Raw genomic sequence first — 144,179 nt, forward strand, 5'->3', positions numbered from 1 at the left:
TATACCGCGACCTATTCTTTTCGCTCTCCCTCTCTCTAAGCCGCGGCTAGGGGTAGGATTTTCATGAAAATTGTGGTTGTGCGGCGAGATCTTTTCCATGGCAATGGCCTCTGAATCTATTGGTGCTATGTGAGTCTAGTATCCAAACTCTCTCTCAAATTAAGATGAGACATCGCTATTGGTGCTATGGCTGTGAGTCTAGTATCCAAACTCTCTCTCAAATTAAGATGAGCCCGATGTCCGGATGCAGGTTTTCTTGCTCAACGCTTCTATCTAGTTGGAAAGCTTAACACTGCATGCTGCATCTTTTGATACCTTCCAGACTGATGTCTGCTCCATGTGGAAGTTGAAGGTGTCGGTGTGTGCACTCAATGTGCATTGTCTGCTCTAGGTAGACGGCGCACATTGACTGTTCTAGGTAGACGGCGAGTTCTTTGCTTCGTCAAATGGTCATTGCCACCTGTGGCAGAGTGAGACTAAGTGTCGTCGGATTTATTTTCCGACAACAACATAGTTGGAGAGCTGTTTTATTAGACATTAGGAATTTATGATACGTGATTGCTGCTTCATGGTTGATTGGGTTACGTATCTAGTGATCTCTCCATTATGTCACCGTTGTTTAAAAGCAAATACAGTCGTCATTAGTGTAGTACTTTTTGTTAGTTGGTGCTTTGCTGAGTATTTGTTTATAGAGATCTTTGATATATGTCAGGTCTTCGTAATCAGGGGTAGAAGTGGACTCGGTTCCATCGGTTCAATTTAAGAGCACTAACTGAAAACCGAAACCGAGGCCTCGGTTTTGTATTTCTCAAAACCGAAACCGGAAAATATCTATTAACCATAGTTTCGGTTAACCTACAATTCGGTTAGGTTCGGTTTCAGTTATATAACCTACCATTTGTAATAACTTTTCACACTTGACTTAAAACAAAAGTTAAAATCAAAATAAAGTAGTAAACTACAAGTTTAGTACTTCAAATTAGTAAATAAGTAAACTAGATTGCGATAAGTTAGAAACAACAAATAAAATCAACAAAATTACGATAGAGTATTAACCAAAACGTAATATTTAATGAGTTAAAGATTGTGAGCAATTAATCAATAAATTTCGAGGCCGTAATCATGTATATCGTATGTAATTATTAATCAATAAAAACATAACATACACATATTTTTATATTAAATATTAATAATTAAATACATATATGTCAATTCGGTTCGGTTTGATCGGTTGTTTACACGAACGAAATCACAAACCGGAACCGATAGATCAATTTTGTTCGGTTTCAATTTTTCGGTGTCAGTTCAGTACAGTTTTAGTCGGTTTTCGATTTTTCGGTGTCTAAAATTCCACCCTTAATAATGGATTTAGACTTCACATCCCCCCTTATATTCGATGGTTTCATTAATAAAAACTTGAGGATAGTTGCATTAGCCCTTACATAAAAAAAACTTTTTATTGATGTGAATTTTGTTGGTTATTTTTTTTTACCTTACCGATATGGATGGGAGAAAGCTTTGGTTGATTTTGTTGTTGGAATTGTGGCATTTAGCTTCTCTACTTCTGTTCAATTTAGCATAATAATTGATTTTTGTTGAATTTAACTTTACTTTTTGGTTTCCAGTGGACATGTGTTTCAGAGAGGAAAATCTGCACTAGGCTAGGAACTCACAAACTTTTTGGTTTCCGATGTTGTTGTCCGCATAGCATCGTATAAGCTTAAATTTGAAGGCTACTTTCATGTTGCTACAATACACCAGGGTACTTGATGAAGAAAACTATAACCCATTATACACCAGGTAGCGACTAAAAGAATTAAAATAAAGGACATAAACATACGACATATCTTGATTGAATTGCACCAAAAGAGTTTAGTGATATTTCATTTAGGATGAAATTGGAATTTCAAATTATATTAGTTAATACTTGGTTTAGTCTGTTTTATATGGTTAATCGTGATTTATGTTTAGATTCATCCTTAATCTTCAAGTGATCTTTACTCTTTCTGCTTTGCATGCTAGTGCCGCTTTAACTCATTATATAATCTGTATTACTGTTGAATGATGAGCTCAAATTGTCATTATGTCGACAAGGAAAATGACAAACAACTAATGGACTGTTTTAGGCAGCACCAGTTTATCAATCCACACTAGATTCATGAACAAGATCAAAAGGAGTTCTTCAAGTTTAGACACTCCACACCAACCTCCACTGGTTATGCGGTCATTTGGACAAGATTTTTGGAAAGATTCTGTGTGGGTGTTTTTTTTTTTTTGGGTATTTCACTATACACCCAATTTTTAAAGCTATTTTAAAAGAAACTCACATAATTTTTTCTTCATTATACACTGAATTATTGACATTCTCTTAAATTTAAATTACAAAATACCATAATTAAAAGTTTATTAGTCAATCAACAAATTATGCTCTCATTTACTACCTTAATTATAAATTTTCATAGTCCCTTAATAATTGAAAATTTTCTTTTACTCATCATAAATTTAGAAATAATGGAATAATTTTTAATTACATACCTAGATTTCAGAAGCTTTTCAAATTTAAATCAATTCAATATCAAAATCACTTAATTGTGACATAAACTTTCCATTTTTTTGAATAATTTAAATATTCTATTTCATAGGTAGATTTCATATGAACAACAATGCAACCTACGTTTGAGGTATATATATATATATATATAAGTTTTTTCCCTATCTAGTAGGTTTTTTATTTTTAATTACAACCTAATGATTAGTTATGTATCTATATGGATGTTTACATATTTTCTATGAATTTTATATCAACTTGTTTGTTAGGTATCTATCATTCCAAAGATCTCTTTCATAGGTTGAATTTGCAATGTATACTGATATGCATGCTTCTATCTATTAGGTATCAGTAAAGAGTGAAAAAAAATGAAAAGTTAAAACCTAGAACAAAGGTTTATTGCCATACAAAGTTCATGTACAATGATATGAAAATATTTGAGAAAACATATATACATACATATTGCATTGATAACGACATACGTACCTTATTGGTAGATTCAAAAAATTGAAACGAACAAATGATATAAATACATAACAAGCTAGCTTGGAATTCTCTCATAGGATCTATAAAAGTTGGACTAGTGTTTGTGCTCTGAAACTTTGATATTAGCTATATAAATAAGTTTTTCTCAAAGAAAATTTGAAATCAAGTCTTTCAGCAATTTAACGTAATGAAAAATTATTGGAGAGTTTGAATTAGATATGTAAAATGAAAATTTATAAATAGATGCTAAGATTAAGCAAATTAAAATGATCAAAAGGGCAAAATAGACTTGTATAAAAAGAATTTGGGTGTAGATTAAAAAAACATTTAGGTGTGGGTTTAATTTTAAAGGGGAACTCTAATATTGGGTTTATCTTTTTTTTTTAATAAGTCAAACTGCCCTTAATTAATTGAAATCAAACTAACAAATGAGGGGAAAAAATAACATGACCTCCTATGTCTGATAAACTCCAACAAAAAAGATATACAAAAGCTCAATCCGACATGTGTACACACACACATGCAAAACCATATATATATAAAACTCTTAGTAAATAGCAAACCCTCAGCCAAGAAACCCTTAATTAAAGGACGAGATGAAACTGGTAGCATTGGCAGACAGTTGTGAGATACCATGAATATAGTAGGTGCTATCTATCTATGTACTATAGCCATTGAATTATGCTGCAAAATTTAGTATAGGCATTTTGTTTTGTAATGTCACCTGCAGATACTCATATACTGTAATAGGACATCTTTCAATCTTTGTATTATAGTGGAATCTGTAAAGGCTATCTTCTACTGAACCAATTAGTTAATTAGTAGTCTTGTAACAAAAAATATGTATCAAGAAATTAGGGCTGGGCATTTGGTCCCGAAATCCCGATCCCGTCCCTAAATTTACAGGGATGAGACGGGATTCATGTTTGAAAAATGCATATCCCGTCCCGTCCCGATCCCGTTTTAAAACAACGGGATGGGATCGGGATCAGACAAATAAGGCATGTTACGTCCCGTCCCGTATTAAATAAAAAATTAAAATTATTATATTATATATACAATTTGACTTCATCTCAGCCGTTGAATCGTTGATAACTTCATCTTAGTCGTTAAAAAAAAATACTCTCTCAGTCTCTCATACCTCAGTGTACTAGAATTAAGTGGCCGCAACTCCCGCAAGACCTTGTTCCCAATTTCTCTCTCAAACACAAAAACACTCTCTCAATCTCTCATACCTCCCTTTCCCCTCGAGCTGATCTCTCATGACTCATGAGTCTAATCTTTCTTTCCCTGCATCTGATCCCTCTCCTTAATCTCTCTCTCTCCATCCTCTTCCAATTGATGGCTAGAGGGAAAAAATGTTGTTCCTCGGCGGAATAAAGAAGCTTCAGGCCTTGGAGATTCAAACGACATCACATTCTCATCGACATCACCTCCTCATCCCTCTGAGCCCCTTCAAATTGAACCAGCAAACGAGGAAGTGCAAGAAGCTCATTCAATCCAGCAAACTCCTTCGAGCCAGCAAACTTCTTCAACCCAACAAACTCCTTCGACCCAGCAAGCTCCAGGTGATTCTAATGTAGTCAATACTTTGATTAAACGTAGTAGCTTTGTTTGGGAACACTTCAAAGAATACAAGAAAATTATAAAGAGTAAGGATGCAGAGGGGAACCCAATAAGCATCGAGCAACGTCGAGCCCATTGTATCCATTGTCCTAGAGGAAAAATTGGAGTTTTAATGTGGAGAATAATAGTGGGACTTTGGGGATGATTAGGCATATTAACCAGTTCTGTAGGTATTTACCAACAAGACTTAATAAGAATCAGAAAGTTCTAACTGGTGATAAGTCTAGTTCAAACAACATAAGTGCAGTAGGTTATAATGATGATGACTATATTGTTGCTACAATTGAAATGATTGTCATAGATGAGTTGCCTTTTAGCGTTGTTGAGAAGACATGATTTAGGAGGTTTTGTGCTAGGGTGTGTCCTCTGTATAGTCCTTTACCCTCGCGTAAGAAGTTGGTTACACGTTTCCACAAGTCGTATGTTGTTGGTAAAAAAGAGTTGAAGAAAACTTTGAAGGGTTATAGGGTCAGTCTCACTACTGACATTTGGACTAGTGTGCAAAATATCAATTATATGGTACTTACTGCTCATTTTATTAATAAAGATTGGAAAATGCACAAGAGGATTTTAAACTTCTGTGTTATCCAAAATCACCAAGGGGCAACCATCGGCCGACTTATAGAATCGTGTTTACTGCAATGGGAGATTGAGAAAGTTTTAGCAATTACTATGGACAATGCTGCTGCCAATAAGTCAGATATAAAGTGGTTGAAAGCAAAGATGAATGATTCTAATGCTTACAAGTCTGTTTTAGGATGTAAGTACATGCATGTGAGATGCACAACACACATATGCAATTTGGTTGTAGAACATGGCTTGAAGAAGCTGTAGAAAAGTGTTTTAGTCATTAGGAATGCTGTCAAGTATGTTAGGTCTTCCCCTAATCGACTTGAAAGTTTTCGCAGAGCTGTGATAGCTGAAAAGCTTGGGAATACTGGTCTAGTGTGTCCAGATGTCCCAACAAGATGGAATTCTACTTATCTTATGTTGGAGGCAGTCATCAAGTTCAAGAAAGCCTTTGCTAGGATGTTAGAAGATGAGGATCAGTTTTATGTGAATTATTTCAAGGAACCAGAAGAGGAGATTGATGAGGATAGCTTTGTTATTGTTCCAAAAGGTTCACTTAGTCGAAAAGATAGAGTTGGACCTCTTAGAAAAGAAGATTGGGAAAAGGCTGCTGTATTTGTTGAGTTGTTGGGTGTGTTTTATGATATCACTCTACGAGTTAGTGCAAGCTTGACTCCAACTGTCCATACACCATTCCATGATGTTGTTTTAATGGAGAATAACATCAACAGCCTCTTCATTGAACCTGAAATGGCAACTGGATCTGAAACAGAGAAGACATTAACTGAAATGGCTGCAAATATGAGTTCTAGGTTCTTGAAATACTTTGGCAACTTTACTGACATTAATCACTTGATTATTGTAGGGCTTGTACTTGATGCAAGATTCAAGCTTAGGAATTATACACATGTTTTGAGGGAGGAAGGTCTGGATGAAGATATTGTGGAATACAGAACCACTGAAATCAAATCTCTATTGATGGCACTCTACAATGAGGTACAACTCTTAGATCTCTATATATTGATTATATATGCTAAGTTTGTACTATTATGCTTCTCTTGTGTGAGTTTGTTTATATTAATATGATATTCTTTCATACAAGAAGTGTGATAAGTTAATATAAGCTTATTTAAATAACTTTAGCATATTTGATCCATGGTTATGAATTGTAATCAGTGTTTCATATTTTCTGCTGAGTTTGATTAGCACTCTATATACATAAATAGCATTCTATATACAATAACTTTGTCTTATGTAGTTATGTTCCCCTAGGATATAAATAAAACATTTTATATACAATCACTTTGCTTAGCATTCTATATACAGTCACTATAATTAGTAGTGCTACACTTGACAACAAATTCACATTTATATCATGATTTATAATACGATTTCTTTGTCTTTCTTTATTTCTTAATTTTCAGTATGCACCACATGTTGATGGTGGTAGACATATCCGCATATCAGGAAGTCCCACAAGTTCAAGCAGCACAATCACTACTTCAACCTCCAATCCTAAGAAAGGTGTGAGGGGTAGGATGTTGAACAATTGGAGAAGTATAGTCCAAGAGACTGATGAGGCAGTGTTAACTCATGAAGTGGATCAATATTTGAATGCTCCTCTTGAACCTATTGATGATAATAATGATAATTTCGATATATTGTGTTGGTGGAAGATAAATGGCCCTAAGTATCCTGTTATAGCAGCAATAGCAAGAGATGTTGAACAATTGGAGAAGTATAGTCCAAGAGACTGATGAGGCAGTGTTAACTCATGAAGTGGATCAATATTTGAATGCTCCTCTTGAACCTATTGATGATAATAATGATAATTTCGATATATTGTGTTGGTGGAAGATAAATGGCCCTAAGTATCCTGTTATAGCAGCAATAGCAAGAGATGTACTTGCCATTCAAACATCGACAGTTGCATTAGAGTCATGTTTTAGCACTGGAGGTAGAGTGATTTCTCCATTTAGGAGTTCATTAACTCCTAAATCAGTGGAGGCTTTAGTTTGCTTGCAAAATTGGTTGTTGGGAGATGATATTGCTAAAGTTAAAGTTGAAGATGAGTTGCCTTCGATTGAGAACACAGAGTTCTATGAAAAAGCTGAATTAGGTACAATATCAATTTGCTTCTCTTTCTTTCTTTCTTATTCTGCATTTCTGTGTTCTTTTTCCAAGTATTTTAACTATTTTTACTTCTTGTGTTTGGTTTGTTGGTTAGACCATGAGAACACTGCCTCAAGTGTTCTAGTGTTTCCCAAATCAAAGGGGAAGGCCAAGGCTGTGGTGCATGTTGTTGATTAGATATTTGTGTAACTTGGAGCTAATGTTGCTGGACATTAAGTTGTTTTGCTGTTGTGTTGGACTATTGGTTTGAACTCCTAAATTCCTAAATATGTAATTGAGTAATCCACTATATGACTTTGTTATGTATGAGACTTAATATGTGACTTTGTTATTAGTTTAGTATGAGACTTAATATATGACTTTGTTATGTTATAAATATTTGCTTTTGAATTGCAGGAGTTTAATTTTATGTATGAAATTCTTGCTTAAATTGATGAATAGTCCCGTTTTGATCCCAACCCGTCCCGGTCCCGAACGGGATACGGGCCTGGCGGGATTATTTTTCAAAAAGTCTAATCACTTCCATGTCCCGTCCCTTTTAAAAATCTGCAGGACAGGACCAGGATCAAGTGAATCCCGGCCTGTCCCGGCCCATGCCCAGCCCTACAAGAAATAGTCCAGTACAATGACACACCAAACATGAGACATCACTATTGTTCAAGTAATACTCCCTAATCCTTTACAATACCAAACATGAGACACAGTTAGTGTAACTTAAGGCTACCCATAAGGAGGTTCACATTAATCCAAGTTACCAAACGAGTTCAATTGATGTAACTGACACTATGAACTCACTTGCTCACATATCAGTACGTGTCTGCGAATACTGAGCTGGGTCGTCCCGACCGCAACACGGAACCAGAATTGAAAACAGAGAGGGGCTAGATTTACCTTATGCAGAATAAGAAAACTAAATATTTTTATAAAATTTCTCGTCTACTTTAATACAAATTCTGATCCTAGAAAAATGTAAATGTAATACCTTGAATAAGGTTGGGAGAATGAGATGATAAGAGAAGAGAAGTAGAGTATTGAATTCTGAAGAGCTTTCTTTGCGAATGTAATAAGAGAAGGGCTGAAGGCCAAGTAGTTAGAAGACCTATCTTTGGAAAGACCTTAATCACTCTATTACTGCTTTTTGCTTAAATTGTTTGATTATACTCAACTACATATCATTCTTTTAATCAAACAATTGCTTCTTCTACTTTCTTGTCGTTTTTTTTGTTTCAAACATCTTGACAGCTGCTGAACTACAACAACACCATATATACATACATCAAAGCACACAATTTCCCCAAAACTTTGTGAGTGGCTGTAGCACACCTCAGCCCCTCCCTACTTCCGTGCCTGGCTCGCTCTCATTATTGTTGCATGTGAAATTGGAAATTTCTACCTGCATGATCGCCACGCATACAAACCAGCCATGCATGCCAAGTTTCTTCAAGAGACCACCACCGCACCACGTAGCGTCCAACTCAAAACCCAAAATTAAGCATCGATCATCTTCCCTATCTCCAGACCCCTCAAAACCACGTGAAGGAGTCCTAAGAATAACAAACCAGGTTTCCATTTGTCACAAACTCACCCCATTTTTATACACCAGAATCCAACCTCTTTGACCACACCAATCTCTAATGGAGACTCAAACTACTGAAGCAGGCATCGGTACCACAGTGCAGACCACCCCATTGGTTCCCGGTGGGGATGAGGGACAAAGGAAAACGAAGATGAGGGTGATGGTCGCCATCGATGAAAGCGACTCGAGCTTTTACGCGCTCACTTGGGCGCTTGACCATCTCTTTATCAACGCACCGAGCACGGTGGAAGGCGGCGAGGGGGAGGTAGGGATGGTGACCGTGGTCTACGTCACGCAACCGTTGCAGCACTGTGTGTACCCTGCAGGGACTGGTGGCGCAACCTATTATGCATCTTCGTCGGTGATAGAGTCGGTGAAGAAAGCTCAGGAGGAGAGTTCTGCTGCCCTTCTTTCCCGCGCTTTGCAGATTTGCAAGGATAGGAGGGTAAGTCACCGTGTGTCTATGGAAACAGCTGCAAGTATCTTAGTACTGATATTATAGTAGTTGTTGAGATTGATAGGTTTAGTGGCTGATTTTAACCTTATGCGAATATATATATATATATATATATATATATATAGTCTCTATTCAGAGTGAAGGTTCATTCTGAAGTTTCAGAGTGAAGTTCTAATTTTGGCACACTTTTCGGTCAAATTTTTTCACAATAAGAGGTAAACGGTTCAAATTCGGCAGATTTAATATGTTCATTAGTTTAACTTGATTATCAAATTAGCTGAAATTTTAAAGAGGTGATTTATACGTTATTATCTAAGAATTTAATAGTAGAAATGTGAAAACTCAGATCAAAAAGTTGATAAAAATAAAAATTCATATCTTAGCTTAATGTACGGATCTCCGCACCTAAAAATCTTCGTGTGTCTATATATATATATATATATATATAATACTGGTGGAGAAAAAATTATGAGGATTGATCGAGGGCTCGAGGCATATATAGTATAATAGTGAATGAGGATGGTAAAATGAGTCAGAATTCCAGTGTCTCTGCTAGCAGTTCCGTATCTTGATTTACGAATTTTGACTCTAGCTAGACGTTTAATCATAAACAGTTTATGACTATTGTAGGCTTCCAGTGATCACAGATGAATTCTTACAGTGGCATATAGAATGGTTATATGCATGGTTGAGTTTTATAATTAAGATGGGAGTTGTTGGCTACAAATGCCTGCTGGTCTTTTAATTAATACCATTACATGTGAATGAGCGATTAAATGTGCAGATCAAAGCAGAAACTCTGATTCTGATCGGAGATCCAAAGGACAAGATTTGTCAAGCCACAGAGCAGATGCATGTAGATCTTCTTGTTGTGGGTAGTCGTGGCCTGGGCATGGTTAAGAGGTGAGAACTGAGAACGTACGATTCTTTTCAACACAAGCTAAATCAGAAAATATATATATACCGATTAAGCTCGTACTAAATATATATGATTGGGTGCTGGCAGGGCATTCCTAGGAAGTGTGAGCGACTACTGCGCACATCATGCATCATGTCCAGTCGTGATCGTAAAACCACCAAGGGGGTCTGCATCATCTAAAAAATTAGATCTGGGACATGTTGGTTCCAATAAGGGGTTGGCCATTTGAAGTTCCAATTCTAGTAACCAAGTACTTAGACATGTGTAAATTATTCGAGTTGCTCAGTTGCTCCGCTTGTCGTTATACCTATATATATATATAACTGGTTCCATCTAATAAATTAAGCAATGCAAGCTCAAACTGTGTATAATTCTCTGTTTGCAACATATGTGAAATTTTGGGCAGGCTCCATCATTACAATGGTTGTGTTTGGCCTAGTTGTGACTTAGAGAATTAGTTGCTAATAAATTTAGTGCAGTATATAAGGCTGTGTATGAGGTTATACTGTTTCAGTTCCAAGTTAAATCTGGATCACTCATTCAACTTATGGTTTGGCACATTTCAAAGAGTGCTTACAATGCCAGGAATTTTCCGCATTATCTACAAAACATTGCCAAATGGTTCACCTTCACAAGTGATGAATACTAACGCTACATTTTAACCTTGTCTACCGGCACATCTTCTGGGGAGTCCAAGGCAGCATAAGTATACAATGTAAACTAAAAAGAAACTTTAATAATTGCAGCCAGAAGAAAGCTTGAAATCTAATTACAGCAATATGCTCACTTAAGTCTGAACTATCTTCCTTTCTCTTTGTTTCTTTTTTTGTCGGAACATATTAGACCATTTATGTACCTTTTCTTTTACCAAATGTTAGCTTGAAGTCTCCCATACAGAATCTTTTATGCCCAGAAAATTCAGTTATGATGCTCTCAAACAATATACAGTATACAAGATTGGGAACCTCACATAGCTGTGATAGTGGACCTGGGCAAATACAACGATCCATTGGAGGTTCAGATCTGGGAAGACGAAAGTTAGCATGTTCGCTTGCATTTTAACCCTGCAGTTAAGTCCCAGTCCCCATAAGTTAGACAGGATATGTCATCGCAAAAAATCGTGAGAAATATAAGTACGCTTGAGACAGACCTGTTGGCTCAGAATTTCGACTGCCACGTTAATATCACCATCCGCAGCTGCTAATGCAACTTCAACCTGCGTCTGTAACCCAGTGCAAGACATTAGCACAAAAGTATGCATTTTGCTCTAAAACATGGATACAGATATTTAGCAACCTATCCCATTATATATTTGGATCTTAGTTCTACCCTGCACATAAGAAGCGAGGCAGTTTCGGAACAACGCATACTGTCGGATGGTCGCTCATTTCAATAGGAAAAGGCGCAGGATAAATTCCTTACCCTGTCAAAACCCATCGACACAAGCTTTTGTATTGCTTCTTCAGAAGCCACATAGTCCTGCATCCAACCAAGAGATATTATAGTCCAAATGCACAAGAAATATTGGAAATTTCTCAACAAGCACCTGAACTAAATAAAAAGACGGACCTGATGGTGAACAGGAATTTCAGCTCCAACTGCCACCGTATTATTTATTGGTCGCCTGAAAATATCAAAAATAGTGTTGGTAACTCCCATCTGTAGATTCAAACAATGCATACTACTTACTATTGCTTTAGCTCACCTACTTTACCAAGAGACATTTGTACATTTTTTTATACACGGCAACTTTATTGAAGACAATGCCAGACAGAACATGCAGGCATCCAAAGAGTCAGTAACACAAAAGTACATAATGAAAGAGGCTTAAAACAAGTTCCGTCTCCCTCCTTACCTCCTAATCCCCCCTTGTTCACGTTAATAAACATAACAACCCTAAGAGATTGTTGTGACAATCTAACTTCAATAATTGCTTTTCAGTGCCGTGCACAAAACATAAACCAATTTGGTTTTTATAATCCAATGTAACAAGCATCAATAATACAGGAACTAATTGATCAACAGATGCAATGTCATAAAACTAAATACCAAATCCCTTGTGTTTATAATATGGCATCTATATCTATCATAAGCCAAAAATCCATCAAGTGATAAGCATCCATCAACTTGATAACGTATATAAAAGATTAACCAACCAAACCGTTAATGATACAATCAGAAGTTCAGAACACATTATCCATGAACGGCAATAGCCTAAGTTCTCCTATACCTTCCATTAGACAACTGCTGTCCTGCATCAGGTAGATGTTCTGAGTCACTATCCAACAGTCTAGCCTGTAAGTTTGAATCTGAATTAACATCAAAAACAGCCTGACCTGCACCAGACCCCAGTGTCCTGCCCCTTCCAGGAAACATTTGACCGTCTTGTGTTCCCTGCATCATCGAATTCAATTACTTGATCAATATTTGCAAATATTGAAGGTACAACATTCAAGGCTAAACATGGATAGAAACGAAAATAAGTATCGAGTTAGGAACATGGATCAATTGACTTGAAGCAAAAGAAAATAGATAGCTGGTAACCTTTCTTTTTACCAGTGATTTGAAATAATCAAAAAGGTTTAATTAGTGCAATAAGCAGTCAAACCCTGAGTCTACTTTTTTATATTTTTTTTGGCAAGGCTATCTATTTCAGGAACTGCAAATCCAGTATATGTTCTGCCACACAGATATGATGAATTAAATAGTTAAATAGATATAGGAAACTCAATTGCCATGTAATTCTGTCATAGCAAGTCTTGATTCAAGATGACAAATATTGGATACTTTTCTCTGGAGTAAGAGATCAATGCTAAAGACATAAAAAAAAAACAACCAAGAATAGGCCCAGCACACAAAATATACTACTATTGCATATGGAACAGTGTCGAATTCAAAATAGCCTTCAGCCACACTGATCAGTACAACTCAGGATACATGATAGAATGATGTACAACATGACTTCTACACACACTAAAATTCAACACACCACGGGACACAAACGAGTGTATAGTAGGATCTATCTCTAAGTACTAAATTAGGAGGGATGGTGAAATGTATGGTCCTTGAGAGTTGAAAATCACAATTTAGTAAATGGGTTTTTAAATTATATAATGGGACACGAGTGTTAAGTAACAATAAAATAGGTCATATTTCCCTCTATCACACTTTCTATATATATAAGTATGCATAGATTAAGTAATCATACTTAATCATGTTAAAGCTATAAAGAAGGAATGTTTGTCATCAAACACTACTAAAGACCATTATGGTTCATAAAAGAGTGAAAGGTGATGAAGGAAATACCTGAGGAGATGTTTCTCTCCGCGGGATCCATGAAGACAAGTTTCTCCATAAACTTCCCGACAATAATCCGCTGCTAAGATAGTATATCATGTTACAAATCTTATAGTACACATAATGTTTGTTTTCTAAGAAACAGAACTTAATGTATCTTACCAGCTACCAGTGAGATCTGAATTTTTTTTTCTTTTTACAGAGCTTACCTAGATGTGGTGTCTTGGCTTGAATATGTAGGGATGGAGGCAGAGGGATTTCCACCAGTGCACAAAATAAATTTACGCCGTCCCACACAAGATGACTGGAAGGTGTAAATATAGATATGAATAAGTTGAATTAGAAGAATTTAAATTAAATAAAAAAGTAACAGTGTCCCTATATTAATCAGTCATCTAAAGCAATGTAATATAATACTTACAAGCAATGAGGAGGCCTCAATTTTGGAATAGAAGGATGGTCCTGGAATGAGGAAATTGAATAAGCCGTAACTATCTGTATTGCAGAGGCAACAGTTTACCAGTCACACTGACTTCATGCAAAATAGAAACAATACAATAAAGTGGAAGTTGATAAAAGTGTGAAGACTTACACGCGAAGCCAGACAGAATTCCACACAGGTGTCCCAGTAATGAAACATTAGACATAACAAGTTGGAACACTACCAGCAAGATCCATGCATACCTGCAACAGATATTTAGGTACAAATTTTTAACACATTATATGAGAAACTAGAAGGAAAAACCTAGATATGGCACAAGCATGTATCACCGCAAATAATAAACAAAGGTTTTGGAAATTACCATTTGGCAGGCACATTAAAGAGTCCAAACACACTGCAGCACAGAGAGAAAATTTGTGGATTAGCAGATTCCAATGCAAAGGCCAGATGAAAAGCAGGAAACTTAAAGAAATGCAATGTTGAAATGTGCCTATGCTTGTTTTCCTTCCAAGAACTTTACATTATTACATGAGCAGTTTTAAACAGCTAATTCTGCCAAGATTGGGACAATATGTGTTGCAAAGAAAATTAATGCAATAAGAAAAGAAAAAGAAGGAATTACAAAATCATGTCAAGATTCAAGAATTAAAAAACCAACCTTCTATATTGCTGTCCACTGAGACTTGTTTCTATTACAATCATAGAAAACAAGATTCCAGAGAAGCCTATTGCACACTCATTCATTAGATACTCGAAAGGGTGAATAGGATTATAGGCCACCAGAAGTGCAATGAGAAGATGGAGCAGCGCATTGGTTGTAGCCAACAGAATGATTATGTACAACAAGCGTACAGACCCCATAATCCTCTCCAACTCAGAACCCAAAGGAACCAACGCCATCATGTTGAACAGTACATGAAGCAGTGACCCATGAAACAGAACAGCGGTGAAAATCCTGTAGACTGAAAAGGCCGATAAAAAAATGATGGCCAGGAGCTGATGTTAAATTGTGTGAAAATAGAAGGATTCTTCTCTTTCTTAGTTCTATTAAAGTAGATAAATCTATGTGATATTCCTATCAATTATTAACATTATAATATATAGATATTTTATTAAGATGTTTAAGCTAACACAGATCATGATGCAGGGAAGATATCTGGTTGAAGAATACTACTGGTTTCTAGGCCTATCTTCAGATGTTAAATGGATTGTAACTAGAGAATTATCAAATTGTTCTTCACACTAATTATCAATAGCAGTAATAGTCTCACACTAGGTTATTCATTATTCTATTCTGAACAACTGTGATTGAAATCATTTCCCAAAAACCAAAAACTTGGACATAAAAAGGGATCATCAACCTGAGGCCTTACAGAAAAGACAGGTATCAGTTGCAACATCAAATCTCAAGCACTTAAAAAAAAAGTGAAAAAGACATAAATTAGCAGGTTCCTAAAGCTAACTAGGCACTACACGTCAACAGTGAAAGTACTGCAATGATATGTGGAGAACTCAGGAAAACGGTTGCAAAAATGCACTTGTTTCTAGTAACTACAAATTGTCTCAAATTTCCACGTCCCTAAGAACTTACCTTGGAATTTTGAAATAACCGCAGACGGCAGAAAGCAAACTTCATAATAGGAGTCATATCCAGCCAAGAGGCAAACCACATAAATAGTTGCACAAACACCAACCACGGCAGAAGTAAGGAACGGAATGCCCTCCCACCATTGCCCTAACCTAGTCTGCAGCCCTGCCTATACACCCAAGCATTCCATCAGCGTAAAACTCACTCGAACCCAAAACAGAAGCCACATAATATCATAATCAAACATTTTCTGCTCAGTCCAAGTCTAATGCAACACCGTTACTATCTCGAAATAACAAGCACAAGTTCATCCTCATAAGCACACACACACACACACACACAAGAGCTCCGAGATGGTGCTGATGCACTTTATATACAGGCAAATTTCAGTTTCACAAGCTTCAAGCCATTCAAAATGAAAAGAAGCAAGAAATTACTAATGATGCTGTATATTTCTGAGAAATGTAAATCAAACAGCTACATCCAAATCGAGAAGCTAGAACTAACTAATTGATTTAGCGACGAAATCATGCTCAAATTTGCTGAAAATTACATCATTCTGTCCACAATCAAAACCTAGATTCAGAAATTCGGTTTCGATTCAAAATTCCAGTCGCTCATTTTCGCAGCAAGCGAACGAAACGTAAAGAAGAAGCAGAAGTAACAAAGTAGAGGAGGGAAAGATAGAGATCGGAGAAGAAGGGTTGCTACCTCAGAAACGATGTTAGACCTCATTTCTGCTCCGGTGAAGAAGAAGAGGAATTGAAAAAGGAGAAAAACAATGAGTAGTTGGAGTCACCAAATCGCTATGGACGCGCGTTTCTCTTGTGACGATCTCGAAATCTCCAAAGTCGGGGACTAGTCTACTCGAGTCTAGACAATTCGGGCGGGTTGGCCCAAAGGTTTCTTTTATTTATTTTAAAAGAAGAAAACCAAAATTATTATGTTCTCAAATTTGTTGTTCATAATTTCCCATAAAAAATTAAAAAAAATGTCGAGTCAAAGATTAGCTGGTGCTCACAGAGATTATTCATCTCCGTTAGTGCAATTCCAAAACGGATTCCTTCATAGAATACTAGGTTTACAAGGGAAAACAAATTTATTTTAGTTTTCTTCGAGCTTATTTTTAAGCCCTTCTATGCCAACACGACCTAAATCCACATTCCCATCTCCTCAATTGTCCTTGTTCTTACTTTCAATACTCTAAAAGACATGGTGGAACTTCCCAAGTCATTTGAAGGACACGAAGAAGAAGGAGATGGTGCCGACTTAAGTCACGGTTCAACGTTATCTCTAATGTAATTATCAAATGGATGGACAGATATGGACATCAGAGCCGTCAATTTTTTTGTTTGCAAATTCTATTTAAAAGGAAAATTTTCAAACACCGAGACTCGATGGAATGCTGGACATGAAAAAGAACTCATCATGACCAATTGAAATTGTCTCTTATGAGTTTCATATACCCGCATCAAGAAGAGCTGAGGGGGAAGGGGCACAAAAAAGAGAAATTACAGCCGATCCGAGGAACTGGATTTTGTATTCAATAAACAAAAGCACATCCATACACATGATGCAAGTCAACATGGCACATTAAACTCTGGCCTCAAAAAGACGGTTGGGGCTTTGAGGAATTGGAAGTACTACAAGGAATAATAACACAGACTAAAAGGGCAATCCATACTGCACTGCTTTCACCACAAAATTCAGAATCTTCCTAGCACCTAAAATGCACTTGGCAGGCAACAAATTTCAACTGCATAGTTGTTGAATCTGCAGACAAAAAGTTTGCACACAATATCACATCAACAGTCAATTGGGGAGGCAGGAATTTAAACTCAATGAGGCTAGATAATTAAACACCAAATTTAGAACTTGTGAATTCAGGGCTACAGCTAAAGTTAATTTATGTTGCAAGTCATTATTGGAAAGAGAAGTTTAAGAAAACAGTGATGAATTCTGACAAGGATAAACCACACAAATCCTAGGAGAAGGAAAAGGAGCAATGGGGTTGATACTCCCTACCTACTCCGTGGGTATGCCACTGATAACAGCTGACATTTCCAACTTTAACCAATGCTTTACCAGAAATTGGCAAAAATGTAAGGATATAAAACAACACTATGAGACTCAATACTTGGTTGTAATATGTGAATTTAGTCTATTCACTGTCTATGAAAAACGTGGCAATGCATGTACACAGGTATGATAACACACAGTATGCAAAGAGCTGAAGACAACATATAGATATAGATACAAATATGAAACTAAAAAATGTGAGATTGCCAGCACATATTTTAGTACATAAGAGAGAAATCTCCCCAACGAATCTCACTTACCAGTGTCATGTCACATGAGAAGGGAGTTGCTAATTGTCCCACCCTCCTATTCTAGCCTCAGGATCGTAACTTGTGAAAAGCCGAAACTCATTTCCTAATTTGCTGGAGTGGCAAGGCCTGAAACCACATGGATGCAATCCCATGAGCTCAGCTGCTCTCTCTTTCTGCACCTCCCCTGCGAGTCATCATAAAAATATTTAGATAGATACAATAAACCTGAAATATCCTAGAAACAACATCTGGTCACTCCTATCGCAATAAACTCTTTGAAATGCATTTTAATAATATCAGTAGTTACATTGTGGGAAAATAGCAATTTCCATTCTGGGAATAAAAAGGGGCAGTCTCTACCTACCTGTGAGGAGGAGCAAGTATGGTTTTTCCGATCGTGCAAGAAACGAAACAGTTTTAGCGACTTTCTCCAAGCACTCCTGACTCTGCAAATTTTAACTACGCTACATGAGTAACTTGTCCACACTCCACAAGCATTACACCACCAGATACCATAACCTCACAGGTAGACACAAAAACCAAAAATATGCTACAGAAGCTGAAGCTATCAAACATATTTTAAAAATTAACAAAACCGAAATCGGAAATTATGCAACCTTCAATGTCAAAAATGATGATGCAAAAGCAAACATAGCTAATCAAATTTAATAGATCACTGGATTACCAGATAAGGAGGATCAGCAACTACAATATCAAAGCCATTCTTTAGCTCTAAAGGTAAATCTTCCGGTTGATTATAATCATAAAACGTGAAATCACTGCCGTATTGCTCAAACCTTGTATCATACTCCAGCAATTGTACAGACACATTTGAATCAATATTCTGAAACTTCAAAAACAAATCAGCAAAATATAAATAGAATCAAATTCAAAAAAGACGAAACGCAAAAATCTAAGAAGCTGAGAATGAGTGACCTTGAGATAGGCGTAGAGAGAAGGACAGGCGACGCAGGCGACACGAGTGGAGTCCGATTTGCAGAGAGTGAGGACCTCTTGGGCTAGGGTTTGGGCCGTGTGGTGGTCGTACCAGAACTGACTCATCCGCCAGTCTTCCGAAATGAGAGCCGGCGCCGACGCCGGAGGTGTTTCGGCGGCGGTGTCGTTTAGGGAGTGGCTTTGCTCGGTGAGGAACTCCTTGAGAGCTTGTAAGGCTTGAAGGCTTAGAGTGGGTGCGTCGTCATCGTCGACGGCGTCGTTTTGGTGGCCGGAGACGGTTTGGGGGAGGAGGTCTTGTTCCATTTGTTGGTGGCGGTGTAGTTTGAAGCGTCGAGTAGTGAAAGAGTGGGTGTGTTTGGGACTTTGGGAAAGGGTCTAGGGAAGAAGCCTAAATAGTTTTGGTCAATAAGTTTTCCCAAATCTATGTTTACCCAATGTTTTAAATATCTCATATATGAACAAAAACGATATAATAAGTTATTTATCAGTCATTTCAAAAAATTAAGTCAAATTGCGATAGATCAAACTCGATATATCGGCGTTTTAAAAAAAAAAATGTTTTTAAAATCACGTCGTTTTAAAAAAATATATTTTAAAAATAATGACGGAAGAATTTATGATGAACGACATCTCTATTTTTATTAATTAATACTATTTATATATTTTAATTGTCAAAACAATCAAATATTTTTGGGCTTCTTATAAAAAAGTTACACTTGATATTTGCATTTATAAAAAATCAAATAAGATTTAAAAATTACAAAAAAGTCATTTTAAAAATACTTAAACGGTTGCCCTTGAATTTAATGAAATTTACAAATTGCCACTGTTTTATTTTTTTCATCTCTCTCTTTTAATTGAACCAGATATGCGTTGTAAAGCAGCTCTTTTATGATTACAGTCAGAGGAGCAGCGGGAATGACGTCGGAGGAGCCGCGGGGACAAGAGGTGCTGGAGGGAAGACTAAGGCAGCGATCAAACGAGACGAGAAGGATAATTACAGTCTCAGATCTCTAGATGAGTGGGCCTTCGAGCAAGTTCTGATCCGAACAAGAAAGGAGCTTGTGATTGATCTTCTCCAAGCTACTTTGGGTTTGTAGCTCTCTGCTCCAATCACAATAAAATCAATTGAAATATGATTGTAGGCCATGGTGGTAGCTAGACCGAGGAAAAGGTAGAAAGCTTAGAAAATAGAATATGGAAGGTTTTGTGCATGATGGACAAGAAAGGTTAGTTGTTTAGTTATTGAACTCGATGGTTTTCATATGGTTGGCTAATTGTAGCTCTTCAGTTTCTGGCTCATCTTTGATGTTACCTGTTCCACTACCTATCACAATACTCGTCACAGCATAAAGTTAGTTTGACAGGTAGTGTGACGGGTAATGTGACAAGTAAACTGATACTCACACATAAATTACTGTGTTGTGACGAGTATTGTGATAGGTAGTGTGACATGTACTGTGATAGATAGTGTGATAGGCAGTGTGATAGTTATTGTGATAAGTAATGTGACAGACAGTCTGATTGGCGGTGTCTGTACTACAACATAAAGTGTCGATATGTATTAGTTCAAGATCACAGAGTTTGTTATTTCTAGTCATTTTCTTTTTCATCATCATCATCTTCTTCTTCTTTTTCTTTTTCTTTTTCTTTTTCTTTTCACAACATAGTCACACACAAAAACAGTGTGACAATTAGTGTGATAGGTATTGTGACATGAGTTGTGACAGATTGTGTGACAGGGGTTGTGATAGGTAGTGTGACATGAGTTGTGACAGATTGTGTGACAGGGGTTGTGATAGGTAGTGTGTCATGGGGTGTGACAACGAGTGTGATAGGTAGTATGACAAAGATTGTGAAAAGTAGTGTGACAGGGGGTGTGACAGATAGTATGACAGTGGGTGTGATAGGTAGTGTGACAGGGGTTGTGACAGAGGTTGTACTAGTGGGTGTGACAGTTAGTGTAAATGGAGAGTGTGACAGGTTATGTGACAGGTTATGTGACAATGAGTGTGATAACGGTTGTGACAGTGGTTGTGACAGAATGTGTGACATGCCGAGAGGAAATGTGGAAATATGCGAAATTTTGTTAAAATTTAAATGAGATTGGCATAAGTATGCTCATAATGAATATAATAACTAGAATTAGGGAACTTTGAGCTTCAGTTTCGCCGGAATTGCTTGAAACACCGTCATCGATGGCGGCAACCCTTTGCGATGATTGTTGCGCTTTGTACGGCTGGTCGATTCGAAGTGGGTAGTATATCAAATGAAAGATTGGAGCGAGATCTTTTTAGCGGTATCAATTTCGTCAAAATCTATCGCTTCACGGGAAAGTTATGGCCGAAATTAGAAAAAGAATGAAAAAAAGAAAAAAAAAGTGATAAAGGGCAAAACAGTCCAAATTTTTTTTTAAGTGACTTTTTTATTTTTTTTGTTGACTTTTTTTAAATTTCTACTTAAATTTGATGACCTTTTTATAATTAATTCATAAGTAATGACATTTTTCTAATATAAGTTAAGAGATAATACTTTTTTTATAATTTGCTCATATTTTTTTATGAAGTTTATTTGGTACATTTTGAAGTATAAGTTTTAATTTCTCAAGTTTATTTGATATATTTTAAAGTATATGTTGTAAATATATTAAATTTAATTAAAAATTAGTAAAAATGATAAATCTGATATAATCCGATTATCTCGATATATCCCCGTTATATCTTTATTTTATAAAACGGATACGGTCAATAACCGTTATTTAGACTATTTGCCGACTCAATATTTGAAATAATCTTTTGAAAAAATGTTAGTATCAAACTCTCGTAATAAGGTTTAATATAGTGGTAATTTTCTGAGTCCGAATACTAATTTTTTGTCACAAAAATTTGAGAAATGATAGTGAAATTTTTTTCTTTTGAAATACGAGTCACACTCAAACTCAACGAAACGTGTTAGACGGAAAAAGTGCAACATACCTTTTGTCAGTCATCCACATGGACACATGAGAGTTCAATACACACACAAGTTTCAGAAGCAGAGGTTTAATATCAGTAACCTTTACTACTACTAGCCTCATACTTGTGTATTTTATCGCATGGATTTGTAAAAATTTTATCTGAAATATATTTTTGAAAGATAATTATTTTATGTAATTCTGTTTCATACAAATGATAGTTTTGATTTAACACATTGGTGAAATATTTATATTTTTACAGGATTATTTTTTCGGTCTATGTGCAATTATATAGGAGTAAATTTGACAATTTACAATTTAGTAAAACTTTTTGTCCTCCCTTTATAGCAGTAGAAATAAAACGAGCATCTAAAATATTTAGCAAAACGGCAAAATGTGGTCTGCCAAATCCACCGGAGTGTTTAATACTGATTGGCAAACAAGACAGTATTATAGTAAATGCAAAATGTTAAACTGAGATGTGAGATTGTGAGAATAAGACATTAAAGAGTACATACGTGTCAGTTTTACATGTAAGTTGCACGGGTAAAGTTACTAGTATGTACATATTATCCGTCATAAGAAAATACTGTGTACGAATTACATCCGAATCGTACAGCATATCGACAAAACAATCATACTGGGGAACTAGGACAATTTGTGCGTTGCATAACAAAATGACTAATTTATCATCAAAGCACTTCCATTATGATTATCCTGACTTGAAATTTGAGAAGCGTTATCAGACGGCCTTTGAGCACAATAAACAAGCAACTCAAGTGGGCATTATTTCAGAACAATGGCTTTCAAACTTCACTGAGGTCATTTTGTAGCGACTACTAGTTCATATTAACGAAAAACAGGAGAATCAGTTTAACCATCAATGAGTCAATGTTGCACTTGCAGCACACTCCATTGTCAGACATAAAGATTCAACGCGTTGTATTCACAGGAAGATAATGAAACTATCCTAAGAACCATTCATACATGTACCTCCACTTCACTGCATTTGCTACTTAAACTGAGAAGCTGTGGCTGACATGAATTTCATTTGCTAGAAGCTACCACTCCGCTCCACTTCTGAAAACCCACTTGCTTCTTCATCTCCATTTGCACCATCACATTCCATTTCACCTGCTGTTATGGAGGTAAAATCCGCCTCATTTATCTTATTCCAACAGTCGCTCCTGTGATTTTGTGTTGTTAACGTTCTTATCACCGAGTAACTTTATATATTCCTTGGCACCCTCTGGATCAGGTTTCTTCATCAAGTAGTTGAGACAGGCCGCCCAAACATCCTTGTCAATTTTCCAACCTGGCTTCACAGCCAAAAGTGATTTTCTCGAAATCTCAACTGCCTTCTCAATTTGATCATGATCAAGATGGATTTTTGCCAAAGAGCACCATGACTTTGCATCAGGTTCCGCACCCTTTTGTATAACCTTTTCAATGATAGCTTCAGCCTTGTCAAGAAGACCTTTTCTGGCATAATAAGCAATCAAGTGATTGGGATACGAACTTCATAACGTGAATACTGAGATTCCCACTCCTCATAGATCTTTTTGGCACTCTCACTGTCGCCAATCTTCAAGAGTGAGGTTATCATGACTTTATAACCCTTATTGTATACTTTCAACTGACCTTTGTAGAGTTCCCATAGCCTCACGACCTCATCTTTCTTCCCTAGTGATGCATATTGGGGCATGAGGTGCTCATATGCTTCCCTCCGTCTCACAGATTTTGGTATCAGCTCCTCAGACTTCTTTAGCATTGCTAAAGCCTTGTCCTCGTTTCCGGATTTTATATAAACATTTGCCACAGCCGCATAGTTCATCCAATCCAAACGACAATCTGGATGCGATTCCCACTGTGCAAGAATCTTCTCAACTGCCTCAAAGCAGCAGCATATGCATTTAGCCGGATCCCATACGTGAATCTGTTACACTTTACGCCCTTCTCCTTCATCTCACTCACCAGTTACTCAAGCTTATCACGCTCTCCACTCCGACAATAAAAATTGAGAAAATTGTTGTAAGTCAATGCCGTCCTAGCCAGCCCCAAGTCCCTAATCTTCTGCATTGTGGCCTCGGCTTTCGCCACAAGCTTCGCATCGCCATAGCAGTTGAGGAGAGCTAAGTGGACCGCGAGTGACTTCATATGTACCAGAATGCTGTCGAAATAACTCTCAGCTAGTTCCACTCCATGAACTTTCGCAATCAAGTCAAGCCGAAGCGCTGCATCGGCCGGAGTAAGTTCAATGTACCTTTTGTCAGTCATCCAAATTGACACCTGGGCAGTTCAATCAACAATGTCACGAATTTCGGAAGCTGGTATTTCTATCAAACTCTAAAACAAACTACAAATCGCTACCTTATCTACCTCCTAGAACATCATATGACATATGATACAGTAAATTGAATATACTGACAGTTCAAATTTCACCAGTATTGAATCAATTAACAAAATTTAAAAGAGGAGATTAGTACCTGAAGAGCATCGTCGAAGCGTTTGAGCTCCCGGATCATGGAGAGGAGGCCGGGTTTATCGACGATTCGGCCTTCTTCGATCCAGTGGTCGAGAATGGCGTAGACCTTGGGATGTGACATATTCCAAATCCGGTTGTAGAGGCGGTTGAGTGTGCCTTTCCAGTGAGTTCTATGAGTCGGGGACGGCGGCGATTTCGCCGTCGTTGAGTAGAGCGAAACGGCTAGTGGGTTTCGGTGGGGATAGAAATGAGAGTAGAAATTGAATAGGGGGCTCAAGCGAGACGACTTCATGGGTTGAGTACTGAGAAGTGAGGTCGCAAAGGGTTTTAAATTTTAAGCATTTCTGTTTGGTAAACAAGGTCGGAATTTCTAACCAAAAAAGGTGGTCGGAATGGGTTTTAACTCCATTTTGGCTTAAAACCAAGAAAATGTGTAAATGAATTCCAAACATTTTCTAAATATTAGATTTTAGAAATTTGACTCTGGCTGTTGTTCTCAAAGGTACACCGCAAGTCCTTGGCCTGATGATCGATTTTCAAGCACCATCTCTCAACTGTAGGTTATTGCTTTTTTTTTTTGGATTTGTTTTATTTTAAACTAGTTATATTAGTTTGCTTTAATTTCGTAAAACTACTGAGCTCGCTCTCCTTACATGCATTGGAGCTTGCTCCTGCGTGATCTAAGAATAATTGGTCTTTACTGGCTCGTTGGAATCCCTTTTAAATAGTAAATTTGACTTACTATTTAATCTTGTAAATTTTGGATACCCAAGAGGCTTCTGTCTATAAATTTCTAAAGAAACCCACCTGACTTTCTACACCAACACGATTCCTCACTATACCAAGCAAGGCAAGAGAGTGTTAATAAATCAGTTCCAACAAATTGGTAAGATAAATTCTGCATCTATAGGAAGTGGATAGGTTTCGTTTTTGAATAACACTACATTGTTAGAGTAGAGAAACAAAAGACACCAAGATACATTTTGCTAACATCTTAGCTCATGATGCAAAAATGCATGCGTTAGCAGCTGACTTCCATTTCCTACCCAAAAGTTCAGGTGACCTTTGGAACCCTTATGCACAGATTATACTTCTGCGAATTGGAACCCAAGTGGCAAAAGTTGCTACGGCCCATATTCTACTTCTGTTCGTTCAATTGTTTCTTCATCCCCCTTTGGGCAATCCCATAACATTTCACCTAACACAGCAGTCGAATTCTCATTTTTGATATGACTCAACAATCTCTCATGAACATTCACAGGAATAATGTTCTTATTTGTGAGGAGTTTTATGAATTCCTCCACACCTTCCAAATCTGCTTTAGTTTTGAAACATTCCAGACACACGACCACAACATCCTTGTCAGGCTTCCATCCTGGCAATGCAGCAGAAACTGCTTTTGTTGCCGATTCAAGTGCTTTCTCAATTTCACCTTGATCAAGATAACCTTCCGCCAAAATACTCCATGTCACATAATTAGGTTTCTCATCCTTCAATGTTATCTTGCTCATAATGGCTTCAGCCTTGTCAAGAAAACCATTCCTAGTGTAAGCACCAATTAAGGTATTCGGGATACGAATATCAAAATTTGCATTGCTAGATTCCCACTCTTCGAAAATCTTCTCAGCACACTCAATGTCATTGAACTTCAAGATAGAGGTCGTAATGCATATATAACCTCTATTGTATACTTTTAGCATCTTCTTGTAACAATTCCATAGTCTCAAAGTATCATTTTTTTTTCCTATTACTATATTGAGTCATAAGATACTCATATGCTCCCCACCGTCTTCTAGAAATTGGTATCTGTTCCTTGAATATCTTGAGCATTGCCAAAGCCTTGTCCGCAGCTCCTACCTTTGTATAACCACTTGTTGCAGCAGCATAATTAGACCAGTCCATATAAATCCTAGGATTTGATTTCCATTCTGCCATAATCTTATCAATTCCCTCGAGATCAGAAGCAGCTGCAGCTGCACTAAGTCTGATCCCATATGTGATTTTGTCAAACCCGATGCCATTCTCTACCATTTCACTCATCAGAGTGTCAAATTTCTCCTTGTTTCCAGTCTTATAATACAAACTGAGCAAAACATTGTATGCCCATGGCGTCCTAGAGAACCCCAAATTCCTCATCTTCGCCATGGTGGCCTCTGCTTTTTCCAACTGTTTAGCATGGCAATATCAGTTGAGGAGATCCTGGTAAACCAAAGGGACTTTCAATTGTGTGGGGAATGTTGCTAAAATAATTCTCAGCTTATTCTATTCCATGAACTTTTGCAATCAAGTCGAGTCGGATGGCTACTTCGGAGGGCAAAAGCGCAACATACCTTTTGTCACTCATCTACATGGACACCTGAGAGTTAAACAATACACAGACAAGTTTCAAAACCTGAGGCTTAATACATACACAATTTCTTCAAACACAATATCCATCATAAAAAAGTACATAATAATTACACCCAAATTTTACAGCCTGAGACATCATTTCATTTACATGTATATTCTCAAAACCCCATATAGAGCATTTCTACAAAACTATCATACTGAGGACTAAGAGAATTTGCGCGTTGCATAACAAAATGACTAAATTATTATCATAGCACTTCCATTATTGATTAGGGTAAATTCCTCCTATGGTACCTGATGTTTGGCTACTTGGACAATTTGGTACCCAAAGTTCTCAAATTTAGGCCATTTTGGTACTTATGTCAATTTTGACCATATTTTCAGGGTTATTTCCGTCATCTTATCTCAACTTTACTTCATTTTTTATAATACCTCCAAATTGCCTCTAAGTTATCACTAAAAATTTGATAACTCATCCACTTAGTATCTGTGATGATTTACGTATATAAATTTTCATAATGTAGCTATCAATCTAAATTAATTTTAATTATAAGTATTAAAAAATTTTGAAAAAAATTACAATTGCATAAAGGCAATTTATTTCCTTTGCATAAAATAATTAGGATACAATAAGTATATTAAGAAAAAAATTTATTTTCGATATATGCGAAGTAGATGCTAAGTGGAGTAGATATATCAATTTAATTATCTCCAAAGAGAGGCAATTATATGAAGAAATAAAGAAAAATGTAAATTTAATGAATTTAGGACTAGAATGACGGAAATAACCCTGAAAATATGGTCAAAATTGATAGAGGTACCAAAATGGCCTAAATTTGAGAACTTTAGGTACCAAATTGTCCGCTTTCATACATCAGGTACCAAATTGTCTAAGTAGCCAAACATCAGGTACCATAGGAGGAATTTACCCTATTGATTATCCTGACTTGAATATTTCTCTAATCTCTATATATTCAATTTCGTGGTAAAAACAACATGCACATTGTATAAATATAGCGGCGGTGGAGCTCTTTGATGATAGAGATGAGGTCAAATCGATAAAGGGCTTGTCGTCTTGGACCCACCGGTCAAGAACGGGTACAATGGAGACAGTATAATCGATCCCGGTGATCTGACCGTAGAGGTCTTCCAGCGAGCCTGGCCACAGTTGGCGATGAAATTTGGGGGCCGCCGTTGAGTAGAGCGAAGCGTGCGCAGGTGGGTTTTGAGGACAGAAACGGGAGTAGAGAGCTTTCAAATGAGTGTCTCATCCTGAAAATCCTGCAATCGCCGAAATTGAAACGACCACAAGGAGAGGGATTTAAACGCTCTGATTGGGTTTACTGTAGCAGGACACCCCTTCCAGGTTGAAACCATTTCACATGGGTCCGTTAGGGATTAGTCACACGCCGGAGATATTACTTTCGGCCATAGGGATACTGTAATGCCCAGATTCTACATTTGATAACATCATGTGAGATAGACTCCCCCTGAAGTCTACGAAACAATTCCCCCTGATTAGTGGCATAATCATGAAGTACAAATAACAACGTATACAACGTTCATTACATGTTTCTCAAACATAGTCTTAGGCTAATGTTTAATCATTAATCTAGCCACACATCCTTAGATCATACATGTTACACTATGCCAAATTTAGATCTTAGGAAACAAGATTGCATAACAACTCAAAACAAGAGTTTGCAATGAAAATCAGATTCTCGGGTATAATGACATTCACTCATTTAAATGGCCATAACTTCTTCGTCAAAATAGGTATAAGCGAACCGTAAAATGTTCTGGAAATTAAACACCCGTGGCTTTCCAATGACATAAAGTTCCCAACCTAATTCGACCGGAGCAGTTCACAGTGTTATGTCGAAGTTGACTGACTTGCAAATTTCTGGACAGAATTGTCCTACTTTGCTAAAACGGTCATAACTCACTCAATATGATAGTTATGAACAAATGATTGGTGTCTCTGGAAAGTAGACACATAAACCTTTCTAACGGTAGCAATTTCACCATATTTCATTGAGCGAGCTGTCTTATAAGTCTCGTTGAAGTTGACCTACGAAACTGGACAGATTTTAATTTGTCACATTCATTGTGTCTTTCACAAAGGAATGGGGGAATTGACCAATGAAGGACTGATTTTGGTCCGAGATGGAACCGTACGCATCCTTTATGCTACCAGTGTTGACTGCTACACCAAGGCGTACGTTGATGTTGCTGGAGGTGTTGGCGGCGTTGGTGTGGATATGATTTGTGTTGGTTCACTAAGTGTAGAACTACACCCATGTCAAATGAGCAATGCAAGTCCAATAACAATGCATAAGCGCATAGTTAATCACATCATAATGAAAGCAATAGTGTCCCAACAACACTAACGTGTATGAATGTATAGCTCATTGAATCTCTTCATCATCTATACTTAGACGGAATCGAGAATCAAGAATTAGCTTTCATATGAACACTTATGGGTATGAGTTCTTGCAATCGATTGTACTATGTTCTCTCGAACGTCGCAATCTGATTACATAAGCTATATGTGGTCTGGAGGCATTTAAAGTCCCTCGGGCACTCTCATATCTACGTCAAGATCCCTTTATAGATATTCTATGACCACTATCATATGCTGCAAATCAGTTTTCATGGACACTACTACTGATCAAGTAGGGGAAAGCAATTATGTCCATAACGAGAGAATATAATTCATCGTAGTCAATACTAGGATAATGAGACAATCTTTGCGCCATAAGTTCTGCAAATATTGCATGACTTCATCTTTCTCATTACACTTACGAACAATGACCAACATAACAAGTCTAGTTCAGCCTGTATTGATTCTTTCCACTTCGGTCAAGTTGCTCATCGTTGATGCTTTACAACGGAATAAGAGCATAAGCGAATACATCATCAGTCATGGGAGATCAATCAATTAAACACGCGCGCGCTGTATACGATTAATTTGTGAGATTTCTATTCTTCTCTAACATCAACAAAAGGAGTCTGTAGTGTCCCACATAAACTTAGTTGATACACATGTTTATAGAATATCTCTTGATGATGGGCGAAATACTTGTGCCTACGCACTTCGCTTCTTTCTGGTTTTGATTCTAGAGAATAATGGTCTCCCCCTCATCTAGGTAGGAGCCAAGACCAAAGCTATGACCTTTACTAGTCAATCTTTGCGTTTGCCGCCCTTGTTTTGTGGTGCAATACCACGGGCGCCAACAACACCACAACGTACGATGGTGCCATCGTCGGCTTCCTTCCCACTGTCAAGGATGGTGCCAATGGTGCTAGGACCAGGTCATATAAAATTCTCCCATATTCTGAGAGTTCCAACCTTACTCATATCACAGCATTTATGTGTGATCTTGTCACTTTCGCAATATCAGTAAAGTCATTGAGCATCGAATCTTTGACTTTCTGGAGGTCTATAATGCGTTGCACTTATTGCTTACTTCACGTCAATTCCTGGCGTTAAAACCGGAATGGGAGTATTCCATATCTCCCCCTAATGACGGGAAGTATGTCTCAACAAAGTGACCATCTGCTAAAATCGCAGGATAGAGATTCACGGTTGTAGATTGAAAATAGCGGACAAGTGTTGGTGATTCATAAATCATAAACAACCAAAATACTTAATCGTTTCAAGTAGACCCATTGAGATTACTACAATAGAGGCACATAAACAACTTAACCAAATAGGCGTTAGTGAAAAGAACGTTGGGACCGTATCCAGTGACCATCTGATACGCATTAAACGCTTGGCAAGTTGTGGGTCTGAAACGAATAAGTGTTGCTGCATGCAACATCATTACATATCCCCATGCAAAAAATCGGCAGGTTAGTACCCATAACCAAGTCCGAGCTTTGATAGATCGTGCAGTGAATGAACATGAGGAAAAATATGTTTAACGATGATCCCAGTAGACATGCAAAACGAAATCGTCAAAGTCGTGGAGCTGAACTCTCCAACGGTATCCAATCAAATAGATTCGAGAGGATGAGAAGGGTGGTCAGTCCTTAATATGATGATCATAGCTAAAAACTTAGCAAATACAGCGTTCCTTGTGGAAAGCAAAGCGACGTGTGACCAACGCCTCGATACTGTTAACCTATACCATAAAAATACCGAAAAATGTCTGCATTCGGTTGGATAGGGTCTACTAATGTCACCTTAAATACTTTGTAAGAATGAAATGTTCTCGGTTAGAGCCTTAGCAAATAAGGACTTCCTTGAAATCTAGCAAGATAACAAACTTTGGAAAATGAGCGATGAGAATCAGAGATTCTTATGGAGGCATTAGAAAACACGGGAGGCATCACAAGCTCATGTGAATGAGGGGATTCCGCCACCGACGGTCTTAATGCCATGGAGCCGCCGAGAGGGGCTGACTCGGCCTCACCGTGCATGGCACGGATAGGGCACGGCCTCACCGTGTGGAGCACGGGTGAGGTGATCCTCCAATCACTTCGTGAACATGAAAAATAGATGATCATGTGAATTTCAAAGAACTCGAATCATCATATTTCGTTTAAAATGACTAAAAAATGATCATGTCAAAACCGAGGAGACAGAAAAACCGAACCCATGATTCAAAGAATCTTGAGTTACATAAAGCTACTGCTACATGCAAGCAAAGCTATGTCCACAGGCTAACAAAGCTACTGTCTGAGCTTGAAAAAGCTACTGTCAATGAAATCTCACAGATTTATTCCTCTCAATTCTTAACACAAATATCAAGATGAAAATTCATCATTGGCATGTATGGCCTTTTAAAACTTAGCAAGGCACGAAGATATAAAATATCTTCGCACGAGATCCGTAAAACACTCGATTTCACGGTGGGACATGCTCAAAATAAAATTAAGGGAGTCAACGACACGGTGAACTTTTCTAGACAATACGCCGTATGTTATTGTAAAAGGGGAGATTGAAACAAATATGCAATCTCATCGAGTGTATCACATGACAATAGAACTACATTCTTCAACATAAAAGTTGGAAAAACATGGTATTGCAGCAGTTGAATACCAAACAATTTGGGTGGTAAAAACCATCCAATTGGTGCGGGTGGTCACCAATAATAATAAAATTGTTAGAGCTATGAAATGATTTGGAGAAAACCGGAAAATTAACATGAAAATCATGTCAAAGAACTCAAAATCGGGTGAAATTTGGACTAGAAAACGTGGCAGTAAAAACTACATGAAATATGCTGGAAAAATGACGAGAAACGACGAAAAATCATCAAAAACTTGTCGGAACCGGCGGCGCCAATTGCCAGAAAACCGGCCGGCGAAGTCTGAATTGGTCGGCAAGGAGGCCGGGGCTATTGTCCGACAGGGGACGCCGGCAGGAACCGTATGGTGGCACCGGAACGCCGGAAAGTGGCCGGAAGGTGGCCAAAATGCCGGAAAACATTCAGGAAACGCCGGAACAGTAACCGGAAAAAACGACGTCAATTTTGACGTTCCAAGGTCTGTTTTCCAAATTTTAAGGTCCAAAAACACAATGTAGTACTATTGGGGTCTCATGTAACCCAAAAGCGGCCAATTTAAAAACCATGTGAGTTGCAAACGTTGACCATTTATGCTAGGTTTAAAGCAAATAAAATTCTCACGAGTTCATCTTGTAAACAAGAAATACGAGAAATTTTATTGAATATGCCAATGTTTAATACAACACAAACAACCTTCCAATTCCAATAGATGACTTAAGCTAAAGTCGAGCAAGAATCATGGCAATGCCAACGTCATACTTGAAAAATAGTAAGCTAGAAAACATAGTCAAAACAGATTGACTAATCAAAAGTCCGTAGCAACAGAATCTTGCATATCGGATCGGGCGAAGCCTTAGCCTGAGTCTAAAAAAATGTGCTTACTTGAGAATGGAAAAATGTTACGTTTCCATCTCCAAAATTCCCTCAAGAAATAGATACAAGTGTCAAAAATGGCATGTGTTTCTCGGATGTGGAGTATGGTTCAAGGTCAACTCTGGTAATACAACGCCATATACGTTTATTGAATCACTCTAAGTGTGTCCCATATAATTCGTTATTTTTGGGATGTTTTGTCAGAAAATAGTGCTGCTTCAGAGTAATGAATTTCAACTCAAATAAATGAGTACATAGACCTTGGGATTATCGTTTCTAGACATGAGTTTAAGAAAACTCAAACATTCAAATAACAGTCGCGATGGCGACGCATCCACAAGAAACGAGGGTTGTATAGGTTTCGAATAATCAAAACTATTTAAGTATGTAACCGGAATTAGAAGGGTTGTGATGTATAAGGTCACAAAATAATCGATGCATATCGGCGATTCTGGCGACCACACGAAATCGATTTCTTCCCTTTCAAAACAATCGTGAGTCCCCCAGAACCGTCACATAGAAAACATCGACAAGGAGGGGAAACTCATCCCTCTATAGTCTCATAGGCGTTATAAGAAAGGCCAGAATAAAGCAAGAAGAAGGTTAATAGCGCCCGATATAATATATCTATATGTTCAAAAACGGGAACGTTAATGAGAAATTTACCTTTGAAGGTTTGGAGAAGACGAGAGTAGCTTCTCTTGAGCGAAGACTTTGCTTGTAGAGTTCGCGTTTCTTGCGTGAATATGCGGGAGGAGCAATTTTGAATCCTTTGATGCGGGGTTTTGCGGGGCAAAAAGATGTTTTTGCGGAGCGAATGCGGAGCGAATGCGGAGTAGACCCTGTGGGGCTGCGTGCAGGAGCTGCAGGGGCTGCATGGAGGGGTTGCTGGGATAGCAGGGGGGTTGCTGGGGTAGCAGGTTGCGGTGGCTGTAAGGGGTTTGCAGCGGCGGCGAGCAGGAGCGGCAGCCGGCGGTGGAGAGAGGAAAAAAAATTCTATGGCTCTAAAAGTTCAAAGTTTTAGGGCAAAGTGCGTGATAACGTGTTTCAGGATGAAAAATTGTGTATTATTGAATGATATGGGGGCCTATATATAGGCATTATATCACCTGAATCCTAATAAGGCTAATCTATCTCTAACAGAAAACCTAATAAGGCTAAGACACACACAAGGGTAGAATAATAATTCTATCAGAACAATCTCATTTAATTAGAAATTAGAAGATAGTCAACAAGGTTTAAACAAAATTAGAAAATAGTCAATTTTTAAATATTTTTTCCAGACTGTTTTGTTATTTCTTACATTTTTTTCCTTCATCTTCTAATTTCGACTATAAGTTTATCGTCCGACGATGAATTTGAGCGTGGTTAGTACCATTGCAAAGATCTCTCTCCCCTCTTTCATTTGATACCATTTCCACTCCAAACCGACCATCGTACAAGGCGCAACAATCCTCGCAAGGAGCTGCTGCCGTTCATGATTGTGCTCCAAGCTATTCCGGCGAAACAGGAACTGAAGGCTCCCTCATTCTAGTTATTCTCTTCGTTCTGAGCATAATCATACCAATATATTTTGAATGAACATAATTTCGCTTATTTAGAAAATTCTCTCGCTATGTCATCCTAACTGTCACACTAACTGTTATACTTTGTGTCATACCACCTATTACACTATATGTCACATTATCTTTTACACAACCAACTGCAACTGTTGTTATACTACCTATCACATTATTGATTTATTGGGTATGTTGAATGACATGTAGTCAAGTGTTAGTTCTTCAATTGTACATAAAGTGCAGCATAATGAAGTGGCGTAGAATAATGTTTAGCGTTTAGGGTTTTAGCATCATACTCAGTGTTACACTACCTATCACACTACTTTCATCTATCACACTGTTTTCTGTGACTATGTTGTGACAAACAGAAATGAGAAGAAGAAGAAGAAGAGAATGAATAGAATTAACAAATATTTGTTTATTGTTATGTGATTTTAAATTTCTCAAATCTACTCATCTGATCTAAATATTGAAACTGATGTAGTCATACAGAACACCACACCACCAATCACACAAAAAATTCATCAAGTACACAACAGTCACACTAACAACCACACTACTAGTCACATTATCAATCACACTAATTTTGTATTGTAACAGTAGTGTGATATGTAGTATGATAAGTAACTTTCCCGGTAATTTCTTGTAGCTAATCTTTGATTACACCACAGCTAACATAAAAATCCAATTCCATTCAACTCCAAAACATCTTCCAGAAGTTGGAGGACGACCCCTGCCACTGGGCCCGCCTCGCTTGCGCCTGCACCAAATTCTCCTCCATAACTCGTTCGCAACGTCTGCTGCAAGATCAAGTGCCGCAACTCCCTCCCCTTCGTCGTCTCCGCCAGAGGCTGGTCCTCTCTCCACAAGCTCGCCGTCTCTACTACCCCGACCTCCTCCACTCCGTCGTCTTCTTCGACAATTCCGACGTCGAAACTCGAGCTCGGCCTCGACCACCAATCCCCATCCCAATGCCAATCCTCCTCTTCTGCCCAAATTACTCATGAACAATTGCCGCCTCCGCCACTGCCGTACTGCGCTTGTTTCTCTACGACAATCTCTATTTTGACATGGTCTACGATGACTCCGAAGCCGTCGTTTCTCCTCTGATAACCAATACGTCGCCGTCTCAGTAGTCGCGAATTTCCAATCGCGAAAAGACGAAAGAACAACAGGTCGATGAGGTCTCATTTGGCCTCCGGCGCTTGGAATATGAGCTGTGAACTAGGCAACAAGCTCCTCCACAGCCCAGGTCGTCGAGGACGGCGAGATCTTCTCTCCAATGACAAAGCCAAGAGACTTTGGTTTAGTCGTGATTATTAGCTTAGTTAGTGGCATTTTTCCTAATGTTTGTTAACTCTAGTGCCAACGGTTTAAGAGATCTAAAAAATTGACTTGTTTACAAGAAGCCCAAATATACAAACAAATAAATAAAAATCATACATTGCACATACCTTTAATAAATATACGTAACATAATCTAAAATTTGAGATATAAAAAAGGGACGTGTATCTGGCAATATAATCATACATTTACGAACTACACAAAAATAGTTTTTTTAAGTTTTCACTAAGTAAACTTGTATCATTTCCAGGCAACCACAACTAAGATTTTTTTCTTTTGATGAAAAATAAAGAATATTTTAATGGAAAAAAGAATACAACAACAGGAAAAACATGAATTACAAAGAGAAGCCCCTAGTACATCATAAACCGTGGAAATCAAAATTAAAAGCAGAGATAGAAGAAAGTGGGAGAACATTTTTCCATCCAGGGCAACAAGAGTAGTGACCAATGTCGGCAATTGCATTTGCCAGAAAATTCGCTTCTCGCCACATGGGAGTAATGTTGTGTTTGAACAGAGTAATCTTACTTTGATGGAAATCTTATTTTCATAAAAATTCTATTTTCAAGAATATAAAATTCTAAGAATTGAGAATTCTTTTGTTTGGATACTATTCTCTAGATTTTAAAAAATGGTTAGAAACTTAGAATTACATAGAAAAAATTGTGAAATGAAGAATGACGCCTATTTTCAAAGAAAATAAACAGGGAAAACAGACTTCAAATTCCCTTTATCTTTTCTAATAGAATTTGCTTTCTTTGGAATTTCAACCCAAACAGAATAAAGAATATCAAATTTCTGGAATTTAATAATTCCTCCTTATTTTCCTCTATCCAAACACAACATAAAAGTAATTGAGGTGAAGTTTTTGGTAAGACATCAAATATCATTGACGACTGTTCTAATACACCGAGTGTTGATGCAGTTATTAATAGAATCGATGAGAATCTTAGTATCACCTTCAACTTGAAGCTTGGTAAAACCATGCAGCAAGATGACCAGCTCTCAAGCCCAGCCAAAAACTTGTGCAGAATCTAAAGATTTAGCAGAAACAACTAAAGGACAACCTTGGTCATCCTGTATTACAAAGCCAGCAACATCATTATCATTTGATAACACAAAACCATCAAAGTTCAAATTAGCAAATCCAGAAGGAGGGGTATGCCATTTGATAATATTATAAGGGAAAGATCGAGACTGAAACTTGAAAGAATGATCAACACAATAATGAGTAACTAGAGTGGCCGCAGTATAAAAGATCTGTATTTGAGTTTTATGAACTTGTCTGATAATGAGATGATTTCTAACATGCCAGATACTATAGCAAATAATCAAAATCTTGCATAGAAAAAACGATTGAGATTTAGAAGAATGTAAAAGCATTTGCTCCAGACAATTGATGAAATAAAACAGATGAAAGAATGTAAAATCACAACTAAGAGTTGTTAATAGAATAATAGTGAGCAATTTGTTACCTTCAAACTGTAAAAATGGTAACCGTGTAGCAACAATGATAAATCTATCGTGAAATTGTGAGTGAAAATTGCAGGAGCATGAGAAAACTAATAATATTGAAGTGACTAACAATATGAAAAACAAAAGCAGGTTTCATGATTGTAAGACACATCAGGGTTAAAATAGATTAGAGAAACAAAAGCAATATCTTCATTTGCTGATTTGCACAACCAAGAAATTTTTTGTTAAAATCTCAGCTTCTCCTTAATGAACTTTTTGCATGTGTTAACAGCTGACTTGCATTTGCTACCCAAAATTCCAGGTGTTCTTTGGAATCCATATAGACTTGGTTTTGCAAATTGGATCCAATTCTTCGAAGTTCCTACTGCCACAGATTCCACCTCTGTAAGTTCGCTTATTTCTTCATCCCCCTTTGGGCAATCCCTTTCCATTTCACCTACAAGGGCGGTCCAAGTCTCATTTTGGATTTGACTCAACAATCTCTCATGAACATTCACAGGAATAATGTTCTTATCCATGAGGAGTTTTAGGAATTCCTCTGCTCCTTCTAGATCTGCTTTCGTTTTAAAGTACGCCAGACATGCAGCCACAACACCCTTGTCCAGAATCCACATTGATGGCGCAGCAGTAACAACTTTTGTTGCCAATTCAAGTATCTTCTCAATTTGACCTTGATCAAGATACCCTTTCGCCAAAATACTCCATGTCCTATAATTAGATTTTACATCCTTTAATGTTCTCCTGCTAATAATGGCTTCAGCCTTTTCAAGAAGGCCATTTCTAGTATAAGCATCAATTAAGATATTTGGAATACGGATATCATAAGTCACATGCTCGGATTCCCACTCTTCAAACATCTTCTCAACACTCTCAATGTCATCAAACTTCGAGAGTGAGGTCATTATGCATAGATAACCCTTATTGTGTATTCTCATCTGCTCCTTGTGACATTTCCAGAGTCTCAAAGTATCATATTTCTTCCCTAGTACCGCATATTCAGTCATAAGACACTCGAATGCTTCCCTCTATCCTTTCAAAATTAGTATCTTTTCCTCATATATCTCGAGCTTTGCTAAGGCCTTGTCCACAGCTCTTGCCTTTGTGTAAACACTTGCTGCGGCAGCATAATTAGACCAATCCAAAGACACACTAGGATTTGATGTCCATTCTGTCATAATCTTGTCAATTTCGTCAAGGTCAGAAACAGCTGCAGCTTCACCGAGTCTGATCCCATATGTGAAACTATCAAACACGATGCCTTTTTCTTCCATTTCACCAAACAGACTGTCGAATTTCTCATGGTTTTCAGTCTTGTAATACAAGTTCAGCAACCAGTTGTATGAACACGGTGTCCTAGGGAAACTCAGGTCCCTCATCCTCTGAATGGTGGCCTCTGCCTTATCCAACTGTTTAGCATGTCAATAGCAGTTGAGGAGAGCATTGTAATCAAGTCAAGTCTCCGCTAGATCTATTCCATGAACTTTTGCAATCAAGTCAAGTCGGGTGGCTACATCAGAGGTTTGAACAGACCATTTTTCATTCATCCACATAACCACCTGGGAGTACATTAAATAGTACAGAATCATCAAATACATATAAGAATGCAAGCTTTTCTACCAGCCATCATGACTAAATGGATCATTGGTAAGACAATCATGTCGAGCATATATATATATATATAACATTGGTCTCGAGTTGGATGCTTGAATTTCTTCAACAATTAAGCTATACATGCATTCAGATGTTGAAAGTGGCGTAGCTAAGCTATAATTAAGTTTATGCATTCACAGACTATACAATGACTTCTCAATCAGTAGAGATAGATAGAATCATTTAATAAACAAATGGTCCAAGTTAATGGGATCAATCTCACCGAGTTCAATCTAGTGGGTAATGTTTTTGAAGTAGAGATAGAGTAATATACCTCAAGAGCTCAGGTGTAGTTTTTGTGGTACCTAAGCTGTTTGATGATAGCGACGAGGCCATTTCTATCTAGGGTTTGGTCTTCTTGCAGCCCCCGGTCGAGAATGGGTACAAAGGAGGCAGTGTAATCGGTACAGGTAATCCGACCGTAGAGACGTTTCAGTGAGTCCCCCTAGGACTTGCAATTAAAGTTGGGCGTCGCCGTTGAGTAGAGCGAAACGTGAATGGCTGGGTTTTGGGGATACAGACTGGAGAAGAGAGCTTGGAAATGAGAGTGCCTCATTATCAATTTGGCCAAGAGGATTTAAGGGGCTGTGATTTTGACAAGGGTTTAAAGCTTGAACTGCCTCTATTTAAGCTTCTCAATCTCTATTAATTAAGCGTGCTGAAATTTGCACTCCAAAATTTACATTCTACACTCTATACACTCCTATTGTATTGATTTTCCAAAATTACCCCTTTATGCATCCACACCTTCTCCCTTCCACAGCGTAAATGACGCAATTCTCTTCTACTTATTTATCTCCTCGCGCTCGGCGCTGTTCCGACAATCACCTAGAGCGGTGTCCCTCCCTCTCTCTCATCCTGATGTTAGTTTCTTCAATCCCCTGTGTTCTTGCTTGCTCTGATTGATTGAAAGCAAAAGCAATGTTGTTATTATACTCTGATTGGTTTATCAGATTAAAATTCTTAATTCTCTAGAAATCATCAAGATGAAGGGGAAATGAATATCTCTAATGATTTCTTTAATTTATTCACTCCAAGTCTTTGTTGAATTGTTGATATCATATAAAAGAACGAAGCCAATACCTCCAGGTCAACTCCTTCCTTCGCTCATGGTCTTTGTTCCTCTCTACAACTCAGAAGTTCTTCAACACCCTTAATTAAGGTTCGAAAAAGCGTTAGTCGGTATGCAGACGGACAACTACCTCCTAACACCTAGACAGTTAGGTCACATTCTAGGCGACATCTAGGCGGATTCGAATTATTAAATATTTTTTTATTTTTATACATGTATTTTAAACTATTAATATGTTTAAATATAATAAAACTCAATATTAATTTTCAAAATAGTATAAATTCAAAATTACTTAAGTTCAAAGTTCATACAAAAATATTAAAACAAAAGGTAAATTGTCAAACAAATGCAAGACTAAATATTAAGTTATTCTTCTTCAAATCCTTCACTAACTTCTTCAGTTTCGGACTTAAACTCAATATCCATTTTTCTTTCCTCATATTTTATGTTATCATTTGAAATAAAATCTTCATTATGAAGTTCTATTACTTCCACTGTTTTTTTTATTTCTAAAAGTCCACTAATTTTGACCACCGAAGAACGCCGTGGACCGTCACGGACCGCTGATGAACGTCGTGGGCCACCAAGGTGGTCGCCAAATCTCTCGAACGTCACGGATGACCGAATAGACAAAAAGTGTGGCGTTGATCTACCTCCTAGCGCTTAGGCGGTTTGGGTGGCCGTTTTTTAGTACAGTGCCCTTAATTAACTAAATTTGGCAAATGGAATTGTCGTTCATGTAATTACGACATTACCCTTTGTTTTTATATAATAAAATTGATATTCTAAAGATAAATTGGTAAAAGTATGAAATAAAATTTATAAATATAGATATGTAAGGAGGACGTGGGTAACTGGAGACAAACTTTTTCATAAAACGCTCATCCATTTTAGGATGCAAGTAAAAGATAATGTAAATCCACATAATAAATCAAAATGACTTGTTGAGATCAGGGACGGATCCAAGGCATTGCTTGGTGGGACTCAAGCCCACCCAAACTTTTTGGGGTTTAAAAAAATACTAGGTATATATCATTATTTTTATGGTATTTATATTTGTTCTCAGCCAAATTTTTCCTAATTATACACATTCTACACCTCTGGCCTTTGTTATTTCCCACATTCTTGACGCAGTTCACATCGTGTTTGTTATTGAACGTGAAAAGAAAGTGATCTTCACAGCGCCATTTTGGTTCTATTATGTCTTTTAATTTCTGATTGATATATATATATATATGAATATATATATATATATTGTAAAATAATTTTCTTCTTCTTAAATAATCAAAATTTATTAAGTAAAAACTCTTTTAATTATCTTCCTCTCTATCTATTGATTTTGAAATTGTAAGTACGAGTTATTGAGGTTCAATCTAATCAATTTGAAAAGAAAAAATTAGTGTGATTTCTAATGTCTTTGATTTTCATAATATTCTTCTATTTGCATTCACAGCCATTTTTAATTTAAAAACTCATTAACATTTACAGTTTACATGGTTGTAGTGGTAAAAAATTTGTTTTGCCTTCGGCCAAACTTAAAGCCCACCCCATGTCCAAATCCTGGATCTGCCATTGGTTGAGATGCTAGTAAAATTTAAAATGAAATAGATAGGACTCGTGCCTTTTGAGAGATTGTAATTTTGACTGCCAATGATAAAGAAAGAGAATACAAAAGAACTTTTTTTTTAGAAACCGACGATAAGAAGCAGAATCCATATTACATAGAGTTCTCCTCGACATTGGGAGGATTACACCCAACCCAACTGTATGTAACTCCACTCTTAAGCGCTAGGGAAGCAGCCTTATGGGCCACCACATTGGGACGACACAATCTCTCTCATGACATCCGGTGTATCTTCTTATCTTATGGTTTACCATTTTACCAGAACTTAGCACACATTTGATGCAACATATTACAAAAAAATTTGGGTAGCAAGAAACAACTCATAGTATAAAGCAGGAAGAGCCTGGGCAACCACACGAATAAGAATATCCTTACCATCACCACTCAGCAACTTACCTTGCCAACCTTCTAACTTCTGTTGTAGTTGCTCCTTAATATAAGCAAAAGTATCAGTTCTATTTCTACCCACGGTGGTGGGAGCCCAAGGTATTTCTCATGCTTCTCCTTAATATATCCAATAGATGCCTGTGTCACCTCAATAACCCCTTTGCTAAAGACGATACCACTTTATTTTATTTTTTCTTAAACACCTAAACAGTCTGATAAAAGAACCACATTTACTTATGTAAGGACAAAGTTGTTCCAACTACAGTCCTATGAAATGGCCAATATAAGTTGAAATGTCCGCTGCAAAATTGGCTTCCCTGATAATCAGCTTGAAGGACATATGTTAAGGTAGCTTTTCATCACAACGATGTCGCGAGCAATGGACTTAATGAGAGAACGACCGAGAACCGCACACAAAATTTATAATATGACAAATTATTGTTTAGTACTAAATCAAATCTTAAATTATAAAACATTTACGGAAGAAAATCTAATTAAAAGATGGTTTTTACATTTAATTAGAAATTACAAAAAGGTCAACAAGCTTCAAACAAAATTAGAAAAAATCATTTTTAATTATTTGCTGACTGTTTTGCTATTTCTCACTATTTTTTTTCATTTTTCTTCTAATTTCGGTCATAACTTTTCCATCCGGCGTTAGATTTGAGCATGGTTGGTACCGTTGGAAAGATCTTTTTCCCCTCTTCATTTGATATCACACCCACTCCTAATCGACCACCGTATAAGACGCAGAAACCCTCAAAAGGGACTACCACCGTCCATGGCGGTGGTCCAAGCTTTTCCGGCGAAACCAGAGCCCAATGCTCCATAATTCTATCTATTCGCTTCATTCTGAGCACAATCTTACCGATCTCTTTTGAATTTTAACATAATTTTGTGGTTTTACAAATTTCTCTCGGCACCCAGCGAATATAGTCACATCAGGTGTCACACTACTAGTCACACTGGTAGTTACAATATGAACATTGTGACTGTTAGTGTGACTGCACTTGTGATTGGTAGTGTGACTGCCATTACAAATACTAGTGTAGCTGTCATTGTGACTAGTAGTGTGACTGTCACACCATGTGTCACACTAGAAGTCACATTGGTAGTTATAATGTTGCCAACTACAAATCACACTTGCAGTCACACCACCATTCATAATTATAGTCACACTGGTTGTTACAATAACGACATTGCGACTGCTATTGTATCTGGTAGTGTAACTACTAGTGTATCTGGTAGTGTGATTGTGTTGTCAAGAAGAAAATGTGAAAAAAAGGGAATTAGAATGGATAGAAATAATGAACCTTTTTATATTGTAATGTGATCTTGAACTACTCAAATAAACTAATACAATCTAAATATTGACATTGACGTTATCACACCAGTAGCCACATTAAGAGTCATACCAGGTATCACACTGGTAGTCACACCAATAGCCAGAGTAAGGGTCACACCGATAATCATACCATTATACACACATTGGGAGTCACACTACTTTTGTGACAAGAAAACTAGTAAGGTGCACTAACATTTATCTGTGACAGGTAATGTGAATGATGTTGTGACTCAGCATGGTAATTTATGAAACCCCTAATTCTAAGTCTATTGAATGAGAGCAAACGAAAAACCGAGAGTGAAGAACTAAGAAATGAAAAAGGAATTTTTTTTGACATGGGCACCCAAATAACTGCTCTAGGTACCCATCTCAACATCTTCCATTATTCCCGATGACTTCTGCATCAACAACAACAACAATGTCATCCTTCACCGTCTTCACTCCCAGTCTCTCACCGTCGCCTCCATCTTCGTCAAGCCCGATCAAGATTTTTGCGCCTCCGACCTTGGCATGGTCCATTCGACGTCCTCCTCTGGCCGCCACCAATGTTAGGCTCACCAAATCTGCTGGCAAGCGTAGTCGGATGGAGGAAAGAAATCTGGCGCGGCGTTGTAATTCCAGAAGCAGCGGTCGGTGGAGGAGCGCGGTAGCTCGGTCCGGTGCAGCTCATGTCACAGTCGAAATTGTCAGCGCCGTCAGAGCTTTGCGAATTGCAGATCTGGGCGGACCTCTCTCCTCTTCTTGACCTGCAACTCCCTCGTATTTAAAACTTTGTTTCTTTAGCTTGGGTTTACTCAAGCATCCCCCAATCTAAGACAAAGGAAAAAAACCTAGGTATTTAAAACTTTGTTTCTTTAGCTTGGGTTTACTAAAGCATCCCCAAATCCCCTAGAATCCAATTTGACTCTTCCTCAACTTCACACTTCTTCCACAACCTCATTAGCATGTCCCCCTCAGCTACTCACTCACTCCTCAGCCAACTAGGCTATTAAGCACTCTGCTATGTTTTCAAAGATAATTATATATATAATATTATGTAAAATCATGAGCCAAAACAAAAACGTTCAAATCAAATTACTTTATGATTTTATGAGAAATGTAGACTTTGGAAGTTAGAATATTCAAATTTATTTTTCCATATTGTCTACATTTTTATGACAAACTGCAACCTTCAATTTAGTCTTCACTAGTCAATTAATTTATATTGAGAAAGACAATGTTAAATCTTAGATAATGAGGAGGTGATTAAAGAGATCAAATATTCATCAACTAATATACGAGAAACTTTTAGTATGTGCGAGAAATTTATTAATTTTTATATAAATTTTGATTTTGATTAATAAAATTATCTCGCACTATCGAAATTCTCCGCTATTTTTTTTGTACAAAAGTTTAAGCATCCCCAGTATTATGATCCAGGATCCGCTACTGATTCCTCTGCCATGTTTCGGATCTCTGAGAGCATATCAGACTTCGATCTCAGCTGTTTACACTCTTTTACCGGCTTTGATGGCTTCATGGTTGATCTGGCGGGAGGACAAGCAGGAGAGGAAGGGCAGCGCCGATTTGGTCTCGATGGCGGTAGTGGAGGCTGGGAGTTGAAATTCGACGGTGAGAGTCTGAGAGATGAGAGAGATGGCAGTGTGCAATGGTTTAAGGTCTTGGTGGCAGTGTTCGTATTTTTTACAAAAATTAGGGGCAACGGTTTAAGAATTTTAATTAGGTGGCGTTTTTATAATTTTCAAACTGTTGATGATTTTTTATATATAATTAAGGCACTCTAATATGACTGTTTTATAATCTCCCCTTTATAATAAGGGAAGAATCACCTTCTACCTCAAGAAGATTACATCTAGAGTTAACAGTTGCAAGTATGAATGACAATCAATGATTTAGAGCAAAACATTATGATACAGAGACAGAGCTTGGCGAGCACCAGAGATGTATAAGGGGAGCCATCTTTTGTGTGTGCGCGCGTGTGTGTGTGGGGGGGGGAAGACTTGCCTCTAGCACCCTCGTTTACAATTAGGTTAAGAAAAGTAGTATAAAATTCAATATATCGTAAATTGTATGTGGCGACATCAGTCATTAGCCAAATGGGTGGAGGCTAATTTAGGCCAAGCAGCAATGATATTGAATATTTTAAGAGCAATGATAAATTCTCCTCTGCTGACTAAACAGCCGGCAGCTGATTCCATCAAAGAATACCTACATTAATGCACTCCAAGAAAGTGTTTATAAGTCATTACCAACAAATTGGTAGCGAGTTTTCTGCTTCTCCTGGAAACAAGACACCTCATGGTTAAATTAGAGAAACAAAGGGAATGTTATTCATCCACAGAACCAAGAAACATGTGAAAATCTCAAGGTTGATTTACCCTAAAGGGCTTGCTAAGCGGAGACACAAGTCCTAAAAGGCTACTACTGCTTAGATTCCACCGGCATAAATTCACTTGTTTCTTCATCATCTCCCTTTGGAAATTCCCATAGTAAGGCAGTCCAATTCTCATTTTTGATATGACTCAACAATCTCTCATGAACGTTCAAAGGAATACTATTCTTGTCCCCAAGGAGTTTGATGAATTCCTCGGCTCCTTCAAGATCATCTTTCCTTTTGAAGCACTCCAGACATGCAGCCACCATTCCCTTGTCCGGCATCCACCTTGGTGGCGCAGCAATAACAGCTTTTGTTGCCAATTCAAGTGTCTTCTCAATTTGACCTTGATGAAGATACCCTTTCGCCAAAATACTCCATGTCTTAGAATTAGGTTTTACATCCTTCAAAATTATCCTGCTAATAATGGCTTCAGCCTTTTCAAGAAGGCCATTTCTAGTATAAGCACCAATTAAGATATTTGGAATACGGATATCATAAGTTAGATGCTCAGATTCCCACTCTTCAAACATCTTCTCAACACTCTCAATGTCATCAAACTTCAAGAGTGAAGACATTATGCATAGATAACCCTTATTGTATATTTTCATCTGCTCCTTGTAACATTTCCAGAGTCTTAAAGTATCATCTTTCTTCCCCAGTACTGCATATTGAGTCATAAGATGCTCATATGCTTCCCTCTGTCTTTTCGAAATTGGTATCTTTTCCTCACATATCTTGAGCATTGCTAAAGCCTTGTCCACATCTCCTGCTTTTGTGTAACCACTTGCTGCAGCAGCATAATTAGACCAGTCCAAATAAACACTAGGATTCGATTCCCATTCTGTCATAATCTTGTCAATTTCCTCAAGGTCAGAGGCAGCTGCAGCTGCACCGAGTCTGATCCCATATGTGAAACTATCAAACGGGATGCCTTTTTCTTCCATTTCACCCAACAGACTGTCGAATTTCTCATGGTTTTCAGTCTTGTAGTACAAGTTCAGCAAACAGTTGTAGGACCATGACGTTCTAGAGAAACCCAAATCCCTCATTCTCTGAATGGTGGCCTCTGCCTTTTCCAACTGTTTAGCAAGGCAATAGCAGTTGAGGAGAGCATTGTACGCTGCAGGGACTTTCAATTGTTTGGGAGTGTTGTTAAAATAATTCTCCGCTTGTTCTATTCCATGAACTTTCGCAATCAAGTCAAGTTGGATGACTACATCAGAGGTTCCAACAGACCATTTTTCATTCATCCACATAACCACCTGGATGTACAATAAATAGTCAAGTAAAAGAAGCTGAGGCATAATATATATATATATATATATATATATATATATAGGGCTGAAGCCAGGTGCGGAGGTCCCAATTCCGGCGACGGCAGGCCGCAACGGACCAACACAGCCACACTACCCATCTCCCGACGATCACGTCTGTGTCGGCCGAAACTCCATCGGAGACCCATGACGGCCGAAATCTGCAAAAATCAAGTTTATGCCGAGAGGTGGGGAGTGCGGCTGTCGTGGTCCGCCCAGCCGTTGCGGCCTGCCGTCGAATCTGTACCTTATGTAAGGTACGGACGTCCGTACCTGAAAATTCTCCTAATATATATATATATATATATATATATATATAGTCTCTATCCAGAATGAAGTTTCACTCTGAAATTACAGAGTGAAGTTCCAATTTTGGCACACTTTTCGGTCAAATTTTTTCACCATAAGCGATTCAATATTTATGTATGCTATTCAAGATCATCTCTACAAAATTTCATCTAATTCGGACATCGTTAAGGTATTGAAATTAGATCAAATCAATGAATGAATTAAAACTGTTCAACGTGAACTGTTCGTGTAAATCTCAATTTTGAAAGCTCAAACCATTGTCAAATTGGATGAAACTTTGTAGAGATGATCTTGAATAACATACCTAAATATTGAATCGCTTATGGTGAAAACATTTGACCGAAAAGTGTGGCAAAATTGGAACTTCACTCTGTAATTTCAGAGTGAAGCTTCACTCTGGATAGAGACTGTATATATATATAATAAAGATAGTACATATAAGAGTACATTCAACCGGCCATCATCACTACATAGATGTTCCGATTTAGATAATTGATTTGAAAAAACAGTCACACAAGTGAATTCATGTCTGGCATAGCAAAATAGATAAATTTTTCATGATTAATAATTTATCATCAGATCACTTTCATTCTAACTTGAATACATCTCCGTAAATCATCAATTATCTTGAAGATATGGTTTGATAAGACAATCATGTATAGCATAATTATAACATTGATAGACAATGCGGGTATATATATATATAAAGTTATATATAAGAACATAAAAGATTCGGCCTCCAGTTGGTCTCGAGAATTCTTCAACAATTAAACTAAGCTATAAGTTTATAAATTCACAGACCATACAATTACTTGAAACAACAATGTAAATCTCAACCAGCATTTAATAGATCAAACAAATGAGTTCAAAACTAGTGGGTTAATTTTGAAGTAGAGATAGTACCTCAAGAGCTCGGGTGTAGTTTTTGTAGTGCCGGAGCTCTTTGATGATAGTGAGGAGGCCATGTTTATCAAGGGTCTGGCCATCTTGGAGCCACCGGTCCAGAATGGGTACAACGGAGGCTTTATAACTGCTGGCGGTGATCCGATCGTAGAGGCGGTTCAGGGAGCCTTGCCACAAGTCTCGATGACATTTGGTCGACGCCGTTGAGTAGAGCGAAACTGGGTTTCCGACATTTTTTACCAGGGAGATGAAATGGGAGTGCCTCATCATCGACAACCGAACAAACTCACGGCGGGTGTGTTTGGTTTGTATCTAAAACTTGAACCAGTTTTGATGTGATTATAATTAAATGACTATAAAGCCCTCAGACATCTAAAACAATACAAGGTCACGCAGTATAAAAGCTAAACACCCGCCTCCTTAGGGTTTTCAGCCTTCTCATCTTCTTCGGCGCCTCACACTAGTCTCGTCTGAAGCTGCAAAATCCTTGAGGTAACTTCTTCACTCATATTTCTCTGCTAATTCTATTTTGTTCATTAATATAGAAGTCTCTGACCTCTGAAGTTTCAATTGCGTTTTGCAGAGAGAGAGAGAGAGAGCCATGGCAACTGAAGTCGTAGCCGAGCCTGTGCAGCATTACCAAGAGCCTCACAACGACGTCAAGCTCTTCAACAAGTGGAGCTTCGACGATGTTCAGGTATTGCCCCGCTTGCTTTACCAAGAGCCTCACAACGACGTCAAGCTCTTCAACAAGTGGAGCTTCGACGATGTTCAGGTATTGCCCCGCTTGCTTTCTATTATCTCAACCTGTTTTGATGTTTCATTCCTTGATTGATATGATAGATCTGATTGCGTTTTAGGGAGAATGATTTGTATTAGGTAGATAAATTGAAATGATGCGCCAGGCTTCTGGACTTTAAAACTTTGGTAGATTTTATGGTGTATTATGAAAAAGCAATAGATGAGATAATGTTTGATAACTGTAATCTGATTAAGGATTAATAGAGTGAATTGGGATATATGTACCTACTTGCTGCCCGGTAGTCGTAAGCAAGATATATGCAACTAGAAACGAGCTTGTTCTTGTTCTATTTTAGACCTAAAAGGGGTTCTGCTGTGTGACTTTTTCTTGTCGATTTAATACTGCAACTTAGGTGACTCGTTATAGCTTGGTTAGCTGAGTTTGAGCTGTTCTTATGCATCATTGTACACACATCCTTTTTTGTAGACTATTTTTGTTTATAATGGAAGTAGTTTTCTATCTCTGTTTTTCCGGCTGGTATAGTAGCTGTCTTGATTATGAGACTGTCTTGTTGACTCTTTTTTAGTCTGGTGTGATGTTAAACTGATATGCTCTTGTCATTGTTTTTATCATATCTGAGTCCTTATGAAAGTTTCTGGTTATAGGTCAGTGACATCTCCCTTGGAGATTACATTGGAGTGACCCAATCCAAGCATGCAACCTATGTCCCTCACACTGCTGGGAGGTACTCGGTCAAGCGTTTCAGGAAAGCTCAATGCCCCATTGTGGAGAGGCTTACAAACTCTCTCATGATGCATGGGAGAAACAATGGAAAGAAACTGATGGCTGTAAGGATTGTTAGGCACGCAATGGAAATCATCCATCTGCTTACTGACTTGAACCCAATTCAAGTCATTGTTGATGCTGTTGTTAACAGGTAAGAGGGTGCATTTGTGCTTATCTACCTTAACTGCATGCTTTTCCCTTGGGCTTGTTGATTGATATTGGGTTAACCTCTACCTGTCTCTAATATATCTTAATGCTCTCTGTTTTTTTTTTGTGACAATCAGTGGCCCACGTGAGGATGCCACTCGTATTGGATCTGCTGGAGTTGTTAGGCGTCAGGCTGTGGATATCTCACCTCTGAGACGTGTGAATCAGGCTATCTATCTCCTGACAACCGGTGCTCGCGAGTCTGCTTTCAGGAACATCAAGACAATTGCTGAATGCTTGGCCGATGAGCTTATCAATGCTGCCAAAGGTTCCTCTAACAGGTACAGAAACCTTGTGTTCCTCTTAACTCATTGATTTTTTAAGTTTTTAGTGTTTTGTTTCTAACTATTACTCATGTTTACGTGTGTAGTTATGCTATCAAGAAAAAGGATGAGATTGAAAGGGTTGCCAAGGCCAATCGTTAAGGTGTTCTGGAAGCTCTTGTTACTGAGAAGAAGCAAAGTTGGTGTTATGTATGAAAGAACAAAATGGGTTTTATCTATCTTTTTGTAATGACTGTATGGTAGCTCCATTTTTCGGATATGTTTATGGTACTGTTTGGTTTCGTGAAGACACGTTCTAGGTTTATTTCTTTTGTGATCTTTGGTTTTAGTATGTCATCTGACTGTTTGGAATCAGGAGAAAACAGGTTACATCTTAGAATTATTTTTGATATAGTTTTCTGTTTAGCTCCTTTGGCTTTAATATGTCAAATTGGAAGGGAGCGGTAATTAAGTATGCTTTTATGTAGACATCATCTCCAGTATGATGCTCTAGCCGAAATTTTAAGTCTTTCTGAATGAAAAGATGGATACAAAGTTTTGTCATAAATCATAGAACTGATGATTAGAATGGGTGCTGATGGGTAAAGATGTAATCTTTATCACCACTTTTGCATTTTAAAGACGTCTGTGCGCCTCTGAAACTGCATTGGTGAAATTTTCGGCTGGTTAGTGTTACATGCTGCACCAATGTTACAGCTTGGACTCATAATCGCGCCACTGGTAACTGTTATGTGGCTTATATAGAAGCGGATAGGGCTGGATTTTTTGACACCGAAAAAACCGAAACCGGCCATAATCGAACCGCACTGAAACTGAGAAACCGGAACTGAACGAAATTACCGCGTCGGTGTCGGAAACCAAACCGAACCGAGTAATTGGTGCCGGTTATCGGTTTCATGTTTTCAAAAAACCGGTGAAAACCGAACCGAACCGAGAATTGACATTTAAGGTTATAACTTGTATTTGATGAACATATGTAATCGATTGGGTGCTTATGTAAAACATAAATTTGGTAATAAATATATACATGTAAAGATATGTGATTTTGTACAAAGTAATATATGATTTTGATTTTTGTATGTGTACAATTATGCATGCAGAAATCTAATGTAATGTTTTTGGGTTTTGTCAACTAGCCCTCATGTTAAGACAAGTCTGAACATCTGGTGATGAAACTCATGGGGTTTAATGTTTATTTTGGTTAACTTGTTGTGTTTTAGCAAAACACTATTTTTGTTTATTTAATATTTGAGTTTTTGATATTTGGTGAATATAACTTAATTAAAGTATTGAACTTGTAGCTTACTCCTTCACTTTTAATCTTTTTATTTTCACTAGTCAAGTATGAAATGTCAATAAAGATATTAGGTTTTGTAACCGAAACAAAACCGAAATCGAACCGAATTATAGGTTAACCGAAACCGCGGTTTCTATGTATATTTTTCGGTTTCGGTTTTGGAAAACATGAAACCGAAAATTCGGTGTCGGTTTTCGGTTAGTGCTCATAAACCGAACCGTTGGCACCGAGTCCAGCCCTAGATGCTGACATATTACATAAGTGATGTGTATGTATCTTTCTTAGAAAATTGCATAGTAGGAAAATTTCTCTCGTACATAGTGGAACCCTTTTACTATGTTAGGCTGCCATTGATGCATGGTGTAAATTTCCTCTGCAATGCAGATGATCATCAGTACCCGAATCATTAGTTAATCACCGGTCATTATATAGATTCTTTCAGATACCCTTACGTCTGTCATGGAAAATACAGTAGTGTGTTTTTCACTAAGCAGTGAGCACTTGGATTGGAAGATCTGGTTCGATTTACTTCTTTGTACGAATCAAGATCTATCACGGCTATTTTTTCAAGTACTGCCACAATTAAGTAGCAAAATGCATGAAGTCTGTTTGTTTGAAGCCTACGGGATAGAGCCAACTTTCTTGAATGTATATAGCAAACCTTTTAATGCCAATAAAATTCTATTACAATTTTAGTATTTAACTGAGAAGGTTGGTCGACAAGGCAAGAAGGAAAACCTGTCCCGGGTAATTCAGTTGGGGGATGTAGCTCACATGGTAGAGCGCTCGCTTTGCATGCGAGAGGTACGGGGTTCGATACCCCGCATCTCCAATCTTTTGCTCTTTTTATTTCCATCAAAACGACGTCGTGTTTGGGATGGAAGAGGCTATCCAAGTTTCTCGGCGCAAACACAGCCTCAGTGTCTGTCGTGTAATAAGCATGGAGCTCTCATTCGCTCCTTCCTCCCTTCCCCTTCGTATTCGCGTCTCTCACTCCCCCACCAAACCCTCTTCTTCTTCTTCTTCTTGTTCAATTCTCACTGCCAAATCCCACTCCCTCTCACAATGCACTCCCCACTCCAACTCATTTGGCCTCCTCACATGTTCTTCTAGACCCTTCCCCAACTTACGGAGGAGGCCGAATTCCATCTGGGTATGCTCCATTTCTTTGTTTTCCTTGACCCAATTCTGATTATTAATGAATACTACACAACTTTTTTGTACACTTGGGTTTATGCTTTATTTAATCTGCTTTTGCCAATTCATAGCATATGACATATATAGACAATCTGTTCGTTTTTATATGGATCTATGCGCTGGTTGCTGATATGGAATATGCAATGGACATGTGTTAGTGCTTGATAACATGCTTGTGTTGAAATTGTCTGCGCATTAGTCGATGAGACTCGGGGTTTTTTTCTTTATGCAATTAAAGTGCAAGTGAATGCTGCCAGGCCTGCAGTCAAGCTGAAGCTGCTGGATCTGATCCTGTACTTTCCAAGGTTTCAGATTTTAAAGATGCTTGTTGGAGATTCCTGAGGCCCCATACTATACGTGGAACAGCTCTGGGGTCAACGTAAGTAATTACCGTGTTCGACACTGATCAACATGTGCAGTTTCTTTTGTGACTGAAACTTGGTTTACTTGGAGTTGATAAAATTTCTTTTTGGTTTTATGTACAGTGCTTTGGTGACAAAGGCGTTGATCGAGAACTCCCATTTGATAAAGTGGTCTTTGCTGTTTAAGGCATTTTCTGGCCTTTTTGCTCTGCTATGTGGGAATGGCTATATTGTTGGCATCAATCAGATATATGATATCAAAATTGACAAGTATGGTGGAAAATATTAATACTCCAATCTTTCTGTTATTTGGACAAACTTTATGTAAATTCTCAATAAAGGAGTATACAACTGCATTAAGCTTGGTTGCGTAGGCCCACAGTAGGAATTTTACACATTTCTTGTGTCCTAAGATTGAAGACAACTTTCCTCTTTTCAGGTGTTGTTGATCCCTCAGATAGTCGTAGGTGATGCATATCTCTTGTTGATGTAGAAACTAGATACTCTTGATTAACAATCTCCCTTGGCTTTTAAGATAAAGAACAATAAAGAGCTAGATAAAGTATTGATCTTTGGTGAATCTTCATGTATATTTTATTTCCGTACTGATAGATCTCACATGCCAATTCTATTTAAGTACTTAACAACTTAGAATGCCTATGCCTAATTTGTTTGCAGGGTAAACAAACCTTATCTACCCATAGCTGCAGGAGATCTCTCCGTCAAATCAGCATGGCTTTTGGTTATATTTTTTGCAGTCACTGGTCTGTTGGTTGTTGGGTTCAACTTCGGGCCATTCATTACTTCTCTTTACAGTCTTGGTCTTTTCCTTGGCACCATCTATTCTGTTCCTCCATTTAGAATGAAGAAATTTCCTGTTGCAGCATTTCTTATAATCGCCACGGTATTGCCCCTGTTCTCCACTTCTTTCAATACACCTGAGAAATTTTTGAGCCGCCGTCCTCCAAGTTAGAAAATACTCAATGATTTCATATTGTCTGTGATTTGGACCACGTTATTGCCATCTAAAGAACTCCAAGTGCCAGATAAAGATGTAATTTTAAGAAATTCTAATTAATAGAAATGAAGAAAGTACTGGTAAAGTAATAATAGATAAGGGAATCTGAAATTAATAAAACCCGAGTAGAAAATTAGTATTTTTAGGTTCTAGTTTCAGTTGACCTCCTAAAAATTTACAGAAAGAGGCAGTAGTATATGTTAGAGGCAATGTGAAGTTTGAAATGGGGTAATTTTAGTATCAGTTCTTAGATTTGCCAATTATGCTCCTAAACCTATCAATACATTTTACAGTAGAATATGTATATATAATAGATGCAGCAAAATTGCAGAGAATAATCTGCCTTGGTTAGACAACGTAGTGACAATTTCAGCAGTTTCCCTATAGTTGAAGCTTCACATGTCATGAAGTGATATACTGGTTATAGTTTATCAAATCACATGGTTATTGATTTGATAGGATAATGCTAAAAAACGGATGTGTCTAAATTGAACAGATTACAAACAGAAAGCCAGGAAAGTTAATGAATTTTGAATAGACAAACCTCTGTGATGATGCTGCAGTGATTCAAAAGCACTGGTCCTTTTAATTTGCATGAATATTTGAAAAATTCTTTACTGTGAAAGATAGTATCATATATTTCTCTCATAGAGTAATGACGTTACAAAGATATAAAATGATGTCTACTGCAGGTACGGGGTTTCCTTCTTAATTTTGGTGTATATTATGCAACTAGAGCTGCCCTTGGACTTCAATTTGAGTGGAGGTGTGTGACCAATTGTGCTATTTTGCTTTAATTTGCAGTATTAGATGAAAACTTAATTTGACATGTAAACCAGATGGTGGTAAAGACATAGTGACGCCCTGGTGTTGAGCTGGATTAACTTGACAATTCATATCTGGAATATAAGTTCTAAATTTTAATTCTCTAATAAGCCTCCGTACAATAATTTTGGGAGACAACCAATCAAATTGGCCAAGTACTAGCATTCCCATGTAACTATGAAAGTAGCCAAGAAAGGCTAATGTCATTTTAATAATCTCAATGGAATGAGTGAGACTCTCTTATTATCTGGACTGAGTATTTATGCTAATTACACTTGAATATGGACTTTGCAATGGACAATAACGAGACCTTTCCGGCATTGGTGGCATATAGAAATGAGCTTTACTATTATTCGAATTAGGACCATTACTTGCTCTGTCCACTTTCATAGTGATTGAAAAATTTCTCATATTTTAGCTGTGTCTATGTATTCATAACTTCAAGATGAAATCCTACCTGCAGCTCCCCTGTTGCTTTTATCACCACCTTTGTAACATTATTCGCTCTGGTGATTGCCATAACAAAAGATCTTCCAGACGTAGAGGGGGACCGTAAGTAAGTGTCAATATCTTCCAGCCACCTTAGTGGCTGCTCATATCTTGTTTGATACTTTCCTGTTGAGAGTTGTTATGATGTCCATGTTCTGGTTGTTGCTTTGACTTGCATTCTTTCATCTATTATTTGTTTTCACATGAATCCGCAAGTGTTACACCTTGGAGCCCTCGAACTCACAGTAGTTACAAATTATTCTGAATCATTGGTCATCTTATGTCATGCACTCACTGTAAACCACTGTTTTCTTGTTATGCTTATCTCATATGCATTTACATAAAAGCTTTACCATTATGAATTTTCTACATCTTAATGCACCATTTATATTGTCTGGAACCTAATATTTCAGCTGCCATTTATTATTCATTTGAATTGACATTCATTACAGGTTTCAGATATCGACCTTTGCAACAAAACTTGGAGTTAGAAAAATTGCCTTCCTTGGTTCTGGGCTATTGCTCGTAAATTATGTTGGTTCTATTTTGGCAGCAAGTTTCATGCCTGAGGTGAGCATTTATCTTTTTGAGCTTAACCATTAGATGCTTGTGCAGTCTGCGTTTAGACATCCGTTATATGGTGAATATACTTTGTTAATTGTGCTTGTCAAGTTCTTAAGACATATAACTATCCAGAATATTCAAGACCCTTTGCTTGTTTACAGGCATTCAGGCGTAGCTTAATGATACCTACTCATACAATCTTGGCATTGAGCTTAATATTTCAGGTTGGTTTCTTGAATTCTTGAATTCATGAGATCATATTGCATTTAATAGTGGCATGAATGGTTTAAAACCTACTGAAGTACTCTTGCTTATATGTTTTTTTCTTCTCAATTTGGTTGTCCTTATTTCTTGAATGCTTGTATATAAGCGCCTGCCTGCAAAGCTCCTAGAGTATCAATTGTATTTCATTTATGCTTAAGATCTCTGACGAGTTTATTTCCGTATGTTACTTTGATCTCTCTATTGCACATTTGATTATATCTGAACGGTTCATGTTACACATCTTTCACTCAGCAAGATAAACTTTCATTGTCAAACACTTACATAAAATTATGCCTTTTATTCTTTCAGACCTGGGTGCTCGAGCAAGCAAAGTACACTAAGGTAATCACAAATATTCTTGTTGCATGTAGTAGAATTTAGCATTTATTGATTTCCTAGTTTTTATTGAAATGGGATAAGCTAGGATAATATTCAGATTCCACTAAACCCTACAGAGTTACAGAGAGTATTGAATTGTCTGATGCTAAGTTCTAATGGGTTCTGCAGGAAGCCATTGCCAACTACTACAGGTTCATATGGAATCTGTTCTATGCAGAGTATATCATTTTCCCTTTCATCTAGACCTTTAGCCAGTATTTCTGAATCTTGCCAAAAATGGAGGGAAAGAGAGATCGAGATGTATAGAGAGAGAGAGAGAGAGAGAGAGAGAGAGAGAGACAGACAGACAGAGAGATAAAGAGCGAGAAATAAATTCTATCATGTCAACAAGATGTAAATATTGCCTTAAGAAAATGTTGGATGTTGCATCCAATATGTATACATTCTTGTAATCAAATTCTCATCTGAGGTAAAGGAAAAGTTACCCTTGTTTTGAACTTGGAGGATTGTCGGTGTTTGGTAATTAATTAGATAAACGCGTTGGACCTAAATACATTTGTCTCGGAATCGTTTGACTCATTTAGATTCTCTGGTCGGGGCCAATAGCACTTTTAGCAGAAACCCACGTACGTACAGCTCTCATTCCATTCAACAACCGCCGTACGATCATCAATCATCTACGCTGTACGGAGCTTACTGTGTTTCTGTTTGACACTTGATGTGACGGCGCGTTCAGAGCACCGTCGAATAAGAAGATCCTAACTCGACAACAAGAGGGGACGAGCGCGTGGGGTTAAAACATATGTTAATATTTTGAGGAAGGAATTAAACATTTGAGGAGATGATTCCAATATATATGTTTATCTGTTCCTTAATATATAAGGTCGATCAATTACTACGTCACCAGATGTGGTGTGGTTAATTAGATGAACAGCCTAACATGTAATGAATCAAGTACTTTTTAAAAAGTTATCTTAATATGCAAATGTGAAACGTTCATCATCCTCATTCACGTAATGAAGAAAACTAGGGGTGACAGTTGGTACCGAAAAAATGGTACCGAAACTGACCATTCTGTATCGAATACCAACGGGTCTGGACGAATCGGTAAAATGTCTTCTTCCCGTACCGAACTTAATACTGAAATTTTATAAACGGTACGGTTCGGTATATGTATAATTCGTACCGAATATATAAAATATATGCATTTTCAATATTGTTTTTAGTTTTTTAGGTCTACATTGTACTTTTAAAGACTTAGAATATTAATTTACATTAGCTAATAGTTATAAATAGATATAATAAATACATGCAAAAGTGTATAATTTTACCGAACCGAACCCATCCCGAATCGATATGTACGGGTTCGGTTCGGTATTAAGTTTCAAATTTACGATCCCAAACTGAAACCGAAACCGAATAAATTATCGGTATCGGCCGAATCCCGAACCGAACCGTACCGTTCCCAGCCCTAAAGAAAACATTAAATTGGATTGTAATTAGGCCAGTCTCACAAAGCGAGAAGTGATTTCCAACAGACAATGTGTATATCCAACTAAACACAAACGTCAAAACATTCATCTAAATTGGAGTAGCAATACAGACTGGTAATCATATTCTAGTATGAATTCTAGCTAATAGGATTTAAGTTCGTTTTGAAATTATCTTAATGTGGAAATGTTTTGATACTTCGCTAACTTCCATAATTCCATTATCATCCTCGCATTCGCCTAATGAAATATTGGTTACGTTGTACGTACATATATATGTACAAGTAGAATAGTTATGGACCTAGAAATTGATTATAACATTGGATTGTTCAGACTGGTAACAAAGTTTTCAAACACACCTTCACCCTCAATATTTGATCAAGTAGTTTCTCTTGTGGTCAAATAACACGTGTTTGGAGACCTCTGAAATACCCTCTCTCCCTCTCTCTAGTGTCTATATATATTTGTTGCAGGAATAGCAAAGTAAAGCTTTGAGGCAACGAAAGAGAATTCCTAGCTCTCTGTAACCTTTGAACCTCAACAAAAATTAGAGGTTTCTCTCTTCCATCACTTTCTCCCAATCCCCATTTAGTCATTTCGTTCTCTACCTTTCTTTAGCTGTCTCTTAATTTCCTGTCATAAAGCGGATTCCATCTTTGGTTTCATGGTTGTCTCCAATCAAGGTAAGACTTGTAACACTAGTCCTTTTCTATTGCAAACCCTTTGTTTTGAGTCTTCCTCAGTTTGTTGCTTGAATGTTAAAATGGGAGTAATGTAATGCAGATTGATTTAGTGTTTATGAGGAAATGTTGGTTTGCTTTTTTTTGTCCTCTCCGGTATTGTTTACAATGCAAAGATTAAAGAGTACTGAAGTATAGTCTTCTGCATTAAGATTTTTCTGGTATTTCTAGCTCTGATGTATATTCTTGTTTTACAGACTTTCAAATTTATATCTTGTAAAGCCTCTTTTTGCAACGTTTGCAATGCACACCATCTCATACAATGACTTGTGAGGAACTATGCATGTTTAGATTCTTGTAAAAAAGTAGGAGACATAGATCTGTGTCCATATATTGTTCAATGGTGGTAGATCTTCGCTCATCAGTATTGGTACAAAGTATAACAACTAGTGACTAACATGTAAAATCCTACTAGATTAAGCTTTTGAAGGTGATTCAGATGCAAACTTCAAAATGATACCAGAGCAAGTGATCCACATGTGAGGGGGGTGTCAAGAATATAAAACAACTATTGGTTCATATGTTAACAGCTCTAGAGTTTTAACAGTTATCCAGCAAAACTATATAAATATACTAGCTTTCATGGATCTTTAGTTTAATAAACTTGTTATACGTATTGAATTCTCCACATTCTATTCATTTCTGCAGGTAACGAGACCCGATAGTACTGATTGATACAGATCTTGGTTATTTCGTTTTCATAACCATTTGTAGTGAGACCTTTCAGTCTCGCTCAGTAAAGAAGAAGAGAGGAATCCATTGTTTTATTATTTTCTATAATTTTTATATCAGTTGTAGTCATTAAGGATTCAATAGCTTTGGTCCTGAACCAAAGACCACAAAAAGTCTTATGGTTCTAGAAAAGATGATATATAACGAATCGCATAGCATTAATGCAAAGGAAGTAGGATACCAAATTGGTTCGTAGAACACCTTCACGAGAAGATATGGAGAACTATGCGGCAAGAGCAAGGAGTGATAGTAAGGACCAATTGGGGACTTCACATCAAAATGGTAACTCTTCCGGTGAGAAAGAAACACACAAGTACCAGGCTGCATCACGAGAAGATATAGAGAACAATTTGTCTGCAAGAGCAACCAGTGATGGTAAATTCCAATTGGCGACATCACATCAAATTGGTAACTCTTCTGTAGTAAATGGAACGCCACTGAGACACCAGGCTGCAACACCGAAAGATATGGAGAACAAATTGTCTGCGATAGCAACAAGTGATAGTAAAGACCGATTGGAGATATCACATCAAACTGGTTACTCGTCCAGTGAGAAAGGAACGACACATAGGTACCAAGCTGCATTGAAGTTGCAGAAGGTGTACAAGAGTTTCCGGACAAGAAGACAACTTGCAGATTGTGCAATTCTTGTGGAACAAAGATGGTACGTAACTATACATAATATTTTACGTTCATCCCACCAATTTCAGCTTTCGGCAACAAACTTGTTGAGCTGCCAGTGTATACAGTTTATCCACATATATGGTTCAATTCCTGAACATAAATACTGGAGATCCGAAGCCTCGAGTAATATTATTTAGATTAAGATACTATATAAAGCCATGGACATTGTCAATTGGTTTTCAGTTGAATGTCTGAACTTCATCACCATGTTTCTGTTTGTAGTCTGAAGCTGTTAGACTTATATTTTGGCAACTAACTTTGTAGGTGGAAGGTGCTAGATTTTGCTGAACTCAAGCGGAGCTCTATATCATTTTTCGACATCAAGAAGCCTGAAACAGCTGTTTCTCGCTGGGCAAGAGCCAAAAAAAGAGCTGCCAAGGTAAGTGTTATACACGAGCTATGTGAATTCTACTTCTTTGATCTGTACTGCTCTATGTTGGTTTTGACTTCATCGCACATCATCTGAAGGTGGGAAAGGGTTTGTCCAAGGATAAAAAGGCTCGTAAACTTGCTTTGCAGCACTGGCTTGAGGCAGTAAGTTCTGTACCTTATAAAAGGGTGACGACAGTACCTACAAAAAAACAACTAATGTGTCTGTGTAATTCATTCCTTCCTGTTACAGATTGATCCCAGACATCGGTACGGACATAATCTTCACTTCTACTATGCAAAATGGCTCCACTGTGAGAGTAAACAGCCCTTCTTTTATTGGTAAGATTGTCTGTTAGATCATATACAACTATCAAACACTGTTTCTACTAAAAAATATTGTAAACATCTAAAAGTTGAAAACTGCAGGCTTGATATAGGGGAGGGAAGAGAACTCACCCTTGAAGCATGTCCTCGGTCAAAGCTTCAAACACAATGCATCAAGTATCTTGGTCCGGTGAGCCTAAAGTGGACTCAAGTATCTTATAACCATGAACCTTAGACATAACACATTTACTAACTAGTGATGTTGTTTCATTCTGCGCAGGTAGAAAGAAAGGCTTACGAAGTACTATTGGAGGATGGGAAGTTGATGTACAAGGAGAGCGGAGTGGTACTTGATACAACAAAAGGCCCCAAAGAAACTAAGTGGATATTTGTCCTGAGTGTGTCCAAGGACTTATACGTTGGACAGAAGAGCAAGGGTACATTTCAACATTCAAGTTTCTTGGCAGGGGGAGCCACATTGTCTGCTGGAAGATTAGTGGTCGAAAATGGAATACTAAAGGTATGAAAGAGTGAGTCCAACCACTTTATGCATCCTTTATTTCTTATTTTGATCTTTAAAGCATCAAGCTCATAATTTTCTTTTGATCTTTCGTTTTAACATGAAAATAGTCGGTTTGGCCTCACAGTGGGCATTATCTCCCAACAGAAGAAAATTTTGAGGAATTTATGTTATTCCTTCTGGAAAACAATGTGGATCTCACAAATGTTAAGGTACATCAGGCAAAGTTTGATTATTGTACTCCGTTTGTTGCAACCTTAGGATCTTAAAAGGATCGATATAAAATTTCTGCTGTTTCCTACTGTTCATATATTATGAGATACTATATTACTCAAAGAAATATTGATGTTTTACTTGAGAAAAAGAAATTGATTACCGATATGGGAAACCATAGTCAATAATTAACGCATAGCTCTTTCTCAAATTTCAGACTGTAGGTGAGGATGAAGAAGGAGGCGCGTTAAGCAAAAAGAGCAACACAGGATTTCGAAATAGTCCACGAAAACCAAATTCATCTAAAGATACTATAACAAATGATGAAGGCACAGTGGAGGAGAGCACCGATTCAAGAGATGAGAGCTCCCACTGTGCAGATAACCCTCATCTTCTGTCAAGATTACCAGAAAAATTCTGCTCAAAGATAGCCAAACTTAATATACCAGGAAAAGAGGATGTGTTTGAAGATAAAGACCAAAATCCAATTACTTGTCGGGAATATTTTCCAGATTCAGATTCTGATTCAGATGCTGATGAGGATGGTTATGAAACAGCAGAAGAATCAAAGTTGAGAGAGGAAGATTTCATGGTGTCGAAAATGAACTTGTTTGATGAAGATCCATATGATGAAGAAGAAGAAAAGCCAATATCGAAAGAAAAAATAATGCAGAGGATTAGTTCACATAAAGGAATGAATTCATACCAGTTGGGACAGCATTTGAGCACAAAATGGAGTACAGGAGCTGGCCCTCGGATTGGTTGCATGAGGGACTATCCTTCAGAGCTTCAGTTCCGGGTTCTACAGCAAGCTTGCTTGTCTCCAAGGCCAGTAGGAAGAACTCCTCGGAATGCTTGTCCATCTCCTTTAACTAGAGAATCAAAGAAACCAGTGCAGGAGTAAATCTGGCTGTGCCCCCATAGCTCAGAAATGACAGAACACCATAGGCTTACTACATTTGCATGAGGAAGCAAAACCTGTGACAGATGATGCTTTCTTGGTGACGTAGAGATTAAGCAGTAATCTTTGTAATACAGATCAAATTCATCATTTCCTTAGGGAAGCAAGTTGACCCTAAGGAATGGTCACGGGCCCTAATTACATGCAGATCTTTACAATCACATCAAAACAACAATTAAAAAAGAAGAAGCAAACACAGATACATAGAAAAGAAGGGTTCCGAAACTAGAATAAGATTGGCATGTGAAATCTAAGGTAAATAGCGATATAGGAATAGATAGATGATAAGATATGAAGAAAACAAACAAAACAAACAGGAACCAGGTTTGCAGTACCAATTCCAGACTAACTTATATAACTACAGTTGTTAGAGCGACTCCTTCAAATCATAAACTTACATTTCATTTTTCCTTTTGGGAACAGACTTCATTCATTCATTAAGAACTAAACCCCATAAGAAAATAGTCATCAGCACCCCAAGAAAGGCTGTTACATCCTCAAACATGAAAGTAATGAAATATGAGTGCATATTCACCTACCAAATGTGGCGCCTGATCACAATCAGAGAGTAAGAAAACACACCTAATTGCAGCAAATTGACAAAAAAGATATTTAACTACATCTTCAATAGTAAACTTTCATTCGCAGAATTGAGAAAATCTACTACCTTTTGTTTGCATCCATCTCAAGCCCTACATGGCGTAAAACTCTGTTGCCTTGGGATAATAATCACCAGTTAAACCTTTTTCAACCCAACCAGTAAAACAGAACCAACCTTAATGACTAGCATAGCAACCCCTAAAACCCCTTCTATCTCCTAAACTCCATATTAACAGCGGCATCAACATGTATATAGTAGTTAGCTCCGAAACATGTTCTAAGCATAACTGCAACTCAAATTTTTCTCAAAAGTTTTTTGGGTGGAGAATAATAATGTGATGCATATATAGGAGAATGAGCGGCGGCCACAACACTGATCATATTTTTGGTCTTGTTCCGGTATATGGGTCGGGTCAATTTCCTGAATCCGGAACCGGTTTGGGCTTTTAATTCGGGTCAGGAATTCTACTCTTTATAAATGTTTCCAATTTAAAACCAGTAGTAGCCGTTGCACAAAACCCTCCAAACTCCACAAACACAAGTCTCCTCTCAGTTTCAATTCTCTCTCGCACTCATCATCTTCCTTCGAATTTCTCTCTCTCTGTTCTTCGATCTCCATATCTCTCTCTTTTCTCTTTGAATTTCACAATTTTCGATTTCGTATTTCTTTCATTTATTCTACGTTCTCTCTCTGTTTTCTTTCCCTTAACTCTTGTATGAATCTTGCGTTGGCAGGAACTATGGAATCATCAAGAAAGCCCCCAAATACCAGTACCAAATTCAAGAACCGCTCTTGCCAAGACACCCCCGTTGAGAAAATGTAAGCAAACCATTTCTGGGTTCTTCAATTTTCATTCAATTTTATTGTTCGGCCCCAATTTTTCAATTTAGGGTTTTTCTGGGTTCTTTACAATCCGCCCCAATTCCGGTAATTTTGGGTTTCTTTTTGTTTGGAAAACTATAATATCGACTTTTCCCCACATGGTTTGATCAAGATTCAACCTTTGATTCATCTTCTGTATAATCCGGTGAGAGCTCTAATGTCTTGTTTTGGGTTGTTTTATTTATATTTGTATTTTTGTTCTTATGGTTATACAGGTTCATCTGTAATCGGTTTTTATATGTTTGTGAAAGTTAGGTAGGTTTGGTGTGACTGGTTTTTTGCGATTGAATTCTATATGTTTTTGACAGTTGGATAGGTTCATCCCCAATCGGGAGGCTATAGACATTGGCTATGCAAATGCTGTGCTCACGGAAAGGAGAACAGGAAAAGAGAACCTTTCGCTGAGACCTACGCTTCGAGTTTGGCATACGAGAAGCTATTGGCAGAGACACTCGACATGAACCGGAGGATTCTTACATTCAAGAGCAAGCTTCATGCCCCAATTGAACCGATTCCGAGGGTGTGGCTTTCACCCCCAGATCATAAAGCCAAATCCAGGACCAGGAGACACATTTCTCAGGTATCATTATATAAGACTCAATGTTTAATTGGATTGTGGTATTAAGCTGGTTAAAGGATAAGTATTTTTTTTGCTGGGCTTTATGTAATGAATTATGATTGGCTTGGAGATGTATCTGTGAGGATGTGTGTGTGTGATTAGGAATGCGGTGTTACTTCTTTTATATTTAGCAGCCCAAGTGTGTGTTGGTATGATACATAGGAATACTTTCGTGGAGTGTTAAATTTCTGATAGATGGTGTAATATCTGTGCTATAGTAAAAGTAATATATCATCTGTGTGGCTGTGCTGATAAGTTTAATTAATTCTGCAATGTCTGTGTTACGTCAATATGTTGCCTGAGGTTCTGTGTTAGTATGTGTGTTTGAGTATTGCTGTGCCACTGTGCTGATTCATTTGTTGGTTTGTTTGTGTGTGTGCGCGCGCGCATATGTGACTAGGAAGATATATGTTTCTTTGCTAATTCTTTCAAATATAGTTTGTGTGTTGTCAATGCTGTGTGGCTGTCTAATCGATTTAAATTGATATTGTAGACTGCAGAGAAGAAATTGGATGCGCCCGATCTCTCTGATGATTTTTACTTGAGTTTACTGGACTGGGGCAGCAACAACATCCTTGCAATAGCTCTTGGAAGCACGGTGTACCTATGGGATGCTTCAAACGGTTCCACTTCAGTGCTCGTAACAGTTTCTGATGATGACGATCCGGTCACAAGCATTAGCTGGGCTGCTGATGGGAGGCACATTGCTCTTGGTTTAAACAGTTCTTGCGTCGAATTGTGGGATACTATCTCTCTTAAATTGGTACGACCATTGCTGCTTATATATGTATATTATTGTTGTTTTTTCCTTTTTTTTTAAATTTGAAACAAAACATTTTGTGCTAATTCTTACTATGCTAATCACAATGCAGTTACGAAAATTGAAGGGTCACCATGAATGTGTAGGATCATTGGCATGGAACAAAGAGATTCTCACAACAGGTTCAAGGGATGGAAATATAATCAACAACGACGTGAGAGTCAGGAGGTTTGTGGCCTGAAATGGTCTGCCTCCGGCCAACAGCTAGCAAGTGGAGGTAATGATAGTCTTGTTTGTGGCCTGAAATGATCTGCCTCCGGCCAACAGCTAGCAAGTGGAGGTAATTATAGTCTTGTTTTCATATGGGATAGGTCATTTGCCTCTGCAAATTCACACTGGCTTCAAAGGTTACAAGATCAAACTTCAGCAGTCAAAGCGCTTGCTTGGGAAAAACATTCCAAGCAAATTTACTGGCCTCTGGTGGTGGCGGTGGAGGGGATGATACAATTAAGTTCTGGAATGCACACACAGGGTCCTGCTTAAATTCAGTCAACACAGGCTCTCAAGTGTGTGATCTACTGTGGAACAGCCATGAACGCGAGTTACTAAGCTCCCATGGGTTTCCAGAAAACCAGCTTATCCTCTGGAAGTACCCTTCCATGGTGAGGCTGGCAGAGCTTAGTGGTCACACTTTTAGAGTGCTCTATATGACGCAAAGCCCAGATAGGTTCACTGTTGCATCTGCAGGGGACGAGACCCTGAGATTTTGAAATGTGTTTGGGATCCCAAAAGTTTCTAAGTCTGCTCCAAAACAAAATCTCATGCCTTTTTCTCCCAGGTACCACTTCATTCGTTGAGGTAATGGGAAAGGATTATATCACTAGTTTGGAGACTAGGGAAGTTCTGTATCATATGTCTGTAAATGCTCGAGAGAATCGCATCTGTTTTGTTGAACTAGGGTTAGTGTCATCTTGAGAGAAGTAACAGGATATAGGATTCTTCCTTTTTGTATATTTTTCTGAGGGCAAAGGTTTTAGAATATGGCTGATATTTTTTTGAAAATGGGATACAGTTGAGATATAGTGCAGTTGATAAATGTTGCATCTGTTTATAGTCCTCTCGTTGCTACCAAATACCAACTGCAGACAATTTTTCTGAAGTTTCTGGGATACTGTGTACAAGTTAGACATGATATGAATCTCAGCAACTTAGATTGCTGATATTTTGTGCATTTTCTTATGATATGAATTTGAGTTCTTGTGCGCACAAGTTAGACAGAGCTAATTCTAATATGTTCTTGTGTGTTTACTGAAGTAGAAGAGCTCCATATAGCATAGATCTCCAAAATGTACCGTAGACGAACTCCCAAAGCTTTCATGAATTACAACTGATAGGAGCACAAAGTGTAACGTTATTAATGTGATTATGCCTTATTCTTACTTTTTATTACCTCTTATTTAGTATGTTTTAGTTTTTTTTGTATGAATAAGTATTTAGGTAGAGCTTATATCGATTATGAGTGAATTGATGATGAAATCGTGTTAAGTGTTAAAAATCCTTGTTGAGATATGATTTCATGTTCGAGTAGGATTCATCATTTCGTATTTCTTTGTTTTTAAACGTACTTATTCTTATTAGGAAATACAAATCCATGTTGGAGAAGGAAAGCAATCCTAGTTGCGCAAGGAAAAAGGAGAAGAAGATTTGCACTTAAAAGCTCAATCCATGCAAGAATCAGAATGCTGTCAAGATTCGTAGTCCAACTTCGACGGGCTCCCCTGGACAGCTCCGATCGAATTAGAAGACGTATCATATATGGAAAGAAAGCTGTGTGAGTCTAGTTTCTGTAGGATTTGGAATCAAACCATATCTTATTCCTACATGGAGATATGACTGAATCATTACTCGGAGGTCCAGTGAGCTCGGTAGAATTATCTCAGCCATTGATTTACTTTTGATCCAAGGGCTATGAGGGAAACTTGTGACCTTGTTTCTCCTACATATAGAGCACAAATCTATATCAGAATCACCATAATTTTCTGCACCAAAGAATGCATACAGCAAATTAATGAGAAGAGGTAAGAAAGTCAAAGGAAAAAATTTGTGGAAAAAAATCAGCATTAAAGGAGGAAGAATATATGCAATTAATGTTCAATCCTTATAGAAATCAGAATTCTGACAGTGCAGGTCATCCAACTTTGATGGGCTCCCCTGGACAGCTCACAATGATTCGAAAAATGCATGATCTATGGATGAAAAGCTATGTGAGTCTATTTTCAAATGTCGTTGGAATCAGCTCAATATCTATTTTCTAGAGAAAGTTATGGCCAGAACAAGGCACAAAAGTCAGATTTGCCGAATTGAGAAAATTTAGGAAACCTCAACCAATTTGGTTTCAACTTTGTGGACTTTGTGGCCAGCCTCCCTTGGGTTTCTTCCTCTATATATAGCACCTCATTTCTACAGAAAAAGATCATTAACCTTGCACACAAGTATAGCCAAAACTTTGCCCAAACACTTTCATTCACCAAGAACCATAGAATCTGAATTCACCACCCTTCACCATATTTTCTGTCCAAAGCTTGGGAGCTTAGGATACCATACTTTTGAAGATCTTGTGCTACCTTTGTAAGGAATATTGGGAGGAGAATTATAAAGTGTAACTCTATGATCTTCATGTTTAGTTTTCGAGTTTTTATGTTCTTGTTCTTGGATGATTTATGTTTAGGTTTTGTTAAAGTTATTTTTATTCTTGTTTATGAGATATTTGTAACTTTTGAATGACATGATGAATTAAGGTTTTCGATTTTAATTCAATGATTTTAGGTTTTATGCCATGAGTTTCTGTTTATTTATGTTCTTGATTAATTTTCAGTGTGTTCTTATATTGCATGTGTGATTAAGAAAAGTAGTTGATGTCGCATGTGTTAATCATTCAAAGTTAAAAACGATTTTGATACAAGTAGTTGATTAATTGTTTGTCCTTTGTTCTTCCACCCCGATTGTAATCTTAAGTTCGACATTGGATATGTGTTTAAACATGTTGATTTCTTTATGTGATACGTAATTGCATGATAAATTGGTATGTTAGATGTCGTTGCAAGACAAGTAGTTGAGCTCGATAGTATCCATGTATTAGGAACCAAGTAAGAACTTGATGCATGATCGAACTTAAGATGAACTATGATACCTACGGCATGAACATGATTGAGAATAGATTTCGATGACTTTGTTCTTATGTGATTTGTTTGGTGATGTTTATGTGTTAGTTGGTTGATCACATGTATATATCAGTTTATGATTTATTTATGTTTTTGATACCGATCCTATATCTCAAAATCATCAAACTCTTATGAATTCGTTGTTAAATATGTGTGATTCTTTGCCCTGGACGGATCTCTGGTTTGTGAACGATACCATGTTGCTTTATACTACTAACGATGCTTACATGGTTAATATTGATCTCGAGTAATCGAATCGATCAAATGGCGCCGTTGCCGGTGATCCATAAAGATAGATCTCAATCTTTTAATTTCAAATTCACTGTTCATATTGTAAATTTGTATATGTTTTTCTTACTTTGTTCTAACATATGGTAATTTTATCTTAGGTTGTTATTGTTGATGGTTGAATGAATGATTGTTGTATGTTGTAAATCGAACGGAATAAGTAAAGCCCCTTTTGTTAATATTAGTTTTAACCCCTCATGTTTTCTTCCAAAGTTTTTGCATGAGGTTGAGGGCGAATTTTTTTAACACTTGGAGATTTGTCTAACACCCAAGTTTGTTTCCAGCTGAGTAAATGACACGCTCTTTCATTACCCTGGTGCATGAGACAAAAATTGGATCTCATAGAACTATTGACTGACATACATCTCGGTGATGGAGTCGATAGGGGGTTTGCCTTCCGTAGTTTAACAAATGAGTCATACTATGTTCACTATCTCTGAATTAGCTATCCGGCCTTCTTAAACAGCAATTCGAACTTGTGTTTAGACATCCATACTTAGGCCGCACGTCCACCTTGGTCTAATTTCGGTGATAGATTTGTCATTGGTACTTGCAATGGCTTGGTATGTGTAAAATTGAACTTCATGGACATTATTATTATATGGAATCCTTGTACTAGAGACTCCAAGGTTTTACCAAAACCTCCCCAAGTTATTAGCTGCAAGTTTAGCTATTATATTTATGGATTTGGATACGATTCTGCTAATGACGACTACAAGGTCATCTGGGGGTTCACTTGATATTCAAATGCTGCTAAGAGGAACATCATGACTCAAATCATCTCACTGAAAACGGGTTTATGGAGGGCTGTCGAGGATATTTATTACGTTAAATTCAGGGGTTGTTCTTAAATGGAGCTTTGCATCGGTTATATTTTACTCCCCAAGGCACAGGGGTTTTGTCTTTTAATTTAAGGGCAGAGAAATTTCATAATACGATTCATTACCCTACGATGACTGCTTTTACGATCCCCTGATTCATAGAAATTGTCTCTGCATATGCACTTACCCACCTGGAACCAACAGTGTCAAACACATGGATGATGAAAGAATATGGGGTGAAGGAATCCTGAACTCTAGTAGTACAATTTTCTTTGGAGAATTATGTGATGGATCCTGATGATACGAGATATTTCAAGCCTGTGTGCATTTTAGAGGATGGTGTAGTCCTGATTAACAACATGGGTGTGTGTGAACGCCTCATAGTATTATCTGATCTAAAGGAGAACATATTTGAGCATCTTGTTGAGGTCGCGAGGGACTCGGATCTTGGAACAATCTCTTACCGGGAGACATTAGTTTCTCCAAACCGCCAGATGTCAACATAAAGAAATCCAACATTGTGAGTTTTCTTTATCCATTAACTATAGAATTCAGTAGTGTGGCTACCTGTGTCAGTTGTTGGTATTGCCTTGTGTCATATGATTGGCAAAGCTTTCTTTTAGGTTTGCTATTCTGTAACGTAACTCGCTTTTCTTTCATCCATAATTGGTGGAACATTTCTCCTGGATAAATTTATTGTGATTTTTTTTAGAATACTCCTGGATAAGTTTATTGGAAACCAAGTAAAGCATGACATGTCAAATATTTGATTGAAATGCATAAATATTGAATATGATTTGCCAAATTTTATCAATAGATGGCAAACAACCACTAGTATCAATTATGTTATTCTTTGTATGCCATGCCTCGAGTTGTTAAATGGAGAGAATTCATTATCTTACTTCAGAACTTTTCGTTACTTATACCTTGTTTACTTTCTGTAACTTTTAATCGGAGTCTTGAGTTCTTTTAATTTTTCAACAAATTTGAGTCTTGCTGTGCAACGATGAATTAATGAATTGATGTAACTTCATATTGTTCATAGTTACAACTATGCAATGATGTGGGCATCCAAACAATTTTCTTTAAATACAAATATTGAGTTTCATTTATTATGCTTAGAACTGAATGGGAGTGAAAATGTAAATCAGGTTTTGGAAGGAGCAATGTGAAGGAGCTACGAATTGAGAAATACAAACCCAGTTGGTTTAACAATGGAAGGTACTCGATCTTTTGAACGAGCTATATGGCTTATATGGCAGAAAAGAAATACTCTTTTGAATTCTAAGTAAGTTGCTAATTTGCAGGACCACCACTTAAGGTAATTTTGGTTGAGGCACATTAGAATTATAGAATGTGCAGTAGTGGCTGAGAGGATGTGATAAGTATTATATATGTAACTTGCTGAGTGTGGTTCAATTTATGTTTGTTTGGATAAAAAGATTATTTGATTGATTTTATCATTTACAAATTGTTTCGGTAGCAAGACACATTAGATTTTCCTGCAGGGGCTAAAGAACTATGATAAATATGTACACACTTGATTGCTATCTCTCACCATTGAAATTGTGCTTGAATTCATCTTGTTTTTTTTTTCCTGTTTAATGAAATGGTTTGATTGATTTGGTTATATTCAAATGCTTCAGGTGGAAAACCCCAGATTCTGCAAGTTCAAGGAGAGTTCTATGTCACTCTTCAATGTTTAGAAGTATACTAAGTTGTATCCAATCTGCACTAGAGTACGTAGTCTTCTGAACGTAATATGTCTTTGAGAATGCAGTTAGTTGTTTGAATTTAACCTGCTTCACACAACATTCCTTGGGAGAATTTTGAGCATTCCTTTAGGTGAGCCTTGCCTTCCACACGTATCTGAAATCTCAAATATACATTCTATTTAAAGAAAATAACATTCTCATACTTTGTAAAATATTCAACCACCAACTCAACGTCTCAACCCCTCTTTTTTTTTCTTTTTTGTTTAAGTCACTCTGCCTTGAATTAGGATTGGTTATGTGATGATAATCTATAGAGAAAAACCTAAAATGATACCTGAAATACCGTGAAAGATATTTTTTGGTACGTACAAATTTTTGTTACCTGAAATGGTACTTGAACTATTGCACTGTTACCCAATATGGTACATTCGTTAGTTTCTCCGTTAAATTGATGATGTGGCATGTATTTAGAGTTTTTTTTTTACCAAATATAGTAAAACCTCGTTAAATAATACCCGATTAATTAATAATATCGCTAAAATAAAACTTTTTTACGGTCTCAACTTGGAGGGAAAAATTGTCAAAATACACCTCAAACTTGGCTGAAATTATCAATTTGCACCCCGAACTTGTATTTGAGTCAATTTACCTCCTAAACTTTGTAAAAAAATGCCGATTTGCACCACATCCGTTAAATTTCACCGTTTCTATCCAATTTTGCGTCACATGTCATGCACATGAGGGGTAATGTTGTCATTTTCTATTTATATTTTTCTTAAAACAAATAAAAATATTCTTAAAAATGAGGATTATTTTGTTAATAAAATTATTTATTTACATTTTTTTCTACATACTTAACCCTACTTTGAATTATATATTCAACATACCCACCCATTCAAATATAGTGTGTTGTGTATAAATATATTTTTATATGTACACATTGTTGGAGGAGAAACAAAACGAGAGATGCGAATATATAGGCATTATTGAACAGAACGTAACCGTTTATTGATTGATAATGAGGCCAATATATAGGCATTACATGAACACAATCCCGAAGGATTCGGAGTCCTAATCTATTATAGAGATGCGAATCTATCTCTAACAGGAAACATAATAAGACTAAAACACACACAATGATATAATATTAATTCTCTCGGAACACACATTTATTTTTAATTTTTAATGTATTTATTTATTTATATTTTTCTAATATCTTTTAACATACCATATCACATAAAATAATAAATATATAAATCAATAACATGTTTCGAAAAAACAAACATTGTAGCAAGTGTTCCTCTTAAGTAATTTTATTAATTTATTTCATTATTAAATATGAATAAATATATAATGACAATACTACCCCTTAAATGCATGACATGTGACTTAAAATTGGATTGAAAACATTAAATTTAACGGATATGGTGCAAATCGGCAATTTTTACCAAGTTTATGAGGTAAATTGACTCAAATGCAAGTTCGGGATGCAAATTGATAATTAAGACCAAGTTTGGGGTGCAAATCGGCATTTTTGCCCAACTTGGAGCCAACGTGTTAAATTAATAATTCACTAAATTTATAAGATAATAGAAGTTCGAAAATTTATTTAGTTAGATCTCATCAAATATATAAATGATTAGTGTCATAATTTATATAATAAATTTTAAATTTATGAGGATTTCATTAAAAAAATTAATTAATATAATCATCATCAAAAAATATAATATTTTGAACAATGTTATACATAAACAATAGTATATTTAATAAGGAATACGTAATAAATTAAACAATATAAATAAATAAAATTTCTTCGACAAAATGAAAAAAAATATTTATTATATCTTGATAAATTAATAAGTTATAAATTAATAAATAAATTAATATATTATTAATTTATTGATATATTAATATATCGCTAAATTAATAAATTTTATCAATCCCGAGACTATTAATTTATAGAAGTTTTACTGTAAGTAGTAAGAAAAACAATTATTTTTAAATTAATTTTGTTATTATTTCTAAACAAATATATAAACTAAAACTTGTGTTATGTTTTGTGAGACAAGAGTTGATTTTCCTGCAACCCAGTAAAGTGACGTTATAGGCAGCTGACTCTAAGTCGAGCGGAAATCTAAGCTTTCTAACTGGAAAGGTACAGTCTCCAAACGACAGCGTTTCTGGGTCGTTAGATTCCACTTCGAGTGAACCAGTCTTAGATAAGAGGAGTCTTCGAGTTAGACGTGAGCGCAAAAGAGTAACTTGGAATTGGGATTTGGCGAATTTTGGGTCGGAGAGGATCATTGAACATAAGCGTTTGGAAACGCCGGTGAATCGGATTAAGGATTTCGCAGGAAGACAACAGAGAATTAGCAGTATCACCTCTTCAGGTAGTTCGGGTAGGTTTGCTTCGTCCATTTCACAATCGCATGTATGGAGAATTTTGAGAATATGGGAAAATTTTAAGAACAATACATGATGTATTGTCCACTGAGAATTAAGGGTATTCAACTTTCAAAACTATAACAATAGTACATGACATTGAGTTTTCCATCCAATATAAGGACATTCTACTATCTTCACCGTTAGTTTCTATGTTTTCCGTCATATAATAAAGGGCAAACTTGTCTCTTCGTAATTACAACAAAAACAAAGCATTATTCATCTCTCTATCAGACACCAATTTGGAATCAATGTGTGGAGTTCTCGACTCCCGACTTGGAATTTCGATCACATCAATAAATGAGGCTCCACATAAGATTCTGGTAACTCTCGAGTTGAAGAAGAAGATTGAATGGTATGGAAGAATAATAAGATTATGAGAGGGAAGACTGATATGCACAACCACCATTACAGTTCACATACAACTCCTTCAAAATTCAGATAGATCATCATCGTCATATGGAAGTGGTTGGTGTACAACCATGTCCAGTTCCTCTTCAATCCTACAATCACACAATAATAAGATAAATTAACAACTCGGAAGATATATAAGAACCAACAAGTGTCCATGCTATAAAGTAAAATATGCTCATATGAATTCAAAGTCATTGAAATTGATAAGTCTATCACTTTGTCTGTTCAGCCAAGTCAATGTGAACCTCTGGAGGAGTGAGAGCCGGTGATTCAACGACCACATTCATATTTATGTAGGTAGCAAAACTAAAAGCCACTAAAATTTGACCCCTTTTCATAACAAAGTTAATAGAAGCAACAAAGGAAATGATAAACCATAAGTGTTAAATGTACTAAAATATAGGTTGTAGAAATTACCCTGCAAGCTTCCTGGCTAGGTACAAGAAAGGTTTCTCAGAGTTGTAATTGCTCTTGGCAGAGATTTCATAGAAGTGATACTAAGAGATTCCAATGCGCAATTGAAAAGGTAACAGATGAAATAAATCATCCATATGGATAATCACTATTCCAAACCCGTTATTCTTACCAATCGGTGGCTTACCCAATCATTCAATTCCATTCATATATCATTATAGACAACATCCCTTTAAATTCCAATTCCGATCTACTCGATAGATGTTATCTCTTCCTCGATCTCATACTCCACATTTGATTCCCAATCTGTAAAACAAAGCAGCGCAACAATATAAAGTGAAGAGAAAGAACAGAGATTGGATGTATAGGTGGAGCATAAAGCATACGAGGACATGAAGGAGAAGCTAAGGGAAGGGGAGTTGATGTTGGTGATCTTGGAGGTGATAAAGGGATAGAGAATACGCAATTGTGATGTGGGTTGGTGTGACAATTGTGGGTGAGGCTAGAGTTTTGAAGACAATCACAGATCAGGTGGCGGAGGAGATTGTTGGGAGCTTGATCTCTGCTTGGGAGGCTCACTTGGTCAGAGGCTGGGAGCAGCAACATATGGTGAAGGAGGAGAATAATGAGATAGGAATCTGGTTGATACATTTTTACCCTTCATTATCATATAAATGGTATCTCTGTAACAGAGGAGTTAACGAAATGTATCTAAATTAAGTGGGATTTGCAAGTTCATGTACCTTTATGGTAGTTTTGAAAATTAAGTAACCATAATTCTCAATAGACAATACCTTATGTATTGTTGTTAAAATTATCTCTTCCTGCAATGATATCATATTTTTTGTTGTTGATGAGGAAGAGTTTTATAAACGGAACCCTTAAATTGGTTTTTTAAAGAAATTTCCTGATTCGAGTTTGGAGCATAATAAAGAGGTCTTTTATGGTGTTGGCTATTTGCAGGCCACCGATGACTATGGATTATTAGTAGGCTACTCTAACTTCAATGACACTGGTTGGTACAAGGATGAGGCTGTCGTTTACTTGTCCAGAGCTAATGCTTGGAAAACACTTGAATTCGATGAGTTGGATGTGGCTTATAAGGGCGTTCTTTTGAATAACACACTTCATTGGATCGATCCCAACAATGAAATAGTGGCTTTCGATTTGGCACAGGATGAGGATCACAAATTTAAAAAAATGTTAATGCCCAAGTGTAATAACCTAAATTTCGTTATTCATTTCTTGTAATTCCATAGAGATTAATGAAATGATATTTTGGTTATATCCATATTATACGTCTTTTAAATAGCCTTCATTCGATGTAGAAATCGGTTCGAGAACCATTAAGTCGTTTTACGATTTAATTGATTCGACTCAAGAGTCAACTTTTAATTCGTCGCTCGTTTCAGAAAACTTCATTCATGAAAGTTATAGAGCTCGTCAAAACGAGTTCGTAGGCATTCAACACGTAATTTTCAGAAGTCAGACGAACGAGAAATTAATTACAGAAGTTTGTTGTTCGGAAGGATAAAATGGGGAGAGGATTTGAAAAAATCTTTTCACACTTATCTTCTCCCTCTCCCTCCACTGAACTCACCATTTCACTTCTTCTTCTTCTCCATCAGTCATCTTCTCACTCCACCGACCCTCCCTTTCATTTCTCAAATATCTCATTTTCACCACCCGAAATCTTTTCTTCTTCTCCCTCAATCTTCCACTTCCAACATTGCATCAACAGTCACTGGGCCTGTGGATATCACAAGGCAGAGCAGTAATGAGCTGAGATAGAGACAAGTCATTTGAAGAGTTGTGCCACTGCCTTGGAGTTTCAGCTGATCACACAACCACCTGGGTGGTGTTTCCGGCGAGCCTAAGGCTCAGGTTCACTTGGAATCAGCCTTGGCAGTCCTTGGACTGCATCCTTAAGTGTTTGGTGGAAGTTTGGGCCTGAAACTTAAGCTTGCTGTGACTCTTTCAAGAGGAAATATACAAGCTGCAACTCCAGCAACTCCCTGCCCTTTATGGGTAGTCACTGAGGTAAATAACTCTCCCCCATTTCTTTGATCAATGTTTTAGATTTAGTGGTGGTGTGGGTAGAATTGTGGTGTGACTGAGTTGGAGTTAGTTTGGTGATGTTTTTGGTAGATGTGTTTGTTGTGGGACTGTGCTGGTTTTGTGTTTAGATAGTGAGAGTTAGAGTCATGTGGTCAGGAGGGTAGTGAAAGGTAGTGGTGGGAAGTTGTTTGAATGGTGAAGGGTTGTGCACAGTCCCACTGTGTTAGAGGTGAGTGTTTAGGAATTTGAGTCGTAAAAGGTGGTTAGTTTAAGTAAGGCCGGCAGCAAAAATTGTGGAGTGTTTGAGTTCAGAGTTTCGGTTTGGTGAACTAGGGGTAGTGAGGTTTCGGTTTGTTATGATTGGTGAGTTAGGTCGAGAGGGTGGCCTTAGTAAATTAGGAGCTTGTCTTTTTGGTTATTTTTGGAAAGGTTGCGGTAGGAGAGTAAAAACCTAGCTCTTTGGTTCTTAAGAGGGTTGTAGGGTTATCTTAGGTTATTTTCCTTACTAAGTGATTCTTGTTGTCACTTAGGTGTATAAGGTGAGACACGTTTTCATACTCGGTGAACTAGAAGTTGGAACAAGTTTAGAGGTGAGTAAACCTCACGTTTGGTCTAGTTACCCTTGGCGGTAACTAGACGTGTGAATTTATATTTTTGTATATTTTTACTTGTTGTGAGATTGAAATATAAATGTGTATATATTTGGTGATTTATATACGTATATCTAAATGGTAATAGGATACACATATATTTTATCACTAAGTGTATAAAGCTTTTATGTTTATGAAATATATTGTGTATTTTAGTTGGTTTATATTAAATTGCGGAGAATGGAACCGAGGGGGAATAAAATCTACCTCTCGGTAAATTGGAGGTTTTTTGGATGAAATATTTGTATAGTCAAAGTGCTATGACGATGACGGTCGACGAAATTTCAACTCTAATGAACTTTCCACTAGAGAATGCCTGCTTCTTGCTCGTTTTCTAAATAAACCCACTCAATGCATTCATGTATGGGTGATGAGAAAATATGATGTGCTTAACTCATGGACCAAGTTGTTTAACTTAAAGTTTCAGGTTCCCCTTAACAAGCGATGGAGTTACACTTACGACAATGTCTTTGTTATGGAAACTAGTACAATTTTCACGATTGTTGTTGGCCACATAAATGAGTGTGTTGGTGAAGATTCTTCACACATGAGACGAGTGTAGTTTCTATAAGGTTGATAGATGCTCTTATATCGTGATGTATCCAGAGAGTTTACTTCGAATAAATGAATAGTCTTTTGTTGCTCTTTATTTGCATATAGCTACTCATTCATGCATTTCAAAAATTTGGTTTTGAAAAAGATTCATCATCAATACCTGAATTCTGGTGATAAGGTTAATGTGGTACCCAAACTTATAAAACTATACCATTAGTACCTGAATTCTGGTGACAAGGTCAATAAACTTATACAATTATTACCCTGGTACCCATACTCATTATTTACTATCAACGAGGGGCTGGATGTCATTTTAAAAAAAAACATGAATGACTTTTCTCTCTTTATATCTTCTTCTTCTTTATGTTTTGATGCTAGTCGACCTCATGGTCTTTGCAATTAAAGCAAAGCCAATGGACCACTGGGTAACCAGTTTCTTCTTCTTCTTCTTTCCAACACACAAAACAGGACAAGATCTAATCATCATCATACGACATTCCTCTCCTCCTCTGTCCTCCTCCTCCTTCTCCTTCTTCATGTCTCTGCAACCTCTACTCCTTCTCTCTATGACCACTTCGTTCAATGCCTCAACACCCACCCAAACTCCTCACCCTCCCAAATAGTCATCCCCCAAAACAACCCTTTTTCACTTTAACTCTCAGAGCCTACATCCGCAACACTTGCTTCAACACCACCTCCAAGCTTCCATCCTCTGTGCCGTCAAACTCAAAGTCCAGCTTCCAAGGGAGTCTCGTACGTCTTGACCGAATCCACTTTCATAGTCCTCAACCTTTTAAATTTCCGGTCAATCGATGTCAATGTTTAGGACCCTTGGAGAACTCTACTACCGAGTCGCCGAGAAGAGCAAAACACTCAGGTTCCCCACTAGGATTTGCCCCAATGTCGGCGTCGGTGGACACATCAACGGTGGCGGTTATGGGAACTTGATGAGGAAGTACGACCTTGCCTTTGATAATGTGCCGATGGAGGAGGGGTGGTTGCTAGCGAAGCTAGCGTCGAAGTCGTGGTGGCGGAAGTGTTCGAGTGGAGTTGTAACGGAGGGCATGGGTTCATCGACGGCTTGGGTCGGCTAGAAGAAGAAGAAGAATATAGAAAAAGAGTAAAGTCGTTTATGTCCTTTTTTTAAATGGACATGTGCTGCACACGTGAGCAAACTAGCGGCTTCGTGCTAGCAAATGACATTTCGCCCCTCGTTGATAGCAAATAATGAGTTTGGGGGTACGATATTGACTTTATTATCAAAGTTCAGGTACTGATGATGAATTTTTTTATTCAATTTGATTTTTTTTTGCAGCCAGAATGTACCATTTATGGACATGTACCCTTTATTCCTTTTTTTTTTGTATTACGTTGGAATGATTTGACGATCTTAACATGTTAATAATAAAAATATACAAAATTTCAGTTTGTTGGACAACTACTGTTATAGATTTATGTGTTGCACAACATATGTATAAGTTGACATTTTGTGTATTTCTTGGAATTTTAGTTGTTTGGTGTATTAGGTATAAGCCGAGGTCAATGGTGTAGTTGAGTAGTCCTCAAGGTGATAGGGAGGCTAAAGCAACTTGGTGTAATTGAAGGTGGGTGTTTTTTTTTTTTGGGTGTGGGGAGGGCCGGTGGGGATTGGTTTTCATGGAGGAGGTGATTAATCTTTCTTTCTTCTTCCTTGAAAACAAGTTGGGAGATCCAAAAAGTCATCTACTTATGTTGAAAGTAGATAGGTATTGTCTTCTTAATGAATGAAATATCATTTATTTATGAAATGTAAAGTTTATGAGTATCCTTCAAATTAACGTTTGGACCTCCCTACCAGATATAGTAGATCTCTCATATCTTCTATAAATAACTAATATGTTACTTAGATCTCGCAATGCTTTCATAAACAACCAGAGATGATATAGAAAAACTTGGCATTCAAAAAATAAACATTCAACAAACGCCCAGCAAAGTGGTCTTTATACTCTGTGTTGGCACCCCTACTAGCATAGAGCTAGTATGACATGTCACCGAGCATAAACATCATTCTCTAGGCAGATCTACAAATCACTATGTGACTCAATCATGATTATTCATAGCGTACCTCGTCATACCAGCTTTCCAATGATAGTCAGAACTCACCAAGACACCACCGGGAAGTCACATTTCCGACCTCATTAAGATGGCTCCATAGTAAGTCTAGAGGATCACTTGTCCCACATTGAAGAATATGTAAATGAGAGGGGTTCCCTCACCTATAAAAGAGACCATTCATCCCACTAAGAAGGGGGATCACTACTTGTATAACTTAAGGATATTTGCCTATACTAGTGGATTCAAGTGGACGTAGCCTACCCTAAGAGAGGGAGGTGAACCACTATACTTCTTGTGTCAAACTAACACTCACTAATAGCTAACTGTGTGATCAGCCACCCATCCGGTAATCACTACGTTAACACTCTGGCAAATTGCATTTGCACTCATACTGTCGTACATACCAAAAGTACTAAAGCCCTTACCTTAGAACAATCTTTTAACTTAGCTCCTTCCATCGTCACCGACATACCAAGCACGACCACCAAACGACCAATATTTTCATCCGAGGACGCCGTTGAGGCGGACCGTTGGACAAATTGAAGAAAAAAAATTGTGAACCCTAGTCTCTAAAGGACTCTAATACAAGTATATGCAATTATGCGCAATGGCATAATAGCTACTCAGGTTCATTCGACTTTTAAGGTTGCCATCATCCCTCTTTAGTCAAGCCATAAATTTCTCACCTTTGTATTGGTTTGGAATAGTGAAAAAGGAGCGGTATAAATTCAACTTTTACTGTATTTTGCAATGATTGTAATTTAAATTTTAAAGTTTATTAACTAAAAATAAGGGCAAATTATAAAAAAGTACAATCTCCTAACTTATATTAGAAAAAAGTCACTACTTATGAATTAATTATAAAAAAGTCATCACATTTAAGTGAAAATTATAAAAAGTCAAGAAAATTAGAAAAAGTCACTTTAAAAATATTTTATGCACTATTTTGCCCTTTCATACTTTTTTTCTTTTTTTTTTCCTTCTTTTCTAATTTCGGCCATAACTTTCTCGTCCGGCGATAGATTTTGACAAAATTGGTACCGTTAGAAATATCTCGCTCCCCTCTTTCATTTGATATACTACCCACTCCGAATCGACCAACCGTACAAGGCGTAATAACCATCACAAAGAGTTGCCGCCATCAATGGCGGTGTTTCAAGCAATTCCGGCGAAACCGAAGCTCAAAGTTCCCTAATTCCTGCTATTCTCTTCATTCTGAGCATATTTATACCAATTTCATTTGAATTTTAGCAAAATTTCACATATTTTCACATTTCCTCTCGGCATGTCATAGCTCCTGCCACAGACGCTGTCACACCTACTGTCACAACCACTATCACACTATCTATTTACACCCACTGTCACAACCTTTGTCACACTACCTGTCACAACCACTATCACACTACCTATTACACTAACTGTCACACCTCTTGTCACACCTCCTATCACACCCACTGTCACAGAAGCTGTCACACTATCTATTTACACTAACGGTCACACCCACTGTCATACCTACTGTGACAACCACTACACACACATTGCTCTCTCCAATCGACTTTGGCTGCTCTCTCCAAGAATCTCGAGGACCTCGTCCTTCGATGTTGAGCGCTTCCAGTAGTGCCAGCGCCAAAGAAGTCGAGCTGTCATCGTTGATCCTGCGGAAGCAATTGCAGCCGTTCCGGCCATATTTCGTCGGTGATGGGTTTGAGATCAAGGCCTTGGGGTTCTGGGTTGTAGTCGGGTTGGATCGTCGATGAAGGAGACTTCAATGGTCGTCGTCGACGACTTTGTTGAAATTGAGATCGATTTGTCTCTCGACGACGTCAACGAACTGCTAGGGAACAAGGCCGAATAAATAAATACATGCACGGGAACATGGACTTGAAAAAATTTGATGGCATTTTATAAATATTTCAAACATCAATGGCAACGGTATAAGAGATTGAGAAAATTGACTTTTTATAATTTTCAAATCTTACTTGATCTTTTTATAAATACATGTATCAAAAGTGACTTTTTTTATAAGAAGTCCTAAAAACAATTGATTTGGGGGAAGGAGTTAACAGATTAGAATCTTATTAAGGGTGGACAGGTGGCACAATTTGAATGGCAGAGAGAACGCAAAGAAAACGTTCGGTGGTTTATGAGCTGGATCTCTCACTCAGTTTTAAGTTCTAAGCTTCTCTCTATGAGGTTCAAATTTGAACTTCAAAGTAACGGTTTCCCACCGCCGTTTCTGGCCACCACGAGGTAAAACCGTCAAGCTTTCCTCTTTCTTTCTCTTTTGTTTCATTCACCTCAATTCGGTGGTAATCGGTTTCACAATTCTACTAAATCTCACACCGAGTACATTTGATTATATTCGATTTCAATATCTAGGGTTTTGATTATTTTTTATCTTGATTTAATTTCAGTTATGTTCGAGGCGGTGGGTTTCGGATATTCATTTGTTGGATTCGATCATTATTTTGACCCTTGGATTTGTCTCGGTAAATTTACGAGGAGAAAAACCCAGTAATTTTGAGCCCTGCGTGAAATTCCAATTTGAACTATTGGTGCTCCCTCTTTGTTTTCTTGAGGTTGAGGAACCATGTTTGATTGGGTTTCATGCTACTCAAATTCTGAGGCTTCTTATCTCGTCGGTCGCATAATTGTTGTTACAAAGTAACAAGTGTCCTATATCAGTCAGAAATTGTCCCTTAAAGTTGCCTCCGAGATTAACACACAATTGATTCTGATCCCCAATACTTGCAGTAGCGTTGGGGGAGGAGACTGAGAGTGTTGCTTGTCGGTTTTTGATAATGAAAATAAATTGCCTCTCAAGTGATTTTTGCCCAACTTGAGTTCGCGACATACAAGTCACTTGTCACGTATTTGTTCCACTGAGATTCGCTGCATTCTAATTAAGTTCATGTTGATACGATTGTTGCCTTGTCAGTTTTAGCAAAGAAACTCGAAGTGGACACTCTTGTAAGGATGTCTGCAGACTATTGTCGGCTAAAGAAATCGTGAGGGTTCAAGGGCTGCCTCCCTCCTCTTTTGATTAATCTTTGCAACTCAGGTACCACATTCAACAACTAAGCCCCATTTTTTGTTTCATGATATGTGGATGCCTTTTGATGCTTACAATGAACATGTTTCTGAAAATTTAGTAAAGAGATTGAATTTTCGAAATAGTACTTGGAAATGGTCCCTAAAACGTTGCATTTGAGTTTAATAACACGTTGTATACATGTTTCCTTACTTGGAATTTTAACACTCTTTCAGGGAGAAAATTGAAAGTGTTGCTTGTGGGTTTACGCTAATGAAATTGTTGCCATTCTAAATTATTTTTGCTCAACTTGGGGTCGCAACAAACAAGTCATTAAGGCAGTAGTGCAATGACTTGTCGCTTGTTGATACCGCTGAGATTTGTTGCATTCTAAGTTTATACTGCTGAAAGTGTTGATACAATTGTTGCCTTCTAAATTTGAACAAAGAAACTCGCTATGGACTTGTCGCCTATTGATAGTGATCAGAGGTGGCAATTTCCTCCACCACAATTAATTTATCTTGTAAGGAAGTCTGCAAACCATTGTTAACTTAAGAACTCATGAGGGTTCAAGTCTTTCTATTCCCAAATTCACCTGGTTGCCTCCCTCCTCTTTTGATCAGTCTCTTTACCCAGGTACATCATTTAAGAACTAAACCCTGTTTTTGATTTTGACACTGTGGATGCCTTTTGATACTTACCACGAACATGTTTTAGATAATTGGGTAAAGAGATTGAATTATATGTGCATAATTCACCTGTGTCCATGGATGTACAGAAAGTTTTGGCAAAAATCTGTGTTGCTCGTTAGTCGGTTGACAAAATGCCCCAAGAGAATGTGAAAAACTCTTGAAATGCAATAATTGAGCTGTTTGGAAAGTTACAGATAAGTATTTAACTTGGAATGCTAAATCTGAAAATTGGTTGAGAGTAGAAATTTTAAGGCTGCTCTAGAGTTAGCTTGCTCATATGAGACTCAGTTTTACTCAACTGGGCAGGTGCAAAGATATAAGGCATGACTAAATCTTAAAATGCAATAATTGAGCTTTTAAGAAAATTACAGATATATGGTACCGAAAATAAGTATTTAACATGGAATGCCAAAGCTGAAAATTGCTTGAGAGCAGAAATTTTAAGACTGCTCTAGACTTGCTTGCTCATATGAGACTCGGTTTTATTCAAATGGATAGGTGCAAATATATAAATCATGCCCTATTTTGTTGCAATTGGTAGAAATATATAGGATAATGTTAAATTGGAGCTCCATGATTTCTGGTTATTTCCAATAGGGGTTCTACTCTCGTTTGTCCCATTAAATAGTAATAAGGTTGCCTTTTGACCCTATTAAAATCAGTTGGAAATGGTCCCTTAAGTTGCCTCTGAGATTTATAGCACTTTGTTGCCATACTTTTCAACACTCAATTGATTATAATCCCAACACTCATTGATGCACCAGTTGTTGCTTGTCGGTTTATGATAATGAAAAAATTGCCATTCATGTAAGTTTTGCCCAACTTGAGGTCATGACATGCAAGTCATTGAGGCAGTAGTGCAATGATTTTCCGCCTATTGATATTGCTGATGTTTGCCACCTTCTAAGTTTATGTTGATACGACTGTTGCCTTGTCAGTTTTAGCAAAGAAACTCACAGTGGACTCAGAGATGGATGCTTCTGTGATAATCATCGGAGGTCACATTTTCCTCCACCACTGCTATTTCATCTAGCAGACCACTGTTGGATTAGAAATCATGAGGGTTCAAGTCTTTCCATTCCCAAAAATACCTGGTTGCCTCCCTCCTCTTTTGATTTATTTCTTTATTCAGGTATCACATTCAAGAACTAAGCTCTTTTTCCGATTTGATGCTATGTGGATACCTTTTGATACTTGAAATGAATATGTTTCTGAAAATTGAGTAAAGAGATTAAGTTTTAGAAATACTAGTTGGAGGTTGCCTTTGAGTTTAATAACACGCTGTATACATGTTGTCTTGGAATTTTAACACTCTTTCAGGGAGAAAACTGAAAGTGTAGCTTGTGTGTTAATGAAATTGTTGCCATTCTAAATGAGTCATTTAGATCAATAGTTCAATGACTTGTTGCCAATTGATACCACTGAGATTTGCTGCCTTCTAAGTGTATACCGCTGAAAGTGTTGATACGATTGTTGTCTTATAAGTTTTAACAAAGAAACTTGCAGTGGACTTGTTGCCTATTGATAGTGATCGGAGGTGGCATCGTGGTTCTTCCACCACAATTATTTCATCTCGCAATGAAGTTCGCAGGCCATTATCGACTTGAGAAATCGTGAGGGTTCCAAGTCTTTCTATTCCCAAAAGCACCTGGTTGCCTCCCTCCTCTTTTGTTTAGTCTCTTTACCCAGGTACATCATTCAAGAACTAAACCCCATTTTTTATGTAATAACCCTAAATTTCAAACATTTTAGTTTGATTTGGAATTCTATAAAATTTCGAATTTTATTAGAATGAACGTAATTGGTTGCGACGTTAGTAAACGAGAAAAGGAAACGTTCTCGGAACGTTTAAATTGAAAAACGTTACATTTCCGTAACGTTTATATCGACTTTTATTCCGTCGATCGGTTGCGAAAACTTCCTTCACGAAAGTTGTAGAGCTCGTCGATACGAGTGCGTGGACATGTGACACGTTCAAATCGGACGACGAATGTAAAAGTTATTAACGTCGGAAGTTAGTTTCCGATTTGGAAACGAGTATAAATAGAATGATTTGTGATTAGGGTTTCCACTTTTGGAAACCCTCAGTTTCTCTCCGCCTCCCTCTCACTTTCTCCCTCTCGCTCTCCCGAGTCTCCCTCTCTCTCTCCCTCACTGCCCACCGGCGATCTAGCCTCACCGGTTGCCGTGAGACTCACCACCCACCCCAAAGACGTCGCTCGACCGCCCTCAGTCACCCCTGGACACGACGAGCCGCGACTCGCCACCTTGAAGCTCGGGGGATCTCATCGCCGTGCTTCCACATCGACGACGTGCTCGAGGCAAGCTCGCCACCGCTCCTCCTCATCCCTGGAACCACGCGTCAAGGATTAAGCCTCGAATCGCCGCCTACCTCCACTACTGCTCGATCTCCTCCGCCGGCACCTCAAGCTTCACCATCGTCGATTCAAGGGCTCCGCCGTGCAATCAAGGTAAGGAATGATGATATTGATGTTGTGTGATGATTTTGGATGATTTTGGGATGGATGTGTGGAGATCGGAGGGGGACTGGAGAAGGTTTGAAAGAGAAGGCTTACCGCCGCAGTGGGCGGCGCGTGTTAGTGCGTGGAGTAGCCTAGGGGCGGCGTGAGGCCGAGGGAAGGGCGGAGGAAGGGAGGGGAGAGTTTTGGGGCGGCGGTGGCGTGCTACGCGCCGTCTCTGGGCTCGGCGCGTGTGCCCCACGCGCGGCCTGCCGGCGGGTGGCGCGTGCACCCCACGCGCCGCCACGTGCGGCGGTGCGACAGTGTTTTCCGATAGGGGTATTTTGGTAATTTACTTAAATGTAAATGTAAATTTTATTTACTACGGTAAATGTAATTAAGTTTTACCTTCGGTAAATGTAAATATAAATTACTTTCAGTAAATGTAAAAAGTAATTTGTAAAAGGGTAATTTAGTAAATTTTATTTACTGAATTTGTATTTACATTTAAATCGTACGTATACGTACAGAAATACGTATTAATATTTATACGTACAGAAATACGTATTAATATTTATACGTACAGAAATACGTATATTATATTTATACGTACAGAAATACGTATTAATATTTATACGTACAGAAATATGTATTAATATTTATACGTACATAATATTTATACGTACAGAAATACGTACATAATATTTATACGTACAGAAATACGTACATAATATTTATGCGTACAGAAATACGTACATAATATTTATACGTACAGAAATACGTATTAATTGCATATTTGTACAGTATCCGGAAATAGTAACAGTGAATAGTACCACTGAACAGTAACTTCGTAAAACCGAAAATTGCTGAACAGTAACCGATTATTACTGTTTCGGCATTTAAAGGTTACGAAACGATTCTAAATTCTTTTCTTATCTTTTCAAGGTGATCGCTAAATCGAGGAAAGGAAATATCATCGGGAATTGTGAATTACGCTCGAGTCGATAAGGTGAGTAAAATCTCACTGAATTACGAATCTACCCTCGCGGTGATTCAACATTTTTGCAAGTGTGTTTATTAAGTGAATTACAACATGTATATAATTTAGTGAGCTACATATATACAGTATAATGGTAATAAGTACATATATATATATATAGTTCATTAAATTACTTACTGTTATTAATTCATTGAAAATAGTCATTTCGGTGACAGAAAAGTTGTGCATGTGTATGTGATTTCAATGGTACGATATGATGTGAGATTATCGTACGTAATTTTTCAGGTGTTTATGAAATATGACATGTATAGGATATAGTGGACTATGTATATGTGGTATAAATGGTAAATAAATACGAATATATATAGTTTGCTATATAATATACTGTTATGATTTTTATTATAGATATATTGTGAAAGTTTTAAAACGTACAATATGATGAGTGATTATTGTACATGATTTTATCACGGAAAATGTGAAATATTGTGATTTGTCTTCGGACGTGATGTGTGGTACAATATGATGTGAGATTATTGTACATGTGAGGCAAGTCGGAACCTAGCCTTTGGCCGGGCGAAAGTTACGATACAGTTAGAGCTCTAGTCTGTCTGCCATAGTACTGCATGAAGGTAACGGGTGGTTATCTGCTCATGGGTACTCAGCTTGTTGTGGATGTTGGGTGGCGGGTGGTTACCCAACATCAGCGGTATACTAAGTGAGGGGTAACGGATGTGTACCAGCGCTCATTAGTTACCATTTTGTGAAAGTATTAGAGTAACCAGATGGGTTGCTCGTTTTCTCATGATTTTCATTATACTGTGTTGATGTGGAGTTGTGTCTTTTACGAGACGAGAGTTATTTTAATATTTTACTCATACGAGCTGCAAAGCTTACCGGGTTTGTGTTGCAATCCCGGTGCACCAATTCCAATGGTGTAGGGGATACTTCCGCAGGTGCTGAGTAGTGGTGATTGAGTGACGACTCCGAAGACTCGAAGTCGATCGCATCCAGTCGTGGTGAGGTTCCAGCGTGGATTGTGTGTGTGATTTGGTGTGATTTTATTTGTGAGGTTGTTGTGAGGATTATACAATTCCAATTGTTATATGTTGAACTATCATTTGGGTTTGTAATAATCGGCTTGACTGAGTTATATTTTAAACTCAGATGTGATCCGCTGTTACGCTTTAATGATTTCGATTTATTTGAGATGATTTGGTGTTTAACGACTTTAGAATTTTGAGTTTTTAAGCTCGAAATTTTGGGGTCGTTACAGTTGGTATCAGAGCCTAAGTGCGTATTTGGCGATTATCAATACCATCCAGGAGCGATGATCCGACTGCAGGCGGGCTCCCATCACATGCTCCTCGGTATAGATATGTTGTCGGGTACGCGAGAGTGTTAGGAGCCATACCTTATGGTTTGGTCCTGTAGAGAGTATTGTGACGATATTCCAATGATTCACCTTCTTCTGAAATTTCATGATTGATATGGGTTGGATCTTTTTGTCGAATTCGAGACTTCACATGTATGACTGAGTGTTAATTGTTGAATGGTGATGAATTTGGAAAATGGTCGTGGACAGGGTCGAGGCCGAGTTAGGCTGCAAGCCGAGTCTGCAATAGGGAGAACCTTTATGAGGAGGCTGCTCCACTGGAAAGACAAGTTGATTTTGTTGCTATCGTTAGAAACGATAGTCGTGTGATGAGGTTGATCAAGGACATGAGTGAGCTGCTAGTGCTGTCATTTCATGACGCTTGGATCATGTGGTAGCGGACCATTGGATCGACAGTATTGGGACTTACTTGGTAATGATTGAGTACTCTGAGTTAGAGAAGACGATGATAGCCACATTCATTTATTGATAGTTGGCAGTGGAGGGGTTAGGATTGATTCCTACGCCTATGAGAAACTCTTTATGTGTCACTTCACTTTTGGAGTGTCCCTCGAAATTGGAGACAATGAAAGGCTTATCCTAATGTGATTGGAAGTAGAGAGTTCTCTGCTTATTTGATAGTGATTCCGGACCACGCCATGATGTGATCTGAGGAATCGATTGGTTGAGGCTGCAGTACGCGGTGATTGATTGTTTTGACATGGTGGGTTCTTTCGTAGACCCAGGAAACCAGAGTTTCGTATCTCTGACTCGAGTCGGATAATGCCATGAGAGTTGAGTCATAGCATATGTTGAGTATGAGGACCTGAAGTAACTATCACAGACATCGTTGTGATGTCTGAGTAAAGTGAGACGTTTCCGGAGATACTGTGTTATAGCACCTATAACGAAGACGCCGTATGGATGGGACAAATGAATTCAAAGACTTAATGACTGGTGTGATCAGTTTAGAGAGGCTACAATACTCTCTGAGTTTGACATGCGATCCAGATACTGGAATGCTAACAGGTTTGAGTATATAGTTTCCTATCAGGGCAGAGAACTGTCAAGGAGACTTGATGGAGAGCATTGACCCTATGTTGAGGGATGTTCAGTGTTTAAATGTTGAGGACTAGATTTTAGTTATGCAACTAATCTAGAGATGTGTAGACCATAGGTTGGAGGTGGTTAACGAAAATTTTCGTGACTAGCATCTCTAACGCTATTGGTAACAGAGTGGTAGGGCGTATGATACGTCCATAAAGTGGTAATACAATTATTGAATGGAGATCCACTTTTTGTCGACGTGACATTCCAAACTGGTTTTGGTTCGACTATAGACAATTGATGTTACGCATTGTTCTTGGCTGAGCGAGAAATATAAGGTGATGGAGAAGTCTCAATGTGGCGATATGAATTAATTATTTGCTAGATGAGCATTTAAATGAGAACGCTGGTCTTTCAGGATTTAATGATCTTGGTGTTGGGGATTGGAACTTCACAATGCCACAGGTCCAAATGAGACGCAATGGCGGTGAAGTAACTCTGTTGAAGGTAAGGTATGAGATGACCTTAGCTTAGTGGTGTTTTAACGAATTTCTTTTCGTGACAAGCACCTTCCAACTGGTAAAGAAATGGTTGAGAACCAAATTTTCTTTTCAAGTACAAGGGGTGTTAGTGTTGGAGACTTAGATGCTCTTTTTCCCTCTATGCATTAGATTATTATTATTGGATAAGGAGATGTTGACTCAAGTGTTCAACAAGGGATAAATTTTTCAATAAGAGAGTGATCAAGTATATTGCTGCTTGCATAGAAGTTATTTTGGCCGAATGCGTTGGCCATGAGAGTTCTTAATGAAAGTAAAGAAACAACTATTTAGAGTGGTGGTATAGCGATCATTTTGGGTTAGTTTTGAGGAGATGGTGTACCTAATATCGGGTTCTGTTGAAGTAATTACTAAACTTATTAGTACTACAACGGTGGGAGAAACCAATATCTTAGATGAAGCACTGGGGCATTTGTGTGGGACCGTATGTCATGCATTTGAGGCATGTATGAACCAGGGGGTAAAGTATATCTCAGTTGTGGTCGTGTTGGATTTTGCGCTGTAAATTTCACCTAATTTTCATGTTCCACCGTTGTGAGATAAATACCTTCTTTGTCTGAACCCCAAATTGTGGCATACCACTCATGGAAGCAAGAAGTTGTAATTAATTTTCGACGGTAAGTTTTGGTGAGTGTGATGGGATGCGTGATGCGCCACTCTTGTGGTGGCGGTAGAGGTCCTCTACTGCCTTGTGCGTATATTAGTCGATTCTCTGGTGAAATTTTTGAGAGTAATTCTTAACCGAAGGTGGTGTTCTGTGGTGGTTGTGAACTCGATGAGTTAAGATTTCCTTATCGTGTTATCGATACAAATAGGGTACTTGGTGGGTATCATGCACGACAACTTTTTATGGTTATAATAAGATAATCTTGAAATGAGATTATTTTGTTGATTGGAAGGAATGGTAGGTTTGTATTCTAGCGATGCATTGTGGTGAAGTCATGAAGGTATTGTCGTGATAAAGCACGTTTATTTGAAAACCACTATGTGTGATGAAAGTAGTAGGCATGTGTTAATCATTGATTTGACTCGTGTTAGATGTTGAGAGTTTTGACCATGCTTAGTGGTAGGAGCTAACTCATGACGTGAGGATAGTCTGTCAAATCGCAAGAGAGTGGTGAACTAGACAAAAGAGGGCGTAGACGCCTCCATGCTGAAAACATCATTATGTTTCAGGAGGATGATTATATTTTGAGTAGCTCACATTCGACTATTATTGTTAGGACATGTGGCAGATTGTCTGATGGAGGAAGTTTGAGATAACGAAAGATAGGGTGAGAGCTTGTATGCTGGAAATTCTAAGGTAGCTGTGAAATCATTTGAGATTGATTGAGTTCGCCTACAACGACAGTTACCATTCCAGCATCGGCATGGTACCCTATGAGGCACTTAAGGTGGTCCATGTCGATCACCTATCTGTTGGGCCAAATTTGGGTGTAGTGAGATTTGACAAGAAAGAAAAGTTGGCCGAGGTATGTTGGGCCTTTGAGATTCTCGAGAAGGTGGGAAAACTAGCCTTGCCTACTAGCATGTCGGACGTTCACAACGTCTTCTACATTTCCATGTTGAGGAAGTATGATCCTGATGTGTTGCATATGTGATCGATCATAACACCATTGAAGTGAAGGAAAATGCCACTTTTGTTGTAGAACCGGTTCGTATCCTGGATAGATCCACAAAGAAGCTTCGGAGGAGAGAAGTTGGGCTAGTCAAAGTGTTGTGGAGTGACCATGATGAAGGTGATACATCTTGGGAGCTAGAGTCAGACATGATGACCAGATATCCACGGTTGTTTGTTGAGTGAGTTTGAATTTCGGGACGAAATTCCTTTAAGGGGGGTAGATTGTAATAACCCTAAATTTCAAACATTTTAGTTTGATTTGGAATTCTATAAAATTTCGAATTTTATTAGAATGAACGTAATTGGTTGCGACGTTAGTAAACGAGAAAAGGAAACGTTCTCGGAACGTTTAAATTGAAAAACGTTACATTTCCGTAACGTTTATATCGACTTTTATTCCGTCGATCGGTTGCGAAAACTTCCTTCACGAAAGTTGTAGAGCTCGTCGATACGAGTGCGTGGACATGTGACACGTTCAAATCGGACGACGGATGTAAAAGTTATTAACGTCGGAAGTTAGTTTCCGATTTGGAAACGAGTATAAATAGAATGATTTGTGATTAGGGTTTCCACTTTTGGAAACCCTCAGTTTCTCTCCGCCTCCCTCTCACTTTCTCCCTCTCGCTCTCCCGAGTCTCCCTCTCTCTCTCCCTCACTGCCCACCGGCGATCTAGCCTCACCGGTTGCCGTGAGACTCACCACCCACCCCAAAGACGTCGCTCGACCGCCCTCAGTCACCCCTGGACACGACGAGCCGCGACTCGCCACCTTGAAGCTCGGGGGATCTCATCGCCGTGCTTCCACATCGACGACGTGCTCGAGGCAAGCTCGCCACCGCTCCTCCTCATCCCTGGAACCACGCGTCAAGGATTAAGCCTCGAATCGCCGCCTACCTCCACTACTGCTCGATCTCCTCCGCCGGCACCTCAAGCTTCACCATCGTCGATTCAAGGGCTCCGCCGTGCAATCAAGGTAAGGAATGATGATATTGATGTTGTGTGATGATTTTGGATGATTTTGGGATGGATGTGTGGAGATCGGAGGGGGACTGGAGAAGGTTTGAAAGAGAAGGCTTACCGCCGCAGTGGGCGGCGCGTGTTAGTGCGTGGAGTAGCCTAGGGGCGGCGTGAGGCCGAGGGAAGGGCGGAGGAAGGGAGGGGAGAGTTTTGGGGCGGCGGTGGCGTGCTACGCGCCGTCTCTGGGCTCGGCGCGTGTGCCCCACGCGCGGCCTGCCGGCGGGTGGCGCGTGCACCCCACGCGCCGCCACGTGCGGCGGTGCGACAGTGTTTTCCGATAGGGGTATTTTGGTAATTTACTTAAATGTAAATGTAAATTTTATTTACTACGGTAAATGTAATTAAGTTTTACCTTCGGTAAATGTAAATATAAATTACTTTCAGTAAATGTAAAAAGTAATTTGTAAAAGGGTAATTTAGTAAATTTTATTTACTGAATTTGTATTTACATTTAAATCGTACGTATACGTACAGAAATACGTATTAATATTTATACGTACAGAAATACGTATTAATATTTATACGTACAGAAATACGTATATTATATTTATACGTACAGAAATACGTATTAATATTTATACGTACAGAAATATGTATTAATATTTATACGTACATAATATTTATACGTACAGAAATACGTACATAATATTTATACGTACAGAAATACGTACATAATATTTATGCGTACAGAAATACGTACATAATATTTATACGTACAGAAATACGTATTAATTGCATATTTGTACAGTATCCGGAAATAGTAACAGTGAATAGTACCACTGAACAGTAACTTCGTAAAACCGAAAATTGCTGAACAGTAACCGATTATTACTGTTTCGGCATTTAAAGGTTACGAAACGATTCTAAATTCTTTTCTTATCTTTTCAAGGTGATCGCTAAATCGAGGAAAGGAAATATCATCGGGAATTGTGAATTACGCTCGAGTCGATAAGGTGAGTAAAATCTCACTGAATTACGAATCTACCCTCGCGGTGATTCAACATTTTTGCAAGTGTGTTTATTAAGTGAATTACAACATGTATATAATTTAGTGAGCTACATATATACAGTATAATGGTAATAAGTACATATATATATATAGTTCATTAAATTACTTATTGTTATTAATTCATTGAAAATAGTCATTTCGGTGACAGAAAAGTTGTGCATGTGTATGTGATTTCAATGGTACGATATGATGTGAGATTATCGTACGTAATTTTTCAGGTGTTTATGAAATATGACATGTATAGGATATAGTGGACTATGTATATGTGGTATAAATGGTAAATAAATACGAATATATATAGTTTGCTATATAATATACTGTTATGATTTTTATTATAGATATATTGTGAAAGTTTTAAAACGTACAATATGATGAGTGATTATTGTACATGATTTTATCACGGAAAATGTGAAATATTGTGATTTGTCTTCGGACGTGATGTGTGGTACAATATGATGTGAGATTATTGTACATGTGAGGCAAGTCGGAACCTAGCCTTTGGCCGGGCGAAAGTTACGATACAGTTAGAGCTCTAGTCTGTCTGCCATAGTACTGCATGAAGGTAACGGGTGGTTATCTGCTCATGGGTACTCAGCTTGTTGTGGATGTTGGGTGGCGGGTGGTTACCCAACATCAGCGGTATACTAAGTGAGGGGTAACGGATGTGTACCAGCGCTCATTAGTTACCATTTTGTGAAAGTATTAGAGTAACCAGATGGGTTGCTCGTTTTCTCATGATTTTCATTATACTGTGTTGATGTGGAGTTGTGTCTTTTACGAGACGAGAGTTATTTTAATATTTTACTCATACGAGCTGCAAAGCTTACCGGGTTTGTGTTGCAATCCCGGTGCACCAATTCCAATGGTGTAGGGGATACTTCCGCAGGTGCTGAGTAGTGGTGATTGAGTGACGACTCCGAAGACTCGAAGTCGATCGCATCCAGTCGTGGTGAGGTTCCAGCGTGGATTGTGTGTGTGATTTGGTGTGATTTTATTTGTGAGGTTGTTGTGAGGATTATACAATTCCAATTGTTATATGTTGAACTATCATTTGGGTTTGTAATAATCGGCTTGACTGAGTTATATTTTAAACTCAGATGTGATCCGCTGTTACGCTTTAATGATTTCGATTTATTTGAGATGATTTGGTGTTTAATGACTTTAGAATTTTGAGTTTTTAAGCTCGAAATTTTGGGGTCGTTACATTTTATTTCATAATATGTGGATGCCTTTAATATTTACCATGAACATGTTTTTGATAATTGGGTAAAGAGATTGAATTGTTGGTGCATAATACACCTGTGTCCATGGATGTATGGAAAGTTTTGGCATAAATCTGTGTTGCTCGTTAGTCAGTTGAGAAAATGGCCCAAGAGAATGTGAAAAACACTTGAAATGCAATAATTGAGCTGTTTGAAAAATTACAGATATATGGTGCTGAAAAAAAATAAGTATTTTAACTCGGAATGCCAAAGCTGAAAATTGGGTGAGAGCAGAAATTTTAATGTTGCTCTAGAGTTGCTTGCTCATATGAGACTCGGTTGCACTGCTTCTGATGCTTTAAATCCTGAACTAGGAGTTCAGTCTAATTGCAGTCCCTCTTGGAGCCAAGATAGGTACTGATTCACCGAAGAAATCTGAGTGTAATCTTGTGAAGGTACTTGCTTCTTTAAGTTTTTAAGGCCCTAACACTAACTTGTCTTGTTATGGAAATGATATGTATATAGCATACTGACTGGAAGCACTCATGAGAATCTGTAGCTAACTTAAGAATGGTAGCATGTTGGTGCATGGTTTCTGAAACAAAACATCAGTTGTGCAAATTCTTTCCTTGCTTCGATATCTAGTATTCAAATTTCACCAAGTTTGGGTAAACACTAGTAATGTGGTGAATTTGTTCAATAATAGTTTAAATGCATGAACACCGTCTCCGCCAACTTCTTTTTGGAGTAATACAGTGGAATGATCCTCCTGATGTTGTTTCCAGAGCGATTGAACGCAAAAAGTGTTATCGCTGAGAAATATTATTCTCTATCTGCCATTGTTTATGATTTCTTCCTTTGCATGTCCAATTTCTCACTCTCATTTTGGTTTTCATTAGCGAGATGCGTGATGGTTGTTGTGCTTTGTGGTCAATTGCAACTGTTACAACTCCTTCAATGTTTGACCAACTCTTAAAATCAGCAAGCTACCCGGTGATGATCTTATTGTAAGCTACAATAGCATCTATTGAAGGTGATATTATGTTGGATTTCATTTATACTCTGAATTTTGAATTGGACAAAAAATTTTGCTAAGGAATGCAGGTTTTGGTACCGTTACCTCGTTATGCATATTCATGTCTGAAGTTTTCAAGAACCTGAGGACTAACAACGAGGAAGATGAGACTTGGAGCAGGAAGGCACACGATATCTTACGAGTTACTTGGACTGCGCTCCTTATGATATAATTTCCAATGCACAATGATATGCTTTAGGTACAATTTGGAGATACTGCTGTTTTGGAACTTTTTGCATACATAAGACTGTCTAAACTTTATCCCTTTTTTCTTTTCAAACAAGGCTCTAAACTTTGGTTTTCTCTATTCCCCCCCCCTCCCCCCCCCCCACCCTCTTTTTTTTTTTTAATTTTATTCAGCCAGTGAATCAACGGTCTGAGTCCATCCCTTCCACCCGAAGGAAAAAAAAACTGCTGCAACTAGTTTTTTTGCCTTGATTGTACAGGCTGAACTGAAAGGTAATTCCAAAAGAATGATACTTGTTTGTTTTGTTCCAGAATCCTTTGTTTTCCAAAAATGATAATGGTTAAGGCTTTATTTTACAGCTGCTTCTGCATCAGCATTTAAAGATGATGACTCAGACTACCCTCAGCCCTCTATTTCCGGTATGGAAGAAAGCTATTAGAATGTCTATGTACAAGTTCATGTTTATTTATTGACAACTGTTGAAACAAGAAATGTGATAATTAACATCTTAATCATTATATTTTGTTCACAAGTATAATGCATGGATAATGCAGCCTTGGATGGAGGTTAAGCAGCTTCTATATGCTCTTATTGGTGCAACATCAATTGAGATCATTACCCTTTTGTCAGAGGACTGTTTTCTGAGCACTTTGAACGGCGTAATCAGGTGAAAGCCAACTCTCTCTCTCTCTCTCTCTAATTAATTTTAAATCTTAAAATACTAAATGCCTATAGTATACAGAATTACAGATACACTACTCTACACCATAGAAATAGATTCATCCAGGTACTATTCTTAATAAAATATCAGTGATATAATCTGGGTCAGAGCCTTCAGTTTTACATATTACATTACATGATATAATGAAAAATGTAGTGATATGCAATTAAATTTTAGACATTGGAGCTGTCTTTCTTTGGGGTTAAACAGCATGCTATCCAGGCTAGATTCTGAGCGATTTCTTTCTGCATCAGTCCCGTAATATCTGATTGTTACAATGTCACAATTCTGTGAAGGTTGCCAATTGATCCGTCTAAGTAAGGGTATCTGAAAGTTTCAAAAGAAATGGTCCCTAAAATGTTGTCTTGGAGATAAAAAAATATATATATATATTATACAAACATGTTGTCATCCTTGGAAATAACCACTCAAGTGATTTTTGCCCAACTTGAGGTTCCACCAACTAAATGCAGTAGTTTTGGGGGAAACTACTGAAAATGTTGCCTCGTCGGTCTACATTAAAAACAATGTTGCCACTCAGTGATTATCCCAGCTTGAGGTTCCAACAAACAAGCCATTAGGCTAGTTGTTGGAGTTACCTCTGAGAATTTGTTGCCTTGTGAGAGTTACAATGTATCAATTCTTTCAAGGTTGCCAATTGATCCCAATCATCCCATCAAAATAAATATATCTGAAATTTTCAAATTATTTAAAAAGTAAAAGAAAAAAAAATCAGAAGAAATGGTCCCTAAAAAGTTCTCTTTGAGGATTAAAGAATTATGCAAACACGCATGTTGCCATCCGTGGAATTTCACCACTCAAGTAATTTTTTGCTCAAGTTGAGGTTCCACCAAGGACATTAGTGTTGTGGGAGACCACTGAAAATGTTTGTGTCAGTCAACGGTAAAAATATGTTGTCACCGAGTAATTTTTCCCAGCTTGAGTTGTCCAACAAACAAGCCCTTGAGGCTTGTGTTGGAGATACCTCAAAGATTGAGGAGAGGGGTATCCATCAACTCTTGGTACACTCCTGCCGCTAGACTTCCACGAAATGAAAACGGGCAGCATCGTCGTATGCTCGAGAGTGAGGGGAAGAGGGGGTTGCCCTCGGCCCGATCATTCAATTCGCTCCAACGGGTAGGAGAAGAGGTACAGCCAGTCATTCTTTGAGACAGTAGTGATGTGGGAGACTAAAAATGTTGGCATGTCGGTATGGTACAAACATTGTTGTGAATTGAATGATTTATCCCCCGCTCGAGGTTCCAACAAAGAAACCATTATGGCTAGTGTTGGAGTTACTTTTTGAGATTGAGGCAGTAGTGTTGTGGGAGACTAATGAAATTGTTGCCTTGTTGGTTTATGGTAAAAACATTATCGCCACTAGAGTGATTATCCCCAGCTTGAGGTTCCAACAGAGAAGTAATTGTTGTCACACAAGTAATTTTGTTCAGGATTATTAAAGAACTCATTGAGTCAATAGTGTTGAGGACAGTACTGTTGAGATTGTTGCCTCGTAAGATTATGTGAATCAGATTGCTGCTGCTCGGTGATTTTTGTTAAAAGAGAAGAAAAGAAATGGCTGAAGTAAATTATTATTGATGTTGCACTATGAGCTTTTATAGCTGCAGTGAGAGTATTAAGACAACTCATATACAACCTATCACTACACAGAAGAAAGTTTTACAACTCATACACAACCTATAACTACACATAAAAAAACTTTACAACTCATACACAACCAATACAATCAATATGACTAATTTTTTTCAACACTCCCCCTCAAGTTGGAGAGTGGATGTCTTGCACTCCTAACTTGCGAATCATAGGAAGAAAGATGTCTTTCCCCAATGGTTTAGTGAGAACATCAGCTAGTTGATAGGCAGAACTTACATGTCTTGTGACCACAGAACCATCTAGGATTTTGTCTCGGATATAATGACAGTCCATCTCAATGTTCCTTGTTCATGAAAAACAGGATTGGCTGCAATGTGGAGTGCAGCCTTGTTGTCACAGAATAACAAAGCTGGCTCATGAAGCAACATGCCCAAATCCTTGAGTAAGCAACGTAACCAAGTCAACTCACAACATGTGCCTGTCATAGCACGATATTCAGCCTCTGTTGAAGATAAAGATACTCTCTTTTGGCGCTTAGACTTCCAAGAGACCAAAGAACATCCAAGAAAGACAGTATCCGGTTGTAGATCTTCTTGTGACCGGACATCATGCCCAATCGGAATCACAATAGGCTCTCAATCTTCAATCACTGATGGAAGAAAAGAATAAACCTTGTCCTGGAGCACCTTTCAAGTAACGTACCACCCTTAATGTTCCTTCCCAATGCGTCTTCCTAGTTTGATTCATGAACCTACTAATGACATGAACGACATATGTGATATCAGGACGGGATACAGTGAGATATGAGCCGGCCAATCAACCTCCTGTATTTCTCAGGGTCTTTGAGAAGATCACTACGCTCCGACAATTTCAAGCCTTTTTTCTATGGGAGTATCTGTCAGAGTGACCCCTAATAATCATGCATCTTCAATAATCTCCAAGGCATATTTACGTTGACTGATAAAGATACCACGTTTCGAAGTTGAAACCTCGATGCTAAGAAAATACTTTAAGTCTCCAAGATCCTTGAGATGAAATTGACTATGCAAGAAAGTCTTAAGTGCAACAATTGTCTCCACATTATTCCCAGTAATCAATATATCATCAATGTAAATCAAAAGTGCAGTAAATAAATTCTTTCTTCTTAGTGAACAATGAATAATCAACTTTAGATTGAACATACCCGGCTGACTTTACTGCATCAGAAAACTTCTCAAACCACTGCCTTGAAGCTTGTTTCAAACCATACAAAAATTTGTGCAATCGACATACCAGATTCTCCTCCCGCTGTCGCCGAAGACCTGGCGGAGGAGACATATATTTCCTCTGATAATTCACTATGAAGGAAAGCATTATTCACATCCAGTTGGTGTTATTTCCAACGACGAGCAGCTACTAAAGCTTAGAGACAACGAACAATAGTAATTTTAGCAGTAGGGGAAAAAGTCTCCTGATAATCCACACCTTCTAACTGAGTGAAACCCTAGGCAACCAATAACGTTTAACAGAGCCGTTTCTTTTGTGCTTAATCTTATATACCCAACGACAACTAATAGGAATTTTGCCAGCCAGAAGTGTGGTAAGAGTCCATGTGCCATTAGCCTCGAGGGCTTGTAATTCAGAAAACATGGCTTGCTGCCATTCCGGATGAATAATTGCCTCAGAATAGGTGCGTGGCTCAAGCATGGCCATATCAAAAGTGAAGCCATCGATATCAGATGAAGGAAGGACCGGGTCGGGTTCGTGTATTAGAGCAAAAATTGGGCCGGGTTGGTGGCCCAAAGGGTCTAAGGCTGCATAAGGGAAGATATCTTCATGAAATTTAACATCCCGACTGATTAAAACCTTTTTTATAGACAATCATATAGCTTAAAAGCCTTTTGACCGACCGGATACCTATAAAGAGGGATCAAGTAGCACGTTGATCAAACATATGGGAAAGATGAACATTTGTGGCATAAGCTAGACACCCAACAACACGAAGATGAGAAAAGGAAGGAGGTTTGGAGTAGAGTAGTTCGAAAGGAGTTTTGAAGGAAAGAAAAGGTGTGGGTAACCTATTGATGATGTGAATGGATGTAAGTGCACAATCACCCCAAAATTGTGAGGGAATGTGAGCTTGGAATTTTAATGCCTGAGCAACTTGGAGTATATGACAATGCTTACGTTCCACAACCCCATTTTGTTGAGGTGTGTAAACGCAAAAATGGTGGAAAACAACCCTATTATCAGAAAAAAAAAAAGGACGGAGTGAGAAAAATTCAGCACCATTGTCACTGTGAAAAATTTGAATGCGAAAGTCGAATTGCGTAAGAGCATAGTTAAAAAAACGTTTTATGAGAAGTTGTGCTTCACTCTTATGTCGCATTAGAAAAATCTAAGTAAAACGTGAATAGTCATCAACTATTATGAGAAAATAATGAGCACTAGAAAGTGAAAGATGTCGATAACGACCCCAAATGTCACAATGAATAATTTCAAAAGGTTTATTCGAAGAAATTTTTCTATTATAGAAAAGTAAACGACTCTGTTTTGCCATATGACATGTGGCAAGCTTTATTTGATTGAAGGGGAAAATTCGGAAAATGTTTAACGATGAAACCTAAGCATGGTGAAGACACATGTCTAAGCCTATTGTGCCATAGATCAGTGGAGGATATAGAGGCTGCAGGTAGACTGTTTGGGGTGGAGGTAGGTTGGTTCGTGGACTTCTCCGTCGCTAATCCATCACGTTGTTCACCCAAACCAATCATCTTCCTCGTAGCTAGATATTGCAATATGCACCAATAAGGATAAAAAGTCACTAAACAATTCATGCCTCTTGTCAAACGACTAACTAACATTAAATCAACTTTAAATTTTGGCACAGATAACACATCATGGAGGTAGAAATTGGAACTTAAGGGCAGTGATCCTTTTGCGATAATAGCAACTTTATCCCCACTTGGTAATAAAACTGGAGACAAGGATCATCGATTATTAGCATGAATTAATTCAGATGATGATGAAATATGATTGGTTGCCCCGCTATCGATGATCCAATTGCGGGAAGCAACCTTGGACAAACTTGGTTTAGTTGCAGCATTAGCTTTCGGAGTTGCATTGACATGAGAGTTAAAGCTTGGAGACATACTGCTAACGGCTGCCAGAAAATCGATTAAATTGGGCTTCAGATAGAGTGAGTGAAGGCCCAGCATGAGAACTTACAACGCTAGAAACGTTGTTGGCAGATGGAACTCTAAAACCAGTGTTGGAATTCGGCTTGGAAGTCTGCTGAATTTGCTTCGCCTTTGGGTGATCAGGAGGATAGCCGATCAGTTCAAAACAAGTCTGAACCCAATGTTCAGGATCTCCACAGTGGACGCATTGAGGGCGGCCTCTCCTTGATCCTTGTCGTCGTTCTTGAGAATTGAATCTGCCAGAATGTGGTCAAGGATTTGGTTCAAATCTCCCCCTTCCCTAATTGAAACTGGGCCTGCTACCTTGTTCTTGATTTTTGAATCTATCAGAGTTTCGGACCGCCATCGCCACACTACCGCTGGATGTGTAGCACTAAGTAGACGTTGCTTATCTTCTTGGGCAACAGCAGCGTAAGCTTGTCGGTATGTAGGCAAAGGGTTCATCAAAAGAATCAAACTGCGAATAGCACTGTAAATATTGTTCAAACCCAATCAGAAATTGCATTAGTCTATGTTGATCTCCTTGGGAGCTGTGTGGAACCTCAGAATAGGAAGTCAATTCATCCCAAAAACCTTTCAGTTTTGTATAATAAGCTGAGATTGATTGCTGCTCTTGCTTATGACAAGCTATATCTCGCTGAATCTCAAAAATTAGAGAGGCATTACCTTGTGAAAATCGTTCATGTAAGTCCTCCCATACCTCTTGAGCCGAAGAGTAATAGGTGAGACTCTCAGCTATGTCTTTACTAACTGTGTTGGTGATCCACTGCTGCACCAAATCGTTGACCTGAGTCCATGTTTTTTCGCCATCTGGATCAGTTTTTTCTGAAGGAGACTCAATTGTGCCATTGATAAAACCAAGCTTGTTCTTAGAATTCAAAGCTCGGAGCATATCCTTTTTCCAACCATTGTAGTTGTTCTCATCCAAGACTTTAGTAATTAGGACCATGCCTGAGTGATCAGAAGGATGACTATAAAAGGGATCTAAGAGGGGAGATTTTGGATTTTGATGATTCTGTGGAATTGAGGGGAATTGATTTGCCTGGTGAAAGAACATCATCATCAACAGCCATGACGAATGATAGGAGAGACTGCACGAGAAATTAAGATGCAGCGTGGAAGAAATTAAGTTGCTGCTGACTGCTCTCCTCTGCTGCTGCTGCTGCTGCCTGCTCTCCTCTGCTGCTGCTGCTGCTGCTGCCTGCTCTCCTTTGCTGCTGCCTGCACTGCTGCTGTTGCTATTGAAAGGGTGTTGGTACAATAAATGTAAGAAAAACAAGAGAAAACATAGAGGAATCTCTGATACCATGTTAAAAGAGAACAAAAGAAATGGCTGAAGTAAATTGTTATTGATGTTGCACTATGAGCTTTTATAGCTGCAGTGAGAATATTAGGACAACTCATCACTACACATAAGAAAGCTTTGCAACTCATACACAACCTATAATTACACATAAAGAAACTTTACAACTCATACACAACCAATACAATCAATATGACAGATTTTTCTCAACAATTTTGCTCAACTCGATGTTCCTACAATGACCTCTTTGAGGCATGAGTATTCTCGCTTCATGTGAACACTCAGTGTTTTTTTAGAGTTAGGCTTCATTACGTGGTACCTAAAAATGCCTTTTCTTTTTTATGACTTCTGTAATATGCTTCAGTCTTTGGAACTGCAATTTGCACAGATAAAGCTTCTATATTTCTCTATCGAATTTTCAGATGAGGTGATAGTAAACATTTCTAGTTACTGAACTAAGGATTTCAGAGAATAAGTTGATCAGACTATTTTATTAGTGCCTGCTCACCTACTGTGTTGGGTTTGTTTAGGGATTTTATTGCAGTTATTACTTTTAAGCTTGATTCCCTAAACTAGCAGCCGTGGGGTTTCTATTACATTAATGCAGCCGTGCTTCATCGTTTAGTCACACTCAAGTTGAGATTCGGTTATGAAGTACCTATATATTGTTTGGTCATTGCCTATTGATAAAGGACTGGATAATTATTTACTATCAAAATCCATAATCAAAGCCTTAGTAAAGGTTGTTATATTCTAATTCTGCGCATGACGCCAAGACTCTTTGGAATATGTCTTCCGAATCTTTTTTTTGCTACTAAATGACCCCAATGCTAAATCCTCGAACAATTTTGTCCTCAGGGACCATATGATTGGATGGTATATATGTTCAAATGTTGATACGCTAGAAATTGGGAAATGCAAACTTTTGGAATGGACAAAACTTGGACAATATTAGTCCGTCGTCTACCTTTATACGTGGCATCATTTGCATCCTCTTGTCTTACTTATTTGGCTATAAGTATCCTTTGATGAAGGGATTGGAATATTATTGAAATATTGCCATTGACCTTTAATAATGATGAAAGGGCCTATGCATATATAGCCGTAAGTTTTCTGTATGATGAACGACTTTCCCCACTATTCTGTTAGTTTGTTAACTGGATTAGATATGATGTAGTATTCTCATCCTATGCTAGGTCCACCATAAAAATCTGAAATAGGGTTGAGTTGGAGATGACGGAGATTGGTTGGTATGGAGGAAGTTGTGTCTAGTTATCGGTCCTTCTCTCAAAGAAGTCCCTGAGGTATGTTGGAAATTAAAAGCATATATGGACTAATTTAATGGTGTGAGAATCAATTCCACGCCCTTTTTCAGCAGTGGTAGCTTGTTCTGTCATTATATGGTCAGTGAGATTAGGGTCAGGGAAGTCCTTATTGTGTGCATTCTTTTGAGCAACTTAATATACTCTGAGGGAAAAATAAGATACAATCTTTTGAAAATGGCCGGTAAGTTGATAAGTTTAATTTCAGGGAGTATGATCGAGTGCCTTTGTGGCCAATCTTAAATCTCTTTAGCCGTTTGGATTCTATTGTTTGTGAATTAATGCTTTGTGGTCGATTTGATCTTCAACTCTCTTGGTTTGGTTGCTGAAAATAATTACAGCCAAGATTGCTTTGTTGGTTTTGTTTTCCTCACAGGGGCATGAAGTTCAGTCAATAGTTGCAATAAATTATCCCGAATTCTTGATGATTTAGTGATTTCCTGCTTATTGTTCCAGAGTTGACTACTCTTTTTGTTGATTGATTAGTTATGTTAAGTTTCCGAACCATGGTCACTGCTATAGTTGCAGTTTAATTTGGTAACCTGCTCATATTACAGTTGATTTCCTTTTGGGTCTTCATTTGTACATCTGTTTTGGCTTTGAAATAATGTTTCTGATTGAGACAACGGTTCCTCTACGTAGGTATTTTGGTTACCTACCATAGCAGCATAAATATGAGCTGAGATCCCAAACTTTTGGTAAATTGTCCATACTTCTTTTGAACTGCAACCAGCCTGAGCAGGCTGACTTATTGTCAAGCACTCAAGCTCACGTCTTGAAGGTCTCAAACACAGCTTTGAAATGTTTCTGATTGAGACATTACGTAGATATATGGGCTACACTACATTAGCAGTATTAATATGAGCTGAGATGCCAAATTTACGGTAAATTGTCCATATTTCTTTGCAGCCTGAACATGTTGATTTACCGTCAAGCACATGTTCTAATGATCTCAAACACAGCTTTGAGTAGTTCTGATTGAGACACTACATAGATATTTGGGCTATATTATGTTAGCCGCATTAATACTAGAACAATACACACCCGATCGATGGGTGTGGTAAATATTTTTTTTTCCAGAATAAATAAGTATTTACTACATAATAATGGGGAGATGGTGGGGTGGTTACAACATATAGAAGTTATCCGCAAAATAAAACAAATTTTCATTTTTCTATTTATTTTTGTTTTTATCTTTTTATCTCTTGAATATTAAACATAATTTTAAATTAATATATGATGTAGGGACCTATAAGTATTTTCATGTGTTTTAATTGACAAACTCTCTTCTGGTTATAAAAGTATAGATGAGCCCAGATGCCATACTTGTGGTAAATTGTCCATACATCTTTTGAATTGCAACCAGCCACAACAAGCTGATTTTTATCAAGCTCATATTCTGATGGTCTCACACAGTTCTTGTTTGCATGTATGATAGAAGTGGCCTCTTTACTCGGGATAATATGAAATCAATTTCTGACTGGAAACCATATCTATGTACGTACATCTTCATGAAATGTTGCATCAACTTCTGTCACAATGATATGACTGAATAGGTTTTCCTAAGATGTCATAATTGGGAAATTGGATGTAAAACACTAATATACAATACTCTCTTTAATGAATATGGTGCTGAATTATATGAACTGATGGAGGACTCTGACAGATATATTTGAAAGTCGCAGTTGCTCTCCTGATGTTTTCACAAATTGTGGCTTAGATTCCGTATTAAAAAAGAAAATAAGATATTAATTACAATAATAAACACAATCAACAAAAATATAAATGTTAGCAGAAAGGGAATTATAAGCAACTCACAAATTTCAGAGATGTAAAATGCCAGTTAAGGATGGGGGAATAGTCCCAGTGAAACAGTTGATTGAATTCCAAATATATACAGGAGAATGGAGATACTAGAGCTATGGTATTGGTAGCACATCACCTATGCCAATTATGTGTCTACAATAGAAACCCGACACATGGAATTCCACTTACCATACCCTAACCAAAGTCTATCTTTGTAGATGTAAAAATATTTTCGTTCAACGAAGTAAAAAAGGATGTTCTCAGCAAAACTCCGGCCTTGACTTCCGGTCTTATCATCAAATCACCATGGGTAGTGACTAGTGACTAGTGAGGCACCCAATATAGCCCTCATCATTTAGCCCGCTGGAATATAGTCCTCATCATTTAACCCGCGGATCTGAAGTCCGCGGAAGCCCGCAAGTCCCTCATCATTTAACCCGCGTAGTCCCGCAAACCCGAAGGATTTTAACCCGCCCGGCTGCGAGAAATCATTCCAAAAACCCGCAAGGGCCGGCCCGTAAAAGTCCGCTAAATAATAAAATATTATACATATTTTATTAGGTTTAGAATAAAACTATCGCATTATGAAGCAACTATATACTTCTCGTAAATGATCGACACAAGTCGCTATGATCGGTATATATATTTAGTGATTCTGTAAAAATTTCATCCAATTCGGACCTCGTTTGACCGTCGAAATATCCGGTAAACCGAAAACAACACTAATATGTCATAAAGGAAGACCCATTACCAAAATGCGAACACCGAAAGTCGTTTGCATATCTGAAATCACCTAATTTTTGTCACTGATTGTGTGCGGTCGCACCAAAGAAACCCATTTGGCAAAGCCCCGGTTAGTGAGGATTTTAATTTGTCAAAACGCATTTTTTTTGTTGACTGTCGGTACGGACGGTCACTCAATATTCAAAACGAACGAAATTTTTACTGTTTTCCCTAAATATATATACTAATCACATGTGCTGGTGTCGATCGACCATATTTCAAACCGGAGTTCAACCCAATTGTAATTATTCATCCATGTGAAAACTGAAAACTATTCACAATGCATCTCTGCAGTGCTTCATCGATCGGTTCATCCTCTTCCTGGTATTACCTTTGCAGTTCCTCCCATTGCAATCATGCCTCTCATTGTTGAGGTCAAAAGACACGAAAATCACAAATTGAGAAATTGGATTAATGGGTTTCCAACTGAATTGAAACCTTCCTCAAAGATCAAAGATGATCGGTTGTTGCAGAGGGAAGTGTAGAAAGAAGAAAGGAGGGTAAGACTATACGTACCTGTGGGAAGAGAAGAGTTAGGTCATGTTGGGTTTTGTGATATTGATTAATCGAATTATAATTTTTTAATTGAAAATTAAAGATGGTTTTAACTCTGATTGAGCTCTGGTAAGTTAAGTAACACATGGCACAATGTTATAGGCCGCACACATGGTACAATTTGATGTAGGCCTCAACATTTATCCCGCAGATCCGAAAAATCCGCGGAGACCCGCAAAATCTATGGGCTTTTACCTGGTCCGGCCCGCGAGAAAGCTTGTCAAACCCTGCTTCCGTCAGTAGAGGGCCGGGCTTAGTTTAGAGATGTGAAATTTGGCTTGGCCCGTAAAAGCCCGTCAAGAAATAAAATGTTATACATGCATATTATATATTATACATATATCAATTTTTGTAATAATTATATATAAAATATTATATATATTAATAATAGTAGATTTAAAATAAAATTTTAGCAATATGAAGAAATTATATGAAGTAAACTTCTTGGGATTAATCGACACCAAATGATGTTATCGGTATTAATATTTAGGGACCTTGTTAAAATTTCATCTAATTCGGATCTCGTCTACTAACATGCCCTAAGGGAGGACCATTACTAGGATGTGAACGTCGAAATCATTTTGCATATATGAAATCATCTAATTTTTGTCACTGATCATGCGAGGTCGCAGCGATGAAACTCATTTAGCAAAGCCCCGGTCAATGAGGTTTTAATGTGTCAAAATGCCTCTTTTTTTGTTGACCGTGGATATAGACGGTAAAGCTATGTCCAAAACGGACGAAATGCTTATGGGGTCTTTAAAAATATATACCGATCACATTACTGGTGTTGATCGACCATATTTAGATCCGGAGTTGTCGATCGCCGAAGTGTCCACTAATGTATTATAACTTTTATATTAGGTTTAAAATAAAACTATCGCATTATGAAGTGACTATATGAAGAAAACTTTTCGGGATTAATCGACACTAGTCAATGTGATCGGTACTTATATTTAGTGACCCTGTAAAAAATTTATCCAATTTGGACCTTGTTGACTGTCGAAATTTCCGGTAAAACGAAAACACTACTAATATAGCCTAAGGAATGATCCATTACAAAGATGTAAAAGCCGAAAGTATAATAGGAAGCTTGGCATATCACATTAACAATCAAATTAGGCCTCGTCAACAGGCCGAACCGGGGCTTAGTACATTTAAATATGGTGATTTCAAATATGTAAACAGCTTTCGACATTCGCATCTTGGTAATGAGTCATCCCTTAGGACATATTAAAAGTGTTTTTGGTTCACCCTGAACACTACTTGGGTGGCAAGGGTCCCTTTTTCAAAGCAAGCCTTTTTCAAACCTCGGAAGTCGGAACTACAGCCATCGCCTCACTCATAGACGCCGTGCTGCCCGCACCTTCGACGATTAAAGTTTTCTATCCGAACCGATCTTCGACCATGGCCTCACCTTCGCAAATTAAGGTTTGAGGAATTGGGGTAAAAGAGATGGAAGGAATTAGGGAGTAAAAGATGGGGCGTCGTAGGTGATGTCGAGAGAGGCGTCAGGGAGGAGGAGAAGAACTCGTTGTGGTGGTTGAGGGAGCGACGGAGAGGGAAGTACTCTGAAGGAAGGAGCGGCGACTATCTGCAGAATCTGAAAAGGCTTGCTTTGATTTTCTTTTACATTATAGGATACAATTGTTGGTGAAGCTTGCGCAAAATTTCGACACCAATTGGAGATACTATCCTGTTAACAATGCCATTGTGCAGAACTGAGATGACATGGGTCATGTTTGGGACCATGTTTTCTACAGTGAGCTCAAAGTACACTTCTTGTTCTTTTTTGCTACCTGAAATCTTATAATATCGTACCAATGCTTGATAAAATCTTATTTCATCTTGTTTGTCAACATATAGATCCTACTGAATGCCATATATTACTCACAGACGCTCCCCTCAATCCCTCAAAGAACCGCAAAAGGATGGTCTGTTTTGCGATTTCTTTATCAGGCAATAGTCTAGTTTGGTTCATTTATGTGTCTGTTGTAATTATAGTAATTGTGGGTGTTAATGTTGTGACTGTGCTCGGTTTAGTACATCGTATTCCTTGTGAAGCTGATACGCCGTACTCCTTGTCTTTTCCCTGTCACAAGTGGCACACGTTGTCAAAGTAGAGACCACGGCGACGTGGTCTTCAACTCTCCGACGCTTAAGTTAGGATGGTGGTAATTTATGCAGAGTTACAGTAGGGAATTTATTGCACTTACCTTATGAGGTCCAGAGTTTGACATTTTATTGTTGAGTTGAGGTAGATCGTTTATCTATCTTTCGATGTGGGACGACGTCCGAGTAAGGTGTTCTCTGAAGTCTTCTTTGAGATGCGCGTGAGGGCGCGTCTGTAGTCAGTTTGGACCGCGGGGAGGCCCATTGCGTAGCTAGTACGGCTGACTTGCTATTAGTATTGTAAGACTGTGCTATACATTAGCCTTAATGCGCTGATTGTTGTGCTGATTATGGCGGGCATAAGCTTATGCCAACAAGTCCCCCCAAGTTCCCAGTCTAGGGAGGTGATTTCTTGACTGGGGAGTTAATATTTGAGCGTTTTGCCATAATCAGCAATGGGTCTCACTGACCCTCTCGTAGTCCCCCCACTCCCCGGTTAAGGAATGCCGAATTGGTTGATGGTGTAATGAGTCGTGTCGAACCTCTTTAGGTATTATTGGTTGGTTTTAGTGCTTCTGTTGTAGCCGAGTCATGTTTTGTGTACTACGTTTGATCGCTCTTTGAGCGTAGTGCGTCCGTCATAGCGTAGTGAATGCTTGCGCGTGGGACGTCTTTCATCGCTATCCTTGAGCGTAATGCGTCCGTTATAGCGTAGTGAATGCTTACGCGTAGGACGTCTTTCATCGCTATCTTTGAGCGTAGTGCCTCTGTCATAGCGTAGTGAATTCTTAAACGTAGGACGGCTTTCATCGCTATCTTTGAGCGTAGTGCGTCTGTTATAGCGTAGTGAATTCTTACGCGTAGGACGTCTTTCATCACTATCTTTGAGCGTAGTACGTCTGTCATAGCCAATGTTCTAAAAATCCCCGCCTAGGATCGCCTAGGCGCCCGAAGATCCTTGGCCGCCTCGATTTTGGGCCGATTAATCCCCGATTAATCCGATTAATCTCCGATTAATCCTCTGGGCGCTGGTTTTTAGCTGTCCGCCCGATTAACGCCTAGCATTTTTTAGAACCTTGGTCATAGCGTAGTGAATTCTTACGCGTAGGACGTCTTTCATCGCTATCTTTGAGCGTAATGCGTCCGTCATAACGTAGTGAATTCTTACGTGTAGGACGTCTTTCATCGCTATCTTTGAGCGTAGTACGTCTGTCATAGCGTAATAAATTCTTACGCGTAGGACGTCTTTCATCGCTATCTTTTTTAGCGTAGTGAATTCTTACGCGTAGGACGTCTTTTTATCGCAATCTGTGAGCGTAGTGCGTCCGTCATAGCGTAGTAAATTCTTACGCGTGGGACGTCCTTTTATCGCTATCTATGAGCGTAATGTTTGTAGGTTGAGAGCAGCGCCATTCGCGTTGTGGGCAGCACGTGTCGTACATGCATTGGGCGGATGTTTCGTGAATGATTCAAATTCGTGGGGTGACGTTATCCGAGAAGACAGTTATTGCATGTAATTAAGGCGTGTGTAACCGAAACGTTGCCTCGGTAACTCATGCCACGTGGCGAGATCTAGAGCGATGTCTCTTGGGTCGACGGCTAAGATGTGAGTAACGGTTTTCTGGATCTGACGGTTAAGGGATGTTTTTGAGAAATCAACGGGCGAGATGTGAGGTGGAGTTTAGTATAAAAGGGTGAAAGGGATAGAATGGCTGTCATTATCGACAGATCCAAGTTTTCGAAATCTAAATTCTCTCATTCCCTCTCTTTTGCTCTCGTCTGCTCCCTTTCGTGTTTGGAAGAAACTCATCGGGATTTTTGTGTGAATCGGTTTTTTGAGGTATGTTTCTGATCTGAATCTCCTTTATACGACTGTGGCTTTAGTTGTTTGTTGGTAGGTTTGTGTTTATAGGGTAAATCAGTTGTTTTGGGTTTGGGTTTTTTCGGCAGATTTGTGGGTTTTGGGTCTGTTTGATCTTTGGATGGGTGTTTTTCGGCAAAGTGGGGTGTTTGTACGGGCGGTGCGGATGGGTTTTCGCCGTTAACTGGGTTTGATGTTATTCATGTTCTTCAAACTCGTTCTTGCGAGGTTCGTAGGATATATCTGACTAACTTTCTGACTTCTAGTTCTAGGTTGTTCGCCTTTGACTTCGGTGTTGCTTGCTGCGGCGTAATGCCTAGGATAAATATACTAACTGACAGCGATTCCGCATCTGCAGAAGGAAGTTGGTCCGCGTCGTCATCTTCTTGGTCGTGGACAAGTGACTTGGAGGCCAACTACTTGGATTTGGTGCGGCGTAGTGGTGGAAACGACTTGCGTCTCGAAGATCGTACCGTTGTCTTTGCAAGAGTGCTAGCGAACTGGGACACGAGTGAGTCGTCAAGCACCATGGAGTCAGAACGTGAGGAGATTGGAGAAAGTGACGTGGATCTCGCTTTGTGTCAAAGCGTATTGTGAGTGCTTCGGGGACTAGCACTTCAGGCCCAACACTGAGCCCAGCGCCTGTAAGGCATTGGTTAGATGGTGGAGTACAGAGGTTGGAGGTGGAAGAACCGCATGGAGCTGACTCCACCGCAGTGAATGGCTACGTGGAAGAGTTTAAGTTGCCTGCCGCGATCGTCGCCAGTGCAATTCGACGTGATGAGTTTGGTTCTATGTTGCCTAACGGGTACGCGCTAGTAAGTCCCTCCGTACTACGGCTTGGGGTGGAGTTACCGTTAGATCCCCGCCTGCAGTGTCTTGTGGCGGAGTTTGGCTTGGCTTTTGGTCAAGTTAGTTACAACATGTGGCGAGTCCTTCTCGGTCTCTGCTCACTCTTCTACCTCTCAGGGTGTTTGGCTCCTACTGCGGCGGAAGTGCTTCATTTCTTCAAGGTGGATTATAACCAGCGCAATGGTAATGGAGGGACCGCGCGATTTATGAGGCGGGATGAGCGCAGTGAATACCAGGTTTTAGAGAACTGGCCCACCTCAGAGGCGAACTGGAGAAAAAACAGCTTCATAGTAGAGAGGGGATGGGAATATGGGTGCATTAACGGGGTAGAGTATCTTCCAGAGAAATGTATTCCCTCACGGTTTCAAGCCATTAACTGTAGGTTTCGATATTTTACTAAATTTTGTTGCTACGGAATAACTGTTTGCTGACGCTACCCTTTTGTTTTTTGTTGCGTAGCTGGAAGGAGGTTGGTGTTGTCGGAGCGAGAAGTTGATCGAGTAAATCGTGTGACATACTTTTGGAGGTGCCAAGGTGAGGACTTAGTTCACGATTTGAAGGTATTGACGAACCCGTACCTCTTGTTCGAGCAAGGATTACTCCGTCGCCATCGTAAGTAAAAGTGCTACGCTCTTCAGTCTTCTATTCTTTGTTTATAGCGTACTAATCTGATGTTATGTAGCTAGGGTATTGATTGAGTTAAATCAGGCCAATGTTTTTGTTTTTGCATGGAAACCCTTTCATTTACCATCCTTTTGATCATCAACAGCGTGTTGTTATTAATCACTGATGCATCAAGTACTACCAACTTGAGAATGAAGTTGATAGGTACATCAATGAACTGCCCTCAATAGAAAATGCTTAGCTCACTAGTATGTTCCATTTCAAGCCAGGGTACAACGTCATTTGTTAAGACTTTTGGATAATTTCTAGATGAAAATTTTAGGCTTGAGGACAAGCTTGTTCTTTGAGCGGGTGGAAATGTTATGATTCCAAGCTACTTTTCAGTTTGGGCATCGTATATTGTTATGTAATGGGCTGATGGATCCAGATTATATTGTAAACAGGTTTTTAGGGTTATCCTCCTATATCAAAAGTAAGATGATAGGTTGTAAGACATTGATGAATATTGAATTTTAGTATTTTTTTTATAATTTCTTTTAGCTTTAGCTTTCGTTTTCTTTTTGCTTCTGCATCAATGACTTTTCATGATAGCAATTATCAAGATCGTGACATATTAGTTGTTTAGTTCGGTTTTTTTTTCGTTTGGAATAAGCCAATTTGCATTTTATAGAACTCTAGATGCAGCACTAGGAATAATTTGGTAGTTTTCATGAGAATGAGAGAGTGTATATTGAATAACCAGACCAATTTGTTTAGTTCAATTACTTATAATTCCTTGAACTTGACAATTTGTTCTGGTGTAAACCTAGTATATATTACTTATATATTAGTTGAATTCCATTCCAGTGGGAGTTATGTTCTTTTTTTTTCCAATAGCTTGAATTTGCTTCCTTCCTTCATCCATCTTTTTTTTTTATCAAAAAAAAATGAATAAAAAAAGAGATGGATGAAGGAAGCAAATCTTTGCTCCGTGGAAGTTAAAACCCGAAATATTCAGAGGAGCTATGATCAATTCAAACGAATTGCTTGCTAATTACGTTTTACGTACCATCGATGTTGCATGTGTTGATTGCCTTAGTCCTGTGGATTCATGTGATTTATGTTTTTACGCCACATAATTAGCATTAGCAAATCTGAAATCCCATTTACATGTATCTCCAGTTAAAACTTACATGTTTTTATTGGTATTTTGCTAATGTTACAGTTCTCTTTCTCGGTTGATGGCATGGACAACTGAATGTGACCTACAACGGAGAAAATTTGCATGTTGTTACCATTTCAGTCTTTAGATCTGAAGAGTTATAATACAACCTCCTCATTTAGTTAATTATCTGCAATATTTTCCTCTTATTATCAACTTAATTTTCTCTTTAATTAATAACATAAATACCAATCGAAAATAGAAAGAAACGAAGATGTACAAAGAAGTGTAAATTTTCATTCGTATGACCCTTTCAGTTATTAGTATTAATTTTTTTCTAATACACGTGATTGAGATACTATTGAGCATCTCCAACAGCTGATCTAAAATTCAAATAATCTTTATAATATAGAAAAACATCAATTTTTAGCTCCAACAGATCATGTAAACCATAATTTATAATAGAGAAAGTGGGAAGAGAGAAACAAAATCTCTAGAGTAAAAATAACAAAAAAAAAATCTTTTTTATCTCTCTTATTATAAGGAGACTAGCTGTTAGTAAAAAATATGACACTATGAGATTTAGTTTGATTTTCATTTAATTATACAGATTTACATTTAATTTTATACAATAGAATAAAAGAGCTGTTAGAGTTGAGATTATTTTTTTAACTTTTAGAGAATTGTGTTCCGGGAGAATTACCATTCTACCCTTATGTGTGTCTTAGCCTAATAGGTTTCCCAATAGGAGATAGATTAGCATCTCCGTAGTAGATTAGAATTCCGAATCCTACGGGATTGTGGTGTTGTAAATGCCTATATATAGGCCCCCATATCATTCAATAATATACAAGTATTTCATCCTCAAACACGTTATCAGCACGAAGCCCTAAAACCCTGAATCTTTTAGAGCCGTCCGAAATTTTTTCTTCTTCCCTTCCTCCGCCGCCGCAACCCCCTGCCGCCGCCGCAGCCCCTGCCTGCCCTCGCAGCCCCTGCCCGCAGCCCTGCTGCTCGCCGCTCGCCGCACCTGCTGCTCGCCACACCTGCTGCTCGCCACACCTGCTGCTCGCCACACCTGCTGCTTGCCACACCTGCTGCTCGCCGCTCGCCGCTCGCCGCACCTGTTGCTCGCCGCCCCTGCTGCTCGCCGTCGAGCTTCCTCCGCATTCGCTCCGTAAAGAAATCTTTTTGCCCCGCAAGTCCCCGCATCAAAGCATTCAAAATTGCTCCTCCCGCATATTCACGCAAGAGACGTGAAATTCACAAGCAAGGACTTCGCTCAAGAGAAGCTACTCCCGTATACTACAAACCTCCCAAGGTAAATTTTTATAAACGTTCCCGCTTTTGAACGTATAGATATATTATATCGGGCGCTATTAGCCTTCTTCTTGTCTTAATTCCGGCCTTTCTTATAACGCCGATGAGACTATAGAGGGATGGGTTTCCCCTCTTGGTCGATGTTTTCTGTGTGACGGTCCTGGGGGAGTCACGATTGTTTTGAAAGGGAAGTTAATCGATTTTCGTGTGGTCGCCTGAGTGCACCGCTGTTTTGGGTGCGATCATGAGTATCGCCGCTTGCATCGATTTTTCTTGTGACCATATACGTCACCCCTTCTAATTCCTATTATACTTGAATCTAATCGATTCTGTATTCGTGTTTGTAGATGTCATCGCCATCTCGACCGGAATTTGGCCTTCTTGATCTAGAAGGAAAGGAATACCACCGCTGGGTTTCCGACATGGAACTCGCGTTCGAGAACCGAGGGATTGAAGGCATGTTTGCCGACCCTCCTGCTGATTTCCCACCTATGGCTAAGACTCAGACTCTCATCTTTATGAGACGTCACATCCATGCAACTCTCAAGAGGCAATACTTGAACGTAAAAGATCCTAAAGAATTATGGGACAAACTACGCTTGCGGTACAACAACGTTCATGATAAGCTTCTTCCTGAATTGACCGTTAGATTGGATAACATCCGTCTATTGGACTATAAGAGAGTGGATGAGTTCAATCAGGATATGCTATGCTTGCAATCCGATCTTGGCACCGTTGGTGTCATCAAGACCGACCTAGATCTTCTCAATAAGACATTGGATACGTTTCCAATCAACTATGAGGTTCAAGCTCATACGTACCGCACTCATGTAGAAGAAGGGAAGATCCGGTCTTTTTCCGACCTAATGGCACTCTTAGCTAAGAAGGAGAGACATTCTGAGATTCTCCTCAACAACAACAATAGACCTGTTGGCACTAAAAGAATTTCTACGCCACAGGCTAACTATGGGAAAGTTCCTAAGCAAAAGAATCAATCAAGGAACGCTTCATATCAGCACCAAAATAACAACTCTCGTGGTGGGAGGCAACAAGGCCGACCTCGGCCTCGGTCCAATACATGGACCCGTGATGGTGGCGGCGCCGCACCCTCAGGGGGAGGCCGTCCCCGTCCCACACTCCAAGGAGGCCGTGCGCCTCCTAATGCCTCCACTTCCGGTAATGGCAAGTCTCCATGCTTCAAATGTGGCTCCTTTAAGCACTTTAATCGCGATTGTCGCGCTAGCAAAGAGATGATCAAGGCTTACTCCGCCTACAAGAAGTTTCTACAACCCGAATCGAATCATGTGGATGAGGACCATGAGATCGAGACTCACCATATCTCCATGAAACCCGAGCCCCTTGCTTCTAAAGCTAGGCCTCCGGTTGCTACCATGGATACTCCCGACTTTGATTAGTCGTTTTAGCTTCTTTAGCTTTATGATTCAAGTATCGTTATGGCCGACCGCCATTGTTATTTTCATTGACTTTGTAATAGTCTTTTGATTTTGGAATTAGAAGTTCATGTGTGATATATTAAAGATTGGCATTCAATAAAATTTCTCAATTCTTGCTTACAAGACGATCTCTTTGAGAATTTTATTTACCCGACACTTAGCATGATGATCAACGTGTGCAACTCACGTGGTTTTTAAATTGGACGCTTTTGGGTTACATGGGACCCCAATAGCACTATATTGTGAATTTGGAACTTAAAATTCGGAAAACGAACCTCGGAACGTCGAAAAACGACGTCGTTTTGCCTTGGCCGGCCCCGGTTACTATTCCGGCGTTTCCGGCACGTTTTGCCGGCGTATTCGCCGTCTTCCGGCCATTTCGCGGCGTTTTCGGCACCGCCACTCGGTTCCTGCCGGCGTTCCCTGTCGGACCTGAAGTCCCGGCCTCCATACCGGCCAGTTTCGACAGCCGCCGGCCGGTTTTTCCGGCAATAGGTGCCGCCGGTTTTCCACCGAGTTTTTCGACGATTTTTTTTTCGTCGTTTTCTCGTGATTCTTCCGGCATATTGCAGCAGCCCCTGCTGCCACGTTTTCCTCGTCCAAAATTCACCCGGTTTAGAGTTCTTTTGACATGGTTTCCCGGTTTGTTTTTCCGGTTTTCTCCAAGTCCGTTATATGCACTCACCGGTACTCTTTGTGTGTGTTTTCCACACCATTATTGGATGGTTTCTACCACCCTCGTTTACTGTTTGGTATTTCACTGCTTCAATACCATGATTTCCAACTCTTTAGTTGAAGAATGTAGTACTATTACCATGTGATACATTCGATGGAATCGCGCTTTATTCCGATTCCCTTTCTTACAATATCCTACGGCGTATTGTATAGAATTGTTCCCGTGTCACTGACTCTCTTAATTGTCATTTTGTAGATGTCACGCGGTGAAATTGAATGTCTAGCTGATTGCGGAACCACCCACACTGTCCTACGGCACAGGCAGTTGTTCACGGATCTAGTGTTTTCGACTTCTTCGATGACTACAATGATTGGCTCGAAATCCATCATTCAAGGAAGAGGCACAACTTCTTTCATGTTGCCTAATGGTACGACTCTTAACGTCGTAGACGCTCTTTATGCGCCGAAGTCTCCCCGCACCTTGCTAAGTTTTAAGGACATACGTGCCAATGGTTTTCACCTTGATACTTATGTTGAGAATGGAGAGGAATATCTTTGTGTTACCTCTGAGAAAGCAGGCCATCGCCGCATCTTAGAGAAGATGAAGAGTCTTGGGAATGGTTTGTATCTCACTTCCGTTCGGATCTTTGAATCATATGCGGTTGAACGCAACTTTTGTGATTCGGACTCTTATATGCTTTGGCATGCCCGTCTCGGGCACCCTGGACGTGATATGATGATTAGAATTCTTAAGAATTCACATGGTCATCCATTTTTCAAGTCCCGGAAGCGATTGGAGGATCACCTCACCCGTGCTCCGCACGGTGAGGCCGTGCCGACCCATGCACCGCACGGTGAGGCCGAGCATGCCTCACTCGGCAGCTCCACGGCTTTCATGCCGTCGGTGGTGGCATCCCCTCCTTCACAGGAGCTTGTGATGCCTCCCGTGCTTTCACATGCCTCCATGGCAATCTCTGATGCCCATCGCTCATTTTGCAAAGCTTGTTCTCTTGCTAAATTTCAAGGAAGTCCTTCTTTTGCTAAGGCTTCAACCGAGAACATTCCATTCTTACAACATATCCAAGGTGACATTTGTGGACCTATTCAACCAGAATGCGGACCTTTTCGATATTTTATGGTATTGGTTGATGCATCGACGCGTTGGTCACACGTCGCTTTGCTATCCACAAGGAATGCTGCATTTGCTAAGTTATTAGCTGAGATCATCGAACTCCGGGCTCACCACCCCGATTATCCTATCAAATCCATTCGTTTGGATAATGCTGGAGAATTCACCTCCAAAACTTTTGATGATTACTGCATGTCTATTGGGATCGAAGTTGAACATCCCGTTCCTCATGTTCATTCACAGAACGGTCTAGCAGAGGCTACCATCAAGCGTGTTCAGCTTGTTGCTCGGGCAATGGTTATGGGTACTAACCTGCCGGTCTCTGCGTGGGGATATGCAGTGTTGCATGCAGCGACACTTATTCGTTTCCGACCCGCGGCTAACCAAGCGTTTAGTGTGTACCAGATGGTAACTGGTTACGAACCCAATATTTCACACTTACGCATCTTTGGTTGCGCCGTTTATGTGCCTATTACGCCTCCACTGCGTACTAAGATGGGTCCTCAGAGACGATTAGGTATCTATGTTGGCTACAATTCCCCAACGATTGTCCGCTACTTAGAACCAACCACCGGAGATCTCTTTACTGCAGGATTTGCAGATTGTCACTTTGATGAGACATGCTTCCCGTCGTTAGGTGGAGATGGGAATGTTATCATTCCAAATGAACGTCAGGAATTGACGTGGTGTGTCCCCACTATGTCTCATTATGATCCCCGCACTGCTCAGAGCGAGTTAGAAGTGTAACGCATTATCGACCTCCAGAAAGTCGCGGATTCGATGCCCGACGGCTTTGTAGATATTGCTAAAGTGACGAGATCAAACATACCCGCTGCGAACGTACCGGCACGGTTGGATGTCCCGAAATACGGGCGTGGAAGACAAGCTCCTGGACCTAGCAACGTTGGCACCGCCCCTGACAGTGGGATGGAGGCCGGCGGCGGCACCACCGTACGCCGTGGTGTTGCCGGCGCCCCTTGTGGCGACGATGCCGAGATGGCCCGGCATGGAGCAGCTTCGGCCTCGGCTCCTCAAAGGAAAAGGGGGAGACCGATAAACTCTAGGGATTCAAAACCTAGAAAGAAGCGAATGACTAAGGCACAGCGCGTCATCAACGATGAATCACCATCGTATGAAGTTGTCTCTGATTACAGCTATGTCCATGAATCAACTCAAGTGTTACCGTGGGACGCTATGGAACCTTGTTTGATGCCAGAGAACAACGAAATTTCAGTGAACTACACAAGTGAGCAGTCGGTCCGAAACCGAGCCACTACATGCATTGATGACATTTTCGCTTATTCCGTCGCACATGAGATCATGTCTGAAGACGACGTTGAACCTCGCTCTGTAGCTGAATGCGAACGCAGAGCAGATTGGCCGAAGTGGAAGGAAGCAATCCAGGTAGAACTTGACTCATTAGCGAAGCGAGAAGTCTTCGGAAAGGTTGAATTGACTCCAAGAGATGTCAAACATGTTGGACATAAATGGGTCTTCGTTCGTAAGCGTAATGAGATGAACGAGATTGTGCGCTATAAGGCAAGACTCGTGGCGCAAGGATTCTCACAACGACCTGGTATTGACTATGAAGAGACTTATTCTCCTGTTATGGACATCATTACCTTCCGCTACCTTATTAGTCTGGTAGTGTCTGAAAGACTAAACATGCAGCTTATGGATGTGGTCACAGCTTATCTCTATGGGGATCTTGACGCAGAGATATACATGAAAGCTCCTGAGGGACTACCTTTACCTCCATCAAGTGCCTCCAGACCACGCAGTGCTCATGCAGTCAGATTACGTCATTCATTGTACGGGTTAAAGCAATCCGGAAGAATGTGGTACAATCGGTTGCATCAATACTTGGTGAGAAGGGGTTACAAGAATGATTAACTATGCCCATGCGTGTTCATACGAAAGACAAATTCCGGATTTGTCATCGTTGCGGTCTACGTTGATGACATGAACATAATCGGTACTCTTGACGAGATTGAAGAGACCATGTCTTATTTGAAGTCGGAATTTGAGATGAAAGACCTAGGGAGGACGAAATTCTGTCTCGGCCTTGAGCTTGTGCATAGGGCCGACGGCATCTTAGTGCATCAGTCAAATTACACTCAGAAGATGCTTCGACGTTTCAATATGGATCTATGCAGTCCATTGTCTACTCCCATGGTCGTCCGAAGTCTAGATATCAAGAAGGATCCCTTCCGTCCTAAAGAGGATGATGAAGAAGTTCTTGGTCTTGAAGTTCCATACCTTAGTGCGATTGGGGCACTATTGTATCTTGCTCAATGCACTAGACCGGACATATCTTTCGCAGTGAACTTATTAGCTAGATTTAGCTCCGCACCTACGCTACGTCATTGGAATGGGATCAAGCATTTGTTTCGATACTTGAAAGGTTTCATTGACATGGGATTGTTCTACCCCTATTGCAGAGAGAACACCGCCACGGTATCTCCCCACCCTACCGCCGTCGCCGACCCCAGCCTTGCCGCCGTACGCCGCAGCGATGCCGCCGGCCGCATGGCGTGGAGACCGTGCGCGGTGCCGAGAGCAGCCACCGGTCCCGTGCAGCTCTTTCCCCAGATGCAAAGACTCCAAACAACTTGTTAGTTGGTTATGCCGACGCAAGGTACCTCTCTGACCCTCACAAGGCTCGTTCTCAAACCGGTTATGTGTTTACCATTGGGAATACGGCGATATCTTGGAGATTCACAAAGCAATCTCTTGTTGCTACTTCTTCGAATCGCACGGAGATCATCGCTCTCCATGAAGCAGTGAAAGAATGTGTTTGGCTACGATCACTTGTTCGCCATATTCGTGATTCTTGTGGATTAGTCTCTACAACTGATCAACCTACGTGCATTTATGAAGACAATGCTGCTTGCATAGAGCAGACAAAGTTAGGTTTTATCAAGGGAGACAACACCAAGCATATTTCGCCTAAGTTCTTCTACAACGTTCAACAACAGAAGTTCTTGAATGTTCAGATCAATCAAGTGAGTTCAGAATCCAATGTTGCGGATTTGTTCACTAAGTCTTTGCCTAAATCTACTTTTGTGAAACATGTGAAGAGCATTGGCATGCGTTGTTTATCGGAACACTAGAGTTTGGTAGACTTCAGGGGGAGTCTACATCACATGTTAAGATCCTTAAGTAGTTGGTGCGTTGTGCTCTTTTTCCCTTCGATCAAGCTTTTGTTTTACCCAAGAGGTTTTTGTTTTGCTTGACAAGGTTTTTACCGAGGCAACGTTGTGCGCCATGCAACCTAGGCATGTGACACAAGGGGGAGTGTTCCGGGAGAATTACCATTCTACCCTTATGTGTGTCTTAGCCTAATAGGTTTCCCAATAGGAGATAGATTAGCATCTCCGTAGTAGATTAGGATTCCGAATCCTACGGGATTGTGGTGTTGTAAATGCCTATATATAGGCCCCCATATCATTCAATAATATACAAGTATTTCATCCTCAAACAAATTGATGTTTTTATCTTCTACATAGAGAATTTTTAAAAGAGTTATTGAAGATGTTTTAACATTCGGTTGAACGTGTCCCCTTGCGCAACCACCATATTGTCCCTGTATAATCATATCCATGATGCAATTTAATAGATGTTCTGACCTTGATGAGTTAATAGACAGATAGATATGTTGCAGTTGTACGTAGTTGTAGCTTGCTAGTGGCTTTTTGAATTAAATGGAGATATATTAATAACGGTCGATGCTGTCAAGTTGTTCAATTTGTCCACATACTTTTCAGTTCATCTTCACAATTCATCAACAGGAGGTGAAATCCAGTGACACTATTAAAGTAAAGAAACAGGCTAGGCCGGAGCTTCTTACATCTGCCTAGATTAACTAAAGTGGCTAGATTAATAGATGAAATAATTAAGATTAGAAGTAACATCTTCTTATTTATTATTCTCTCTTGTGTGAAAGTTCCCAAGAAGTTTTATACATGTTAAATTGTTTCACGTTGCTAAATGTAGGATTTATAACTTTCCATACGCAAAGCTCGATCTCCACGAGAAAAGCTTGATCTGAAATCGCATTTTGAAATAAAAGCTCAAGTGTAATTTAATGTAATGTTCTTCTAAAAGAAAAAAAGTTTAATTTAATGCTAAATATTGGTTGTCAATGATCTATAAGGAGGAGCCAAATTGGACTCCATATATGAAGGAGGCTAGGACTATTTTTTACCTCTTCTCTTCGGCAATGTACTGATTGCATTGCTTAAGCCTTAATGTGACAATGCCTTAGTTACACTAGAAGAGAACAAAAAATGTGTATTTACACAATAAATCTCGAAACAAATAAAAACGAAAATAAAAACATGGAAGAGAATTTAGGGTTGGTAGGCTCAAGTAGAAAGTAGGTACTTTTTCTGTGTTCTTGCTCTCTAATTTCCCTATTTCTGAGAGCAACTAAATCAACAAAAATCCCCGATACAACTAAAGGAATTATCGGACACGTACCCGATACGCCACGTCATCCACGGTTCAGATTTATACAATGACTGCCGCAATATAAAGAAAGAAGGTAGCAGAAGAAAACGCGGAGCAATCCTTCGAGTCCTACTAGCTACACAGGCAAGCTCCTGTTTTTGGGTGTTTCTATTGTGATTGTGAGTTTTTAGCGTGGTTTTTAGAATGATGTTCCTTTGAGAGTTGCTAGCTGTTGTAATGTTTTCATCATTTCTTTCTTTGTTTGGGCTTAAGCTTTCTGTGTAAGCTTGAAAATTTCAATTGGTAGTTATAGAATACCCATATGCCCATAAAGTTTCTTACGTCGTTGTGTATCAGTTTTGTAAAATTCAATGTACTTTGCCATCCCGAATCTGCTTGCTTTGCTGTTACTCTTTGGGCTATCATCTGTAATGTTTTTGCAACTTGTTGCTCTCTGAGGACCACAGATATAATAACCTAATGCTTGGGGGATTCTTGTACAGGGTTTTTCAACTTTGAAAACTCTTGGCTTGGGGGATTGCTCAGAGGTTGGACTTGGTTGATAATCTGCTTTCGAGGCACAAGGTTAGTCACCCTGTTGGTTTTACTATGGTTGATCTATGATGAGTTTTTGGTAATTCTAGAATGTTAGATGTGGTTGATTTTCGTATGAAATAGATCATGATTCATGTGGCTCAGTATGTGCTTCGAAATTATTAGTTGACTAGGTACCACTAACGAATTGAGTGCCTGATCTTGGTTGTTGAAGATGAAAACTAATAGGCCAAGATCCGTTTGATAGTGTAGTATCCAGTTATATCTAGTACCGTGGTTGATTTGAACAAAGGAACCAGGAGTTTGTATTTTTAGTATTTGGAGCCAAACATTTGGTAGTTTTCATTGACTATTGTTATGTCCATGGTTGAAATTTTCTTGTAGTGCATCTTCTCACCAGAAAAGTCACTAGTGAATCAGGGCTTTGAATTCTAAAATTTTTAGTCCCTCTTTTTCTTTGTTCTTCGTAAGGAATGCATAGACCTGGGGTTTCTTATTCTGTGACTCTATTTGTTATTGCCAAATTGATGAGTTTACTCTATCTGATTTGCTTAGCTGAAGTGGAAGTGGAAGTGGAATTGAAGGTTGAAGGTTACAGTAATTGGCTTAGCTGTGGCTGGGAGGGAATTGAGGTAAGAAGCCATATGATTTTTTTTATATTCTAGATCTGTTTTTGAGTAATATGGCTGTGTTTTGATTTTGTTGTAAAGTTAAATGATGAGTTCACTCTAGACAATTGTTTCTATCAGGTCAAAATTAAAATTAATGTTTAATTCCTTTTGGTTGATGTTAGGTTTGGCAGAAAGGGTGCTCGAAATGGCTAATGCGACCTATCCTCCTCCACCACCGTATTATAAGCTATACAAAGATTACTTGCAAGATCCCAAATCAGCTCCTGAGCCGCCACCACCTATTGAAGGGACATACATTTGCTATGGTGCTAATTACACTGTAAGCATTTTTTTTCTTATTTCCTGCCTGCTAATTACACTATATATAAAGATTGTAAATTTGATATCTGAAGGCAGCTTTGTTTCTTATCTGTGGGTGCATTAAGTATCGTCGAAACTAGTTAAGTTGTTCAGTTTATTGATACATCATTTAGTTTGTTAAACCAGATAGTGCATTTGAAATTGAAAGTTATGAATTTTGGGTTTCTAGTTTATCCTTAATGTTTCAGATTATTCTGGTTACGTAATTAACATCCGATCTGATCTTTATTTTCTTGTAATTCATTTATTACAAAGCTTCTTGTTTACTTTTATAGACGGATGATGTGCTTCCAAGCCTGGAAGAACAGGGAGTGCGTCAACTGTACCCAAAAGGCCCAAATATTGGTATGTCTACCACCAGCCTGATTTAGTCGTTATTATCTTTCTTTCTTTCGTATTAATTTATTTGATTGGAAAGAATGAATCGCTATTAAGACAAAAGCTTAGTGCACATGCAGTGGACAAGTAGTTCTAGTTTAGGTTGTGTTCTCTGAAAAAACTAGCTTTGATATATGTAGGACTTGATTTGAACATCTTCATTCAAATCATCTATATAGCAGTTTTTCTCCTTAGGGTGAGTGGAATTAAGTAATTAGTAATTGTATTTATTAATGATAATAAAATTTCTATCTGGTAAGCTAGGACACAGATGATATGTTAATTATCTTCACGTGTTACGAGGCTGAGAGATGTTCAATATGTTACACATATACTTATATACAAACTTGGAAGGAACTACTGACTGTAAAGGCAAGAGAAGTAGCGCCATTTAAGAAATGTTCATCCCACCTTCAACTTGTTAACCTATTTTTCTAGCCATTGAGAATGTCCATATCCATACTAGCTCCTGTTATCCTGATAGACCAGGTACTGCAAAACTATGTTTCAACCAGAAATAAGGAACTTCTGGGCAATGTATGAAAGATTATTATGTAAAATTCTGGTTTAGGTACATTATTATGTGAGATAATTCGGTGCAAGAAATGAATAGGAAGAGGAACTGCAAGTTTGTATGCTGGTGGTTATTCTAGTTTATATGCAATGCATATTATTAGTACTTAGTGGTTTCGTCATTAAATTCATTTATTCTATTGGCCCACCCACCCACTGTTCCACCCTGACACAAGTTGTTCTATGTTGTAGATTATAAGAAGGAACTAAGGTCCCTCAACAGAGAATTGCAGCTTCACATTTTGGAACTTGCTGATATTTTGGTGGAGAGACCATCACAATACGCAAGGAGAGTTGAAGAAATATCTCTTATATTCAAGAACTTGCACCATCTTCTCAACTCATTGCGGCCCCATCAGGTAAGATATGCTCGGTCTTATAATGTGAGCTGTTGGGGTTGTTATAAGTGACAACTGTACATTGCTATGTGTTAATTGTGCAGGCTAGGGCAACACTAATTCATATCCTAGAACTTCAGATAAAACGTCGTAAACAAGCTATTGAGGATATAAAGAGGTATGCTTTCAACAGTTACTGACAAGCTTAATGACCACTTGATGCTAAACTACTCTACCTTGTTTTCGAAACAATTAAAACGTAAAAATAATAGTTTTGCTGTTGTGACTTTATTTCGTTGACCTAATTGATAGAGTGAGATGGTAAGGAAGTTTTTGGGAATACTTTTAATCATTCTATGGTCGTGCTGGTGGTTGATTACCTTAAAAATGACAGCTGGAATCTGCATATTTGTTGTTGTTTGCTTTAAGATTAACTTGTAGCTGGTGGTGTGATAAATCCTTTTGCGAACACTCATCTTTATTATCCCACAGTCTGTTTTCAACATGCCTTTCAGAACTTTGCTTATTGGTCTCAAGATGTCCTTTAAGTTGATGCCAACAAGTTCCATGTTTCTTTAACAAACTTTTCTGTTAAAAGTTCTACTGTTATTGTATGGAACCACTGACAGATGAAAATGTGTTTGTTGCAATATTGGTTTAAAAGTTTTTATGTTGTGTGGAAAGCGATTATAAAATGCTTGAAGGACTGACTGTAACTATGCTCTTAATAAAATGCGGTGTGGATCCAATATCACGATATTATTTGTGACTATGGTCTGATTTTCCTTTTTAGGAGGAGACAAGAAGCACAAACACTTTTGAAGGAGTCCCTTGAATCGTTGGAGGACACCAGTGCATCTCTTATGCTGAAATAGGGAGTGCTCATGTATGTTGAAGTAGGGTGTGCTCATGTACGCTCATAGTTGATGGTGAAGAACCTTTTAGGAGTGTTCTAGTCTCACAAATCAAATTATCTTGGACAGATCGTTTCATCTAGTACTGGCGTATTTTGTATCATAAACTTTCTAATGTTGAAAGAGAAGTTCTCCATTTGGCTGTTATTGAATGATAGTTTCCCTGGTTTTATTTCTAGTCACATGGAAAGATGGACTACAGATATGCACAACCCACTGCCAAAAGGCTATCATTCGTGATAACATTGTTACATGTTTTTATTTTCTCAAGTTGCAGACTGCTAGTTGGTGTTATCAACACTTAAAGAATCCAAACACGTATCCAAAGTTCAAACGCCATCTAACACACCAACGATTAACCTTGAAATAGACACAGCCTCATACGCTTCTTCATTAGTCCATCTAGGCCTCAACCTGACAACAATGGCTTACAGACTGCAATGTGCACGAGCCTCATGACCAATAGGTGACACTTCCCTGCCATTTATCCTAGCCCGGATGACACAAGCTGAGGGAGGTCTAAAACGAAAAGACTGCCACAAACATTCTGACCACCCCAGCTCCAATTCACTAACACATTTCTTCTAAGCCGGGGGATAAATTCGTGGACTCACCACTTCAGCATTTTATTCTTCAGTGATCCCACCGTGTCTAGCTAGACCCGTCGGGATGTAGTCATAATGCAGACAGCCATCCAGTACTTCTATTGCCGTAGTAGGCTCAGCACTCGACAGAAGTTTTGGGATTCTACACACTCGGCTGCATGCATGATTCACTTTGCATGGAATGCCATGCTTCTTTAAAAACGCTTGAGCACTCTTCCAATCTTTTTCCAAATATGTTGCTTGTTCTCCAGTAAGCTATGTAAAGAGAGATGTGAATTCAGGAATGACCCTCATCGCTGACCCAGAATTTCCATGTACTTAGATGAGGGTCATCGATAGTTTTCACCAGTTGTGATAAACGATAAAAAATTTCTAGTAACGGTTCTAGCTAGGACATAAGTTATGAAGAATACAGTTATTCGGGATTCGGCTACTGTGCAGCGCTGTACCGTATGCAGTAGATACTATTCACATATGCTTTTACCTTAGTTATTATTTAGGTAAAATATATATATATATATATATTGGACGGAGCATGGTGGACCTTGATTTATGAGTTTGTTTACTTACGTATTACAAATATATAAATTCATCTTACACTCAAAGGTAAACATTTATTTTTTATCATTATAGCAATTACAACAGCTTCTAGACTTGAATTATTAGCGTTTGCTAAAATTTCTCAGAAAAGAACTTCAAGAAGAAAAATAACAATATAAAAAGTTAATAAAATATAGGAATAACCTTCTCAGAAATACAAAACATTATTGGGATATTATATATCGAGTTCAACGTAGAATCTACGAAACGAAAGAAAATACTAAAGCTCTTCGAGAAGTCTTCGAAGAAGATCAAAAACCCCTTAATTTTTTGAGCATCGGTTAGATCCGCCCTAGCTGGTATCAGAGTCTGCTTAGCTCAAAAGCAAGTAGGCTAAAAGCCTTATGCCATAAAGTTGGCCTCTCTCAACTAATAAGAGAGAATCCAAACCAAAAAATTATCAGGCCTTTTGTATTACAAAAGATTCTGATAGGTGACAAAAGTGTTTTCATTCAAAACATATTCAAGAGTATGCCTGTAGAATACTGAATACACTCTACGACGAATTCTCTCATCTTCAACGAGAGATAGGAGTTGAAAAATTTGATCTAACTCATACAAGTTTGATAGAATTCCTAAACCATTTATCCATCAACAAGGCTGCAGAAAAGCTGCTTGAACAACTTGAGAGATTTCATCTCAAGATCAATCAACTTGAAGAAGTAATCACAAGGATTGGAAGGCTTGAAGTAAAGCTTGACTACCTCAAAAAAAAGCAATATCTGCTATACATAGAAAAAAAGTTAGTTCGAACAGAAACCCTTGCTAATAACATTCAAGAGCAAGCAGTTGAACTAAGAAAAACCCAAGAAATTCTGAAAAAAGCATTTAGAAGCCCTTATCGTCCGAATAAGATGAACCAAATGGTTGAGGTAAAAGTCAAGGAGAGAGACAAAGAAGCAAAAAGCTTATATCTTCTTATTTCAGAAGCCCTTACTGAAAACTTGAAAGCAATAATTCATCAGCAAAATTATAATATTACATATCTTCAAGAAATAGGTATTGAGCTGGAGGAACAATTCAGAGAGTTGAATCTTAAACTCTCCCATTTGCAAAAAAGCATAGAAAAGATGAAAGCTGAAGCTGGAATAGAGAAAAGGAACATGAAGATGTTGAGCAGAGTATTCAGCAAAAGGAGCACAATTCCTGTACAATTCATCAATGCTCAAGAATTTGAGTACAATGAGATAGAGTCAAGTGTACGGGAGGCCACAGTTCCTAAATTTAGACTCAACAAAATTTATAAGAGAGGATATTTGCTTCTTGGTTCTCACAGGTTCAAGATTCTTGAACTAACTATTCCGGCAACATGCGAAGAAACTGACATAAGATTGATAACTCAGAAAGAAGTAAGTGAAGCAATTCAAAGAAGTTATTCATACATGCACATTGGAGCGGTTCAATTTGGAATAAAGCTTCTAGCCAGAGATGGAATAGATTGCTCTGTCTTATGTCTCCTGCAAGATGACAGTATAACAGACTTTAAGAAAAGCCGGTAAGGAACGGTAGAAGCCTCTCTATGTAATCAGGTTGCCTACTTCAATGTTTTTCCAAACTTCACTACGCACCTTAGAGATGCACCACATTCTCTCAGGTTGAGAATCAAGACAGACGGGATTTCTATGAAAAGAGGAATGATGGAGCTTGCCATAGATTACCGAATCTATTATAAGCTCATGAGCTCGAATGTTGCCCCAAACACTGAATTCCTTAACAGTCCCGGAATCACTACATCCATCCTCACCAATCCAAGAAATCATACAGAGCAGAAACATATTACAAAATGGAATGAGGTGACATTTCCCCGAGAATGGAATCTGACTCTTCCAGTCAAGCAAATTGAGAATACTAAAGCATCAATCTATGAAGACATGGGAGGAAAGATAAGCCTGCAATTCCATAGACATTCTTTTGCCAATTATGAAGAAGGAAGTACTTCGGGAACAAAGTCATCTACATGCCTTGAAGAATCATTCGAGGAAGAAGATACAAAGAGACCAATGAGGACGCTTAAGGCTGAAAAACTCAAAGATCTATATGCAAAGGCAGAAAAGTGTGAGTCAACATAAGAATTAGAAAAAATCAAGCAAAAGATCACACAGGTCAAGATAAGAAGGAAGATTCTTCCATATCAAGAGACTAAACCAGGAGAAGGAAAATCCTCTAACATGGATACATAAAATATGAATACTGCAAATCCCCCTCAAGGAAGTACAGTAGTTCTGAATATCACGAACTACCCTACTAAGATCATTAGAGAAAATAAAATTAAACTTCCTAAATGATTATCCCCTATGGGAAAACCTGGAGAAAGGAGTTCTCAAAAGTTTATTCTTACTGAACCAAAATGGGGACAGTCGGTATCTGAAAGATGAGTATATCTTGATCTAGACCAAGTTGGAGACAAAAGAAAGGTCATAGACAATTGGGTGGCTAGCTTGAGATTAACGCATGCCTTGGTATTATCAAAATATGAATACTCTGAAGCTCATGCCTATTGCTAGTCAACACTAACCGAAATTGTCCAGAAGTGGTATCAATTCTTCAAGAGAAGCACCCAGTGGCCTGATTGGGCGACCAAGTTGGCCCAAACCAACAACCCGCTTGATTTTGCATGTCCGATATATGCATAATTTTGCGGAGATATAACGGGACATAGTGAGCAAATAAAGGAGGGCCAAGGAAAACATTCAAAGATTAAGTATCTGCAACATGAGATACTTTGAGGAGTACACCAATGAGTTCCAGAATTACTATTGCACTATCGGAGACATTGATAATGAAGATCTGGTAAGAACCTATTACAGGAAACTATCAGAACCCTAGAACGATGCAGTAACATAGTCTATAGAAGAAAATCCCTTGACATTTTTTTACAGTCGGAGGGATTGCAGAAAGAGTCAGGGATCTCCTGAGAAGGCAATGCGTAGAGAACAAAAATCCAAAACTGCGAAGAAATAACTCAGAGGAGTAGAAAACATGTGTCCCAAGATATTGGAGACTCCTACGCAGTGGGGATGTCACACGAAAAGAAAATACAAAAAGAAGTTCTCTAACAACAAATATGGAAATAAAACTTTTTCCTCAAAAAAGAAGTACAATTTCCGAATAAGCTTCAAAAGAAGATCTGAAGATGGAAAGGGAAAATTTGATTCCAGAAAAAAGATTTTTCAAGAAAAAGAAAACCAATCCAGGTTCTACAAGAGATGTTAAGAAATGCCGATGTTGGTTGTGCAAAGCAGAAGGACATTATGCAAATGAGTGTCCAAAAAGGATAAAAGAACATCAAGAGCTCTAATTGATGAATATGAAGAAGCGATTGAGTATGCAAACTTGAAAGGATTCGAAATAGTATATTCTGATGAAGAGAATGATTCTATCTATTCTCTTGAGTACCCATCAGAAGATGAGTTCGAGGAAACCTCTTCAGAAAGTACAGAAGAAGAAGATAGCAGTGAAAAATATCGTACTATCTTTGTGTTGCAGTTTCTCAATTGGAAACAAGATACCCATGATATTATCAGTGGTTTATATCCCAATCCAGGAAAATTCACTTGTGATTTCTGTAAGCTCGCAGAAAATGAACTGATTCCAAAGCACAGGAGAAACTTATCATCAGGAATGTTTTGTAGTAGAATTGAGGAGAAGAATAGTAGAAAAAGAAGCTCATATTCTTATAGAACAAGAATATGCAGAGTTCTATGATTCAATAGAACAAAAGGAAGAATTAAAAAAGACAAAGCTCGAAGAAGACCTGAAAAGGGTAAAGCTAGTAACTTCATTAAGTCAGAAGAGATAATTAACAGAGTTTGTTAATACCAACAAAGGAATAGAAGATCATTCTAGCAAAAACCATCATCTCACTAGAGAACCTATTATTGAAAGGATTAACCATTTCATGGAGTTACTAACCGAAGGAAAAAAGGAAGAACATGTTAAGCAAGTTCAGACTAGTAGATTTAGAAACAAAATTACCATAGGACTAAAGTTTCACAAATACAAGAAATATCACCTGCATGCATTTGTTGACAGTGGCTCAGGATATACACTTGCCAAGAGATATGCCATCCCAGACGAATATTGGAAAAAAGCTCCAAGAGCAGTTACGGGAGTGGTTATGTGAGAACATGAGATCATCATGAACACTATGGCGCGAAATGTTATCTTTTCCCTAGGTGGAGGAAACTTTATATGCAAGATTATCTAGCAATGTGAAAGCCAGGGAGCTGATGTGTTAATCGGAAATAATTTCCTTCTCTAGCAAATTGTGGTTCAAAATCCACAAATGATTGGGTTTGAGAAGAACCGTAAGTTATTCTGGGAATCTCGCCTTACATAAATAGTAAGCGTCACCGGAAAAGGATTTACGGATTAATATCAGAGTTCGTCAGCGAAGAGTGGTGATTATAAGCCCATTTTGGAACCCATTGTTGCTAAAAGATCATTTAAAAAGTCATAGTGAGATCGTGTCAAACATGGACTCAGAAGACTCTGAGCCAGGAGAAGAGTTCAAATTTCTTGAAAATGAATCTGATTCAGATTCACTGGAACTAGAATGCTCAGATGGAGAAGAGAAATATATTAGAGAGCATAACATGAAGGTATATGCTAATAAAGTGGAGCAAAAGAAAGTGCCAACTGTTGCGAAAATAGAGAATTTGTTAAAACCATTAATCAGTGAAGATCCTCAACTATACTGGGACAAGGATCTAGTACATTACTAGCTTAAGATGCATGATGCCAATGCCATATGCCATGTCAAAGCCATCCCTCATTATAGGGAAGAAGACATAAAAGAGATGGAAAGTCAGATTCAAGAACTACTTGAGAAAAGGTTAATCAGACCTTCAAACAGTCCACATCATGCTCCAGCTTTTCTAGTAAGAAACCATGCAGAACAGGTTAGGGGAAAAGCTAGAATGGTCATTGATTACAGAGATGTTAACAAAAAAAACCGTAAAATATGGTTATCATATAGCTCAAGTGAGGGTCCTTATAAATCGTCTCAAAAGAGCAAAAATTTTCTCCATGTTTGATGCTAAATCAGGATTTTGGAAAGTAAAAATGTATCCAGATTCCATAGCCCTGACGGATTTTGGAACACCACAAGGGCATTATGAATGGCTAGTTATGCCGTTTGGTCTCAAGCAAGCTCCTTCTATTTTTCAAAGGAAGATGGGAAACATTTTTAAGCCATATTCAGACTTCTGCATAGTTTATATAGATGATATCTTAATCTTTTCAAAAACTATGAATGAACATCTGAAGCACCTGTAGCAAGTCTGTAGGCTTGTTGTTCATAAAGGAATCATTTTGGGACAAAAGAAGATACATCTGGTCAAAGGAGAGATCGACTTTTTGGGTATTCATGTCAAAGATGGAGAGATTCGTCTCCAAGAATACATTATTAAGAAAGATTAGCCAATTCCCGGATCAGATCCCTGACGCAAAATCATTGCAAAGATTTTTAGGAGTTGTCAATTTTGCCAGAGACTTTATACCTCAAGTAAGTGCTCTTACTGCCCTACTCTCACCAAAAACCAGTTCCAAGAAAAAATGGTGTTCACGGAAGATGAAAATAATACTGTCAAAAAGATCAAGGAACTAACCCAGAGTCTATCCCCATTACAATTGCCAGAAGAATGAGACTTAATCATTTTGCAGACAGATGCAAATGATTATTACTGGGCAGGAGTGGTTCTAGTCATGACCCCAGATACCAATCAAAAAAAGATTTATAAATTCATATCAGGAAAGTTTAATGCGGAAGAATTAAACTATTCCACTGGGAATAAAGAGGTGTTGGCTCTGATCAAGAGCCTCAAAGGCGCTGAGGCATTCCTAGGAAACAAATTTGTAGTTAGAACTGACAATAAAAGAGTTAAAAATTTTAAAAACTACAAATTAACTGATGCAGCCGATAGAGGAAGAGTATTAAGATGACAAATATTTTTATCCCAATATGAATATGATGTGGAAATGATTGCAGGTAACAAGAACTTCTTACCATACGCTCTCACTAGAGAAATGGCAACATTCAGAAGAGAAGATGGAGATGAAGATGAAAGGTGAAATCCTAGAAGCAGGAAATCAGAACCACCTAGTCTTTGGAACAGATACAAAAAAGGAGATAAGACTGTTGGACCTTTACATGATGGACCAGGTTACCAATTCATTGTGTCTTATGAAGCGGCTGCATCGGCTCCAACCAAGACAGAAGATAGGATTCGACCAAGAAGTTGGGATCAAGAGTCTGAGAAAAGTATTGGAGGATCTGATGAAGAAGAAAAACTCAGAAAAGAATATTTGTTGTGTCCAAAAGATACAACCTTAACTAATCGATCTAAGGGTAAAATACCAGCTAGCCCGTCTCAAACGGTAGACGGTAAAGGCTTATCAAGTCCGTTAAAGGCTGATGTTTTGCCAAAAAGCATAATGGCCCCTTTTAGGGGAAAATGGTTGAAGTCACTAGTAAGAAAAATGTTCATGGCTATCCTTTGAAGATATTCAAAGAACCAGTATTCAAAACGGAGAAGCTATTGCCTTTCAAGCATAAGATCGTTATGGATAATGTTCTACAGGCTTTCTATGAGGAAGACGAAGAACATCTGTTGAAAAGTCTCAATACCTTGACAGAGGAATTTTATGGAGTCCATGCAAAAGAAAAAGAAAAGGAAAAAGAAAATTCGAATGAAGGAGGTGCAATGATCAAGTATGTAGAAGGTCATGAAAGCGTGCGAGTTCCTATTTCAGCCCTAAAGGAATTAGCCTGGTGGGAATTTCACTATAAAATCAGAGATGGTAAAATGCTTCCTTCAACCTTGGCAATAGTTTCTGGCCCATATTATGGGAGATATCTTGTAAATGTTCAAGCCGAACACCTTCAGAAGCAGAAGCTATGGCTCATTAAGAATGGTTTTGTGCACAATCTTTAGACTAAGTCAAACAAGGACCTAGAGGGTTTTTCAAAAATCATAACTCAGTCAGTAAGGAACATTCGTCCAGATGGATGCATCTTGAGACTGAAATTCATTTCTACCCCTCCAGAATGAGAAGTGGTGGATGGACGTAAAGGTTACATTTCTCCATATCATTATGTGAGAATTATTCAGGGTCCGATCAAGAGTTCAAAAGGTTCAAGAAAAAATGGCAATCCCAACAATAGTATTCCATGGATGAAAGCCATGGCCATAATGTGCATCAAAAACATGGTTCGAAGCGATTATGAGTCCAGTCTTTTAGCCAGTGGAGAAAAAATCATAGTCACATGCTACAATCATCCTCCTCTGGATGCCTGTGATTTCTTCTCTGCCATCATGAGAAACGAAATAGATGGAACTCCAGAGACAACTACATGGCTAAAAAAGGTAGATAAAGAAAAATGATATAAGATTTCTTATCATTTTCCCTATGACTCAGATCTAGATGAAAAAAAAGACATAGAGCAAGAAAGTGACCATGAAGGCCAAGATTCTTGGCCAGATTATGACTGTAGAGATGAAGAATATTACAATGTCATAAACATGATGGAAAAATGAGCTACCGACGCATCCAAACAAGGAACATGAGCTGCCGACGCATCCAAACAAAGAACGAGAAGCTGCCGACACATTCAAACAATAAAAACGTCTCTTTCTACTTTTGTGAAATAATTTGCCGACGCATAAGGGCAACCAACTTTTAAAAATGAGAAGATTCTTTGTCGTCCATTTTCAAAAGGAAGTTTGGCTTGAAGCTTAGAATATGAGCTTTATATAAAGAGGAGGAACATCTTTGGGAAGGCAGAAGTTGAGAGGAAGAAAAAATCAAAAGACTATAGTATAAGTTTCAAAGAGTGTCGTTCTACCAAGGGTTCTGAAAATAAAAGAAATAGATAGTTTGAGCGTGACTGTGAGTGTGCTATAGTTGTGTAAAATCTTTCTGTTGTATAAATCTGGTGTGGAGTGCATTTTTCAAGTAAGTTTGTATTTTAAATATGAGTAGTTAAATAACTGTAACTATTTACCTAAGAGGATGACTCTGAGTTTTATATTTGTATTTATGTTGAATAAATAAACTTTATATGGTGCCCTAAAATCCGTCGTAAAAAAATATATTTAATTTTACTTAGATTTTTCAAGCATTGCATATGAGTATTTAAATTTCATCTGTGTTTATTCTGTTTTATTAGAACTCAGTTTTTTGTTTTTTAGGACAGCAGTGATTCTGCCAAAAGTAACTGTTTAAACAAAGAGGTCGTTTAGGTAATATTGACATGTTGAAGGTTAGTTCATATGAAAATAAAAATATGTTCATAATAGAGTAGTAATAAACTTTTACTATCTAATTTTTACACTTTTATCACTATTTACTTTTACTATAAACAAATACTGTTCAATATTGTTCATAGTCACTACTCACAATGCAGCGGTGTATTATTGAATTTTCCCACGTAGTCCAAATGTCGAAAGATGCACATGCAAGGTTGAAAGCTTGTACACTTGGTAAGAAATTTTGTTGATAAACATAGAATTAAAAAAGAAAAACAAAAGTGGTCAGAACTCTGAAGAGTCTTCATATCAGAGCCAGGTTTCGATCCTGAGACCAGTGGGTTATGGGCCCACCACGTGTCCGCTGCGCCACTCTGATTATTGATAGCTTCTTCAACAAATTAGTATAACACGTATTGAGAAATTCTTCCGTGCGCTAACCGTACCACGTGGCGTATGTGCATCGAATGAAAAGTCGACACGTGTTTATATTTCCCCACCTCAACGCCATTCTTTTTTGACCTTCTCTCCCTCTTCTTCCTCCTGTCTCCAGATTTAGAGCTTCTCTGAGTTCTCTATATTTCTCCAATAATTCACTCTGCGACAGAAGGAATCAACCAGTTGAATATCACCCTCACAACATAGACCACAAAACCCTGACCCAATTAACCACCACCACGCTCCTCCACCTTGCTCTCATGTTTAATCTGGATAAAAATTGTTTCTCCCACTCCGGTACAGTACAACTACCAATTAAAGTCCCAATGCATCATAATTTTGATATTTCTTCTCTTAAGACAATCCAATCAAATAAAAAAGACAGTCCAAATCCCTAAATTTTTCCAGATCATCGTTTGTATCTCACCATTTAATCCATGGTGAAGCCGTGAAACATAATCTGAGAAAGAAATGGATGGGTCGCACTAAATTCACAAGTCAGTGAACCATGCCCAACAATGATTACGAAATTCTACGATCCTTCTCGTCTTCTTGTTTGTCTGTGTGATTTTGAGAAAAGAAGTTAAAAGATGAGGCTCTCCCAGTCTCTCTCTTGATTTCCTTTTGTACATGAGCTTTTGTTCAATCAGGAAACAGAGAGGAAGAAGAGGGAGACAAAAGAACGGTGTTGAGGTGGGGAAAAATAAACATGTGTCGACTTGTCATTCGATGCGCACACGCCACGTGGAACGGTTAGCGCACAGAAGAATTTCTCAACACGTATTACCCTAGAAATTGAGAAAAAAAGGGTCGCCATTCTCTCTCTCTCTCTCTCACTGAGAGCAACCTTTAATAGTCAGGAGTTTTGAGGATAGAAGCCAGTTCTCATGCTATTCTCTGTTTTTTTGTTCTACTGTGCTCAAATTGGGAATATTTTGCATTGCAGATTTGCAGGAGGGGGGCAGTCCTTAATGAATTGCTGTTACTGGGATGGAACATTAGAGAACAAGAAGTTTATGTTATATCTCAGTATGTAGAAGATGGACCTTTAGTTCTTAGCATTGCTGAAGTTCCGCATTCGTATGGATTTGCTCTTCCGTTTAGGGAAGGTGATGCTGTTTTGATGGATCTTAGAGACGCCAACAACCCTTACTGCATCTATAGAACAAGCCCAAATTTCTTATCCAATGTGGTTGATGAGGCCAATTTTGTTCAAGAGTCGTCTAAAGGATGTGATCTGTCTAGAGTACTTCAGGTTGATGATGACGGAGGTTTATTTAATGTAGCTGAATGTTCGTTACTGGAACTTAGTGATTTAGATCCTATGTGTATAGACGGTGACAAATACAATGTGAATGTGATTCACAAATTTGTGTGTTCATGGACTTGGGAACCAGGGAATCTGAAAAACCAAAGAATAATAATTTCTGCTGATACAGGAGAATATTTCATGATTGAAATTCTTTTCAATCCTGATGGTGTTAAGGTCCAAGAATCTGAGTGTCTTTACAAAGGTTTACCATGCAAGGCTGTTCTATGGGTTGAAGGTGGGTTTCTGGCTGCATTAGTAGATATGGGGGATGGGATGGTCTTAAAAATGGAAAACGGTACACTTCATTACAGAAGTACTATTCAAACCATTTCCCCAGTCTTGGATATGTCAGTTGTGGATTACCATGATGAGAAACATGATCAAATGTTTGCTTGTTGTGGATGGCCCCGGAAGGGTCATTAAGGATCATTAGAAGGAATAGAAGCGGTATCACTGTAGAAAAGCTACTAAGGACTGCACCTATATATCAAGGGATTACTGGTACATGGTCATTACAAATGAAGGTGACTGATACTTACCATTCATTTCTTGTGCTATCGTTTGTTGAGGAAACCAGGGTACTATCAGTTGGTTTAAACTTTACTGATGTGACGGATTCAGTTGGTTTCCAGCCTGATGTTTCTACTCTAGCATGCGGCGTTGTAAACGATGGGATGCTGGTCCAGATTCACAAAAGTGCAGTCAGTCTCTGTCTGCCCACCAAGGGTGCGCATACTGATGGTATTCCATTGCCTTCTCCAGTTTGTACATCTTGGTTCCCAGAAAATATGAGTATCAGTTTAGGTGCCGTTGGGCATAATCTAATTGTTGTTTCTTCATCCAATCCCTGCTTTATATTCATTCTTGGGGTCCGAATGCATTCAGCGCATCATTATGAGATATATGAGATGCAACATCTGAGATCGCAAAATGAATTATCATGCATCTCCTTTCCTCAGAACAATTACGAGAAAAAAGTTACTAGTTTTTCAAACAGCATGGTAGATGAGAGTTCTGGCCCTGTTCTTCCATTTGGAGTTGACATCAGTGATATATTTGTTATTGGAACACACAAGCCTTCGGTGGAGATCTTATCTCTTGTGCCTAGTGAAGGCCTACGAGTTCTTGCTTCTGGGGCAATTTCATTAACAAATGCTTTAGGAACTGCTATTAGTGGCTGCATTCCTCAAGATGTAAGGCTTGTATTAGTTGACCGGCTGTATGTCCTTTCTGGATTGAGGAATGGAATGCTGCTTCGGTTTGAATGGCCTACTGCCTCTAGAATGCCTTTATCTGTAGTACCTCAGAGTCCTGTTGACTGGCTTTCAGTTAGTACAGATACTGTTTTATCCAGTGTATCAGCAGTAAATTCTTTTAGCCGACAAATATATACTACTAAATTATCTGAGAATATAAAGGACAACTTTCCTGTTGATTTGCAATTGATTTATACACGTCATATTGGCATCACTCCAGTATTCCTGATTCCTTTAAGTGATTCCCTTGATGGTGATATAATTGTTCTCAGTGATAGGCCTTGGTTGCTGCATACTGCAAGACACAGCATCTCATATACTTCTATCTCATTTCAATCTTCAACGCATGTGACTCCTGTATGTTATGTTGAATGCCCCAAGGGAATTTTGTTTGTGGACTGTTCTATTCTATAGCTTTCATTTCGTTTATCATAGTTAGCTTGTAATTATGCCTTTAATCTAGGGCTATTGTTGGAAGACAGGTACAAAGTGTTTACCCTCGATTCTATCTTAAAGCTAAATTCTCATTAGCTAGAATGCTACATCATTTAGTTTTTTTTTTTTCAGAGCACTGATATTTTTAGGGTTTATATGATCTTGAGCGTGAGTGTTTTATCTATTACATTTTGGAACTGTGGACAGTTCTCATCATGATGATAATTTTGAACTGTTGAGTACTGGTCTTCGCATGGTTACTGAATATCTTTTGGGGAAAACAAAGAACGAAGTTAAACATGCAGTTGCAAAATATGTCCCATTCTTTTGTTTGATGCGAATTTGGCTTTTATTCATGCAATGTCCCAGATGTCCGGACGGGTAGTTACTTGGATACTTCTATAGGAGTAATAGAACAAAAGTATTGAGTGCTTGAATCCGTTTAGTGGATTTGCTGTGATACTGGAATTTTACATCAGCGTTACGCCTTTGTCTTCATTGAGCAAGAGAGAATTTCTGCAGTCATTTTCCTTTTAAACTCTGAACAAAGGATCTGGAACAAGACTGGACACCTGAATTGTTCTGGGTATATCTTTCAGGCTGAGTAGATATTTTGTTTTGCTTTTTTTTTTTGTCTATATCTTTTTAGTAATAGTGAAATAAAAAGCTAAAATTTTCTCACTGTAATATATGCTGGGTATGTCCTTCTCGTGGTAATAAACTTAGGACTTAGAGGTACTAGCTGGCTCAGTTGGTAAGGTCATTTGACAATGTCCGAGGGCGCTCTCCACTCCTGAGGAGATTTTGTGAGACCTTAGGATGTAGGCTCAAGGGGCAAACATTATTGGAAATCTTGGGATTAAAAAATCTTTGCATGATGTGTATGTTTTGATTAAGTGGTTTTGCAATAAGACTTTTTTTCAAACATTATCTCAAAGTTGGATGTATTGATACTAATCCGTGTTGTCTGAGTGGTATCAGAGCAACAAGATTATGTTGTTGCCTGTGGTTTATGGTCTCAACTCGCAAACAAATCGAGGTTTCAGGTGAAGAACTTGGAGGACCATTAATTTCAGAAAAAGCTCTTCGAGAAAAGAAGAAGAAGAAAACAATAACAGGGCAAGAAGTAACTGATGCTAAAATTGCGTTGTTGATGCAACAAATGGAGAATATGACAACAATAATGACAAAGTTGGTTGAGGATTTTGCACGGAAATCCCAAGAACAGATTCCAGAAGATTCTAAACGGAAGACATCAAGAACTACTAAAAATGCCAAGAAAAAGGCGAATTATAGTGAAGATCACGACTCTGATGAGGAACAAGAATCTGCGGATAATTCTGGTGCAGAACAAGACCACGAGAATGAAGATAGTGCTGATAAAACTGGTAAATCCAAAACTTCCATGAACGGTCTTAAAATTAATGTCAAGATCGATATTCCGGCGTATGATGGGGTTATCAATGCCGAAAAGTTGGACAATTGGATTGATCAATTAGAGACATATTATACTATTTATGAGTATAATAATCATCAGAGGATCAACTTTGCAACATTAAAGTTGACCAAGCATGCTTTTACATGGTGGAAGGCTTTTAACAAACGTCATAGCATAACGACTATGACGTGGAAAAGGTTTAAGCGAGCCATAAGAAAGCAGTTTTACCCTGTTGGCTTTGAAGAGGATAGATGGTTCAAGTGGCAGCATTTGAGGCAGAATTTTGGACAGTCGGTACAAGATTATGGAGCCGAGTTCCAAAATCAGGCTATGGTGCTAGATCTAGACTTAGATGACCATGAACTCCTCATGAAGTTTACCGGGGGATTGCAAGAATATATTCGCAAAGAGTTGCGATTGTTCAATAATGAAGACTTTGAAGAAGCTTTGGTAATGGCAACTGCCATCGAATCCAAGAACAAGAAAGTCGACAAAAAGGAGGACAAGGGGAGTTCAAAGAAGTTTGAAGTTGGGAGTAGTGGTAATCGAAATGGGGAGCAAAGTTATGGAAAGAAGCAGACAAGGTGTGAGCATTGCAACAGGCAATCATGCAAAAGAAACGTGTTACATTCTTCATCCCGAACTTCGGGAGAAAGAAAAAGAGAGAAGAAGTAACCGAAAAGATTACAAAAAGACATTGAGTGCTCACAAGACTGTAGAGATCCCTGAAATGGAGCAACCCAATGCGAAGTTAACTCTCATGACCCAGCAGCTTGTTCATTTAGAAGGTCGCGAATACTTGTTTAATGTTCGCATACAGGTGAAGCAAGATTTGATAGACACTATAATTGATCCGGGAAGCCAAAAGAATCTCATTTCACAGGCTTTAGTTCAGAATTTACAATTAGCAACCACTCCTCATCCTAAACCGTATCCCTTAGGATGGATACAAAAGGACGTTGAGTCACAAATCACTCGACAATGTACTTTCAAGTTTGCCATAACTAGAGAATACATTGACGAAGTAACTTGTGGAGGTGGTACCATTGGATGTATGCCAAGTAATTTTTGGTAGTCCATACCTGTGGGATCGTGATGCAGTGTTCTATCGACGACTTCAAAAGTATCGACTTCTGAAGAATGGAGTAGAGTACTTTATTAATGCAAGTAAAGCTCCCTTTACCAATAGTTTGATTAGTGCAAATCAAGCTAAAAGGATGGTGAATGCTTGTGAGAAGTTTGTCTTATTGGTCGTTAGACCACGAGAAGACACTCCATCTACATGTGTTATCTACTGTGGTGCTCACTCCTAGGCAGAAACTTGATATGGAGGAGCTACATGCACAATTCATAGACTTGTTTGAGGATGTCGAAGGCTTGCCACCTCATCGCCCAGTAGAGCATGAGATACAACTTATTGGAGAATCTCCATTACCTAATTTAGGTATGTATCGACATTCGGTGGAAGAAAGCGAAGAAATCAAGAAGCAAGTCAATGAGCTCCTGGAGCAAGGAGTATTAAAACCAAGTTGTGCCCCTTGTGGTTCACCAGTATTGTTGGTGCCAAAGAAGGATGGCAGCTGGCGGATGTGTATTAATTTCCGAGCGCTCAACAAAATCACTATCAAAAACCAGTATCCATTACTGAGGATAGATGATTTAATGGATCAACTACAATCAGCTCGTTGGTTTACTAAACTAGATTTAAAGTCTGGTTATCATCAAGTTAGAATCAAGGAAGAAGATACATGGAAAACCGCATTTAAAACCAAACAAGGTCTCTTTGAGTGGCTTGTAATGCCATTTGGTTTGTGCAATGCTCCAGCAACATTTATGCGACTTATGAATGAGGTATTGCGTCCATACATTGATGAATTTGTCATTGTATATTTGGATGATATCTTGGTTTTCAATCCTACTTGGGAAGAACATAGGGTACATGTGGAAAAAGTGTTGGAGACATTGAGGAATTCTCATTTGAGATTAAATATGAAAAAGTGGGAGTTTGGGAAGAACTCTTTAATGTACCTTGGCTTTATTGTTGGTGAAGGAGAGTTGAAAGTTGATCCGGCTAAAGTGCAGGTTATCACAAACTGGCATACGCTAAGAATAGTAATTAAGGTCCGCAGCTTTATGGGAGCTTGCCAGTATCTCCGTAAGTTTATCCGTCACTTTTCTCACATTTCTGGGCCGTTATTTGAATTGACTAAGGCAGGAAGAAAGTTTGAATGGTTAGATAAACATGAAGATATCTTTAGATTACTTAGAAAGAAGATCTCAGAAGCTCCGGGTTTAGCTTTGCCAAATTTGCAAAGACCATTTGAGGTCGAGACAGATGCAAGTAATTATGCTTTAGGTGGAATTCTAAAGCAAGATGGGAAGCCCGTCGAGTATTATTCTGAGACCTTCAATGCTGCAGTGCACAATTACCCTACCTACGATAAAGAGTTGTTTGCTTTACATCAATGTGTTAAACATTGGAGATGCTACCTATTAGGTAAGGAAGTTATAGTGCACTCAGACCATAAGCCTTTGCAGTACTTACAGACACAGTCAAAGTTGCAACAAGCTCGACACATGAAGTGGATGTCCTATTTGCAACAATTCAACATCATTATCAAGTATAAGAAAGGTGTTACAAACAAATTAGCAGATATGTTGTCAAGACCACCAGCACATTCGAGCTTATTGGTGGTTATGCAACTTCAACCTACAATACTTTCTGATTATATAGAAAGTTATGACAATGATCCTGATTTCAAAATGTTCATTGATAAGCTACAACATGGGAAGCCATGTCAGTTTAAGATGAAAGATGGCTTAATGTTGAAAGGAAAACAATTGTGCATTCCAAACAATGGAGACCGTTCGCAGTGGATTAGGGAGGCTCATACCTCTAGGTGTGCAAGTCACTTTGGTGTAGACAAAACCCTCCTCAATCTACAACGTTATGTTTATTGTCCCCGAATGCATGTTGATGTTTCCCGCTTTATTCGAGGTTGTGTTTTATGTAAC

At 38.4% G+C, this 144,179-nt stretch overlaps 10 protein-coding genes, 1 long non-coding RNA gene and 1 other non-coding gene across 16 annotated transcripts; 8 read left to right on the top strand and 4 right to left on the bottom strand.

The window, feature by feature from the left end:
- The first annotated feature begins 9,066 nt into the window (after positions 1 to 9,066).
- LOC126800088 (universal stress protein A-like protein) lies at positions 9,067 to 108,276 on the top strand. The gene is made up of 4 exons (XM_050527373.1): positions 9,067 to 9,384; positions 10,181 to 10,299; positions 10,403 to 10,499; positions 108,267 to 108,276. Exons 1-4 carry the CDS (start codon positions 9,091 to 9,093, stop codon positions 108,267 to 108,269), a joined length of 513 nt encoding a protein of 170 aa, XP_050383330.1. The 5' UTR covers positions 9,067 to 9,090; the 3' UTR covers positions 108,270 to 108,276.
- LOC126800080 (rhomboid-like protein 15) lies at positions 11,103 to 16,459 on the bottom strand. 4 transcript variants are annotated; one of them, XM_050527364.1, is made up of 14 exons: positions 16,354 to 16,459; positions 15,646 to 15,811; positions 14,713 to 15,016; positions 14,416 to 14,448; positions 14,205 to 14,296; positions 14,034 to 14,107; positions 13,822 to 13,916; positions 13,622 to 13,691; positions 12,652 to 12,709; positions 12,546 to 12,567; positions 11,885 to 11,939; positions 11,738 to 11,794; positions 11,466 to 11,537; positions 11,103 to 11,379 (listed from the first exon to the last, which is right to left on the bottom strand). In XM_050527364.1, the coding sequence occupies exons 1-14, from the start codon at positions 16,375 to 16,377 to the stop codon at positions 11,374 to 11,376; spliced, it is 1,128 nt and encodes a 375-aa protein (XP_050383321.1). In that variant the 5' UTR covers positions 16,378 to 16,459; the 3' UTR covers positions 11,103 to 11,373. The 4 variants fall into 4 exon arrangements, with proteins under 4 accessions (XP_050383321.1, XP_050383320.1, XP_050383319.1 ...); XM_050527363.1 differs by having other exon boundaries at positions 13,622 to 13,694; XM_050527362.1 differs by having other exon boundaries at positions 12,546 to 12,709.
- LOC126800082 (uncharacterized) lies at positions 17,167 to 19,279 on the bottom strand. Its single transcript, XM_050527366.1, has 5 exons — positions 18,909 to 19,279; positions 18,658 to 18,816; positions 18,337 to 18,418; positions 17,982 to 18,156; positions 17,167 to 17,415 (listed from the first exon to the last, which is right to left on the bottom strand). The coding sequence occupies exons 1-4, from the start codon at positions 19,230 to 19,232 to the stop codon at positions 18,011 to 18,013; spliced, it is 711 nt and encodes a 236-aa protein (XP_050383323.1). The 5' UTR covers positions 19,233 to 19,279; the 3' UTR covers positions 17,167 to 17,415; positions 17,982 to 18,010.
- Positions 22,395 to 23,848, bottom strand: LOC126800084 (pentatricopeptide repeat-containing protein At2g20710, mitochondrial-like). Its single transcript, XM_050527367.1, is given in 2 exon segments — positions 22,395 to 23,395; positions 23,398 to 23,848. Coding segments are annotated over 2 exon segments (663 nt in total). The 5' UTR covers positions 23,717 to 23,848; the 3' UTR covers positions 22,395 to 23,051.
- LOC126800079 (pentatricopeptide repeat-containing protein At2g20710, mitochondrial-like) lies at positions 45,215 to 48,239 on the bottom strand. Its single transcript, XM_050527360.1, has 2 exons — positions 47,964 to 48,239; positions 45,215 to 46,700 (listed from the first exon to the last, which is right to left on the bottom strand). Exons 1-2 carry the CDS (start codon positions 48,231 to 48,233, stop codon positions 45,483 to 45,485), a joined length of 1,488 nt encoding a protein of 495 aa, XP_050383317.1. The 5' UTR covers positions 48,234 to 48,239; the 3' UTR covers positions 45,215 to 45,482.
- Positions 48,551 to 50,364, top strand: LOC126800085 (40S ribosomal protein S5-like). Its single transcript, XM_050527368.1, has 4 exons — positions 48,551 to 48,660; positions 49,371 to 49,642; positions 49,776 to 49,979; positions 50,069 to 50,364. The coding sequence occupies exons 1-4, from the start codon at positions 48,565 to 48,567 to the stop codon at positions 50,121 to 50,123; spliced, it is 627 nt and encodes a 208-aa protein (XP_050383325.1). The 5' UTR covers positions 48,551 to 48,564; the 3' UTR covers positions 50,124 to 50,364.
- TRNAA-UGC (transfer RNA alanine (anticodon UGC)) lies at positions 52,039 to 52,111 on the top strand. Its single transcript has one exon. It is a non-coding gene; the product is annotated as a tRNA-Ala (tRNA).
- Positions 52,220 to 56,688, top strand: LOC126800081 (homogentisate solanesyltransferase, chloroplastic). Its single transcript, XM_050527365.1, has 10 exons — positions 52,220 to 52,432; positions 52,734 to 52,855; positions 52,962 to 53,108; positions 53,517 to 53,742; positions 54,549 to 54,622; positions 55,145 to 55,237; positions 55,623 to 55,740; positions 55,896 to 55,958; positions 56,308 to 56,340; positions 56,506 to 56,688. Exons 1-10 carry the CDS (start codon positions 52,220 to 52,222, stop codon positions 56,578 to 56,580), a joined length of 1,164 nt encoding a protein of 387 aa, XP_050383322.1. The 3' UTR covers positions 56,581 to 56,688.
- LOC126800124 (IQ domain-containing protein IQM6) lies at positions 59,418 to 62,316 on the top strand. The gene is made up of 9 exons (XM_050527411.1): positions 59,418 to 59,487; positions 59,723 to 59,963; positions 60,248 to 60,362; positions 60,452 to 60,517; positions 60,606 to 60,694; positions 60,782 to 60,869; positions 60,960 to 61,199; positions 61,310 to 61,411; positions 61,630 to 62,316. The coding sequence occupies exons 1-9, from the start codon at positions 59,418 to 59,420 to the stop codon at positions 62,314 to 62,316; spliced, it is 1,698 nt and encodes a 565-aa protein (XP_050383368.1).
- LOC126800087 (cell division cycle 20.2, cofactor of APC complex-like) lies at positions 63,528 to 66,474 on the top strand. 2 transcript variants are annotated; one of them, XM_050527372.1, is made up of 5 exons: positions 63,528 to 63,793; positions 64,165 to 64,436; positions 64,969 to 65,238; positions 65,348 to 65,512; positions 65,607 to 66,474. In XM_050527372.1, the coding sequence occupies exons 2-4, from the start codon at positions 64,314 to 64,316 to the stop codon at positions 65,474 to 65,476; spliced, it is 522 nt and encodes a 173-aa protein (XP_050383329.1). In that variant the 5' UTR covers positions 63,528 to 63,793; positions 64,165 to 64,313; the 3' UTR covers positions 65,477 to 65,512; positions 65,607 to 66,474. The 2 variants fall into 2 exon arrangements, with proteins under 2 accessions (XP_050383329.1, XP_050383328.1); XM_050527371.1 differs by having other exon boundaries at positions 65,348 to 66,474.
- On the top strand, positions 96,027 to 96,590 carry LOC126800089 (uncharacterized). Its single transcript, XR_007672680.1, has 3 exons — positions 96,027 to 96,190; positions 96,352 to 96,450; positions 96,538 to 96,590. It is a non-coding gene; the product is annotated as an uncharacterized LOC126800089 (long non-coding RNA).
- A 15,308-nt stretch (positions 108,277 to 123,584) lies between the features above and the next one.
- On the top strand, positions 123,585 to 126,993 carry LOC126798877 (mediator of RNA polymerase II transcription subunit 7a-like). Its single transcript, XM_050525954.1, has 7 exons — positions 123,585 to 123,666; positions 124,192 to 124,268; positions 124,430 to 124,587; positions 124,904 to 124,973; positions 125,772 to 125,938; positions 126,022 to 126,095; positions 126,711 to 126,993. Exons 3-7 carry the CDS (start codon positions 124,453 to 124,455, stop codon positions 126,790 to 126,792), a joined length of 528 nt encoding a protein of 175 aa, XP_050381911.1. The 5' UTR covers positions 123,585 to 123,666; positions 124,192 to 124,268; positions 124,430 to 124,452; the 3' UTR covers positions 126,793 to 126,993.
- Positions 126,994 to 144,179: the final 17,186 nt, after the last annotated feature.

Source organism: Argentina anserina, chromosome 6 (assembly GCF_933775445.1).
Source record: "Argentina anserina chromosome 6, drPotAnse1.1, whole genome shotgun sequence".
Taxonomy (NCBI): Eukaryota; Viridiplantae; Streptophyta; class Magnoliopsida; order Rosales; family Rosaceae; genus Argentina; species Argentina anserina.

Coding starts and splice junctions, on each gene's coding strand:
- LOC126800088 (XM_050527373.1), top strand. CDS start 9,091: ATGAGGGTGATGGTCGCCATCGATGAAAGCGACTCGAGCTTTTACGCG. Junction 9,385..10,180: donor AGATTTGCAAGGATAGGAGG/GTAAGTCACCGT, acceptor TTAAATGTGCAG/ATCAAAGCAGAAACTCTGAT. Junction 10,300..10,402: donor GGCCTGGGCATGGTTAAGAG/GTGAGAACTGAG, acceptor GGGTGCTGGCAG/GGCATTCCTAGGAAGTGTGA.
- LOC126800082 (XM_050527366.1), bottom strand. CDS start 19,232: ATGGAACAAGACCTCCTCCCCCAAACCGTCTCCGGCCACCAAAACGAC. Junction 18,817..18,908: donor CTCTCTACGCCTATCTCAAG/GTCACTCATTCT, acceptor TTGAAGTTTCAG/AATATTGATTCAAATGTGTC. Junction 18,157..18,336: donor ATACTTGCTCCTCCTCACAG/GTAGGTAGAGAC, acceptor GATGACTCGCAG/GGGAGGTGCAGAAAGAGAGA.
- LOC126800079 (XM_050527360.1), bottom strand. CDS start 48,233: ATGATGAGGCACTCCCATTTCATCTCCCTGGTAAAAAATGTCGGAAAC. Junction 46,701..47,963: donor ACTACACCCGAGCTCTTGAG/GTACTATCTCTA, acceptor TTGTACATCCAG/GTGGTTATGTGGATGAATGA.
- LOC126800087 (XM_050527371.1), top strand. CDS start 64,314: ATGAACCGGAGGATTCTTACATTCAAGAGCAAGCTTCATGCCCCAATT. Junction 64,437..64,968: donor CCAGGAGACACATTTCTCAG/GTATCATTATAT, acceptor TTGATATTGTAG/ACTGCAGAGAAGAAATTGGA. Junction 65,239..65,347: donor ATACTATCTCTCTTAAATTG/GTACGACCATTG, acceptor ATCACAATGCAG/TTACGAAAATTGAAGGGTCA.
- LOC126798877 (XM_050525954.1), top strand. CDS start 124,453: ATGGCTAATGCGACCTATCCTCCTCCACCACCGTATTATAAGCTATAC. Junction 124,974..125,771: donor CCCAAAAGGCCCAAATATTG/GTATGTCTACCA, acceptor TCTATGTTGTAG/ATTATAAGAAGGAACTAAGG. Junction 126,096..126,710: donor GCTATTGAGGATATAAAGAG/GTATGCTTTCAA, acceptor TTTCCTTTTTAG/GAGGAGACAAGAAGCACAAA.
- LOC126800081 (XM_050527365.1), top strand. CDS start 52,220: ATGGAGCTCTCATTCGCTCCTTCCTCCCTTCCCCTTCGTATTCGCGTC. Junction 52,433..52,733: donor GGAGGCCGAATTCCATCTGG/GTATGCTCCATT, acceptor GAATGCTGCCAG/GCCTGCAGTCAAGCTGAAGC. Junction 55,741..55,895: donor CAGCAAGTTTCATGCCTGAG/GTGAGCATTTAT, acceptor GCTTGTTTACAG/GCATTCAGGCGTAGCTTAAT.
- LOC126800085 (XM_050527368.1), top strand. CDS start 48,565: ATGGCAACTGAAGTCGTAGCCGAGCCTGTGCAGCATTACCAAGAGCCT. Junction 48,661..49,370: donor GGAGCTTCGACGATGTTCAG/GTATTGCCCCGC, acceptor TTCTGGTTATAG/GTCAGTGACATCTCCCTTGG. Junction 49,980..50,068: donor GCCAAAGGTTCCTCTAACAG/GTACAGAAACCT, acceptor TTACGTGTGTAG/TTATGCTATCAAGAAAAAGG.
- LOC126800124 (XM_050527411.1), top strand. CDS start 59,418: ATGGTTCTAGAAAAGATGATATATAACGAATCGCATAGCATTAATGCA. Junction 60,695..60,781: donor AAACAGCCCTTCTTTTATTG/GTAAGATTGTCT, acceptor TGAAAACTGCAG/GCTTGATATAGGGGAGGGAA. Junction 61,412..61,629: donor TGGATCTCACAAATGTTAAG/GTACATCAGGCA, acceptor CTCAAATTTCAG/ACTGTAGGTGAGGATGAAGA.
- LOC126800080 (XM_050527361.1), bottom strand. CDS start 16,377: ATGAGGTCTAACATCGTTTCTGAG. Junction 14,108..14,204: donor AATTCTGTCTGGCTTCGCGT/GTAAGTCTTCAC, acceptor TCTGCAATACAG/ATAGTTACGGCTTATTCAAT. Junction 13,695..13,821: donor AGCCAAGACACCACATCTAG/GTAAGCTCTGTA, acceptor ATACTATCTTAG/CAGCGGATTATTGTCGGGAA.